The sequence below is a fragment of the Columba livia genome, chromosome 6 (assembly GCF_036013475.1).
Source record: "Columba livia isolate bColLiv1 breed racing homer chromosome 6, bColLiv1.pat.W.v2, whole genome shotgun sequence".
In the NCBI taxonomy this organism is placed as follows: domain Eukaryota; kingdom Metazoa; phylum Chordata; class Aves; order Columbiformes; family Columbidae; genus Columba; species Columba livia.
Genome location: NC_088607.1, coordinates 2,320,636 through 2,447,500, shown reverse-complemented (window position 1 = coordinate 2,447,500; position 126,865 = coordinate 2,320,636). Strand labels below are relative to the sequence as shown.

At 41.6% G+C, this 126,865-nt stretch overlaps 2 long non-coding RNA genes across 2 annotated transcripts; one reads left to right on the top strand and one right to left on the bottom strand.

Annotated features, from left to right (window-relative positions):
* The first annotated feature begins 5,749 nt into the window (after positions 1–5,749).
* On the top strand, positions 5,750–102,251 carry LOC110363074 (uncharacterized). The gene is made up of 33 exons (XR_010473360.1): positions 5,750–7,796; positions 8,621–8,765; positions 15,049–15,163; positions 18,195–21,457; positions 23,149–23,347; positions 23,434–23,497; positions 23,965–24,373; positions 24,821–24,983; positions 25,275–25,515; positions 37,505–37,661; positions 39,612–40,382; positions 41,778–41,894; positions 42,740–43,819; positions 44,318–44,381; positions 45,057–47,193; positions 50,301–50,382; positions 53,845–61,563; positions 61,764–61,854; positions 63,387–63,508; positions 63,728–63,847; positions 65,434–65,550; positions 71,220–71,350; positions 72,034–73,067; positions 75,164–78,966; positions 79,400–79,517; positions 79,946–80,760; positions 81,057–81,314; positions 86,410–86,515; positions 87,714–87,833; positions 89,454–89,556; positions 91,788–91,924; positions 97,353–97,485; positions 102,124–102,251. It is a non-coding gene; the product is annotated as an uncharacterized LOC110363074 (long non-coding RNA).
* On the bottom strand, positions 97,474–103,589 carry LOC110363078 (uncharacterized). The gene is made up of 3 exons (XR_002420937.2): positions 103,456–103,589; positions 101,962–102,282; positions 97,474–99,032 (listed from the first exon to the last, which is right to left on the bottom strand). It is a non-coding gene; the product is annotated as an uncharacterized LOC110363078 (long non-coding RNA).
* Positions 103,590–126,865: the final 23,276 nt, after the last annotated feature.

Below are 126,865 nucleotides of genomic sequence, written 5' to 3'. Positions count from 1 at the left end.
CCCGTTAGCCTGCTCCCTTAATGGATTAGCCGGACTTCAAGGAAAATCCTCCTTTAACAATAGCGAGGAAGCGTGTGGCTCTTAGTCCACCTAAGGAGAGGTGCCAACAGTATTTGCTGCTACAAGCGAATCTGCTCAGTCTTTTTGATCCGATTTCTCTCTTCTTGATTCTGACATCTCCACAAAAGCCACTGCAGATGGGAAAGGGAAAAAAAAACAAAAACAAAAACAAAACAAAAAACCCCCCCAAACCCCAAGCAACCAGGCCACCCTCAGTTTTTGTTCATTCATTTTTCTTTCTAGCTTTCTCCTCTTTTCTTTTCCCTTCTCCCTTGTGCCGCTGAGGCGGCCTCATGGAAGAGAAACTAAATCGCTCTCCTCTTGCTTTGGGCTGTTTTTCATCACTTCTGTGTGCTTCCTGACCCCAGAAAGCAGGCTTAAGTCGCTACATTCCTCCTCCTTCACCATAGCCAGAGACACAATTCCTCTAGTTTCAGCAGATGTGCCAAAGGTACTCCGCTCTCCCTTGAGCATAACTTCAAATTTGGCAAATGTAATGCTTGGACATTTTCCAGGAAACTGTTTTTGTCTTGAAAAAGTGATTTATTTTTTATTCCCCCCCCAAATGCAATTTATTTGAGCTTGAAATGTTGTTTGAGACATCTCAGGTTTGATGAAACTCTTAGAAATCCAGACTTTTGCTAATTTTTGGAGGGAGCTCTCACTGAGCTCCAGATGTTTTGCCATTGACCAGCAGCTCTGAAAATGGGTTGCCAGGCAAGGAAATTATTATTCCTCTCAGCCTTGTCTGTACCAGAAGGCATAAGCAGTGACACTGAAAAAATGTCAATTAACCTGCTCTGTTGGTAAATCCGGAGGCTTCTTTTTGCCTTCGAACTTTTTTGGGGGAAGGGGAAAAATGTCCATATGTGTGTGTTCATGTCTGTGGGTGCGCACATGTATATGAAACTGGAAATCCTGCTGCCTTTGGTCAGCCTTAGAGGTAAGTAAAGCCCAGCTGTGCTGTGCAGAGAGGGGAATACAGCAGGGTTAACACACATAAAAGCAGACACGAGATCCTTCATGTCTCAGACCAAGCAGCAGGCGTGCTTTAGGTCTTGCAAAAAAAAATCCTGAATTGATGTGAAACTCTGTGATGGTGAAAATATGGGGAATTTCTGCCACCTGTCCTTTGCATCCATCTTGTATCCTTCTCAAGTCAGCTCATAACCAATTCTTCCCAGGCTTCCAGCTGCTTGGTGTTTCTTGTGTAAAATAATTAATGATTATAGGGAGTGGAGATATCAGCTTAGGGATAGTCGTGCCTGGTCTTGGGCATTTGTACACATGCACTCATGTGCATTCGGTGTTCAGTAGCAGTGTCAAAATGAGAGAAAAAAAAGGCAAATGATATGAAGAAATACTAGGAATGATAAAAAAAGCACTGTGATGTTGGTATAGAAACCTATCATGCACTTTTATATAAAAAGTATATAGAATATATACACCTGCAGTCCTTCCACCTGTGTATAGAAAGAGGCCACTAAGAGGGTCAAGGGTGTGGGGTGGCTTTTGTGTGGGGAACAGGGATAGGGGACAATGCAGGGGACTAAAAGCTGGGAGCGTGGGCCAAAAGTTATCAGGGCAGGACTGTTTGTTGCTCAAATCTCTGGGATCTGAGAGCATGGCCATAGCAAAAATCACTCTGTGTTCTGGCTCCTGCCTTCTCTGGGACAGGAGCCCATGGATGGACCTTTGATCTGACCGGTCTCATGCTGTCCCTTACGCGATCATGTTTTATTCTGTGTGCTTTATTTCTGAATAAATGACCAAGTAGCAGTAAATAAAAACACAAGAGGAAAAAAGAGTGTGTATCAGGTCAGGATTTTAAGTATTGATCTTTTTAGACTTTAGAAACGAATGTGGTGTGGCCGTCTGTCCTGGAAATGGCCATTCCCTGGGCTCGCTGCCCCAATAAGATCCCGCGAGTTGCTTCCTTCACCATCAGGGTAAGCTGGCGAAAAGCTGCTGGTGTATTCCTGGTTTTGGAGCTTGTAGTACATACCAGAAAAGCTGCTGAAGGGCTGACTAGAAAAATCTGCTTCTACTGTCTGGGCCCAAGCACGTAGTCCCCTTGTTCTGGTTTGCAAGCGCTGTGCCTGAGCTGCTTCTCAGCCCTGGGGTGGTTTCTCTGCCCTGACAGCCTGAACTTGCTGGGTTTGGGTCATTTTGTGTGACCGTAGCACAGGAAAACGGGGCAGGGGCTGGTTCAATGCGTTGTTGAGCTTTCGATACTCTGTGAAATGCTTTGAGTTCAATGAGCAGCTGTTCCCCTGGAACAAAAAGTTCTCAGCATCCCCTAATTGTGCACCAATGTCAAGATTCAGGGTAAGTTCTTATTTAAGTTATGTGAATGTAATTGTACTCTAATGAGCTGAAATACTGATGATGGTTAATCCATTGCATGTTGTGCCTCAACCCCAAGTCCCTAACTTGTGTCTGAATGTGTAAGGTTATTTCGAAGTGCAGAAGCCCCGACACAGCGACGTCTGCAGGGTGCACTGGACAGGGTGCATCAAGACAACAGTGTCGAATTGGAAAGATGAGACTCAGGCCGTAGGACTGTTGGAAGGTAGCACACATATATATCACAATTACACTTTTCTGAGACTGGAAATGCTGGGTAATTGTCTTTCCCTGCCAGTGTGCTCAGGGCGCTTTACAACAATAAATTTCACCAGGAGTGCTAAACCACAGAAAGCACAATAACGTGAAACCTGCTGCTCCAGAAAAGGAAGCGAACAAAGCCTTTGGAGTAAAACTGGGGTTGGGGTGTGCAGGATGGTGGAGCCCAGGTCGCTGCTCCATGGCTGGAGCCCTTGGCAGTGGGTACCCTTGGGGTGAGGAGGCTCTGGATCCGGATCACTGCCTGCAATGCTGCTGCAAAGCAAGAAAGCTCAGGGCCGAGCATCGATTGAGAGGAGGGACGAGGTTCTCTTTGTGGCAGAGACAAAATTGTGTGCCAATCAAAAAAGGTGATAGGCAGGCTGTTGTTGACCTGTAGGGAATACCAGAGGACAAATATCCTTGAAAGGAAATTCAAAAAATAATCTCCAGGGAAGCCAAGCCAGTGCTGCTGGAAGCGCTGCAGCCCTGGCTGCTGTACCAGCACCGCTGAGCACCCGCACAGACCTCCCGTGAAAGACACGTGTCATTTTCCATCCCGCGTTTAGGCAACATCTTGCTTGCTAAGAAGCGAGATGGGATGAGAGGTGAGGGATTTGTCACCTGGCTCGCTGCAGACCGTCCTCTGGGGTCCAGGGCAAAGCCACCCCCAGCCCTGCTTGCCAGGGGGACACCAGCGCTCCCTTCTCCTCTGTTCTCTCTGGGTGGTGGGTGGCGAATGCAAATCCTTCCCGGAGACGCCTGTAGCTGTTGTTTATGATTCTATGTCCTATAGCAGAGCCTCGATCTCACTGGGACCTTAATAATAGCAACACACACACAAAAATATCTTCAGAACTGGACAAGAGAGGGTAGTTGGATAGTTTGCGATGGCCATAAGATAGCTGATGCTGGCTGTGTTTGCTCTATACAGTTCGGAACCATCCATAATTAGAACATATTTTTTGTAACCCTATCTTACAGTAGATTTGATTTTTAGGAAGGAAAAATGTCACTAAATCATTATTATTCATGTGACAAATCCTGAAGGGTAAATTTTTTTTAAACACCACCTCTATCAGTCTCTCCCATGTCACCTAACTTTTATGCAATAACACTGTTCCCTTAGAGATACCATATAAAATATCTCTCACTTCCCAATATTATTCATAGAATTCCCATTATAGAACATTGAAAACCCAGATTAGAAGAGTACAAGAATATTTTATGACCAGTTTGAAAATGCTGTTACTGCTGCAATAAATTAAGAAGTTAAATTACTCCCACATTGAGTATTGATATACTGTGCATGGCAGAAAAATTCCTTTGAAATATACTGTACAATACATATAGAGAAATTCCAGCCCCTTTGATGGCTGCAATGTGACTGCCAGCAAAGTGGTTTGTGTGTATATGGGGGTGGGCAATTGGGTTGCCAAGTCTGATCTTTAAAGCAATGAGTTGAGCAAGGGTAAAATCAGAACAGTAAAATATTATATGGTTAATTGCTAATATTGGGATGTTGTGTTTAATGGCCAAGTCTCCGTTCTTCATCATTCTCACATTCGGCCTTTGTGAACCATACCTCTGTTGGTAGAATATATCGTGAATTAGCAGACACCATTTCCAATAATATGATTGCTCTTGTATATATCTGTACAGACATTTAGTTTTGGCCTTTACCTGACCACAGGAAGACTGTGGACATATGATGTGTATAAATCTCCTCTGTTTTTACATATATATATATATGTATATATTTCTGAACAATTATTCAAACTCAAAACTTTGGCTGCCAGGATAAAAGCAGAGAAAAACAGAAATGTTGGATCTAGTCTGTACTTTTAGATAAAATAATGCTTGACTAATTAACTAAATCAACTTTAAAGCCATATTTACAGTTATTTGCTCTATTGGAGGGGTGTAAAGCCACCAAAATGTGCCAGACAATTTTGATGAAGTTATCTATGAATTTATGTGCATAAATTGTCTTCTTTTTTTTTCTGCTTACAAAGCTTCAAATATGGAACGTTGCAATGGGAACTTTACGTATACAAAGTGGTTGTTACAACTTCAGGTAATAGACAATCTTATTTATTTTCATGTGTTGCCTGTTGTGCACAAAAAGCAGCACTTTATTAAGCAAAATAATTGGCGACATTTGCCTGTTGGAGTAAATTGGCAACTAAATCGCCTGTTTTGCAAACTGTAACAAAAGAGCCCTCTCACACATTTTGCAAAGGAATCAAAACAGAGGTGCTGCGAAGCAGACAGTGTAAGCAGCTTACTGGGTTTTGCCAAGAACCTGGCAAATCCAGCAGTTAAGTTTACAATAATAATTACAGTGTACTTTGCTGATTGCAACATTCTGGCCCAAAAGTGACTATTTAACTAAGCTGGCCATGGAATCAAGTGCAAACAAGTAACATGATCCATTTATTAATGATTGCTTTTTATGAGTGCGTCCTTTCTGAATTGACTTGTTATTCCACAAGCTGGGGGAACAGGCTTTCAGCGAGAGTCATTTATATAAAAGGGAGCAGCAAGAAGTTATTTAAGAACAACACAGTGATGCAGCCCAGGTATCTGTTTTTAAAGGTTATTTTATTTTATTTTAAAGGCAATGAACGTAGATGCCAAGTAGCACATTTTTCCCTAGGTGCACTGAGAAATTCACTTGGAGATAAGCAGAAGCTTTCTGTAAACCATGAAGCTTACGTGTGCTTGTTGGACCCTTGACTTTTGCCCTGAAGCTGGTGGTTGTTACATTAGGCCCAGCCTGGGACCTCCTGCCCTGGCTAAAAAAGATGCGGAGGGGCCAGAGGAGCCACAAAGATGAACTGAGGCTGGAACAGCTCTGCTGTGGGACAGGCTGGGAGAGTTGGGGTGTTCGGCTGGAGAAGAGAAGCACCAGGGACACCTTATTGTGGCCTTTCTGTACTGAAAAGGGGCTGACAAGAAAGATGAGGACAGACTTTTGAGCAGTACCTGTTGTGATGGGACAAGGTGTGATGGTTTTAAATGAGAAGAGGGGAAATTCAGGTAGGACATGAAAACAATTTTTTGATGAGGGTGGTGAGAGCCTGGCCCAGGTTGGCCAGAGAGGTGAACCATCCCTGGAGACATCCCAGGCCAGGCTGGACGGGGCTCTGAGCAACCTGAGCTGGTGAAGATGTCCCTGCTCATGGCAGGGGTGGCACCAAATGAGTTCGGAAGGTCCCTTCAACCCAAACTATTCTCTGATTCTATAACAAGGCTGATGTTGCGCTGCCCAAAAGCACCTTATCTTCATGTACAATCATGTAGCAAATCATGTATTCATTTGTATTATTAAATAAAGACTAACAGAGTCGTACACCCGGCAGAGCAGAAGGGATGCACAAAGGATCACGGGTTCCCGGCATTCCCCGCTCCCTCTTGGAAAGCCGCTGACTCACTCCCCGAGCAATCAGCCTCGTGTGCCATTACAAATGGGGTGGTTAATAGGCCTGCATCCATTATCATTAGTGCATCTCAGCACGCAGGTACATGATGGGTCCTGCCAGCGCATTTGCTCCAGCTCACTGAGCCAGGGGCCATGCTCCATTGCAAATGAGGATGAGGAACACCTGCTCCAGGGTTTTTCGGCAGACCGGAGTCATCCTTCACATCTCATGCAACACTTGTTCTGTCAGAATGCAATGCTGGCACCGGCCGGAGCGGTGCTGTGCCAGGCGTCCAACTAAAGATTATAGACTTCCCTGTGGTCTTCTGCTGAAGTTCAGCTTTGAATTTTTTTCAAAGAATCCTTTTAAAAATTTATCAATTTCGTATTAGGCATTCAGTCATTATGTTAAGGGTTCAAAAATAAAGATGAAAAAAACTTTGCTGCAGAAATTAACTCTTTTTTTGGCAATTAGAATGGAAGCATAAAATATTTATTGAGTCTGATAATTTTATTCACAGTGCTGAGTGCTGGCTGTTTTGGTATGTTTTCTGAAAGATTTTATTTTTGGAAAATAGGCCTTGCGATTTTTTTTTTTTTCTTCTTCTTTTCTGGCCTTCTGCAACTATTCACAGTGTTTGTGGGATTTTTGTTTTAATTGTCTGCACTGGCTGACCCGAAATGTGGTATTAGACACTAAGCAAAAGGGGGAAAATAAGACAAAATAATGCCTTTCCAAGGTGTGTGTCTTTCCATCCAGGAGCCTGTGCTCTGGCTGCCCTCCAGGGCCAGGACAAAGGCGTTCCTCATCCCACTCCAAAAGGCACCACGCTTGCTGCCAGCCCCAGGCTCGCTTGTTTTAGGTACTGGAAACCAAAATTAAGGGAGGAAAAATGGTTGCAATTTGAACAAGCAGCTCCTGAGGTTTGGGAGTTGCAGTGAAGGACACAGTGAAGGTGATAGCATTGTAGCATGTCCTTGTTTCCCCATCCTGTGTGACGGGGATCTTGTGGGCATTGCTGGTTGCCAAAGCTTTTTGGTCTCCAAAGACACAGGCTCGAGGCCAAGGCTGGCACTCTGAGCACCCCTGTCACCCATCCTGCAAGCGGGACTGGCTGGGGGCACATGCTGTTGGGCTCATGCGTGTCCCAAATCCTGCTGGGTCTCTGCCTCTTGGGAAGACCTCCCCAAACCACTCCCTTGGAAGGCACCTCATATCCTCCAGCTCTCCCTGATAGACAATCAATCATAGAATCATTGCATCATCTCTTCTTGAAACAAGGCTCGGGATGAACATTGGCTGCCGTAATGCACGCTGCTGGCAATGATGCCACACTGACGTGCACTTTTTGACTGGTGTCATCTTTGTCTCCCAAGCAAGCAGAAGGAATGGGAGTTGTTTGCTTCTCCATTCCCAACATGCAGGTGAGTGGACTTGACTCTGAACTTGGAATAAGGAGCTAACTAAGAAATTCCTGTTTGCTTTTAAAGTCATTCCTGTCCTCCTTCCCCAACCCTCTCTTCCATGCTGAAGAGGCTTTTGGTTCTGCTTTCAGAGCCTCTGAGAAAATGACAGCTACTTTATTTCAACAGGACGCCCTGTCTGGTGGAAGATGGGATTCCACGATGATAAAATTATACTGGAGGTTATAGGTCTGCTGCTCTGCCAGGAAAGTGGAGTCTTCAGTTTGATCAGTGAACATTTAAGGTTTGTACCTTGGGATCCAAAGCCTTATTTGTGCTTTATGATCAGCCACTACCAAAAAATTACTGCCAGGATCCATCCTTGTAGCCATTATGAACTTTGATGCTCAAATGAAATCTTAGACTCTTGTTGCTCAAGGTGCTTCTGGGTCTGTCTCAGGTTTGGGTTCCCTGGTCAGAGTGAATCTGTCATTGCGCCTTTTTTCTTTTTCCTTCACCTTCTCTTTCTTGTCCTTCTCTGTACTTGTCGCTCCTTATTGGACTGGTATGAGCTATGGGGGTAGTTGAACTACCTCTGTCTTTCTATCTGCTCTTCCCTGGTGGGACTTCAACTTACATGTCTCCCAACTGTGGAAGACGTGAGTCATTTCCAGAATGACCTGTTAGACTAATGTTTTAGTCAATTTAAGAAACTTAATATTGGGATCAAAATGACAAATGCTGTGTTGCTCCTGCATCCATGCTCCCTTCCAGCTTCAAGAGGTATGTGGAAAAATATCCTTCTCTGCTACCACTGTCTGAGCACGTATCTCTGCATAGTCAAAATGCAACAAGAATCACCTCAACCAGTAATGAGAAATAATGTCCTGTGCTGTGATTGCACCAGATCTGCATGCCCCAGGTGGCAGGTGGGCTGGGGCAGCCTCGAGACAAGAAAACTTCTTGTTTCCTTTAGGCACGCTGAGCTTCATGCCACACTGATCAGCCCAAATGCAGATGCCACACCTAAGTCGTTACCACCTTCCTGATCAAATCTGGTGCTTGGAGTTGGTCACCTCTGTGGCGATAATTCAGGTCTTCACTTGATGTAGATCATCTTATTTGCAGGTTCATAAGTCTCAGTTGGAATGTCCCCAAGGATAGGAATGTCAGCAAGATATATTTCAAGTGAGTGCCAAATATAAGAGACCTGGACAAAATGAAGCAACTAATAGGTCTGAGACTCTGCTGGGGACTTTGGCACCACACTCAGGTACTGAAGAATTTTTATTATGGTTTGGTGAAACCAAAATGCTGCAGGAAGAACTTTTGTGAGTGCTGTGGGTTAGAGACCTGTGCTAAACCACATCTGTGGTTTTTGTATTCTCCATGTTATTAAACAGAAATATTCTTGCTTTCTTCTTTGATCCTCTCAGCATGCAAGAGTTATTTCAGAAGGTTTTAAGGGTTGTGCTGCACTGAATGCCCTTGGATTGCGAATGGGGATGTCCCTGTCTTCCCCAGGGGACCATGGGCTGGTCACTGATGGTTCGGTACCGCACATATTAAAAAGTTTCATGTGGCTTTGTGTAAATTTCAGGGAAAGAGATAAAAATCTTCCTATTTTGAAATGTAATTATATGACACTTTGTTGTTGTGGTGGTGGTTTGGTAATATAGTTCAGCAAAACCAAAGAGGAAAGGTGAGAAGGGGAGTCCATCCAGCCCAGCACTCTCTCAGTGGCAGCGTCTGCAATGGGTATTTTGGGAAGGGTATGAAAAGGGAGTAAACAGGGAGAGATCTCATTGCAATGAGTTATTTGGGAAGCAAAATACTTTAACTTTAACAGACATATATTTGTGTGTACCAGTTTTCTTGGTTAAGGCTTATTTCTAGATCTGTGCCATTTGAAGCATTAGGTTTTCATGGGGCTTTTGCTTGTGTGCTATAAATGCCTTTATTCTAATTTCCATCCCCCTCACTGAGAGCTGCTCAGAGTTGGTGTTGCTACAACACTGGAAAAAGAGGTGCTAGAAATACCAAATCTCCACTCATTTGGGACTGAAGAGCCTGAGGAAAAGCTGTTCAGAGGAGTGACTATAATGCAGAAGGCAGCTGTGTGTGGTTGACACAGCCTAGATATGAAGATATTTTAATTAGAAGTACGAGTAGGAAAATTAGGATCTGGTTTGGACTTTTCAAGGAGTAACCCTCGAACAATGCCTGGAAGAGTCCAGTGGAAGAAATCCCTTGGGATCAAATGGGATCTGAGGCGCAGGCAGGCAGTGAAAGTTAACCACGATGATAGTCTTGGGGATGCTTAGAAATTCTTGGCTTTCATCTGGCACAACAGGAATAAACAATATCTTCCTTTTTTTCCACTCCACGGGGAGTGCTGGATATCTACCGGGACATGTCTGTCACGTACTGGAGGGAAGAGCTCCAGAAGGAGATGTGGAATATTGTTGTTATTGGCTTGGAGTGCATGAAGGGTGAGTCCCTTACACAGCCCACAAGTCCAGGTGTAGGTACCACTTTGGCACCCACCAGCTTAAAAGGCATCACTTTACTTTTCTATGTGCTCAGATGATGCTTTCTAAATGGCTTCAGGTGTAAGGTGCTGAGACAAATGAAGAGGGGACAAACTTAGAAAACATGTTGCCAGAGGTTCAGTATTTCCATATGTTTATCTTGATGGATTTTACATAAAAGAAGAGGAAGAAGAGATTAAGATATGGAGTATTACTGGCTTGCTTACTGCAAACACTGTAGGAAATACTGCTTTTGAATTTACTGGAGGGCTGAATTACTTTCTTCTGTCCATATGAAATGTGAGCCATTAATTCAACTATCAGCTTTTGCAGGTGATAAGGAGTGCAAAGTTAATTTTGTAACATGAACAATGAAAAGTTCATAGATTTTCAAATGATAATGGTTTTGTTCAGCTATGTGCTTAAGCATTGCCTTGAAGCTTGGGGTATGTTTACCTGCTTTGCTGATTATTAATAGACTTCAATATGTGTTTGCAAAATCACAGCTCCATCAGTATGTCAAACAAACAAAACTGCTGCTTATTTTCCATGTACTTTTAATATATAGATTCTGTTGTATGTGTCTGCTAACTAGAGAAATGGCTGAGTCTGACATTGACATACAGAGTTTATGTAATTTCTAAGCTTGATTCTTACATTATGCTGCAGTCTCGACCTGCGATGACCTGTTATTTTATCCCAGCAATGGGCTGCCCACAAACAGAGATCACTGTTCGTGCCAGGGAGCAGCGAGTCTGAGATGTGACAAGCAGCCACCAACTCAACGTTGAAACCGAGCCTTGGGAGGTGAAATGCCTGTGCATTAACCCACTTTGCTACCCTGCCTTATCCTGATACATTTTTAAAGCACTTTTTTTTTAATTGAAAAGAAGATAATCATCCTATATTCAGAAAAAAAAATTAAAACATAGTCCAATGAACTAGCTGGTACAGACAGAACCTAAAACACAGAGAGAAGTTGGCACATGCATGTTGCAGAGTCTTACTGATCATTGCCAAGCACAGGAAAATTGATTTGCTTTTTCTGCTGCTGTCTTAAGCGTGACATGTGGGATCTACATAGTGTGCCCTCCTGCTCCACCTTCCAGATGCAATGGGAAGAGCAGTCTCGGGTTAAATTCTGGCTTATTTTGGGGTAGGGTTGTTCAGTCTTGTAGAGTTAGGCAGGAACAGGAGCGTCGGGCTGGATTAAGGTGCTGGGAGCTGGTTCCAGCCAGGACATTAATGCCGCACTCATGGTGTGAGAGAGCAATACATTCTCATCTCAGAAAAGCTGAAATAAGGTTTCGGCTGAAGGAACATATTGCATGTGATACTTGGCTGTTTAAATGCTGGTTCCTCAGCTATTTTCCTGCACTTTCCTCCCTCCTCCACAATTAGATGCTTAAACGACAGCGTGTGGTATTTAGTACTGGATTTCAGTGCTCTCCTCAGATTTTCTTTCACCTTTGACTGGATGCTGTGATGCTAAAACACGTAGCGGGGACAAGGGGCTCTTTTGCCAAGCGTGAAGGGGGCTGAGATGGACAACCCGTGGCTGTGTCAGTTTGCACGGTGCTGCCCATCTCGTCCCAGGGCTCACAGGGAAGAACTTTCCCCTGTGCTAGTGCAGAGCCTTGGTTTTGAGAGACTAGTCTGAGACAAGTAAGCTCTTATTTGTACTCGTGGCCTCGTCAGGATTTGAATCGAATTCTCCAGAGATGCCCTCCAGCTTCCTTAAATTTCATTTTTTTATAATGAAGATAATTTCGAGTTTTACAAGCACAGAAATGTCTAAAACTAATAAACATTTTATACACGTGTCAAAAGATGCTTAAAAAGCAGCCAAACCATGTTTTTTTTTAACAACTGGGCAGGGTGGCTGAAAGAAAAAAAAACAACAACCCACAACCCTACAACGCACTCCTTGTTTGCCAAGTTCCTGCAGCCTGAGCGAAGTTTTACAGATGGGTTATAAACCCCAGACTAACAGAGCTTTAGTGCAAGCGCTGACATTACATAAAGCCTAGCGGTGCAGCCGTATCGCTATGACACCCCTGCAAAATCACCCCCGCATCCCGTCACCGACCCCATCCCTCTTTTGGGAATGATTCTGGGATTTCTATGGCCGCACCAGGGGGATTCAGACACGGGGGCTGGCGGGTGCGCTCGCCCTTCTTGCTTTGACATGTTTGCAGGGAAGGGATTTGGCAGGCGGCCCTGGCAGCCCGGCAGCTCATGGGGAAACAAAAAGAGCGGCTATCAGTGCCGAACGGGGCGGCCACGGTGGCTGGTGGCCACGCAGCCTCACCGGTCCCCGCTTCAAACAAATAACGTGCGGGGTTTATCGCGGGGCTTAGGAGAAAAGACTCTTACGGGCATCATCCGAGCGGTGTATTTATCTGCGTTGTGAAATCTTCTGCTGCTTATTGATTCTTTGATGGGCTTTTTTTTTTTTTTGGAAAATGAAGATGTTTGCACTGAATAGATGGAGCGTTTTGGTTTCTGGATGCTATTTCATCCCAAAAAGATGAATTTGTGGGAGTATATATGTGTACAGGCATGTATCTCCTCTGATAGATATAAGTGTGTATGTATGTTAGTACATAAAGCAAAGCTTTGCTGAGTATACAGCAGCTGGCTTACTTTTATCACCAGCTTTGCCATAAAACGTCCCATTTTAATAATCAATTTAGAGCCAACAAAAACCTGTACAGGTGAGAGGAAATCTGTGAGTGTGATCAAAACCACGTTTCTGATTCAGGACGAAATCGCAGGCTACAGGGAGGTACATCTGTAAATTATACAGGAAGCTTTCTTCAACAACTGATTCACCCTGACAGTTTTACTGGAGTATATGAAAATTAGTATTAAAGATGTGATATGTAGGCTTCTTTCCAGGAATTCCAATCTGGTTTCAATAAAATGAAAACACTGATTGGAAGTGAAGTTGCCTTCCGGTTTTGCCTTTGGCTATTATGTGTTCATTCGTGAAATGACTGAATTCCACAACTACTTTTAATATTCACCTTTTGAGTTCATCTCCTGTACTGGACACATTGGAATGATTAAAATAGCACTGCCTCCTGAAGCCGGATTCTCTTTAATTTGAAACAGCCTAGGTGCTGAGCAAAAAGAAAAAAACAATAATAACAAAAAAAAAAATGAATGCTCTGTTAAGTCCATCCTTTCTTAGCATCAAGTTGCTTCAATGCCTGTTTAGGGTAGAATACTAATAAAGAAGTGGTTTCTAGGTGAAATATCCAGTGTTTCCTCAATAGCTGCACAGGGAAGACCTGAAAAGTAGTGGTTTATGCTCCCCATCTCTGCTGCTCCTGGTTGCTTCTCATGATGTTTGTTGCTGAAATGTTTGTGTGCTTTGATGTTACGTGTTGCTTCTTGCGTTGCTGCGGACGTTGGTGCTCAGCTCCTGGAAGGCATCACTGTCGCAAAAAAAATGCCTGTAAAATCGGGTATGGAGCAGAGAACGGGGCCAGCAGATGCGAATCTAAAATATCTGAGGTCTAGCAACGCAAACTGTTGCTTGTTGTTCAAAATGGCATTTGGATCCTGAACTTGCTGGAGTTTTTGTGTGCCAGATGAGCAAACAAGCTTCTCGCGGGGTGTGAGTGATTTTATGTGTTGAGTAGCTCATAAAGAAACCCAAATTCCCATGCATTCGCTAACACCTTCCAGACTACCCTTTGTGTTTTGAGGCAATATTGTCCTAGAGATGGAAAAACTGACTTGGCTGGATTTGGGGATGCACTGGCTGCAGCTCCGGGAGGACCTGTGAAGCAGAGGTCAGTCTGGCATCCAAGGCATTAATAGCTAAAAGGCTTGTCATGAGTTAATGGTAGTTGGTAAAATGAGTTAGCTACCTTAATTTTTTATATGGGAAACCTGGCAGTCATGCCAGTGAGAGTAACCCACTCGTAGAGCTCCCTTGGGGTCTGTGTTTGCTGTGTTTGTTTTCACAGAATCATAGAATCGTTTCGGTTGGAAGAGAAATTCAAGATCATTGAGTCCAACCATTAACTTAACCTTTCCCTGAGAAGCCCCCCACACCTCAGTCCCTATTACCTTCCTGGGTACTACTTCTCTGTGGGGCTCCAGGGACTTGGGCATCACTGGCATCCTCTTTTTGGCACATTTAGGGGGTTGTTTTCTCCTCAGCGACAGTGCAGGTCCCAACCCTGGGCACCACCATGCATGACCCGAGCTGCTGTGGACTAAGAGGACATCTGTAGTAAACAGTAATATTGAAAACTTTAGCACCTTTGTGGAACAAAGGAAAGCCCAGAGAAGTAATTTCAGCCTCTGCACTCAGTCACCTACCTGGCAACCTCTGCAATGAGTATTCTGGCAAGTTATATCACTGAGGGAGAGTCTGACTTTCTGCAGTTGTCCAACGCAATCTTTGATTAAATTTTGGATGCTGTTACTTAGACATCCGCTCCTGATGCGCTTACCATATTTTGCAAAGAGAAGATCTCTGTGAATTGAAAATTTCTGGTTATGTGCATTCAAGGTCATGCATAAAACAGTGTCTAGGATTGTGGAAAGTTGAAGAATTTAATCAAAATACTGCTCTATAGTTTAGTATGTTTCGTAAGATTAGGAGGGGCACCAATAATGCTGTCAGTGCGGAGTTCATTGGAACTCTTTTGAATTATTGAGCTACAGAGCAAACCTCAGCATAGCCTAAATCGACAGTTTTCAACAGTGCTGTGGGCAATAGAAGTTCTGACGGTTCCTCTGAGGCACTTGAGAGGAGCAAAATTACATTAAGCCTGTAGACCAACAGTAGGGTGTTGTTTGGGAGGAAAAAAAAGCAATTACAGGTTTTGCAAAGCCCCTCTTTCCTTTTGGTGCCTTCTTATAGGGCAGGAGGTTGAATGGGTGATAACTGTTTTCTTAGGTACCAGTAGAAAACAAGTAAAATGACACTGTTGTATTTTATAGAAATACCTCATGGGATTGAATGCAACCTGTAACACTTTTTCACCTTTGTTTTGTCCACAGATGGTGAAGACAACCTCCAAGCAGAGTGTGGCAGAGATTCGCCATGTGCGCTTAATGAGCTGATGTTGTGGATCTGGAATTGCTGGATCATCCTGAAAAAATTAAGAGTACGGAGGTACCTAAGGCTTTTTTCTCCTTTGGAAAGATCCCATTCTGTACTTAAAGTTAATTTAGAGAATGAATTAAATTTGATGTATATGTTAGTATATATAGAAATATTTAATGTGCATTTTAAATCTATAGATAGCCTTAGACATGAATATGTTCATGACCTAAGCCCCAAACATCCTGCCTTTCCACCAAATGAAACCGAATACCTTTTTCTTTTTAGTGATTTAACCTTATAATGATTTCCTAAATTCTGAAGTTATTTTTGCCAACTTCAGTATTGTGCAAATGTTCTCTGCTCCCCCCCACTTCTCTTTTGCATTTCAGAAATTAGTTCAATGTTAATTTTCAGAGCAGGGCATCGTGGTTGCGTGGTTTAGCCCTATATTTTCATTTTCCTTTGCAAATTTTCAAAGTTGCTTCTTGTAAACTGAAACTTGTTTATGGGTTAATAGGCCAGATGCTTTCCAATAAAACTCATCTTGTCTTCCTGAACAATGATGTAAAGCAGAGTGAAGCCAAACGTGAGCTCCTCCTTAAGACAAATGGATTTGAAGCGTGGATTCGTATGATGAGGGTTTTGACTGCTTTCGTAGTCTCTTTCCTCAAATTGTCAGTCACCTGTCAGGTGAAATAAGGAATGCAACGTAAAGAGTGCGGGGTTGGGGACCGCAGCGCGTGATACTGAAATGGCAGCGTGTGATGCTGAAGCAGCAGCTGGGAGCCCCGGTACCTGCCCGGCTCTGCATCCTCATCATCCACACATAAACCCTTCTCCTTAACATGCCTTCAAGCCTTCTGCTCCCAGTCTTCTGCATTCCAACCCCCCCTCCCCCAAATCTTTGGTTCATCCCCTGCAAACCCCGCTAAATATTAACTCATAAAACATATCAGCTGGGTTTATTACTTTTAACCATCTTTCCAATTGTGCTATAAAATAAAGGCAGATGCCATTTTAAGATCTTATTATTATCAAGGGCCAACTCCTCCAGCAGCACCTGCTTAGCAGCAATCTGCTTGTTTATAGTCCTTTTTTTATAGGTGACAGTTTAAGGTGGCTGTTCTCCTGTTACAAAGAGTTCTTTTTAATGTGGCAGAAGTGGCGCGCACAGTAGGTGAGCTCCTTTCTTCCATCCAGCGATGCCGAGAAGAGGGGTCGCCGGTTCACCTGTGATTTTTGCTTGACAGCTTCGCCACACACATCAGGCTCTGCCAAATGCTCCGCCATTAATTTATGATTTAAAGTAATTAACTTTTGCTGATTAAAGTAATTATTTCAAGTGCATTGCACTCAGGCCCAAATGATGCTCGCAGCCCCCTCTCCAGTTTGAGCTAGCAGCATGCCAAGTGCTTAAAAGCTGCACCAGGGAGCTCGCGGTGGCTTCTGCCAGTCTCACAGATCTGCCATGTTTATGGCTGACTTGTACTAACTGCTCATTTTAATGCCGAATCCTGGCAGAACATTGACACAGTGTGAAACCTTCATCCGGTAAACAAGACGAGCTTCAAATTGGTGACATGGATGACAGTGAAAACTGTTTAAATGAATCTTGCCTCCAGCCTTCCAGAGGTATTATGTTTTTTCGAGTGCTGCTCCTTCTCCAGATTGGCTGTTAAACAATTTACAGCTTTATCCAGCCTCTCCCTTTAGCATTATGCAGGTGCAAAATTCGGGCTTCTTTAGGAGATCGAAGGCCAAAAAAAACCTCATCTCCCCCCCCCCCCCCCCAAAATATAAAAAACCCGACAAACCAGACCTCACCAAAGCCTTTTAAAGCGACTTCAGACACGAAAAAGGAGTTTCCTTTGAAAATAAATCCCCGTTTTCGAAAGCGTGAATTTGTTGTGGAACCGCCTGTCATCTCCTAAAGTTAACGTGTTTTGTGTAGGAGCCAATGTTGGCTTTTTTTTGCTTTATTGTGCCTTCTCGGCGCAGCACAAGCGAGCGCAGCAGCCACAGCCGCAGCGGCTGCATCGTGGAAAGCTGCCAGCGCCGGGTGCCGCTGCAGCAACGCGCTTTGTCTCCTTGGCACAAAATGCTTCCAAAACTTACCCTTTTTTGATTTGATTTTATTTTTTTCTTTCTTTCTTTCTTTCTCCCCCTTGGGAAGATATTCCTCGGGAATATCCTCTTGCAAAGAGCTGTGGGATTTTGACTAGTGCCCTCAAAGTGAAACCGAGCAAACCGATATTTAAATCTGTAGGAGTAAAAATATCCATGCTGGGAAAGACTATATTCCTGGGACTATAAATATATTTAGCTAAAAAGGATTTTTTTTTTCTTTAAAATCTAGTTTTAATTTGGGAGTGAGCAGGAAAGCAGTTTCGTTTGGGAAGGGGATTCTTTTTTCCCGCTTTGCTGAGATGTCTGTTTTAAAAAGCTATTCACATTATCTTTCTCTCCTCTTCCAGTGCAACTGTAAAGAAATCTAATTCCATCTGTAATAAAGCACCTGATGGGCAGTGATCCCTGGCAAACAATATTTCAGCTTAATGCTAAGCGTTGAAAATACCTCATCGAAAAATAAAGATGCCAAGAAAAATCATCTGTGTGTTAGCTTGGCAGCAGGCCTCAGAAATTGAGGGGCAGCTCAACAATGAGCCTGCTTTTTGTTGTTGGCTTTTTTCCTCTTTTTTTGGGGGGTAATGAATGAAGTGCGGAGGGCAGGCCAAGGAAATCCGCGTGTTCTTGCTCTCTGCTTGCTCTCGCAAGCAAACATTGAGCTCTCACACCAGAAGTTAAGATGGAAACGCATGAGGTTCATTGATCCTGATTTTTATTTCCAGATCTCCACAACTTCATATCCAATAACATTTGGTGCCTCTGAAGATATAATACATCTGCAAAATTATCTAGGAATTTTTTTTCTAAGCAAAATTCTCTTGAGATTTACTTAAGGCTCGATCCAAAGTCCCCTGAGATGGTCAAGAGCCGGTTAGTGGACTCAGCCTCCTTTGGCTATTCTGCGCTCTCTGCAGTTGTTCCTGGCTTTTGCGCCTGCTCAAAGAAATAAATAATCCTCAGGGTGTTGTTTCAGGGCAGATAAGCTCAGGATGTAAAACCGCAGAGGCTACAAACAGCTTGGATTGGCATGGGGAAGCTTGGCAAAGCTTGGCTTGCAAACCAACGGGCGCGACGATGCCACCTTGGGTATTAATATCAAATATCAAGGTAAGCTGAGTGGTTCGAGGTGCTTGGCTCTCGTTGGCATTGCCATGAATGGGATGTCTTTAAATATCTTGGAGTCTTTAAGTCTTGGGTGGGTGTTGGACCAGTTTTGGGTGGGGTAAGGCAGGGATGCCTTATGGGCATCCCGCTGCGCAGCCCCGGCCTTGGTCCTCGGCAGCATCGAGCCGCAACAACAGTGAAAATACATGGGATCTGGTACAACATGACGGACAACAGGTACAAAGTATGAGAAATACAGAAATCCAACAAGCAGATGCAATAGGCCCGTTTTAATTTAATACCTCTGACACACAGAATTGTAAAAAGCATAAAAGTCCCATTACTGAATGGCACAATATATTAGCAGTTATAGGTGTTAAATCAAACCAAGGTACATGATATTAATGGGCAAAACGGCTGTGTTTGAACAGTTGTCTACTTATTAAATCTCTAATTAAGGACATGCAAACCAAGTGGCTAAGATTTTCCACTAAAGATGATAAATTGTGATTACTGAAATGTTTTTTAATGTGTTACAGCTCAAGCCAATTTGATTAAAAAAGTAAAGAAGCGATCCAAATTTTTCCCAACAGCTTTACCTGTAATGATAGTGACACCTCTGCAGGTCACTATAAATTGATTTTCTCTGTGCTGTATTAACCCCTCACTGCAGTCTGATACCTGGTTTCTGAATTTTACAGCCCTTCTCCACATGATCTTTCGGGATTCAAATGCACAGGTCTCAAACAGGTCAGATAAGCTGAAATTGATGCCTCATGACTTTTTGGCTGGGTTGTGTATAATGTTAGCGTAACTATTTTCCTGCTATAGCATACCCCTCAATAGGAGTAAGTGCACTTACTTGCCTCAATCAGCCATCTGTGACTCCATCAGCCACAGTGGAAACTAATGGTAATTGCCAATTGTTAACCAGACAATAGCAGATGCTAACTTTAATATCCAACAGTGCTCTTCCGAGCATCTTTTATGTAGACATGGCCTCACTTTAATACGTGTTTTCTTTCCCCAAAATACAGCGACTTGGTAAGGGCTGATTAGCCTAGGGAGCTATGTGACTTGAAGCGACGAACTTCGAGGAATGGCGGATGATGTTCTGTTTCTGGGCCATAATGTCTACAATCAAAAAATTTAGAAGATTGGGTTTTAAGTTGTTTTTCAAAATATTATTTTTCCAGTTAGATTTCACAAAGAGCCATGTTCTGGATGCTAACACGAGAGTAATGTCTTTCCTGGCAATGTCTTTGCCTCCTATTAGATAATCAATTAGTCTCAGAACATTAAAAAGCAAAATGCTGCGACAGGATTTTCCACCAAATTCAAAAATATTTACTAAAGGATTTCATTGCTCCTGTTCATTTACCTCTAAGCATGAAGGCCGCGGCTGCACAACATAATGCCATTGTTTTGGCACCAAGACAGCTTTGCAACCTCGGCCCCGGAGGACATCTGGAGTCTTCTGGGTCGCGGCGGTTCCTTTTCGCAGAAATTTGCTTGCCTGAAGTAATGAATGAGCCCATTTTCACTTTGACTGTGGCCTGCAGTCTACGGGAGACATTAGGAGCAATTTGTAGTCAACGTGCAGGTCTGTTCCATCTAAAATATTATCAATGAGCTTGTCAACCCGAGCCTTAACCTTCTTTGTTATTTTCATCTGCTCCTCTCTCAGATGTCTCTCCTCGTACCCGTAACCTCTGAAGACTAGCAACAGGATGTCATACACCTGTTTTGCTCAAGGCTGGGACTTGGAGCCCTGCGCGATATTGTGTCGGCATTGGCTCGCTCGCTGCTTTGCTCAACGTATATGTCAGAATGTCAGATGATCGTTGTTGTATCTGCAGCTGTTGCATGAGCGGAGTGCCAGGGGCACAACTTTCCTGCAGTGAGCTTTAATTTGCTCTCCTTTCCCTGAAGAGCTCCTGCGTTTCACCTTGCTGCTGCGGCTGCAGCTGGAGGAGAGCTCAGCCCACGCGCAGCTGCGGCCGCGGGACGGACGGACAGGCGGACAGATGGACGGCAGGCAGGGATGCAGGCAGCGAGGCTCCGCAACGGCCAGGGTAAAAACTTCACGCGGGCCAAAGGTGCTGCAGACTATTTGCATCTTTGCTCAATGAGGCATTTTACTAATTGTTTTGCAGGAAGGTATTGTAAACACTGAGGGGATTTATATTTGCACTAGTCAATCTGTAGTATATTTTGGATGCTATTCCAGGAGAGCTACTTGTAGCCTAAATAAGCCATAACCTGCCAAGATATTCATGAGAGATCTGACTAGGTTTTTGACTGCTCTCAGAATTAGGTTGACAATCAAAACAGATGTAGAATGAGACTGCAACTGGATTGCCAAAGGCAAAAAAACTCCTGTCAAATTCTTTAAAGGAGCAAGCTGATAAACCACTGTAATACATGGGAATAGTGGACATTAGTACCTAGACAAGGACACATATGTCCACCTTCAGATTTGTTCGGGACTGTGGATTTGTTTTACAAATTAGGTAGCAAGGGCATTGGAAAAAAAAAATGCTTAAAAATACACAATCAGTGAAACTTTAAAAAGACACAGCATTACTGCATGAATGTTACAGGATGTTTCTTAGTTTTTGGGTTTGTTTTTGTTTTGTTTTAATACGCGCTCTTGCAGAATTGCCGCATTTCCAAGTGACATATTGGGATAGCACAGTTCATCTGTAATTTAAAAGAAGAAAGCAATAGGGAGTTTGATTAAAAAGTAACATAATTCTGTATTACTGGCTATTGCTTTTGTTGCATCTATTATTCAAGTAGACATGAGGCATTTTGTCTTTCCCTTGCAATGTTAACTAAATCCAGGCTAAGTATATAAAACGAGGCTTCATCTTTAATAAGGAGGACAAATGCAGTGGCCTAACATGTACATCTGTATCTTGTCTAAGACTTGCAGCTCATAATTCTTGCATCCAGGTCTTCATAACCGACAGAAACAGAGAAGCTTTTGTGGGATGAAGCACAAGCGTGAAAGATGGTGGTGGGAGAAAAAACCCCAACAACTGTTTTCCAGCTGCATTCTGGGCAAATCACTGGCTGAAAGGACATGTCTAGTTGTACAGATGGATCAGCATCTAAGGTTGCTGTATGGTAGGTCTTTATCGTGTTTCAGGATAAGGAAGACTGAGGAATATTAAATGGAACCTTTACTTGGGGAAAATGCTGATTCATTCAAAAGGGAACTGTTCACAGGCAAGGGTTTGTTTCAATTATTATCCCAATTTGAACAAAAAAGGTAGAAGAAAAAATTATAATAATTTTAAAGAAATTTTACTAATTAATGTTAATGTCTGCTTTCAGAATGTACTTTGTAGGTTCTTTTTCAAAAAGATAGACATTTCAGAATTATAGAGCTTGAATAATATTTTAACATCAGATTTTTGGTTTTTAAGGATTTTTGCTTTAGGGAAGGCTGCTTGCCTTATTTCATATCTGCACAGGCATTAGGATGGTAAAAAATATATCCTCCTTTCCTCCCAAACCTACCTCCTAAATACTAAATGCTCCCACCCTCCCAAAGCTTTCTGTATAGAAGGTAAAAATACTCAAAACACACCTGGAATCGTCTGGCTCGGTTTGGGAGGTGCACGGCAGGTTGCAGGTTCCAGGGAGGGGGTTCCCGCAAGGGCTCTATGTGGTGAAGAACCCAACGCTGCCTTGTCTTCATCAGATTCCTGCCTAATCCACACGAGCCAGAGTGTCTGGGAACGTGCCTGCCGCAAAGCTGGGCTGCTAGTCTGTGCCTAGCAAGTTGGCTTGATGGTCACTTGGCACACGTGGCCCATGGCACCGGATTCAACGGCGTCGCACAGCTGAGCGATAGACGACCTGGTCCCTGCTGGCAAAATCACTCTCTCTGCTCCAGTGATGAAGATGGATTGGTCCAAGTGGAGCATCAGGTCTACAAGCCCCAAAACAAGCTGGAAATGTGTGCTCAGGCCTCTTGGACACATTGGCCAAGTCCTTGCTGCTAGCGGCACAACGTGCTTTGTCCCGTGGGGACCTCAGAACACCTCTGGGCTTCAAGAGAGTAAAAGTCCCCGGAACAAAACGTCCTTGACATTTCTTTTGGCTCTGTTCCCCTTTCTCTTCTTTCCAGGAGGATGCCAACCCTCTATTAATACTTCTATAATCTTTTTAATTAAAATTAAATCTATTTTTGATACCTCACCTCCAGATCCAACACTGTAATCCCAAGTGAAGGACAGATTCCCTTCACCGCAGTGTGAGGAAATGTCATTTCTTGCGCTGTATTTCCAATCAAGTTAGGTAACGTTTACTCCTTTTTTTTTTTTTTTCCTTGCTCAGTATTCGATGTTTTCATATCCTGGTTGGATCTTGATAGGAAAATGTAAAAACATGTCAAGAGAGTGGTTCAGTTACAAATGGAGTGCAAAAATGATTTTGGAGAAAGCCCATTTGTGTGTGATTTCTAGCCTAATTCTGCAAACCCTGGTGGTTTGGAGAGTTTAGCATCCAGAGGTTTGGGCACTTGCCCAAACTAACCCTAAAATGCAAACCTTTGGAAGCTTGCCTTTCAGTTCAGTGTGAGATATAAATAGCTCTGCTAGGAGCAAACAAAGGAGGTATTTCATCGAGCAGCCAAGAGAGACTCCACGAAACACTTGATCAGGCCGTGTTTTGGTATCCCAGGCTGAGCTCTGTCTTCTGCCTTAGCAATGCTGCCTTTTGGAGACATGCTGCTGCTTTTTCATGATACTAATGCAGTTGTGTCTAAGTGGCAAAAGGCAACGAGTCCTCAGCACCTTTACCCTTTGCAGGTTCTGTGAAGTGAGGGCTCACTGCTCATCCCCACCAAGAAAGTAATTTAAAAAGTACTCAGTGAAGTTCTTCCCATGGTGGCGTTGGTGGTTTGGATGTAGAGCTCCCTTCTCAGATGATGGAGTACCATGATGTCCAGTCTTGCAACGACTAGAAAGGAAGGGGACAGGCCTCCCTTGTCCCTGCACTTCTGTTCAGGTAAAATCAGATTTGCTGAGAGAGAAAACATTGAAGCGTTTTCTTCAAGATTTCACAGCTTTTTTTTTTTTCTTTTATGTCCCCAGGCTGGTTCTCTCCTGTATCATTAAATACATCTATATCTGCATACAGATATTCAACCTTGAACAGGTAACAGCCCGGAACAAATCAACTGTTGGAGAAATTAAAAGCCATGGATTATGTGGTCTTGCTATGGTACCCTTAATACACATTTTGGTACATATTTGGGTATAATTTTGGGTATTTCATTCTTCTAAAAGCCAGATCTTTACGTGAGAAAGCAACGTTAAGTATGTAAGTTGTAGAAAAAGGAGCAAGCACCAATTTGTGATGAAAGACAGAACTTCCAGGGAAGTCAAGCACAATCTCATAGCCCCAGTGAAACCACAGAGCATCCTTGCAGCTGAGCGGGCATCCAGATATTTACGGGACGTGTAAGAAGAACCAGGCTGATTTACCTGCATCGCCTTTCTCGTGCCCCCCCTTTCTTTGTGGCTGCTCCTCTTTGAAGACAATCACTGTAAAACTGCCACTTGGCCAGACCTTTTTTTCCCTCTCGTGTGCCTTCCCTGACCCTGAGTCTTTCCATTTGGCAGAGCTGAGCAGCCAGAGCCCTAAATCAGCCTGCCTGCAGCAGGCTGGGGCACGTCGCCTCTCCCCGGCTTCCAGCTGGCTGCTGGTCCCAACTCCTGTTTTTCTTATTCCTGCGGAGACAACACATTCTCACGCTGTCCAAAAGCCCAGGGCTGGGCTACTAATAGAGACTGCTGATGAATGGCGTAAGGGCTTTTCCATAACTCTCTGTTACTAATCAATGAGCGTGTTTGACATCTCGGCAACACAACGTTGGAGAATTGCTGTCAATAGTGCTTTCTCGTGCCGAAAGAAAATGGGAAAGCCTAATACTGGCATTACATCATTGGCGGTAGCTGGTTATTGATGTCATCGTTCCTGTCACTCACCTGATATATACAGCCTGCAGTGACTTACCTCGAATCTATAGAGGTATGGATTTAAAAATAAACATCAATAACTTTAAAATCACTGTACAATTGAGATGATGCTAACTCACAGTGGTGATGAATCTTGGATATTCTCTTACCTATTTCTATATTTCACTCTCATAAAGGGTATGCCTGGTCAGTTACCTCTGCCATTTGAGACATATTAGATTTTCAGATTACAATGAGGGTCTGAATAACTAGTGCCTTATTCTCAAATTGTCTTACGGGTGAATTGGTATATCACGTGTGCATAATAATATCTGTAATCATATGTTGTCTATTTACTGCAACGAAATTCTGATGCCTCTCTGCATCAATCTTAAGCACCACACAGAACAGCTTTTAGGAGATACTCTCACCTTGTAATCCTTTATTCTACACACGCACGCTGCTTGATCTTAAAACTGAGAAGCGGGCGGTGGATGATGCCCCTGTTCTTTTCTCCGAGGCTGGCTCCTGGAGGTCTGGCTTGCAGCGAGCAGCGAGTGCGAGCATCAGCACCTGTGTCCCCGTGCCAGACAGCTGGCACGCTCTCTGCGTGCCACGGCGTGCCATCTGTGCCAGCCGCCACGTGCCAGTTACGTGACTTGGGGGAAGTCAGGAGGAAGACGGTGAGTTCATACCACGACAGAGGTGCATTTTGATTTATTTCTTTTTTACGACATGCACTGGAATCTGCTGTGGATTTGGTCTTTTCCTCTCCTTCCCCTCTCTTTGTTGAAGCAGCGCTGGTTGTACGAGCCTAATGAATTCATTGCAGACATTCTGGGCAAATTTAAGCTTAGGACGTGCAGGGGGCATTAAGCACAGAGGGGATTTTGTTTCTGTAGAGTCTACATGGAGTTGTTCAGGGGATTGAAAGCATCAGGTGTTTTTCTAATACATAGATTATTTTTCTACAGAAACTGTATTCCACAAAAGAAAGAGCCCATTCACAAATAAAATGTTCCCATACATTGCGTGGAAGAAAGTGCTCAGCAACCCACTGTAAAAGGAAGAAGAACCCTCATCTCCACCAACTCCCACGGGCTGCTGATCAGCCAGGTCAAAGCCAACAGTTTTCTTGTCCAAGTTGGAGTCCTGGGAGCTCCTCGTTGCCACCTGGCCCAAACTGGTGGCAAAGGATGATGTCTGCATTTAGAGGTGAGTTGGCGTGAGATGGGCCTGTCCATGGTCACCTCTTACGGGATATTGTTACTTCTGCAAGAGTAGATCTTAATGCTGGTGAGAAGACACCATGGAGTCTTCAGTCCCCTCCGTGCACATTTGCCGTGCCCTAAGGTGACCCTCTTTCTCACGGGCAGAAGCTCCCTGGCACAGTCCAAAGACAGCAAAAAACATAACATTTCTCTTCACTCCTTCCTGTGTGTTTCATTGAGATATAGTGGGTCACGACTGTGTGGCACCAGGAGAATGTTGTGGAGCCGTTCCCAGGCCCGGGTGGCAAACACTGTGACTGTCAGTCCCCTCAAGGACGGAGGGAAACGAGCTTTGAACAAATGCTTCTTTGTAGGTGCAATGCACATAAGTGCATTTTTGGATCATAGTCCAAGCCTGCCTCCTTTGTGAGCTGGTGAATGTGCCAGGATGACTCGCTTTTTCTCAGTCCAGCACTTCTCCATTGAGCAGAGTTGGGGGCATTGCACATCAAAGAGAGGGAAATTAATGAATGAGAAAACCTTGACATTTACACAATTTAGGCATGTTACTTTTATTTAAGGTTTTTTCGTGGAAAGGGTGCAGAACCCTTAGTGAATAGACCTGTTAATGCCTCTTGCTTTTTGTGTTTATATGTGCCAGTTCTAATAATTGTCACGTCGGCTTAAGTGAGAAACATCCAGACACGTTTATGGAAGAAGCCGCAGGGCTTTAGTTCAAGTGACTTCTGGTACTCCTGGGTGGGGAACAGGGAAGGGCAATAAACAACAGAAATTTGTTGGTTTCTCAGCACCAAGATTTATCACGTGTAAAAATGTGGGACTTTGGAAGCCATTAATTATACATAAAGTCAATAACCAATCTTAATAGAACTTAAAGTGACAAAAGCGATGACATTTAAGAAATAAGCTTTCCCATACTGCGAGTCTGAGACCATCAGAGAAAGAAAAAAAGGTTCAAAACATGCTCTGGACACACAGTAATTGGAATTGCCGTTTTCTGATTTCGTTAGAGAAAACTGCTCTCCATGTAGGTATATTAGGAAAGGGAGAAATTCTGGATCACACAGGTCAGGTCTGTGTCTGGGATCACCTGCCCTGACAGCAGCAAACAGAGGAATTTGGGGTACAGAGTAGGAGAATGTGCTCTTTTATAATATCGGATAAGTTTTTAAAACATCTAAAAGTGCATGTTGTATCTTCAGTTGTATTTCCTCCAAAATGAATCAAGCAGAATCATTTGGGATAGCTAGAAAAATAATATTCCTAATAGTAATACTAGCAATAATTCCACTGTGTAGTAGCTGATTTCCAGAGACAGGAATCTGATCAAATCTGACAATAATTAATGCATCTGAGTTTAGACTTGAATTTTCTGTTAGTAAAATTTATAAGAAATACATGTATCCATGAAAACCCAAGCCTTAAAAGAAGCTCCACTGCCCAATTTAGACATGTATTCTAATGTGACAATTAATCTTATGCAAGTTGGGAAGGTCTGCTATGAAATCATCGTTCATTTATACTCCTACAGAACAGTTTATCTCATTTACTTCGTACCTTACTTTTTCATGGAAGATCAAGTGTCAATTCTTGGCCATTATTCTTGACGGAAATCATTTGAAATGGGCCAGACTAGTGAGAAAATCAAGACTCACACATGAATAAGGGATGCCAAGTTCTGGCCATTTTTTCAGCTGTCTAATTGAGAAAATGGTTTTTGCTCTTTGTTTCGAGGAGTGGGTTGGTTTGTTTGCTTGTTTTCTCAGGAACAGGGAATTTTTGTTGCTTCTTGCCCTTGTTCCAGTTTGCAGGAGCAGGCATTGGGGCTGTTAGCAAGTGACATGTTCAGGAATATAAAAGAGCCTTACATCTTTGGAGCTGTTTCGTGGTATTCCCCAGCATACTTGTTTGTTATAATTTGAAAGAAGCTATTGAACTGAAAGGAGGGACAAACAATCTACAGGCGGACAAAGCCGGTGAGAGCTAGGAGCGTCCAAATTTCCATGAAACGCTCTCATTTCAATTCATATTTAAATGGGCTCCTAAGCAGCTGGACAACCTTTCTGAGGCCGGCCACAGCTGATAGTTATAGCCAAGGAGAAATCACATGCAATTTGCCGAGAGCAGTTGAAAGGTGTGTATTTTAGTCTTTTTAATGTCAGAGAATAAACACTAAACTAACACTGTATGTCAAGATGTTGGGCAGAGTTTAAGCGCAATAGAACAGATTCTCCATACTGCGAATTGGCATAATTTTCTTTGAATTAATTCAGATTATGCTGATTTACAGCAGCCAAAGATCAAGCCAAATATGGTTGTTTCTCTAACTAATTTTGATGCCCTTCTGGTTAACTATTCTTTGAGGGAAATCATTATTTCTTGCAAATGTGTCTAGGCAACAACGACCCTACAATCTGATCATTTAATTTTTGAAGGGCTGGATCCTACAGCCCTTATTAATTTAAAACTCATGTGCTAGACATCTGGAAAAAGAGAAATCCTGGGTCAAACCCCACTTTTTACATTTCCCATCCTGATCTCAGGCTACCTTGGGTTTGGCAGATCTTCATGGTAAAGGAAAGTAGCCCAAATTCTCCGTAACCTTAATCTTGCATCTCTTTAACCGAGCCACTTTAGACCACCAAGGTACGTTTGAAGTCCCGTCTCCCCACTACCTGCTCTACTAGAGGTACCAGAAGTAACGCAGGGGCTCTGCACCTCCTAAATAACCCTTTATCCTGGGATTTGCTCTTGCAGGGGCTGTGCAGACACCTTTGAGGACATTTTGTCTAGAACCACCTGGTGCGGAGCATCTCTTATGCAGAGAGAAACAGATTTCTCAGGCTCCAAAATGAGGTTTTTGCATAGTACAAATAGTAGTTTGCTATAATTTATCAAGTGATGTTTCTGGAGGTTTATTGTTAGTTACTGTTATTGTTTGCTTTGAATATGGCTTAATGTGTTGGGTGCTTTACAGGCATAACTTAATTTTTCTCCTTGAGTTTCTGCTTAGTAGCCACGTTTGTAAATAAAAACATCAGGAATTGCTAAGAACTTTAAAAATAACTTCTCAAAGGGACTGCGTCAGATTAAAGATGTGGTTTTGTTGCATGACATTCTTTACTCTCTTTCCTTGCCGTTTTGTTTTAACCACGTGTGCACTATTGTCTATCGAAAGCAAGCAGGGCTTGGTAGATTTTCCTTCTCCTTAACTAGATCTTTCTTAAACTTTCCCTTCCCCATCTGATTTTGGTTTTGTGCCGCATTAGCAACAGTGTGTGGATTTATTGGGCAGGAGATTGGTCCTTCCCTCTGCTTTTTGCTCAGGATAAAGACAAGCAAAGTCTTTGCAGTTGGGCCTTACAAACGACTGAGAAACATGTTTTCTCCCTGTCCAGGATAAATCAAATGGATAAATCAGCCCATTTGATTGTCCAGGCTGTTTAAATGCTTATACACAATTTCTGCATTCAGTGTTTTCCCAAAAAAGCTGTGTTGCAAATATTTTATCTTGATTTACTCTGGAGAGTGAAGTAGGAATTAAGTGGCAAGTAGCCTCTCCGCTAGCTTTTGATGAGGTTACAATTCAGTATCTGAAGTTCATTTTTATTAAGAACTAGTTTTCTGGCCAGGCAAATATCTGTAGAGAGAAATAAAATAATAAAACAACCCAGACTTGAAGACAGGGGAAAAAAGGTTTTAAAAAAGACACAGAAGCTCTTGCAAGCTGACTAACAACCTTGCAACATTAATGACATGAAACTTATCCTTGCTCAGTATTTTTTTGTCTCGGGGTATGTGATCTCCCAAGGACAAAATCAGGAAAAACCACCTTTGGCTTCCATAGCTTTCCAAAGACTTCCATGGAGCAAAGTGGTTGCAGGGAATGCATATTGAATTTATCCTTTAATTTGCTTTTACACAAGTAAAACCTTGAGTGAGTGTCCTTAGCTTATGAAAATTGGAACAAGTTGCCGAATGGAAAATAAAACTCTTCATGCACTTTTGTCTTTAATAAATATAAATCTTTACCTCAGGGAGGAAACTATCTGGATTTGGTGCAAATAATTAAATAAAATAGAGAAATTACTAAGTAAAGCACATTTTGATTTTTCAAAAGGCAAATGGAAAACAAATGTCTGAGAAATGCAGTGAGATTGCTTAGTATTTTATATTCAAATGCTTCTTAGGTTTGTATTGAAGACACATAGCGTATTTACTTTCCATCATAAGTGGTTTCAGGATGGAAATAATGTCATGGAAATCTGCACAATTCATTGTGCAGAGCTACAATAAATATTGCATTGACTTCCAGGAGTTGTCCTTAAAAGACATGTTTGTTTAATTTTGAACAGCAGCAAAAAGTGGCTGCTGGACTGGGGTTTGTCCAAATCAGTGCTGGGAACAACCACCATCACTACAGGAACTTGTCAGTGATTCACATGAAACCACCCAACTACATTACTCAGCATCCCTGATGCTGAGACAATTTCTACCAGGTGAAGATCTGACCTGTGGAAAAAACCTCAAGTAATCCTCTGACTCCAATGTGCTTGTTAAAGAGAGACTTGGTGTCAGCATCTGAATTTTTACATCAGAAGGAATATGGAGAAGATGTGATATGGCATTAAGCACATTTTTGGTGCTTTTGTTTTGTTCTGTTCTGTCTCTAACAATATTTTAGATTCCCTTGCAACGGTGTCTCAGCTGCATCGGACTGGACAGTAACTCGTGCCAGGTGGCACTGTCTAAACAGGTGGCCAAAATTTCAAGGAAGTGTGCATTTAAAAATAATGGATATTTGACTTAAATATTGCAAATAAACCATTTGAAGATGTACTAGCAAAATGTTCACTTTAAAGTGGGAACCCTTCATACCAAATCCAGCAGGGGCAGGCAATTTGATAGACGAGTTCCCCTAAATTATACTAGCATGTTGTTTATCTTCCTAGCCATCAGGTTAAGAGCTATTGTGCATAACTTTCTTAACCTTAACCTCATCTGTTCATCTCTTGGGACTTCAGACTAGCACAAGTAATAAAGGAAAGTCAATGCCAAGTTTGGTTCTGGTAAATGTTTATGTCTGTATGCAAAGGAAGAAGGGGGGGAGAGCTTGAAATTATCCCTTCCCAATGAAAGCTTTTAATTAAATTAGGTCTTAGAAATGTGGAGTGTGATCTTTGCGGTGTTTTGATTTCGCTGAAGATTATGACTAGACTTGCCAAAACCAACTGCGAAGTCTTGCATCTGTAAACTTCGCACACGACGCCCACGAATTCGATACATCCCAAAGAAAGAGCCCGAGTGCTGCTGTTTACATTCCTCAAGTCTTTACAAACAAGGGGAACAATATCTGCTCTTTACAGATGGCTGTGGTCAGGTTCCTGTGTACAGCACGAGTGACCTTTCCAAGTTGAGCAATCTATATATACTCAACCCTGAGTGTTGTAAAAGGCTCAGGTGTATCAGCTTACCCGAGTTAATATGAGATACAGGATGAATGATTTTTACAGTATCCAGCTGCCGAATATCAAATGATTGAATTTTCCACTATAAAAGAGGACCTTTCTCTTATGTAAATATATAGATCCTTCATACTGCTGGGAAACTGCATATTGTACACAATCCAGCTTAAGCTTATGCCATCTCCTCTTTATCCATGGTTAGTCTGCTTTCTGTATCACTTTCCTTACCAAAAGCATCTTTATATCAGTGTTGGGAGAGCTGGCAGGTGTAGCACCTCCTGCTGCATGCACCCCCCTGCCCAGGTGATAATTTGAGACAAAACAGAGCACAATCAGCCTACCCTTTTGCTCTCCATAGTACTCGGAGTTGTGGCACCTGTAGCCCACGTCCACAGAGCCAGTAAGTGCTTTTATTCAGCTCCAAACAGTTGCAAAGGTGTGCAAAGATCCACAGGTACAGCCCAGCCTGTCTGGTGGCCCAAGGCCTTGCAGCCTCTCTCAGGGAGGGTTTTGCACCTCCCTGAAGAAAAAGCCTTGAGCTCATTTTACATTAGATGCTTTAAACACGTAAAGGCAGCATATGTCAGATGCAACGATGATCTGAGGTATGTGTTTTGCTTGAGCTTGTGGGAGACACAGGCAAAGTGGTGGATGAAACAGCTGCCTGAGAAAGATCTTGCACCTCAGTGCTACAGCCTTGGACAGAGAAGGATGGGACCAATAAATCAAATATTCTATGGGCATTTTCCAGCTAGCTCTGGTAGTGAGATGCAACTACGAGAAGGTTGGGCAGATGGCCTTATGAACCAGTGACCAAATAGTCAAACAGAGTGAGCTAAACTCATCAGTGCAATTAGTGAGGTGCTCCAAAAGGAAATCTGCTTCTTTCCCCTCCCCTGCAACTGTTGTGCTAACGGGAAAAGTCTTTGCCCTGATGAGACGTCAGGTCTGACCTGCTCCAGAACAAGCTCCTGGGACTAAAGAGGAGATGTGAAAGAAGGAGATGTGTATGAGCTGTTCACAATGAGGTTTCTTTCCTCTATGTGAGATGCTCAGCTGCACCAAGTGTCATGTTGTCATTAAAACCAGTTCTGTAAGTCCAACCAGCCCCAAAGAGGATGGAGAGGAAGGCTGGGCAGATGCACGAGGTCCAGGGGGGCTGCTCAAGACCAAGGAGAAGCACAGAACCAACATAGCTGCTTGTTGCTGGGGGTCAATGGAGTCCTGCGGTCACGCGCCAGAAATTCTCTGCTGTTTACATTTGGAAACACCTAATTAGCTTGTTTTTGGGATAACACAGGTCTTCTCAACACAGTTTGCTTCCACTATAACAGCTTCTGTACTCAAAATGCTCTATGGGATGTTCTTCAAGAAACTAAGAATTTGATCTTCATTTTCTCGGGCCACAGTGTAATGGGCTTTTTTCTTTGTTCTTGCAAAATACTGGGAAAAGAGGGGTTTTGCTGTGTAACCTTAATTTTAGTGTATTGATGGATCATCTGGAAATAATAGTCTGAACAATGGCAAGGTTGGGAAAGTTCATCGATGTATCCTAACTTCGCAGCTAGACTTTTTTTTCTGATAAAAGAAATATGGAAACAAAAATAGAAAATGTATAATCCAGATTCTACTATAGTATTCATATATGCAGCTACAATAGACAAAAAAGAATAATTAGTGTCTCAGGCTGTCAGCGAGTGCTGTTCTGCTTCTTAAAACCTGAGCATTGCTGGTTAGGGGGAGCAAGATAATGATAGAAACATCCTGTGAGATTGTAACCCAAGTGTTTTGGTGGTTGAACTTGAGGAAAGGGCACGTATTATCAGCTATATTCTGTTCTCGATTCACTACAGGAGACTGTGGGAGAAACAGTCTAAAAACAGACAATCAATAATTTGTATAGTGAGCACAGTGTGCCGTTAAGCGGTCTAATCTTTAGATCTCTTCAAACATAAGGTGATACAGAAGAGGAATGACGACCAAGGGGAGAGCAACCTGAGGTGTAATTCATAAGAACAAAGGACTGAAAGTGAAGTTGTACTGCATTATTTTTGCATTACAAAACCTGATGGGTCACAGGGCCTGGCTGGTCATCCTCGAAGAGTTTGCTACCATAAAAGCTTGTGTAGGCACATAATTGATTTAGCCACAAACCCCCTCATATCTTCCGTAGAATATTTGTTCCTGTGCACCCTCCTACAGAGCAAAGTTTTGTTTTACATACCAGAAATAGTGGTTTCCAGTTACTGAAGATGCTGCTGATGGCCTTTCCTAGCTTGTTTAAGTCCCCAAATTGCTGGAAAGAACTACTTGGGGGATCTTCTGCTAACAACTGACCTCTATCGCCCCAGAAGAGACAGAAAACTTGTTACAATATTAAAGAGCTAACCAACCCTCTCTAGAAGCTCTCTTTAGAGGTCTTGATATTTGAAAGAGAAGCACAATCCAGTAGTTCCTGGGTCAGCCTTTTTAGAAGAGTACAAAGAAATAAAATTCCTTTGGTGTTAACAGAGAAAACAAGGTAAGAAACACCAGTTCAGTTTTGAAGGTTGAATTAGGCTTTACCATTCTGACTTAATTAATCTATTAAGTAATTTCACAGAATCATAGGCTCCTCAAGATCCAGCAGGCCAGAACAGGCTGTTGTAATCATTGAACATTATCCATGTAACACGAACCATAAGACTTCCCAGAATTGTTGAATTTGTCTGAATTGAATTTGAATTTAATTTAATTAAGTTAATCTTTTAGGGGGAAAACTTGATCTCAGTTTCACACCAGTGGGTTCACTCATGTGAGGGAATAGTCCAGGGAAGAATTTTTCTTGAGTAAAGGACTAAGTAACTTGAATAACAACGATATTGCCTTTGTCTCCTTGTACTATCTAAATGGTGATGAGGTCTGAACTTGACTTTTAAGGCAATAATACATTTCCAGGGGTGACTCACTGAGTGAGAAGAGAGTTTTCAGTACTGTGGGTCTGAGTAGATTAGCAGACTGTCTATAAACTGAGGGATGAAAATAAGAAGGGGAAAAGGAAAAAGCCAAAGCGAGAGTAAAACTTGGAATTGGAAAAACAATTCCAGTTCCATATGAAACATTTCATTACATATGATAGGTTTAAAAGCAGTTTGCCCAATAACTCTTTGTTTAACAAGGCATTGTGTGAAACATGGCATTGTTCCTTACAGGAAATAAAGAACAAGAAATCTACTTATTTCTTGCATACTTATATTGAAAGTGGTATGAAGTTGTAATGTGGAAGTAATAGCTCTGAAGCACAGCAACCTTGTGGTATTTCCTTTTGGAGCTGCACAGCATTATCTAAAAATGAGAATGCTTGGACTGGAAGGATGTTGCTGACTCCCAAAAGTTGAGCCTGCTTTTTTTTTCTCTTAATGCAAGTTTTTATTAAATATCTTTAGTGTACTGACATAATTCATGCCTTTGCTCATAGGGAGATGTTAAGATCCTTCTGGGGACAGCTTGGGCCAAAACCTGAAGTGCTGAGTATCTGCTACCACATCCGAATTCACACTTCTCAGTTTCTATCCTTTTCTCTAGAAGTTTTATGCTTGAGCTTTTTCATTGTCATACCCTATTACTAACTCAGCTGGACCGGATGCAGAAAATGAAATCCTGGAAGACCCGTAGACTAGTGAAGGCTGCATTGGAAACGGCTGAGCAGAGATGTTAAGTCTGTCCTAAGCTTTGAACTCTTGGGTTGGAGGTGGCCAATGCGATGAGCTGATTGGTACCTGGAGATGTCTTGTATCCTGAATTGTGACTTCTGCTGCTGGGTGTTTGTATGCTCTCATATATGGGGAAGCACTTTATTTGCCAGGTTTAAGGAATATATCCCCTAACGTGATGTTTTTGTTGAAATTTCTTGTTTGAGTTCTGTTTAATTAAAACTTGGGTAGTCTTTGAGTAATTCTCCCTTTCACGAGTGGGTTTGGTCTCTGCTTGCTCCTGAGATGCTCTTTCACACTGTAGGTCAGGGAGGGAGTGTTGCACAAGTCAAAGCAAATAAATGATGGGCATTATTGCTTATTTTTCAGTTCATTTTACAGTACCCTTTTTGTTTGCCTTTCTCAGTCACTGGCCAGATTTTTCTACAGTTTCTATTTCTAATCAGCCCAAAACCAGATCTTCTGTACGGCAGCGTTGTGCTGTACTGTTGCCTTTGGAAAAGCAAAGTGTGCTGAGGAGTGAGCCCGCCCGCAGCTGCCAGGGGCTGACAACTGAAAGGCACAAGTGGGGACAAAGCGGAGCAGACGGAGTGATGTGGGAACATTAACACTTGTGAGGGACCCTCTTCCTCCCTCCCCTCTTTTTGAAAAAGAGAGAGAAGCTGGGCCTTTGTCCAAAAAAGCACTTAAGCATGTGCTTGACCTTAAAACATGTGAAAAGTCTCTTTACTGTCTTCATCAATTCCTATGGTTTTCTGTTACCTGGATGTGCATTTAATGGAATAAATGTTCACCTCTTTGATCCCATGCTTAAGGAAGATAATCCATATTTTTTACTCCCTGGAAAGATGAAAATCTGTTAGTTATATCACAGCTGTGCAAACAGGTTTCCAGGAAACTTAACACGGTGCGTTTACGATTCGGCAGGTTGCACCACCCCTTGATTAACAGGGGAAAGTTATCACATGGAAAAAGTGTAGAGATTGTTTTGATCTGATCTTGCGCGGGACTGAGAAAGGAAAAGGATTAAAGTGTCTCAAACATGAAGCTTGGCAGCAATTGTCGAGAACAAAAACGAAAATAGTTTCAGAGAACAGTGCAGGCAATAACTCACTTGGGGGGTCGGCTGAGGACCAGAAGAAGCGGCCAGACTGACATTGCTTGGTTTTATTAACTCATCCATAATTAGCCCATAGCTTAGATACAATTTAGCTTGTGCCATATGGGCTAATATAGTGCTGAAAGTTACCCCCCATGCAGGTGACAGTCTGTCACACTGAAGGAAGATTAGCATAAAACAAACAACAATGCACTCTTAATGACAGTGGCACCATTTGCAACGCCATAGTTAGGATGTACAAGCGCTTCCATTATAACCCAATCTACAAGATTTTTTAAGTATACATAAAAGGCTTGTGCATGTAAACACCCAGCAAATCTTTTCTTTCAGCTCTTAGGCAAACTCGTTGTGGATTTTTGTTTATTTATTTGTGTATTTTAAATTTTTAATTTTATTATGTTAGTGGTAACAATGCCTGATGTAGGTATTTACTTTGAGCTCTGCTGATCTTCGTTGAAGCAGCATGTGGATTACATTGGTCCGGGTAAAACACGTTGGGCAAACAGATCCCAGTGATTTCTGCTTTGATAAATGCACAACATAGTGGCTGTTAAGCTCAGATAAAAATGAGAAAGTTACACTGTATGCGCCCATCAACTTGATTAGAACTTTTTATAGGATGTATGAATCTAAGCAAACAGCAATGATATAACTATGCAGGCGTTAGATGTTCGGTGAGTATAATTTATACTGGGAAGAAAGTAAGTCACCGTCTTTATTGATTCCTCTCTATTGAATAGGAATTACACCATTAAAATGATACCCATGTGTTGTTGCTAGGTCCTCCATTTATGTTAATTTGGCTACATATTGCCAATATTTTCATTTTAAAATCAAGAAGGAAATGTTGTGCCAGAGCCTTTTCCAAATTGTGCTGAGCTTTTGACACAAAGCAGCAGAAGCCATTAGCATTCTCAGTTCAGGCTGATCAGTCATGCTGGTGAACCATTTCTTCTCTTCCTCCCCACATATTTGCTTTCCTGTGTTTTCCAGATAAAAGAGAAGCTCCCCCTCCAATAAGTTTTCTGGACTTTTCTTTTGAAAGGCAGCCTAAGCATTTTGAATATTTTAAATGAAGTGAGTTTTGTTATGCAGACAGGAGCTAATTTTTTTTCTAGCTCTCATCGGCTATTTATGTGACTCTATGGTTTTCAAATGGTATAATGCTAGAGGATGCCAAATGTCCTGCCATTTAATAACCAGTAGCATACAGAGCTCTTTTCAAAATGCCACCACTCTGAGCATCTGTTGTTATTAAGTAAGATGATCAAATTTTGTACAGGACTTCCATTTTGCTTTTCACATCACTTATAGAGCAAGAATAATATGCAGTCTGTGTATAAAACTAATGTGTTGGGATCATTGAGCCAATTGCTGGTTTTTGTGTTCTGCTTTATTGCAGATTGTAAAATAAACTTTGGCCTTTTTTTAATAAATGTTATAAAAATGCTCTGTGAATCAGGAGAGTGTCAGCAATTAAAGCCATTTAACATCATAATAATTAAAAATGCAATACTCCAGTGTAGTCAGCACTGGTTCACATAAAAAGCCACATTGTTGGTCCTTAATAATGACATTATTTGACAGACATGATAAAGAAGAGGAAAAGGTGCATGTTGTTAGTATCAGATGAGCAACTAATTCTTATTGTTTCTGGAAATTGCTCTAAAATCCTTTACTATTTCTGTCTTTCAGCTAACAGATGTGCAGGAATGTCCTCGGCTCACCATTGCTTTTCTCTCCAGCAGAATATGACTGACAACACAACAACACAAGGGAACAGCTGGGTCGAAACGCATAATATTTTCCTGGTAGAGAAAGAAGCTGATGAGGCCATGGAGTACCTAATTGGGTAAGATGCCCCTCATTTTCAAACTATAAAATTCAGATAGTGTATAGCAGAAAGGAGAGGATGAGCTGGTAAGAGCCGTATATTTGTCCCGCAGCACAACTGGACCTTTAAAATGAGCGATGCTTTTACAGCTGTGGTTTGGGACTGTGCCCGAGCTCCATGTTGTGAAGGGCCAAATTCTTGAGAGGGGACTGAACTCAGACATAATAGCATTTAAATTACACCTCTGCATCTCAGTCCATTCTACTTGCACCTAAGTTCGCATAGGCAGAAGGGCAGATTTCCCGATGGTGTTCAATTTTTTTTCGGGAAAAAAGAAAGCAAAATAAAAGCAAAGCACAGGTTTTATAGATTTAGGTATTTGTTTTCCTTGTGTGGCGTTCTTCCCTGGTTTCATTGCCTGCGGTACGTTGCTGCAGAAAGGCAGTGCTGTAAAAATAATGTCATCTTCTGGCTAGAGAAGAGATGGAGTTTTGGTCGCAGGACCGTGGCAAGGGTAGAGCTGCCATCCTCATGTACCCTAAATGGGACACGGTCTAAAGGGGTTTTGGAGGAGCGTCCTCAATCCTGCCCCCGGAAATCCTAGAAAACAGGGAGTCCAAACTGACTTAAAGCATCCTAATGAACAAATATACTTTTTCTGTCTTCCTGAAGAGTCCAAGAGCTTTCCCCGTTCTTGTGTCTGTCTGTGCAAATATTCCCTCACTGCAGCACACTGATTGTTTTATTTTAGTTTACTCCAGATTCTTTACCAGCATCCAGGCCTGTTTGGGCTGGGATTTTTTGATTTATTTTTTTAAAGTCTAGCTTTGAATGTGTGAGTCTCACACCTCACAACCAGCAAGCTCCAGGCACGAGTGGTGTGAGCAGATGAAAATATGGTCATGAGAAAAATCACTGCACATTACACCTTCACTCATAGGGCCACTGGTGTGCCTGGGTGGGGCGCAAGCTAAAAGATGAACTTCAAACCACATCTTGCAAGGCCCCATATCAAGTATCAGCAAGACTGGAAATCATTCTAGGGTAGGATAAAGTCAGTTGGCATGAAAATCTCATTGCTCTGATTTCTCTTTCCTTTGCCTTGTGTATTCTGAATTGATTTTAGTAGTCTGTTGCTAGTGGTATTTGCTATTCTCTGAGGAAAATAATGATTCAGGAGCGTAAGTTTGATGTTGGAATACAGGAAGAATAAATATTTGTGAAGCTGATGATAGGTAACTTAAATAATGTCAATACTTAAGGTAAACAAATCAAAATGTTCCTCAGAACATGTTGAGAAGGTGTGTTTCTGCAGGGGTGTCTACACACTTTATAGATGTTGTCTACAACTTCTCAGGCAGATGCTTGTCCTTCCCAAGGTCTTGGTCTTGAGTGATGGGGAAGGAACAAGAAACACATCCATGACCAGCAGTGGTGTTAGCAGGAGAGGGTCGGGTACCTGGGGGAAGGGAGAAGTGGCACATCCCAAAGTCCTGTTACATGCATTTGAAAAGCAATGAAGCCACCTAAGAGAGCGGAGCCCCTCCAAAAGCATTTCTACATTAGACTTAATTCATATGTGTGCAATTATTTTAGTTCAAATATTAGCCTTAGCTTTTAAACGAATTATAATTTTGTAGGGAAACAGCCATAATTGCATGACAGAAAAGGATTTGATCTGCAGATCTGGAAAACAGTCTGCTTCTTGAGCACCAGAAGAGTCTTTAGGTTAAAGTGTAAGCAGCACATTATCCCCTGATTAACCTGAATCAAATAATGGAAATAGAATTCCATCTGCCACAGAAATCATAAATAATAAATACATTATTAAATCAATAAACTGAGTACAACAGTGAATTTTAAATCTGATGTTGTGATTAGAGCCAGCTCTTTCTTTGGGACGTATTAAACTATATTCACAGCACATTCCACTTGGCTTTTTTAATAGGTGATCTGTTTCTTTTTCAGGAAGTTCATATGAAGTTTCTGAACCTCCACTTTGCCCCTTGGGGAGAAGCAGCCCGGAAATAAGGTGAAAGTGTTCTGAAAGAAATGAGGAAATCTCAAAAGAAAAAAAAAAATAGCACATTATAGAAATACTGGTAAATAAAATATAACCAACGAGCAGCATGGGAAGTGTGTTTAACCCACTGCACACTAGCACTGCCAGCCAACTGAACACTGAATCAGGAATATCAAGTGGTATGGCTCTACGTAATAGCGACATTAACTGTGATAGAAATTTTAATGGATTAAAATAGAAGAAAATATAGTGTACCAACCACAAATGTATAGAATCAGTGCTCATTGAGTCATTCATTATAGCTGATCCTGTACAAAGAATAAGAGTAGGGTTTCAATATGAAAAAATAACACAAATACTTATAAAGTTAAGTTTTGCAAAGCTGTTGCAGCTTGAGAGGCTTTTGTTGTACAATACTGCGTTTGTATGACAGTTGCAATTGCTGGAACTTCCCTTGATCTACAAGAAACCTGACAGAGATCAATATTTTATTGTTACAGATACGTTAAGTTACCTACTGCTTTATAACAGCTGTAGGGCCAGATCCAGAGGTACTTAGGAAATATAGTCTTATGTGATTAAACTGGACTTCATGCCATTTGAGTTTCTTTGAAGGATGTTTTCCAGAACCAGATTTCTTTGTCTCAGATCTGGAAGACGGCATCTCCACCCCAGCCCATGACCTCTGTCTTGAGGTGTGTTGGGTCACTGATGAGGTGAGGAGGTGCTGTAAAGCTGAAGGACCAGACAAGCAATGTAGCAAGAAAATTTAAGAAGAAAGTAATAAAAAAAAAAATAATCAACTCCTTATTGTATATATTTCCCTGTCCCGACTTGTCTCCATCAGTCTGGTGTCCTCTTGCTGTACCAGGGAGACCTCAACATCCCTCACACCTTTATGCCTTTTTGCAATGTGCACAAAACTCACAAGCGTTCCTTTTCTCCATGAAGCTCTGCGCCTCCTTGATTTGTTTTTTGTTTGTCCTTTGTCAAGATTTGTCAATGATTTATTTGTTTACTTTCTGCAAACCAGTATGGTTTCTCTAGGTGTTACTTCAAAATCTCATAGAGTCTTGGTCAGCTCAAAACCTAAAACTCTTGGCATTTCTGCCATGGCCAGGTATCTGTTAACTGGTAACGTAGGATTGATTTTTTGTTTTAGTGCCATTTTGTTTTGACAGAGGGAGCTACAGAAATATGTTAAAATTGTAGGTAGACTTGTGCATCAGGGTTTTTGCCATGCTTTTCTTGCAAAGAAACTGTGGAAGGGATATGATGTGCCTTCACCACTTTGGTTAATCATGGAGATGGATCTCCTACCTTTGTGAAAGGATATTTGCTGCTTTTTGAACAACCCTTGCCTGCAAGCACCTCCCTCAAAATCCCATCTGTAACCAGGGCAGCCCTCCCTCAGCACTGGGTTCTGCCATTTCTTCAGCACCAGGCACTGATTCTCCAGCTCCCTGGTCCTGATCTCCACAGCCGGGACAGCAGCATCTCCCAACCCATCGTCTTGCAAAGTACCAGCAGTCTGAATTTAGAGGACACAAGAAATCTTGATGTTCAACTTGACAATATTTCTGTTGCTGAGCCTGTGCTCCTATAACTTACTTTCTAATGCAAATCAGAAGATGATTAGATGTTTTCCCTCTTAGTTTCATTAATCCATTTATTTATTTATTTATTTATCTATCTATCCATCTATCTATCTATTTATTTGTTTGTTTGTTTGTTTTGGTGTTGGGGTTGCGGGGGGGGTGTTGTTTTTCATGCCTTGTCTTGGCTGAATTCTCTCCCATCTTTCTCCCTTCCTGTGTATTTCTGATCTTGCTCTATTCTCTGCCCTTTGTTCTCAATTGCTGTTTTTCCCCCCTTTTCCTTTTGCGCTTCTCTTGCATATTTTCTGGTTCTCTATCATCTCTGTTCTTTGTCTTTTCATTTCTTTGTCTTTTCATTTTGCCTATCTTTGTTCTGCGTCCTCTTTGGTGTCTCCCTGTTCTTTGTCTTCTCTTTTTCCTTGTTCTTTCTTTTCCTCTGTCTGTGTCTTTTTACGATTCCCTTTTATGTGCATTGTGTTCTGAGCAGGTTTGTCTTGATCTTTGTCTTTGCAGAGTATGTGCTCAAATGACGACAAAACACCCCATTCAAATAGAAATTGCTTATTAATTATAACACGGACACACCGCCAAAGCCCAAGCCTCCCGCAAAGACGGCAAACCAAATCACAGGTATTTACAGGCCAGTATTTTGTTTTCTTCAGGTCATCTAGGCTACATGTATGGCCCCATGGTTGAGCATCCAACACTGAAACCATGTCCTACCCGCTCTTCTCTGGCTGACTGGCAGTCAATTAACCCATCGTAGACATCAGTGATCCGTTGATACTTGGCTGCAAAATAACCAAAGTGCGCTATCTGGTTATGCAGCAGCTTTGAGTAAAAATGTGTATTTTGGTCTCCAGTATGGAATCCACATGATCTTCATGTCCCAAGTGTGCCCCTTCCTCCTGTGGTGGGGGTTATAATTTACTGCAGATGTCTTTGACCTACATCATCAGCTCGAAAGTTATCAGTTGCTGCTAGAAGGAATGTTTTAATTTACTTACCATCTCTTCTGGGAATGGGTATCAGCTACAGCCATGTGAAAGGATTTCTAGGTGCACTTGGTGCACAGTCTTGAGTTATTGTTGTTAATTCTTTCACATTTACAAAACAAAACATCTTAAAAATGTAAAAACAGGAAAATCATAAGGAGAGTTATTGTGGAGAAGGAAGTTCTATTTGGTCCTGGAATAGATCTTTGAATTTCAAATTTTTTATTTGAAAAGATTAGTATAATTTCACAGTTTAAGCTTCAGATGAAACATCTCACATGAAGCAAGTTCAGCTTTTTGTTCATTTTCCCACCCACTTCTCCCCTCTAATAATTCACTGAAATCTCTCTGCGTGTATGGTATTTGACTAATTGTCATTAAAGTCTTGGCTGAAAAATGAACCCTAGATCTTGGAGTTTACCCTATTGATGCTGTCTAACTTTATTTTTTCTTTCTTTATTTATTTTTTTTCCCCCATAGGAGGACCACGAGTGCCACGTTAAGTTGTCAAACCACAAAATGGATGAGTTGGGAGCAGCTTCTCGGGGCGCAGGGACTGGGTGCTCCTGAGGACCCTGCTGCAGCCCCTGCCAGGTCTCCCCATCCTGGGGACCTTGTCTGCACCGTCTGTCCCCACCAGCCTTTCCAGGAGGCTTCTCTCTTCCCTTAACTTTGCCCTTCAATTGTCACTTTCCTGGCCAGGCTGTAGTAATATATATAAATAAAAATCTCATATCTTCTACCCGCTGTGCTCTGGGGAAGCCCCGGAACACCCAGCACCTCTCCTAGCTCTGCAAACTGGCTGCAGGACCCGGACACAATATTGTAGTAAATAACCTGGATCTTGTGTGAGTTGCCCTGAATCTGGGAGATGCTGCAGCTTCCCCGGAGGCTGCAGATCGAGTTGAGTTCAGGTTTGGGCTTTTCCTGCTCTTTGTGCCGTGTTGCTACCAGCATCCCTCACCTGAACTGATGTTCCCCTGGCTAGTCCTGACTTGTGCATTTTTGAGAGAGTGCAGGTGATCTCCCAATCTGCATAAATATGCATGAATTACAGGTTTCCTGAGCTAGATTTTTTTTATCTTAATAACATTGACTTAAATTGTACTTAAATATTAATTAAGTGATTTAAGACCAGGCCATTTAGGCCAAATGTACATTAAAATTCCACTTCTGTTTTCCCTCTTTTTAAATCCTCCTCCTGCAGTTTATTCCCTGCGAGAGGGTTTGGGTCCTGAACTCATTGTGTGATCTTCAAACACATAATAAGAATTAATCACCATTAGTCCTCTATTTTAACAGCTGCTTCCTACCCCCTGAACCAGTGCAGCTGCAAACTTCCCTCCTTCTGCCGACACCGAAATCCCATTACAGCTGCAAACTTCCGCATGTAAAAACGCAGTTTTAAGCTTATTTTGAAACTCCTCGCATTTCTTAATTGCTCAGGCCTTGATTGGAAGCGGGCAATGCGGCTCCTGGCTGGTGGGAGCTGAAGGAGCATCGTCCATCCTGCACCTGAATGTGAAGGCACCGCGGGAGGTTGCAAACCACATCTCGAGCGTAAGCGCTGTCATTTGCATCAACCACTATTTACTTCTTAATATTCACAAGAAATCAAGTGTGGTTCATTTGTCAACAGGGAGAAGAGATTTGCCTGCTTGTGGAAATTTTTTCTTCTCAGTGTGGGCTTTCTTGTACTTTCTTCATTCTAATATCTGTCCTTAGATTGTAATTATTTTATTTTTTTACTTTTTAGCATTGCGTTTTGAGATGGATAATTATTTTGCTTAATAGTAAATTTCACTGCAAAGTGCCCAGGGGGATATGAAATAAAAGGTATTTAAAAATCTACCATGTTAGAAAAGTAAAATAATTTCAGCTAATGAGATTATCAAGGATAATCGGTTTACAAAAGCCCATTATGCAAGAGATTCATTGATGTCTTAAAACAGAAAAGGAGAATCCTATTTATTTTTTGAAATGGTGTAGAATAAATTGCTTTTCGCAATGTAAAAGGCTCTTTTTCCTATTTTTTTTTAAATGTGATGATTTGTGTAGCCCCATCTGCTGTTCACTTTCAGAAGTATCCAGAGGAAGATTTGGTGATGCATGTTTTCCGCAGGTGAGACCTGAACCGTGGGTTTGATTTGGGATGGCAAGGAAGGGCTTCATCTCTTTCAGAATATATAGGAAAAAGATCCAGGAGTGTAATGTAAGATCCCGCCTTCATTCAAGCGTGACTGAGGACGTATTTTGGGAAGACAGCTCACTTCAGCAGAGCAGAGGAGGAGGGGGGGGAGAAAAAGGAAGAAGAGGAGGAGGAGAGGTCAGCTCTGGGGGCTGCTCCTGCTGGAGTGACCACGGAGACCCTGCTAACACAGCTGCTTCCTTATCTCAGCAAACCCCAACGGCTCCAACAAAAGAAATCGTGTGGGATGGTCCAGGAGAAGACAGGTGATTGCAATGGTTACAGCTCTACATGATACAGAATAGGGTCATTTTGGAGTTATGAAATTTTCTTGGGACATTTTCCTTCCATTTTCCCCCTGAAACTCCTAGGACACATGTCTTAGACTTGGGCTTGGTCTGCTCATGAAGTAGGAAGGTCAACTTGGCTCAAGGAGAGCTGAAAGATGCTCCAATGCTACCACATTCTTATAACACTAGAGACAGGTCATAGGTTTACCTCTTATTTATAAGGATCAACAATACTATTAATTTGTGCATTACATAAGTTAAAATACACGTGCATAAAGCAGCAATCTTGAAAAGGTACTCTAATGGTGTCTCTGTTTAGTTTATTGTTTTGACCATGGATTCGCAGCTACCCAGAGTGTGCCTGCTGGGACTAGTACATGAAGTCGCTTCCAGGACCTCCCTTTTGCTTTGCAATGATGTGGAAGGTGACTCTTCAGTAAGTAACACAAAATGATTTCATACTTGTGTAAATAATATACACGTTCTGTCTCCCTTTGAGTGATGAATAGCATTTGGAGCCATTGATTTGTTGACATGCACACGTGGTGGCAGCTGGAACAGTTCCTATTGTCCTTGAATCCCCCAAACTGGTCCTGTGTCCCCCAGGGCTTCCACACCCCGTGGCAGCACCGTCTTCCAGAAGTCCCTCCAGCACCACACAAATGCCAGGTCTTGTCTTGGCCATTGAGGGGGACAGTGGGGACAGGCAGACCGAGCCCTTCCAGCAACACATCTGCACCACCATGTCCTCTCTCTGTGCCTTCCCCATACACAGGGACATTTGACCCTTTCAAAAATGTGGCTCTTGTACATTCTCTTCTGCTGCAGCTCATGCTTCTGCTTAACTAGTTAGCTCTTTTTTTTTTTCCCCCTTTAATATTTAGCAGAAAATAATTCTGCAATGAGCTTTACTAAAGCAGCAGGATAGATTAAAAAATGAAATATGTTTAGCAAGATTTGGGGGGGAAAGGCTGGAGTAATTAATTTTCAATAATACCTGGCATTTCCAGAACTCCTTTCATCCCAAGATCACCAAACAGTTTACAGACATTAATTAATTAAAGCATTATGATGCCCCAGTGTGGGGCCATCGCCTGCATGTCTGACTCAGACAAACTCCCTCCAATTCCCCGGACAGCCGAGCAGGATCCACTCCTCTGCCTGCACCAGGGCTACTCCTCTGAGTAAACACTGTGCAGCTTCCCTCAGGTTTGCACTGTGTGGCCCTATGTAAATATTTTCCAATAAGTTCGATTATTTGTCTTTTATTCTCTATCAGGAAAACCCCAAATATCTCAGTAATAAAATTTCCAGCGTCTGTTTACATGAGGGCAGTTCGGATGATTAGTTTCTGATTCAGCTGCCCATTAAAACATCCCTGCTCCTGGAAACTCTCTTTGCAGGCTGGGAGCTGGACGTGCAGTTGAAGCTTTGATTTTGGGGTGAGTTGAGCATTTTTGACAGGACAGTAAATTGCGTGGGAAAAGAGGAGGTGTTCAGCATGCGCCCGAGAGGGGTACAAATAACGTCACACTCCTGGAAATCCCCCGTGAAGTGTAAGTTCGGTGAAATCTTATGAAAGCTATAGATTATACAAACTTTCTCCACTCCGATGATTTGATTCATGAACACGTAAATAGATAGATAGATAGATCCATCACGGGAATCCCCGGGGAACAATGCAATGGTGTTTGTGATTGGAAAAATATTATAAAAGAGCTCACGTATAGCCAATAGTTAGGCAGTTTTGTACCGCCAAGATAAATAGGAAAGAAATGGCATTTCATTATCGCATTTTTAAAGGATGTTGGAAGTTACCAAAGCAGGAGAAACAGATGTCCTGGAGTGATGCATCTGCAGTCCCATGTGGTGCTGCTGCCAGCTGGGCACCCGTTGGGGCCTGGTCCCCTCCACCCCAACTGTCCCTGGGCTTTAGGATGAAAATGTGGCACCATGTCCATGGGGAATGCCTTTACTTGGGGGTTTTGAATGCATCCCTTCGCCACCTTGGTCATGGGCCGAGGGGTTTTGCTTGCCCTCGGGCCTTCTGTTTCGGTTGGAATATTCAGAAGCAGGATCAGCCCCGAAGGATGTGTTTGAAATGGAAGAGTGAAAAAAAAATACAAGCAAAAAAAAGAAGGAACTATTTGTTTGCTGGATCAGTTATTTTTAGATAAACCAAATGAAAACCAGTATCAAAATGGAAAGTCTTCTTCATTACCTATGGTCTGGCCAATATTTAGCCATCCGTTTTCCCGATTGTGTTGGCCAACTCCGAGTTTTCCTTTTATTCCAACCTCAAACCACGGTGGAGAAGAGAGGATGCACTTTGTGCAGGAGGCACGACCTGCACGGTGTGGGGAGCCACGTCACAAGTGCCACCACGCGTCAGTGTCACAAGCCATTGACACCACCCATCCCCGTGTCCACCAGCCTGGAAACATCTAGAAATGACGGTGGGTGCTGGGGAGGGTGACACACGTGGAGGGGCCTCTGGTTTTGGGAGGAGGGAGCAGGACCAATGTTTACCCAATGGCAAGCGCATCTTCCGGGAGCGCTGTGACTCGGAGATATGAGAAGAAATTCTTCAGTAAACACAAGTGACATTTGGCATATAAATAAGTTAGGGAATACTCTTGCGCAAGCACTGCAGGTCAACAGTGATCTTTTATCTCCTGTTTTAAAATCGGCTGCTTTAGACGCGTAGAAGCGCCAAGTGTTTGTGGAAGGGGCGGTGGAGGAGTGGGGCTGGGGCGGCCGAGGCTGTGATGCGGTGCTGGGTACCACACTGGTCCTTACTGGTCCAGAAAGACCAGTTTCTTCAGGCTCCAGCTCTTCTGGTTCTGGCAAAATCCGTGGTGGGTCCAATGGGTTTCCTCACAACTTTCTTTTATTTTTCTTTTTTCTCTCTCTCTTTTTTTTTTTTTTAAATTTATTTTATTTTTAATTGTTTTCTTTCCTCTCTTTTTTCTCTTATTCCTCATTTTTTTCTCATTTTTCCTCCTTTTTTTCTCTCTTTTATTATTATTTTTTTATTTGCGTATGATTCATGTATAACAAGTCCCTTTAGAGAGTAAACACTGATCTGCAACAGCACAGTAAACAAATAGCAGGGGAAAAGGCACACCACGTGTGTGTACATACATCTATAAAATGCATTGCATGCAGGCATGTGCGCCCGCGTCGTCATTGTGTAGGTTAGCTAAGGGGATTTACCTCCTTTTTAATATTTTTGAAGACTGCTTTATGATCCTGTTGACCTGCTATTAGCAAAAGCTTAGCTTTCAACAAAGGTAATTAAATTATAAAATCACTGCTGCAATCATCAAACTACTCATAAAACAAGAAATGAAAAAAAAAAATACCCTGAAATAAAAATCTTGCAGGCTTCTCCACATGTAATATTGCTCCCTGATGTTAATTACATTTAAATGGGAGAGTACTATTTTGGTATCATTCATACGCCTCTGAAAGTACTTTCCAGTTTATCATACCTGTCAACCCCAGTGCATCACAGGCTAATACTTTATTAAGAAAAAAATCATTAGGGAGCTGCTGATCCCATTTAAGTACATTGGGCAGAATGTAAGACTAATTAAAAAGCATATTTTTACATTATTAATTTCGGAGTTTCACACTTAATGAATGTGAAATGACAGGGCTACTATTTTTATATTCAGGCTCTCTGGGCTCTTCAGCCAGGGGAATTAAATTCTGGGGTTTTTTGCAAAGATGCTTCTTGGGAGATTTGTTTTCAAGAACAGCTTAAGCTTTTTTAGCTGTGCCTTTTTCTGGGAAATTATACCAAAGCATATTACAGCCACTTAAAAAGAGTAGTTAAATAGATGTTGTGTTGGTTTTTTTTTTCATCGCACTGCTATAAAAGTATTTTAGATGAGGTATAAAATATGGTTTTTAAATGATATTATGATTTGCAAACACTAAAAAATAATTGCGGTGGAGTTGAGAGAGAACGAAAACATCTAATCTTTATTGTGTAAGACAATGCGATAAAATATTTTACAGCCAAAAGCTCATTTTGCATCTGGAAAATTGTGTAAACTGATGGGGGGGAAAAAAAATCTCATTAAAACTAAAGGTTATTTTTAATATTCTTCAAACAAAGCAACACATTATAACTGCATTTTTCCTGCCCGTATTTATTAAATTAGACAATTGTACGAATGCCTGACGTTCTATTTAAATAAAGACATAAAACGACAGAGAGCGTGTGATGAGGGTGGCTGATCGGAATGTCTCGCAGGTTGTGGAGCGCGGGGGCGCTGGCAGGTTGGTGTGCGGGGAGGCTCCGCCGCAGCTCCAGCCCTTGCCGAGCCTTAGGTGTTGCGCTCCCGAAAGCTTTGCCGGGTGCCGGCTGGCACAGGGTCCCCGAGAGCACCGCTCACTTTTATGGGGCTCTGCAAGGAGTGCAGAAAAGCAGTTGGATGGTTTTGTTTAATGTCGTTTTTTTTCTATCTTTTTTTTTTCCCCTTTCCTTTTTTTTTTTAAATTTATTTTTTTTCTTCCAAATGTGCTTACAATTACCCCTCTGTATTTTTATTGTCTTTTTACTAACCACAAAACTCACACTGGAGGCAAAGCTTAACGGCTGAGGCTTTCCTCGTGTAAATATTAGGAAATTACATTTGTACAAACTGCGCGGCTTTGTAAAGGGGGCTGGAGCGACTCCAACACAAATTAATCAGGATAAAGTTGCTCTATGTTCAACATGACCATAGTTTATTTTCTTAAAGTATTAATTTGTCAACAGCTTTCCTGCCTCGCTGTGACTCATGTGGATGGCATTGAGGGAAGACACAGATGCAATCTTGCTGCTCTACCTTGTGGTTTTAGGAACCAGCTCCAGTTAATCAAAACATAATTGTGTTTAATTCCTCAATATTTGTTTTCATACAAAAGTCAAATGACTGAAGTATGAATATGAAGCTGTGTTTAAATATTGTCTTCCTTGTTTTCAAAAAAAAAAAAAAGCATGAAATCATTTTAACTGTTTGCGAAACATATTTTACTTTCAAGTCCTTCCCTCCTCTGCTGTCTCCCCCTCTCAGCCCCCAAATAGATAAATAAGCTCTGGCAATAGCTTTTCAGCTCGTGTCCTTTGCTTTTTCCCTCTCAGTCATCCCCTGTGCTGAAAGCAATGCTTTCCAGGATGTCTCTTCTCATTCTTCTGCTTTTGCTTGCTGCTTATTATATCGCACTATTTTTAATTATATCTTGATTTTCATAAAATTATCGTTTGTTGTTATGTTTCTGGAATGCAAACGTGAGCGTAATGGGATCTATTTTTCAGAGTTGCCAAAACAAATTAAGGAAAACATTCGGCTCTTCCTTTGCCAAATGTTTTAGTGCTTTTCCATGAAAGCAAATCTTATTTCTAACTGTATATTAAACCTTAAGTAAATAATACAGTCTGTCAGAAGCAGATACTATTGTAAAATCAGTAACCGTTCCCAGGCTTTGCTGGTGATGCCCGCACCGGGCTCTGCTGAGGAAGAATCGGGGTGACGATGAAATATTGCTAATTTTAATTTGCCTTTTGCAGAAACGCCTAACTTTATCCCCTGGTCTGGATGCAACCCCCATGAATGTGGAGCATTTGTTGTGGCCGCCCCACGGATGCCCAGGTAGGCGAGGAAGGTCTGGAGTAACAACATCACGCAGCGCTGGGAAATAGACCAGCTTTAGGCACCGCACTTTGTTAATTGTGGGGAAGGGGGCTCGCCTGTCCTTTCGCATCTTTTATTAACATACATCCCCAAATAATATTGACACTCTTCTTGTTTTATTAGTACACGTTTACCTTGTTCATGGTTTTATTATTCAAGAATGCAGTTGTTGCCAAGTATTAATCAATATATTATGCTGCTCAGTTGGGCAAGCTGTACAAAAACATAGTGCCCCTAGGGTTAATACAGTCAAGAACTAGAAAAGTGTTTCAGACATGTACACAACATGTGGTTTACTATTATCATTAAATGAGGTGAACTGGGACTCTATACATATGGATTTTGAATTGCATAAATTTTGATTGATATCATTTGAAGACTGAGACCCTGAAAGGCTAGATTTTGTGAAAGACGATACACAGGCCAGCTATTACCACATACAATAATACCAGGAAAAATATCTGAAATGAGCAAGGCAGCTGGCTTTTAAATAGCTAAAACATAACATCAATACTTATTTTGAATAATGGAAAAAAGAGGTAAAAGATGTTGACCTCTGCCTGACAATAACATGTTCCAAAAGTAGAACTGGTCCCGGGAGAAAACCCCCTGCTCAACAGTAGCGACTAAGAATTTTCTTTCTCTCTCTTTCTTTCCTTCTTGTTTTCTTTTGCTTTTCGTTTTCCTTTTTGTTTTTCTTCTTCTTTTCATTTTTCTCCCCCACCCCCCAAAAAAAAACAGGTAAATGGGCTTTTGAACATTAAGCTGCTTGCAGACCACTGCCAGAAAAAAAACACATGACCAAAACCAACAACAACAAAAAAACCCCAAAAACAAAAACCCCGAGAATTTTTGCAAATTCAGGAAACACTTGAGAGGTAAAACCAACATCCTGAGACAGGAGACAAGGCCAGCTTTTGACACCGGGCTGGACCTGTGAGGCCGAAGGAAACCTGGAGCCAGGAAGCGGCCGCCGCCAGGGTCAGGCCGCGGGGGACCCCGCGCACCGCAGGGCCCGCCGGCCTTTTCATGGGAAATTTGCTGAAAATTTGCTGATCTGCATGAAACATTTATCGGAGGGGGAGAGGCAAAGCCTTCCCCTCGCTTCATGTGGGTTACTGGTTCACGCGGCGTTAAGTGGGGAATGATAATGTATGCGAAGATGCAGCGGGTCTCGGTGGCCCCGCATCCATTTTTTCCCCACTGTGTGATGCACACGGAAAATTATCAATACCTCGCTCTACCAGATTCATTCAATTTACTCGTATTTGTTAAAACTTTTGAGAGAGCACTGGATGCTTCATGCTTCATTTATGATTTATGCTCCATAAATGTATTAAAACATTAACCATATTTCTGCTATGGCATAGTTGAATCCTCCTGGGGAAAAGCCCGAGTGTTTCTCAGGCTGCTGCTCCGGCTTCCCCGAGGAGCGACATTATTTGTGTTGTGTTACACCTCCAAGTGTTGATTAGGCCTCGGTGTTACCCTGACAGAAGTGTCGTGTGGTGCTGCTCTTTAATGGAGTAATAAGCTATATCAACCGCATGAAGGAAATGTTCCTTTTCAAGTCAGAAATGGCAAAAAAGTTGGTGCGTAAACACGGCAAAGGCTCCGTCCCCTCCACCCAAGTGGCGGGGCTGAGCTCTGGCAAAAGCCTCCGCTAATCGAAAACTGTTGGCCATAGCACTTGGGTGGCTCAGGCAAATTTATAATCCGGGTCTGAACTCTCTAATATATTAAACGGTTACACACCACCCATTGCCGAGCCCGGCTTTTAACCGCCTCAAAGCCTGGCAGCTTTGCGGGCTCTGAGACACGGCTGTTAATTGGAAAGCAGGAAGGTTAAAAAATAGACAAACTAGTTTTCTGCCTTGTGCTTGAGAGTGAGCTTTGTTTATGCAGGTTTTTTTCCTTTTTCTTTTTTTTGTAAGGTTTTTTTCTATTTTCTCCCTCTCTTTTTGTGGTGGGGTGGAGGGGTGGGGGCGGTCTGGAGGATTTCTTAGTGGTTGGGAAGCTTCACATTTTTCAGTAAGCATTATTGGGTAACAATTGGTGCAAACATTATGGAGGGGGAAAGGCACATAAATCAAGAAATAAAAAAATAGTTTCTGCACATTTTCAAAAAACACGTTGTGCTCTCTGAGGTCCTTTTCATTTTAACCAAATCAGGGGGAACTTGTCCTCACAGCGGCAAGGCAGATGGAACAATAAATCACAGGAACCATTGACTGCCTGCAGTGTACTCTCCGCAGCTGTCACTTTTTTGTCTCTTTGGTTTTAGCTGACATGGTTTGAGGTCCACTGTGAACCAATCTGGACTTTTTTTTTACCGTCATATCCATCAAAACGACCAGTAGCCATCAACCTACTGCAGCGATCGATTCGTTTGCTTATTCTCACGCATAAGCCAATACTCAGCTCACTAGGTGAGGCTTGGGAGACGCACCTCATTTTAGCTTTTTTTTTCCTCTCCCCCTTTCTTTCTTTCTTTCCTATTTTTTTTTTTCCTTTTGCCTCCAGCTACAGCTGTGATTTTCTGAGCAGTCTTGGCTAACGTTATTAAAGTTGCATCATGATAGATATAGAGCGGAGCAGATAACAGCCTCCACGCACTACAGCAAAACCAAGAACAACCGTGGGTTTTTTTTTTTGCTGTTGTTGTCAGTGTTGCTTTTCAGGTGTAGTGAGACGCGTGCTAAGCTCGGAGTTTCCAACTCGTTGCTTATTTTGCAAAGTAAACAAGCAAATGTTATGTGCATAACCTTAGCTGTCTCTGCAAAGGTCAGTGCCTGGCTGCTGATTGCTTCTCCTGCCTTTTGGTGGCACTCTGATGCCAGCGATTACTCCTGGCGTGTTTTGGAAACAAGACGTCCTTTCTTAACAAAAGACTCAATCTACAAAGGGCTGCAAAACAAAACAAAACAAAACAAAAATTGATTAAATTCGAACCGGAGTATAAAAGTTTACTTGCGCGTATAAAATAGCCCGATAAGCGATCAAAAGGGGCTCGTCCATAAGGTGGGATGAAGGGTTGTGCTTAGCGTGGGCAGGACCGTGGGGAGATTGTGAAAATGGGGGGGTTCCCTCTGCAATCAAACAATACCTATGGATGTGTAGGTGCTATTGTATATCGGACCGTGTGGTTTTTTGGTTTACGACCCAAAACGTTGCGAAGTGTCTTTTGTATTTTATAAAAGTATATTCTCTGAAGCACCCTCTGTCGCAGATATTAGCAGGGACTGAAGTTCAGACCGCATTTTGGAGAACGGGGTGTTTTGTGGTGTAAATAGAAATGAGGAGATGTGTGGATAATACAGTTGTAATAATATATATTTTTTTAATGTAAAAAATACCCACTCACTTTAGAAACCTTCAGTTAGGTCAAGTTAAATTTATAATATATAATTTTTTTTATAGCTGAACTCCATGGTTTTGACTTGAGGTGACAGCTGAAAAGCACCAGAAACCCTTGGAATTTCAGATCTATATATTACTATAAATGAAGAAAATAAAGTTCCACTAGTAGAAGGTAGGTAATTGCATTTACTAAATACACGTAGTTTAAAAAACACAACCCCTGAAACATTTGCCTCAAAAAAAGTCAAGACAGTAGAAGTTTTCCTTTGTATCTATAGAACAAACATCCCTGGGATTTGTAATAAAAACCCAGTTATGAGATCCGAGGTCCCTCCTGTTAACAAGGATCTTTTAGCGGAATATTGAAATATTGCCACGTTGGAGAGGAGTTATTTAAGGACCCTACAGGAGCTGATGCGAAGGCAGATGCTGCTGAGACTGTTTTCCTCCTTGCAAACCTTTGAAGGGTGCGTGTCCTGAACATATTCCACTTTAGAGAAATACAACAAATAACCAGCTACAGTCAAAGCCAGCACCGCTCTGTGATGAATTTCAAGGAGCATGACCAATAATCCTTCCACTTATCTTAAAAATCCTATGGAAATACTCGAGCAGTTCCAATATAATTGAAAGCAAACTGAGGGGGGGGGGGAGGAATCACAAAAAAATACAAAAACCAAAAAACATCTGTCTTAGAGTGACCCAAGAATCCTGAGTCCACCCAAGTAGATACTGCGTGTTTTTCTGTACTGCTAATGGATTGCACATTGTTGAAAATATGAATTACAGAATAGATCAGGAAAGAGTGGCAATTACGGGTCCAATTCTGCTCTTGGCTGCAGTGGAATTATCAGCTTCATGTTCTTTGCAGCTCTTGGGGTGCACATCAGGATAATTATTCAATGTAATGCTTATTCCAGACTGGCAATCTGAGCTCTCCAAATTGAATGATTTCCGGAGGAGCGAGGCTGACGGTCGGTGAGGATCAGAGCGGTTGAGGCTGTGCATTTGCACGGCCCTTTACGCGCTGCTCTTAACTCTGCCACATACACTCCGCAGTACGATGCACACGTCTTAAATATACCTTTAAAAATGTCTTGCGCTGGGGATATGCCAAACATCGCTTGCTTCGTTTAGGGGAGACATGAAGAGTTACAAACCGTGAGCCCTGTGCCAGAGCTGTTGCCTAGAAAATGTTCCTGTTAGAAGTGAGTCAGAGTTTTGGCTGAAGAGGGAGAGCAGGATAAGAGGGCCCTGCGTTGGAACAACTATGCAGCAATGAGGAATTTCGCTACGATTACTGTGCCAGCAAAATCTGTATATATATAATATCAGATAACATCGCCCTGCATGTGAAAGGAAGGCCACTAATTCGGCAGTGTTCTTGTTTTCAAATGAATTCCGACGCCAAGAGAAGCGAGCAGCTTTGTTAAAAGGGACGGTCATTAATATGCCTAATGGTGACTTTCCCCTGTTCCTACCAAACAGTGTCTAATACAATTTCGCATTAAAAGCAGGAAGCATTTCTGCGTATTTTCTAATTAGCCTTTCGTGGAAATCTTGCTGTGGCAGATACTTAATGAAAGAAACAAAAAGAAAGATCCTGCGTGCACGGGAAACTTTGCTCATCACCTGCATACTAAACGGCGCAGGTTTAGTGTCCTGTGCGTCGCAAAGAGCCGGGTAAGGCTGGTTTTTTCCCACAGAAGGGTGGTGTGTAGGGTGTGATGTGAGCCCTGGGCTGACCTCATGTGCTCAGCACACGCGGCTGGTCGGGCAGGATCGACCCTCGGGCGCTGCCGAACGGGCTGTTGCTGCTGCCGGTGCTGCTGCTGCTGCTCTTGTTATTTTCCAGGAGGAAACATTCCGGGTCTGCCCTAACATTAGCGCAACACATCGCTCCAGCTGCATTCCCCGCTGACTGGAGTCTGTTTGATGAGTAATTAGGAGACCTTCTCTTTAGTTTGTTTGACATATTTTGCAAAACATGTAAATCTGTTAAAAAATTGCTTGTTCATTTAAAAGACAGAGTTCCTAAATGAAGCGGAGTGTCTGCTAAATGGATATAATTTTAGGATTTTTTTTTTTCCCTATTACAACTTCAAACACAATAGGCTCCCTTTACCTTAAAAAGGATTTTTTTGTTGTTTCTGTTGAGAAGTAATTATTCTGTTTCTGCATCTGCATAGCTTCACCCAGAGCTCACACAGGGAAAATCTCTGTGATACTTAGAGATAAACATATCTAGACATATAGATATCCATGTGTCTACTTAGGTTTGTTTATATTTTACACCCACACATCAAAACTAGCATCATTAACTACTTACTGGAAAGCAATAAACACAGACCTGTTTCCTCTGCCCACATCAAGGGTGGACACTTTTTTCCATTAAGACATCTTTAGCAAAGAAAATGTTAAATAAGCCTCAAATATTCCAGCACCCATTCAGCTCCTTTTGTGAAATCCCCCTTGAAGATCATCAGCTGCTTCAAGTTGCATAATACAAGCTGTCGATTTAACTTTCCCAGCTATCACAGCATTGTGGAATGGAAGAGTTAATTTTTTCTTGCTTTGAAAGCATTTGGAGTTTTTAAAATGTAAATATGATTTTCTTCCCTTCAGCTCTTCAGCTGCACAAAAAAGGGACACCTCTCGCACCCTTAATTTCAGTCCAAATTGCTACTTGCAATATTCAGAATTATGAATCCTGTAATTAATTTTTTAAATGTCATAAAAAAAGAGAACTCTGGTATTTAAAGCAAAGCAATCCTACTGACCCGAAGGTTAAAGTTCTCCCCCCTAAAAGCAATGCTACAGGAAGGCTATGCCAGCTAAGATTAAAATCCTTTTGTACTTCAAGATGTAAGTGCAAGGATGATTTAAAAGCCCTGTAGTTTTCTAGTCAGTTCTACTTATTGCTTCAGGCTGAGCATTTTGTTTTGCCTTTTTTTCTTCTTTTTCTTTCTCTTTTTTTTTTCCAACAAACACTCAGCTGCTTATTTTGGGGAAGCATCTCATTTATCTGAGCCCGCTTCTTCCCGAGACTTTTTCCTGCTGGAGAATTATTGCCTGGCACATCAATAGCTTGCAAATGATAGCAGGGCTGTGTTTAACTTGCAGCCGGATTGCCGTTGTCGGGAGGGTCCGCGTCTTTTAGCTAAACTGCCTTTTTCTTGAGGAATTTCAGATGTCTGTAATTGCCGCTCCTTTCAGCACAGCTTAAGGTATCAATATCAACTCGATTTGAATATCATAAGTGGGAAGTTGCTCTAAGCAAAACAAAAACATGTCAGTTGCCCAGGTGACATTTTGTAGCAAACAAGGAAATCACAACTCCAGGAAGTGTTGTATTTTATGCCAACAACAATATGACAGTTTTCTCTGTAAAGAAAACATGACACTTTTCCAAATATCAGAGGATGCCTCCGCTGCTCAAGGGATTCCTGTACTGTCACTGAAATGGAAGGTCACAGGCTGGTTTCATGATTTCTATAGTTTCAAAATGTTGTGGTGGAGCGTTCGCACGCTAAATGCTGTAGGCTAAGGGAAATCTTTCCCTTCATCTCTGCAAGAAGTGACAGGAAGAAAAAGGTCCTACTTTGACAGCAGTAACCTCTAGGTCTCGAGGTTCTGCCCCGAGCAACTCTGAAGTAAAATTACCTATGTTAATGTGTTGTCCTCGCTGTCATCCAGGCGCACGTGCACGAGCGAGCGTGCAAAACGGAGCTCGCGAGCACCGACGTGCACACCAGGCACCCAAAATCACCTCAAAATAGCCCTATAGTAGCATGCTTGTAGGTTTGGTGGGGTTTTTTTTTGGAATAGCCTGAGCCACGCGGGAGCCGCAGCAAACGCGTCCCGTTTTTACCTGGCCTTGACTCTAATAAAACCCGAAAAGTTTCTGCAAACAATTTCTTTTAAGAGGTGGGGTTTCCAGTTCGGCTTCAGGAAGGTAGGGACCTACTTGTTATGCTAGTACCTAATTCCTGAAGTTTAAATAAACAGACTTTTGCTTTAAGCCAGAAAAAGTATTAACTTCAAGGCTATGGACAGGATCAAAACACATTTGTTTCCAGCCTTCCTCCTTTTTTATTCTTCCATCTCCCCCTTAAAAAAAACACACCTTAGTCTATAGATTATATACTTCCTGCTGCCCTTTTTATAAGCAATAAGAATTTAATAACTGAGGGCAACTCTATAGTAATATTTATATGGGTCAAGTGGCTTAAAAGTATGCAATAAATGTAAAGTTATGAACCACATTGCCCCTTTTTAAATAATGCAGCTAGCACCAAGATATTATGTTTCATATTCTGGAAAAAGGTGTTTTAGCCTCGGCTTTAGGAGTACACCAGACATGAAAAGTTATACTGATCCCATAATAAAGTCACTGCCTGCTTAATATGGTGTGTTATGTAGGGCTCCAGATCTTAATAGCAGACCACAGCAAGAACGTCCCAGATGATATCAACAAAACCTTGGCTTTCTCATTAGCAATCAGCAAATTCTCCTGGTGTCTGCTAGCTTCAAATAAGGGCAAGTGCCTCTATTCCTGGTGTGAAGCCCAATAGGATAATAGAAATAATGTAGTTCCCCCGTCAGAGTGGGCGGTGGCGGGTTCGGTGACTCCCCGTCAGCAGCTTGGAACTGGCTTCTTACAGTCATTGCTTTGAATATATGAGTAAATGTTACATGTGGTTTCTGCGAGTATAAACACACATTCATTGTGCGTGTCGAGGGGGAATCACAAAATGGTTTAATTTGGTCTCGTCAAACCATCTCCTTTGATAAATCAGATCAAACATTTGTCATCGTGGCCCAAACGGCCATTCCTTTGTTGGCTGGCACGCTGCTGATAGCTGCGCGCTGGCTGCACCCGAGCAGCTACCTGCGTTATGATTTGTTTCTTCTTACTGCTGTTAGATTTAAGCATATTTCATGTTTGGACAATGCAGCACGCAGTTGCAGAACAGTGTTATTAAGTTCGCAGACAATCGTTGCTGTTAGCCATTGTGATTCAAGTCTGAAGGACGCAGGATCTTACTGCTCTTGCAGCCTAAATAATCTATGGCTGTGCTTGAGGAAATGGAGAACAGTTTCAGTTTTGGCGCTGATTTTATACTTTTAAGGGTTTCTTTGGTCCCACATTTTCACTTGTGATTTTTGTGTGTTCTTATAATCTCACTGATTTCTATTTAAGAACAATTTCTGCAGCCTTATTAACTTCTGGTTAAAAATGAAGTCTGCAAGCATGGCTGACACCATGCAAGGAAATGCAAGTCTAGGCTGCAGCAGTGTAAACAAAAAAGTGTTTTAAGAGGTGCCCAACTATGCTTTGAACCCTGATTAAGCCTAAGGTTACTCTGTGTTTATATGCGTATTCACAGTGCACTGGGAAAATCCAGCATTTAATGGTTCCTGTGCTGATCTTTTGTTAGTGCACTGGGCTGCGTTGCTTAAGAGCTGGATTAAAAACCACAGCAACTTTCTTATTGTGAGTTTTGTCCAACATGATTCATGTTGGTGGGATGCAGGGGTCTGTATATCTCTTATAGTTAACAATTTAAAAACTGACACCACATCAGTCCCCCGAGCTCTTATTTAGCTACTGGAGTAAGCAGTGGGATAAGGTAGCGCTGTTTTGTACACATCCAGTAAATTGAGAATAATTTCCATCTATGGATCTCATTACGGTTTAGGAGCCAAGCCCAAGATCCTTATGTCTTATTTTTTGTTTTAGTAAATGTGAGGTGAACGAGGACGGTATCCACAAAGGGCAAACAGCTCAAGAAAATAGGTGATAACGAAGGGCAATGAGGCAACAGCACGAAGCCTCGTGCTTCCAACTTTGCTGGACTATTTTGAATTCTGTGGATGATCTTGCAGGGTACTTTATTCTCCTAAAATAACAAGCAGGTCAATACGAGTCCTGCTCCTGTGATAAAATGCAGCAGTTGCTGACCAGGACATGTCCACAAAGGAGCTGGGAGAGCTGGTCTGTGGGAGCGAGGACGTTTTCACCAGCAGGGTCAGGAGATCCTGACAGTTCAGGACAGTCCATGGCCAAGAAAGTCAAAGCACAATGAAAAGAATGGAAAAACTAACTGATGGGCAAGGGTGACCTTACCAAAGGGAAAACTCTGTTGGCAAATAAATGCATGTTTACTAAAACAAAACCTCTTGTTTATGAGAAATGAGAGGCGAAAGTGTAGACTACTGATGCTAAATTATTTTATTATGGTGCTCAAGTGAGAGGGAAAATAGGGTTCTTGGATAAAGTTGGCTCCACAACATATAGGCACCAGCTACCTGTGACTACACGGAGGTTGGAAATTTTGGAGAAGGTTTCTGATATCAAAGCCATGAGGCTGTGGAGCAGCCTCCATATGTGGGTAACAACGTGAAAAACCACTAACAGCTCTTAAAGCGCAGCCTGATGACAGGGGATTAGAGGACGCGTTGTCTGCAATCGAAAGGGCCCCGATGAGAAGACCCAAAGAGCCTCATCCTTTCCAGTTTAGTGGAAGCATCCTGGAAATGGGCAACAGTGAGGAACACCAAGCTCAGACTGTCTAAACTTCTATTTTTTGTCATTTTTATTATTATGGCTTTAATCCGTGCGGCTTCCAGGGATGGGGAGCTCAGTTACTGCAGCTCTTCAGCATGAGGGCACCTAGCGGGATGCACTGTGATGACACGGGCAGGGTATTTTGCTCGTATTTTCCTCAAGAAAGAAGTTTTGGAGTTATTTCAATACAGAAGAATTCAGAGAACGAGGGGTATAAGGTGGTATAAGAAAAGGACTTACATTATTCAGGGAAAGTCGATACACAGGGCCACTTCCCTGGTGTGGTACCACCTCTCTGTATCTTACTCTATATGCAGTAGAAACAGATTAATACCAGAAAAGAAATAAAAAAAGAAAGTGGAGGAAGGTGAAAAGGGGATGTCTCCACTCATGCTAAGCAGGTATGCCTTTAATATGTGGGTACTGGGTAGAAGTTTCAGCTAATAACACCACTTTTCTAATTTTGAGAAATATAAAATCAACATCTTGTGGTCATTTGCATATCCGTATTTCTAACTCAGCTGTTTAAGGATAAAACTAACAAACCAATACCTATTACCCGTGCTTTCAAGACATGAAAGATGCTTCTTCCAGCTTGGGATAGCGTTAAAATGACACTTGTAAGGGCTGCACCTCGGAAGCATCGTCTGTGTTGTGGCTTTCATTGCATCTCACACGTGGGAACCCAAACCTTGGAGGCTTTAAAACCTTGTGTGTCTGCGGCTTCTCCGCGAGCCTGACAAGGGATCATTAGTAACTCGCTGATGTCTCTCTCTGTTTGTTCTACTTCACAAGGCACTTCCCCAACTAATTTAGAACAAAGCTTGGTGTTTACTTGGCTTCACAAAATGACATTTTTCTTTGTTTTTTCCCCCAAGATTGCTGCAAAGGCACAAAAAAAGAATATTTACATAAACAGGTTTCAACTTCATCAAGAACAGGTCAGGTAAGGAGGGCAAACCCAGGTAGAAGGGAAATAAAGCAGAGCATAGGATGGAATAGTTGATATTTCATTTAGGGCTGCGAAAGAAGCGCTTTGAACGTTTGAGGGTTGGAGCAACGCTGCCAGGGAGTTACCAAACCCCCGTTAAACTCCGGGTAAAACCGTGGCAGAGCTGCGGAGAGCACAGCGCCGACGGCAGCCGCGACGCCGAGCAGCAAACCAGCCGCGTGCCATGGCAGCTTTGCACGAGAAGCCTTTGAAGCCGGTAAAGTATGAAATTTTAATCGTTAGCAACCTCCTGGGGACATGGGGATGATACCTGTAGGACAACGCACAGCATCCTCGCTGGAAGGATGAGGGTGGCAGGGGGCACCGAGCGATGCTGATGTTGTGACCATCACCCCTGTGTGACACTGGGCATCTGCCATTCCAGAACTTTCCTCCCTGACTTTTTCCTCCTTGCAGGAAAGGTGAGTCCTCAGTGCCCATTGCAGGAGCCCAGGGGCATCTGGCGTGGACAGAGAGGAAAAAGAACAAGTTTATGGAAAGCGGACGGGTACAGTATGTAAATAAAAGCGAATCGCGTCCTCATTATGTGGGCTCTTTTGAATAAATGTTAGCCTTTAAGTGCCAGCTGTCACTCTATGCATGGCCTCCCTTCTTACAACTAACCTCTCCGTCACCTCGCCTTGTCTCCCGAACTTGTCCTATTATGCAGTACCAAGCTGAGTCATTGTTTCAAGCAGGAGGTGACATGTTAATAGCTTAATAATAGTATAATCTCGCAAATAATAATATGCTGTCACACTGTCTGAAGCACAATGTTTACAGGAGAAGTGGTAATGTATGATGACAGTAATTTGAATAAAAATGAATTTACTGCTCTTGTCTCATTTGCAGTAAATTTTCGCATCTTTCATGCACAACTGGTGCTCCATGACCTCTTTCATTATTGTGTTCTCAGTGGCTGCTGCTTGCTTTAAAGTGAAAGGCAGGCAAATGAAACAGAAACCTGCAGCTTAATAACCGATTTCCAGAAAAGAGTTCACGCCGCGGCTTCTGAAAATCTCACTTTGTTTACGGAGACGATGCGGTGTCAGGCAGGCTGTTTAATTAATGCAAGCTGGAGGTGCCGATTGAAAAGCAGGCACGAGCTGATATGATTATGTATTGACAATTTACAAAATTATTGTCATTAAAATGTGTCAGAGGGAAAAAAAGTGCTTGGAATACAGAGAGGATTGTTTGGTTTGAAACGGAAGTTTGCGCAGCTTAAGAAAAAAAAGGGGGTTAAATGCTCTTGGTATTGTCTGATGTGGAGAAAAGCAATCCTTTGCTTTCCATTTGATATAGGGAAAGACTCAAAAGCTATTCACTTTATTGCCTTTAGGCAATTATGAATACCTGCTAGTACAATAATGGACTAGTAAGACTTAAAAATGATCCCTGAATATATAAAATGTTTGGTTGCGGTTCATGTCGTGGGTGGTTTCCTAACTTGTCCTGACCCATGTGCTGTATCGTAAAACTCTGCCATTTCTGTGTATGGTATGGACTAGGACTCCCGGTATTATTTTGACAAATAAATAGGGAATCTACTCTAGATCAAAACTGCCTTTGGAAAGTTTAAATTCCTAGGACAGTTCTGTTGCTCTGAAAAAAAAGAAAGAAGTTTTTACGTGATGTGGTTCATTTGATGAAAAAGAAGAAAGTTTACAACTCACAACTGATATGCCTGGACTAAATTAAGTTTGATGGAATGAGGACAACTAATTGAAACTTGCTGGGACTTAAAACACCTCACAGGACAAATTCTCCAAAAAAATGCTGTCTTTTATCTAAGTGAACACGTCGAATAAAAAAAATGGGTTCTGCATGACCTAGTTCAGTGGTTGAAGTATTATAATTAAGACCACAGGTTACCTCTCTATCTATATATATATACAAACACACACATCTACTTTTTCATTGCTTGTATTTTGCATCTAGCAAATATGGTCTTGATCTGAATTAAAAGTTAAGCAGTGCTAATTTTGGGGGGAAGAGCTTATCTGCCCCACTGTGACTGTCCTCCTCCTCCTCCCGCAGAAACTGGGAGCTGAGCTGGGGACCAGCGTCACGGACCCGCTGCTGCGGGATGTGCTGAGTGTGTGCACTTGCTGGAAAAGGGTCCGTTACAACCAGGCTGTGTTTCTTGCTCACGAATCACAGTAAAGCACTTTATTGTATTTTTAAAGCTGAGTTTTCAAGAGGGGCAAAAATTTGTCTTCAGTCTCTCAGCTTAGCGTGTTTGTACTTACGCTGAATGCTGAGCTCTTTTTAGCTGCTTTTAAAGATTAGATGTGAATGTTTCTTTTCCAAAATCAAAATCAATTTAAAGAATTCGAGACAGCTCTCAAATCTACCTCCCGTTTTCTCTTTCCATGCAGACTCTACCCCGTGAACGTCTGTGTCAGCAGACACCCTTGTTTGCAGGAGCGAGCAGGAGCCATCGGGTACAGACCAGGAGAACTCACTGGTGCCTGCTGGTTTTGAAGCTTCCCTTGCATGTGAGCATACTCTTTTTTTATGCTACATACAGTGAAATACAGTAAATTGTGTGTGGCTGCAGGGTGTCAGGGATCTGCTTGTTGTGGGTGCCAGGACGCAGCACCCAGGTCCCCACAGGCTTAGAATGGGCTGTAGGAGCCACCAAGACATTTTGTATAGGAGGGAAATTCCAAACCCTCTGCTAATATTTACCTTTCAAGGCTGACATTCATAGAAAAATAAATCAGTAAAAGCAGATTGCACAGGAATTATATAGGTGCCTATAGAGACGGCAGGAGACACAACTTTGAGGACGGTGCTCTGATACTCTTTGAAACTGGAGGAAAACAGGCAGGCTCCATTAGGAAAGAGCAGGGGCTGGCGATGCGGTGTATTCAAGTATGTGCTTAATTTCAAACCCCTCAGTAATTTCACTGAAGTAAGCAGAGAGCTGCTTGTGTGCCTCGAGTTAAGCACGGGGCTGATGGGTTTCGGAAGCACCTTGCAAAGCTGGGCTTGTTTTCCAACAGAACTTGCAAATTTTGTTTACATGAGGAGCACAAGGGGCTTCAGTGGGATTGCTCAGACTAGCGAGGGCCGAGAGCCACCCTCCAGTTAACTGCAATAAAACAGACTGTTCTGCCGAAAAGGTTTTTCCATTTTCCACTGGAAAACGTTCTCTGTTTGAAATTAATTTTATGTTTTCCCTGTGTACGTTTAACAATTTTGTGGGAAAGTATTTCAGATCACTTTGGAAATCGCGGTAGCATGAATTAAAGTAGTTGTGACATCATCGAACTAACTAATGATTAATGGAGATTATGTGCGAAAGGGTAGAAAAGAAAAGAGCAACAAAATCTCATGTTGGCTGATGGAGTTTATTTGATGTATTTAAAAGGTCTATTTTCCATGAACCACTGATGTTCAAGGGGATATCTTGTCTTCTGTGTTGTGCTTGAAACTGAAAGGTCCTTTTTGTTCCTTAGTCCTACTTTTTAATCATTTCAATGCAGGAGGGTCTAATTAAAGGTCTTAATTTGATGTATTTAAAATTGGTAAAAATGTCACTATTCTGAACAACTGGTATACGTGTTATTTATTTGTCAAAATACAAGAAAGTTTCGCAGAGAAAAACAAAACAAAACAAAACTACCGTGACATTGCATTTGTGGAAATAAATAGTGGGTGGACCTGATTTTCCTGGCGTGGAATTCCAGTGGAGTTTTTAATTGACTCCAAGAGGTGCTGGATCAGGCCTGTGGGGTGTTTGGTGCTCAGTTACAAGTTAGTGCTCTCTCTAATCACCTTGTTCTCTAAAGGAAATAGATACTAAACAGGAACCATCTGGTAATACATTCTGTACCTCTTAATTACAATGTTTTGAGTGGCACCTAAATAAATTTCATTTACAAGCACATGACTGCTTGTCAAAAGCTCTGTTGATAATTTTATTATTGTAGTATACCTTCTCGCTTAATGACCCTGGCCCAGTAAAGTCAGGAATATTTAGCTCTATGGCAAAAAAAAAGTGATTGTCTTTAAAAAAATGACACAAATTCAGTCTTTCATGGTGCATTTTTCAAATGTATTTATTTCTGTGTTATAGTTTGGCACGCATTTACGCATGACATGGCGATGTATCTGCAGTAAAGATCACCAAAATTCTAATTTCTTGGTAGAGAGGAGACATTGATGCAGCTCTGCGGACACCCCTGGTATTGTTGTAAGTGCCTGTGTTATGATCTGCGTGTTTCTGTGTAGATGTACTGTAGCATTTAGACAATTTTCTCTTTGTTAGCTGCAGGAAAAGATCAATATTATAAAGAAGTCGAGTGACTCTGTGAATTAGTCTCCTGCGTTTTCACCCTGGGAAGCAGGGATTTAAATCCCATCCCTGGTTTTGAGGCTGAGCCACAAACCCCATTCAAGGTCTGCATTGGAGTTTCCCCTAAATTTGGTGGGTTTTGGTTTGGGGTTGCAGCTGAAAATGTCTTTCCTAGTCGATTAGTAATCTCTGGTGGAAATTAGTCTATATTACAAAATCAACATATAATTTGGCAGGATTCAGCTTGATTGGCAGGGTTAGAAAAAAGCCCAGGGCTGCACTAGGATGTATCGGTGCCCATGGGAATGTGCCACCAACAGGTCACCTTGCACTGGCATCCCAGTCCTCCTGGGACGTTATTTTGGGTGAAAAGAGGAAGGATTTTCTCAAACCATGACAACAAATAGTGGCACATGCCAAGAGTGTGCAGCATCCTGCACGGCAAGACCTCAGTCTACCTAAGTGCAATAAGTGAGAAATAAGAATATAAAATCAGCAGTGATGTGCAGGTTTTGCTAAGTTTTGCCAGCAAAGTGCTAATTCATTTTTGTGTTCCAATGTCCTTTTAAAATAACAAGTTGGAAGAGACAAAAATACCAGGAGGAAGGGCAGAGGGGAGGTTCCTGGGAAAGGAGGAGGAATGTGGCACCTGGAGGGGTTTTGTCCGTGTCTTTGGGATGAGCCACCCGTGGGAAAACATAGCCGCATAAAAAGTAAAATAGCCTTATTTCTAAATTCATGGCAAATTAAAAAAGGAATCCTGCTGCTCTCAGCAGGATCATTTATTCCTTTTTAGTTGCAGATGATGGTTTTTCTCTTCTCAAAATAATTTTGTCTCTAGGTCTCAGTCTTGACGTGGGAACTTTGGGAAACAGATAAGCTTTCTATTCTTTTTATAAATGCTTTAGCAACCTGGAGTTGAAATAACATTGAAATTCAGAGAGGTGCTGGTAAAACGGTGAGTGCGACCATGGCCAGGTAGGTTTGCATGGTTGGGTTTGAGGAGACCGAGCTGTTTGAGCAGGAGATGGGGAATTCAGCCTACGCAGCAAACTGTTGGGTCCTACAATACAATATCTGGATTTGCAGCGGATATTTAAAGAGTGCACTTGCTTTACTTACAAGATTAAAGGCGAACGCTCTCTTTTAAAAATGAAGTCACGCTGTGTTTTGCACCTTTTGACACATTAACTCAGGTCATTAAAAAGAGGCTAATTAAAAAAGAATGTAAAACAAAAGAGTCATTTGTCTATCGCCAAGCGGAGTTCTTCATGTGCGCTGGCTGGAGGCAGTCTCCGTTTAAACCTTGGGTACAGAAAGCTCTGATGGCCACTGGGGCATGCTTGGAGCTTGTCATGGCTTTTGGCGAGACTGTGGTCCGGCTCATTATGCACCTCATAAAGAAGAGAAGTCATTGTCATCAAAATTAGCTGAAGCCGGAATTTACATTCATGGAAATTTTGGTTTCACCACTGTCCTCTGGGGCTGGACAATAAAGAAAACCTTTTACCAGCTGCAGTTAAAGTAAGTGAAGTTCAATAAATGCTTAGTGCTTCATTAAGGCGTTTCCGAACGTACTGTGCTACATGCACGTGATATTAATATTTTACGGCCGATGAGAATTTGGTACAAACGGCGTGTGAAGTTCACTGGTTCCTGGTGCACAAGATGTGCACAGCACATCCAAACCCAGCTTGTAAAACAACCAGCCCCCTGCAACCACTATTTATCCCCAAAGATGTTCCAGTTCTTCCAAAGGGAGTCTTTGCTAGCAGGCACCTTCTTTCTCGTAAGGTGAAAAAAGTGGCTTTTCACAGCAATAAACTCTTCTGATACTGGTGAGGGAGTCCTTCCAAGTACTTTCAAGAGGATATTGTTAGATTTTTTTGGTTGCTGTTTTGGTTTTGTTTTTTGTTGTTTCGTTTGTTTTGTTGTTGTTGTTGTGGTTTGGTTTTGGTTTTGGGGTTTGTTTGTTGTTTGTTTTTAATTAAAAGCACATCAGTTTGGTGGGAGGAATGGTATTGTACTGATCGGTCTTTCCTGGAGCTTCCCATGTTGAGGTGAAGCGGAGCCATTTGGAGGGCAGGAGTTTTGCTGGGAGGGATTTCCATCCCGTTGAACTCTGCAAACGAAGCCGTAAAGGCTGGTTGGCCTGGAGGACGCCCACGTCTCCCCAGGCAGATCCAGGTGACGGCGCTTGGCGTTGGTTTTGCAATGATGCTGCAGGTCCAAGGCTGTAAAGATATTTATGGAAATATCTCCAGCAAGGTTTCAATCACTTCAATCACTACGTGCCTTGCTGACCTCAGGGAATTGGGTCAATCTCGGAATGTTTCTGGAGAGGGTTCTCCAAACAGAAATGTGCTCCTCTGAAAATCCAAGATTTGTGGGTTGGAATCGATTTCGACCGCTGTTTTTCAGAGCCACCCCAATCTCTCCCCACGCAGATGACCGTAAATTCAGTCCAGAGCCTTGATTCATAAGGTATTTAAACAGATGCTCTTATTTAAACATAAATCCTATCATAAACTTCAAATTTATGCTTACACGATGTCCTGACTTAGGGTCTTAGAGCTGGAAAACACAAAGGGATTAATGAACTTAAGGAAAAGGTTAGGAATGTCATTCAAATGCTGATTGAGGCAATGGCCTTTCCAAGACAAGGTCTCTCCAGCGCTGGAGTCCAGCCCAAGCCTGGGAGAGGGCAGGAGGCAGAGAAGGTGAGATTCTGGTTTCAAGTGGGTCCCCAGGGTGGTGACAGTTGGGGACCATCTCCACATCCCTCCTCCCTGTGCTGGAGCATCCGCACCGCCAAGCCCTGGCAGCTTCTCCTCCCAGCCAAGAAGAGCTCTGGGGGGCAGCCAGCAAAAGCAGACAAGGGAGTTTAAAGCAAAAAATTATACATATACGCATATACACACATACATACATAAATATATATATATATATATATATATATATCAGAAACCTGAGTGCCAAGTTCAGAGCTTCCAAACTAACCGTGCACAGGACAAAAGGGTTAATAAACGTCTGCAGCAAAGCGCCTGGCGCTGGTGGGGGCTTCGTTCGTGGAGGGAGGGAGCGGGACCTGCTTTGTGCAGGAATCTGGCTGTAACCAGAATATCCTGCAGGAAGCAGCCGTTTCAAACAAGCCATTTTTTGTTCTGGAATATAATTAATACATCAGGTCATGTTTTGTACTGCCAGTGGCGTGTTTATTACATTATTACTTCACAGACATTTTTAGCTGTAGTCCAGGAGTTAGGAGTCACTGGCTTTCTTGCAGAGCTATCCCATTTAAGCAGGGTAGGTTTATACCTAGTCTGTGAATATTCATGTCTCCTGAAAATAATAACAGTATTATTGTTGCTGAAATCTTCAGGGAAGCTAGCTGCCAGTGAGAGATTATTTAAAGCAGGTTCTCCCATCACCCCTCCCCAATGAAAATGCTCAGAAAAATCCTTATAGACAGATAGGCACAGCTTTTTTATTATTATTATTATTATTTTATTTCTTTTATTTTTATTTTTTTTTTTCTAAAGCCATGTTTCCAAGGATAAAATCTTACTTGCAAAGATCCTTATTACATGTGTGTACCCTTAAGCTGCTGAGATGACACCAGCGCTTACAGGTGGTGGAGTGAAAGCAAGCAAAAGCACCAAACCCCTGAAGTCTCAAGTCACTGCAATCATCTTCAACTCCCAAATTGTCCTGGAAGGAGAATAGCATCGGATTTGTCTTAGGCTGTTTGGCCAAACTGGGGCACAGATGGGATAATGACTTTTACAAACAGCATTTTGATGAGAGGAGGGGAGAAGGAATCATATGTAAAATGCACAAAGGCTGCATAAACACACTGATGCCTGCAGCTGGAACAAACTAAAAAGATGTTTAATAATTTAGAACCAAGCAGGCAGGGCCTGTGCAGCTGTTGTGTGCAGGGGACCATGAAAGTCTTCCATTTGACAGCTGGCTCCATCTTTCCCCAGTTGCTACGTGAAGAAGCGAATGCAGATTTGGGATTAGCCAATCCCCGATACCTCTGCCCATCTGCCACCAAGACCCCCAGCTCCGGCTCCTCTCGCCGGAGAAGCGCAGACATAAAAAAAAGTCCACACTCTCCCAAACATATGTATGCATCAGTATCAGCCGTCAGCCGTTCGGAGGATCTGTTGACATGCCGCCAGTACATGGCTGCTGTCGTTTTTGCTGCAGGGCACATTTTGCATTTCACACATTTGCAGAAATACAAAATGCTGTTGGATGCAAACAATTCAGGGCCTAATTGGCTGAATTACTTCAATGTTACCTTGTGTCCCCCACCTGATTAACATAGCTCAGCTGGGAGGGTTGGGGAGGAAGGAGCAGAGAGGGATTTGGAGGGCAGGTGAAGCTGTGTTTGCCCATGAAAGCGAGATCCTTAGCGAAGTCCCAGCTGAGCCGGAGCGGGGCTGTGCCAGGCAGATAGCTGCGAGCGGGAGGGGAGACGCCGAGGTGGCCGCGAGGCAACGCTCGGCGAGGATTTCCCCATGTTTTGCACAAAAAACCCCTAACATAGAGCCCGGCGAGGGCTGGCCGGGGGACGGGTGGCGTCGGGCCGTCCTCGGCCCCGGCTCCGCACGGGAGCGTGTCTTGGAAATTGTAAACATATTTTAAAAATTTATAGGCTTGCTAATCCTGACCCCCGTGTTAATACCAGAATAACAAAAACCACAGAGGAACTAATAATCATTATTAGAGCCTATTCCAAAATTGCATTCTATTATTATTAATGAGGCAGATTAGCATTTTTTCTTATTCAAGAGAACGTAGAGAGCTTGGGAAAGATGCAACAATTACAAAGTGAAGAATTTTTTTTATTTATTTAATGACAAAACACTCCAAAATGGATAAGGGTCTAATGTTTATTTTCTATTTTTTCTATTTTGCTGAGAAATCATTTTATTTCTGTCGAATTTTGCACATAAATATTTACAGGAGATTTGCATTTTCTCACAGCCTATTCATAATCATGTTCTGTGCTGGGAATCTTTTTGGTTTTGTTGTTTGTTTGTTGTTTTTTTCCCCCCCTGTTTTGTTTTAAATAATACAGCTTATGGGGAAAAGATGAACGAGTTTGTTAAACGATGCAATTGTCTTTCGTGCTGATACAACCAGAGAAACAGGGAAAATCTACACCACGGTTTTTAAAAATGGAATTGCTAACCAAAGTGTCTGCCTGTAAATATTTTTCTAATAAGGCGTCTCCAGGTTTGTGTGTTCTCAGGACGGTTTTCCATCCTGTTCCTTGCAGAAGAAAGGGGGAAATAATGTTCCCCATTGTCAGCGCTGCCACGCAGCGCTTCCCTCGCCGATGCCAGGCTGCCCAAGCCGTCTCCACCATCCCTTCCCTCCAGCAGCTGCCTCTGTAATGCCGAAAGGATTGGTTTTTATTTCTTTTTTCCCCCCTCTGCCTCCGATTACTGTGACCATAGTAAAAAGTCTAGACAAAGCGGATGAAATCATCACCTTTCGAAAGATCTCATTACATCATGCGCTTTAAATTCCAAAATTCATCTCTCTGGCAGGATCGGCTTTTATATCTCCCTGTCCTGGAGTGAAACAGCAGCCGGCACATGCCCGGGGATCTTGCTTTTTGGGAGGAGGGATCCTCGGTAGGGAAAGACATTGAGAAGAGGGATGGTGCAGGACAACATAGGTAAATGGTTTGGAATTTATGAGTGATGGATTCTGACCGGTATCACCCCATCCCGCCCATTTCAGCCCTTGCGCTCCCACCGGCACCACCCAGCCCGGTGGGGATGGACGGGTGAGGACAAGGGGGAGATGAGGAGCTCATTGATTAGGGTGACCTCTCCTCACCTCCCCTTCCCTTGTCAAACACTTAAAAGAGCCCTGCGGGGAGCTAATAAGGCTGGGCTTGGCCCTCCTCCACTTGGCGTTCGCTTGCAGGGGCGTTTGAACCGCTCTGATGTGGACGGCTGCTTTACAGCTCTGAATATTCAGCTGCCATAGAAATGCTCTTTAGCTGACCCTAAATTTGTACCGTAATCGCCCTTGGTGGCTAGACAGTTAAAGCCAGAGGTGTGGTCCCTGGGGCTCACTTTTATTTATGTTTCAGGACGGCTTCTTTTCTTAAAAGTGTGCACTTGTAAAATCCATTTTCCTTTCCCACCCCTCCTGATTGTGCTATAATTTTTATTCTTGCTTCATCAGCAGCCCTGAGATTTACAATTAAGTGCAAAAAACGGTGTTAAGGTTGTGACACGCACAAAAGCAAAGAGATTCAAAGTTAAGGGTGAAACTCTATCCTTAATTCACTCAGTGTTGGGTTTTTTCTTTCTTTTTTTTTTCTTTATTCTTTTTTCTTTTCTTTTTGAGGGGAAATGTGAAAGCCTCAGCACCGGCTGGCGGTCGCCAGAGCCAGATCCAGGGCATCGAGCCACTGCGTGCTGCCACTTCAAACTGGGCTGCCAAATTCCAGCGCACTCGGAGGATGACCCGCAGCAACCCCATTTCAGGCTTGGGTGTCTCTTCGGCAGAGGCTGCCAATTAGAGCAAACGGTGCCAAATTATTTGGCAGATCCGTGCCACGGACAGACAGCCAGTCATAGAACCGCGCTGGTTTCCTTGAAGTAATTACCATGACAATAATGTGAACTTGAATAAAGAAAACATTTTTACGGCAGAGGAGAGGGGCGTGAGAAGAAGCGGACGGGGAGCTGGAGACAACTGATCCCGTCTCGCTGGTGAAATGTTTGATTTGGCCCATGACGCCAACCCGGTTGCTGCAATGGCATCTGCCGCTGCCTTTGCATCTGCCGAGCCCAAGGATGCTGCCCAGTGCTCATGGGTCGGGTGGTTTGCTGTGGTGTCTGGTGTTCGAGGAGACAAGTGCACAGTCAATGCCACTTTGCCTTGGCCTTTTTTTCCCCTATAAAGAGCAAAACCAGAAAAGCAACAACAGAAAATATGTTAATGGAGAGCTAATGATGTAGAGATGTGCTGGGAAGAGCTGGGCGACCCCAGGGTGAGCCTTTAGGGTAAAATGACCCAGAAATGGTCAAGCAGGGGATGGAAGTGATGCAGGAAGGGTGGCCTTTTGGTGTGCTGAGCACACATCTTTTCTGCCTGTCTCTGCTTACATGTCCACTACAGCCATTCCCATGAAAACCAAGTGGTGATGTTGGCTACGCAGGTCTTGCAATGGAGGGAAAGCAATGCCACGTTTGCCATGGCTCCAACACCACTGTTGGTCATGGCTTCAGCACCACGTTGGCCATGACTCCAGCAAGACATTGATCATGGCTTCAGCATCATGTTGGCCATAGCTCCAGCACCCACGACCCCAGGGGCTCTGCAGGATCTATAACATCCATGGAGAGAATTTGGACACAAATCCCGTCTCTGTCCAGGTAAAGAGATGTGTTGGGGCACAGCAGAAATCTCCTCCTGCGTGTATTTCTGTCCAGCTCTTATACAAGGGTATATAATTCTAGCCCAAAACAAAGGCAGTTGTTGCACGCTGACTCTTGAACACGGCTGGGAAAATAGTCTGTCAAGGAGAGTTTACTTCCTTTATTAATAAAAAAAGAAGAAAAAGGGTTTATGGATCTTTTCCTGAATATGAATATTAAATAGACTAGTTGTGGGAACTCTGATTTTAATTTCCTATGTCTTTATTTGGAATTTTACTCCCTCTTGGAAAGGTGTCTACTTAAATAAAGGGGGAAAGGGAATTTAATGAATTACAAAAAGGGTTATTTTACATGGAAAATGTGTATTCCTGGCTATTTCCATTTAAAGAACATGACATTAGTGTGGAAATTGCCCCTTATGAACAGGTCATTAATGTCAACTCTACTAAAACTGACATCACCTGCTACTATTTTAATTGTGTGTTTTACTAATGCTAACCATTTTCCTGACAATAGAACCCCCATAAGCTTAATGAATCTTTGCAGAATACATAAACCAAGGTCAATATGTAAGAAATGTTTCAAATGTTAAGAAACTCTCTCTGCAAAGCTGAAAGAAAAGTTTATTATTCTTTTACATTCAAAAGAATAGGAGCAAAAATAGAAATTGTACGCAATATGTTTTCCAGATCATAGTATATAAAAAAAAAACCTTTGATGCTTTTGGGAAATCTTTTCGATTAGCTACTATTTTATGTAAAGAAAAGGACTTATTTAACCGGGTTACGTTTCCAAGATTTATTCTTTATTTTTCCAATACAAGTGGCATATTAAAAAAAGAAAAATCCCAAATACTTCTTTAGTGTCATAAGTAACAGTCGCATTTTTTTCCCATGGTTTGGTGGAGGGGGAAAGAGAGAAAATGAAATCCAGATTTGTAATTCCTAACAGGAGAAATTCGATCCTTTCCAATGTTTAAGTAATATTTCCTGTAAAACATACGAGGCCATCTGCAGAGCTGTTTCCAGACACATTTTGAAGTGGCAAGGGCAACTGAAAGAGACCCGAATGGAGGCTGGCATTTCACCTCTGGGAGATGGAGCATTAAAGGTTTCTAAAAGCTGGTTCTACAATTTTACAAAGTATTCAACCACTGCATAGTTCATAATTTGTTTAATTTACCTACCTTTTATAGGTGTGGGGAGGGGGAAATCCGCTCTGCAAGAGACAGTATAAAAACCAAGACAGCTGTAAAAAGCTAATGTACAGCTATCAAGAATGCTTCATGATTTTAGTTGATTGAAATTGTATTTTATTCTTTACAGGCCCTGTACAAAGATTATAGGGAAATATTCACCTAGAGAAACTGTACAGAGTGAAACATATTTGGGTAGACAACAGAAACACCGAACCCTTTTTGCTATTTAAGTCTATTATGGAATTTTGTTTTATTGTTGATCTCCAGGGTCACCTTATGAATTTGTGTTAGTAAAATGTTATGGCCTCACTATAATATTCACTTTGTGGAAGGGCCTGCATTTACCAAATCTCATCTGAGATTGAATATAAATGAGAAACTTGCATCTCTCTTCAAGGAATATATTTTAAACTGTTTTCTCCCCCTTTTGAATTACAGACAGATTCTAAAATTGAATTCTTTTTTTTATGCCAGGATTCAGTAAAATGACTGAACAGTTAGGCTTACCTTTGATATATGTCTTAAATTTTAAATTTGCATCGTTCAAATAGTTAACTTCCGGGCCAGATTCTGCCCTCAGATGTGCATATTTGGGAACCCTATTAACTTCCTTGGAAAATAATGTTATACTGTTTGGATGGACTCAAATGAGATACATTACACTGCTACCTTCCGTCATTCCCCTGTAAAACTCAGTATTTGCTGCAATTTTTATCTTGCAGAGTGGTGTAGCTCTTTGTGTTCTGTCAGTAGCAACCAGTCGGCTGGATATTTGTCCCCGTCCTCTCATGTCTCTGGCTGTGCTGTTGAGATTAAATAAGACAAGTAGGGTATAGCTGGTAATGCCTATGAAATTTGAAAGTCGCTTTCTGCCTTTGTGACTGTGTTTGTGCAGCAATTTCTGCAGCTCGAGGGACGGTTGTTGGAAGTGGCTTTTGTGTGTTCCTGCCCCACTCATTCCCTCCTTGGAGCCCCATGTCTCCAGCAACTTTCGCCAAAAAGATGCTGAGCAAAAAGTTTTCTAAGAATGGAAAATTCATTGCATCAGTTGCTCCAGTGTTCATTTGCTGATACGATGAGGCTCGTTTCAGTTTCCACGCAGTGCTTCTGGCTCTGATTTTCACCTGTGGCATGGAAGAACTCTCTAATATCGATTTTCTTGGCTGCACACAAGTACTTCTGGACCTTCTCTGTATAGAACCCAGAGGCAGGAGGATCCCACCATGCTCCCGCTCATCCAGTGGCCTAAATCTGTGGGTTAATTTGGGGACTGAAGAGATCTTCAGCTTCACGTGAAGCCCTGTGGTGAGTTATTACAGCCTCTCCCCTAGCGCTGGGTCACAAAACCTCACCATCCTGCCAAAGGGCTTCGTTCCACCCCTCCTCTCAACTCGCTTTATTGCCTCTTGATCGAGCAGGAGTTATGACATTGAATTTCAAAGTTAACATAAAGTAAGTGGGACGATTAATATGAAACTGTTTTCCAGATAGTTGTGGGTTTTTTTTCGCGGTATCTTGCCCATCACAGCAGCTGTTCGGCGCGCGGTGCCACGGCACTGCCACTCCGCGCTCTGATCCCGTATGAAGTCAGCAAGAGCCTTCAAAACTGTCACTTCCATTTCCTACCAAAAGCAAAACACTTCCTACAAGGAAAGCACACATTACAGCTGAATTATAAATGAGGACTGGTATTTTTGCAAGGTACAAATCGGAGGCATTCTCCATATTGTTAGAATACCAATTTTATTTTCCTGGTGTGTAGTACCCAGTGCAGCGCGCTGTCCCCAGAGATGTGTGCATTCTCCGGAGATTACTTCAGCATTGCATTACTGCTATCACATATCCATTATATATACTCTTTCAGACAAGTGGAAATGTTTTCACAAAAACAATCTGGAATCTTGGCTTAAAACCCAAGCTTGCTGTCAAGACAAACAGAGTAGCCTCAAAGAGGACTTATTTTTATTTTGTTCAGCCAAGTATGTTGTTTCTGGATTATAATAAGGGAAAATATAGCAGCTATCAGTCTTCAGTTTATTTGACAAGCTTCCTCTGACAAATCTAGAGGAATAAGCCCTGGCCCTGCAAACTCGTTCTCATTCAGGTATTCCCTTTGGCTCCGGCACTTTTATTAGTGTGATTAAGAGCCACACACATATTTACAGGACAGGAGTCACAGGATGAGATGATATATGTGCTTGGCCATTACTTATTTTGAAAAGTTTTAAAAGCCTTTGCTGTTTTCAGCGCTTGTCTCTATCAACCAGCGCTCTAAGAGCTTGTCCCATCACCTATCAAACAAGGTCAATGAGCTGGTTATAATCAGATGCCAAATAAACAAATGCAAACTTGAAATCGAGTGATTTACTGTCCATTTTCATTAAGTTCTTCCCAAGGAAGCGAACACTTTATGCAGCACAAGGGACCTTGGGAAAGGGTCAGCTGCCGTGCTGAAGCGAGACGCGGTGTGATGGTTTTCACCCAAATGGAGTTTAACGATAGCGAGTGTGAAGGGAAGGCTGCCTTGTTTGGGGAAAAGAGCGCTGTAAACAGAGCGGCGTCTCTTCACCTTGCAGTGAATTCTCTTTTGTGAGGTGCGTGGAGTTTTAATATTAATGTGTTTACATTACTCTGAGTTTTCTGCTCTTTAGACTAGAATTTCCCCTGTTCGATCAGCTGAAAACAACATTCTTGGGACACGGGAGATTCTAGCTTCGTTATAAAACTCAGTGCATTTTAAAATCGAAATCTCAGCTTAAGGATTCCAGCATGAAGCTGGGTTGCTCTCGAGAATCAAGACACCTTTATGTGGTGAGGTCTGACCTCAATGGAAAATGAAGAGCAGCACAAAGGGCAGGTAATCTTTCAATACGGCCGTGCCTGGTGGCTGGAGCCGCATATTCAAATGCGATGGGAAAACACGTGTACACCTCAGTGTGATGTACCACTGCCCTGTCACACACAGGGAAGACACTCTCAGTTTGGGCAGTATAAATCAGATTGACACTGTACTGGAGCACTACTTGGAAAAGGCATGTCACTTGGACAACACAAAATATTGAGCAACTTGAATTGTTTTTCCATGAAGCTTATCCCTTGATAGCACTTTCCTTTCTTATATCTCCTTAATACAGCATAATTTAGATGTTTTCTAGGCAGAGTTATGCTTATAATGCTGCTTTTCCAACATGATATTGGCTGTAATGTGGAGGCACTGGCGAGAAGTCACAGTTTGCTTCTTTGCCATTTTGTGAGCCTCCTAGTTTAAAATAGGAACGTCTAACTCAACCTATTTTGAAATTTTGTGAATAATCTTTACAAACAAATGGTTTGCCTGTGATTTTTCTCTATTTGTTTTATAAATTGTTCCATTCCCATATTTCAGAAAATTTCCCAAATGAGACTGAGCAAAAAAAAAGAATGTTTTCTCTCTCTTTTTTTCCTAAAGGTTGCATAAATATTTCACATGTATCTCCCTTTAATTAGATTATAACACTGTAAAGTGGCAAAGAGTTTTCTCTTTCCCCAAATTAGACATGAGAACCACAAACAAATTAATTTGTGTCTCAGGGTTTTGCCTGGGCCTCTTGGCCTGCTCCAGCACTCACACAGACACTCCTGACCCTCTGGATTTCAAACGCCTGAGGGTAAAAAGCAATTATAAAAACATGACTTTCCCAGATCAGCTTTCGAATCTGCCTTGTCTCTGTTTTATTGATGGGAGATTGAAGGAAGATTCAAATCAGCTATCCTTCAATTCTTTACCAGCAGCAAAATACAGAAATCATTAGCTTTTTCTGTGTAAATGACTTTGTCCTGCTTTATTATTCAAAACTGGTTGGGCACTTGACTTAAAAAGGCCATGTTGAATATTTATTTCTAGTTTTGGCACTTGTAAATAGTCTGTCGCTTTGCTCCTTATTTTCTTTTTCAGAATAATTCTTCATGGAATTAGAGCAGGAACTAATTAATATGGGTATTTTTTTTAATAGGTAAAAACGCACACTGAGTTAAATTTGGATGATCTTGCTCTCATAGGTCTATTGTTGTTAGGAAACACTCCTGCAGAACCATTAAAAAAAACCAGGGAAAATTATTAAATATCTGTTTGATTTTACTTCTCTGTGTGACTACCAGTGTTCATTTACTAATAAGCATGGAATGAGAACAAAATATCATCTTTAAATCCCAGTGCAATTACATGCACTCATGGTGCCAAGTCTAGTCAACTCCCAGGAATGGGTACAGGGAAGAGGAGCATTTTAGGGTTTTTTGTGGGAGCAGAGAGATCCTTAAACCCGGGTACCCAGCAAGGATGGTCCTTTGCTCTTTGAATCATAATGGCACTTGAAAGCATCAGATGAGGTTTGTGCACCTCCAGAAGGGAAAGTGTCGTGTAAGCCTATGCTTAGCTTGGCAGACGCTACTTGCAAAGTCCTGGCCTAAAGAAAATGCATGTTTTTCAGCCAACCTGATGTGAGATGTGACATCTGAAGGTGGGAGGAAGGGTGTGTGCCCGTGCCAGACCGAGCAGGCTCTTCATATTTCCTTTTCTGTTTGGAATAACACGTGGGTTTGAATTTGATCTCAGCCCAAGTGAGGACACAGACCAGGCTGTGAGCGGGGATGGTTTCAGAGGCGCCAGATAAATGTCAGGAACTCCAGGCATAAAGGTGGATCTTAACAATTTGTGTACAAGTAAGCACACCTTCCAGCCTATCTGTCACCTTTCTAAATCCTCCTGGGTTGGTCCTGCAGATAAAAATGCCTTGTAGCCTGGATGAAGGCTTGCTTAAGTGATACAAGGCACACATTCAATTTTAAGAAGCTGGTGCTTTATTTTTGGAATCCTAGAATGTGTATAGAATTTTAAAAGCCTAAAGCTATAATGTTTCACCGCTTCTTTGATAAAATTTATATTTAATCATATCTTAAAAACTGTTCTCATTCTGCCACTTGATGTTACCAACCAAGCGGAACCCATCAATGCAACACTATCTATCAGCCCTTCTTTTATTTCATTCTCCTATAACTCCTTTTTAATGGTACATATGTTAATGAATTACGGTGGAGTTTCGGTGAAGTACAAACGAAAATCATGCTTTTACAAAGATGGGACTATCACCCACAGGTTTTTCACTGCTTTACTGGAACCAGGATGCTGAATCTGACCCATTTACATTGCAAAACCTCCAACTTGCTGACCAATGCCTGTGTCCTTTCTTTTGAAGCTGTTTCCAAACGTTATGGTGAGTGACTTTCTCCATTGTCTTCAGATCTTCGTCTAAAGCTTTTTACTAACAGGTGGGTGTCAGGGAGCTTTTCTAGAAGGGGTGGGAGCGTTGTGTGTGATAAATGACAGCCCAGACTGATGAGGATGAGCGACTCGTCGGTACCTTGGCTGAATTTTCAGCGATGCCCATTTGCTGCTGGCAGTTATAACATTACACGGGGATTTGTGCAGTGAGATTCTTGTCTCTTTGTCAAATTTGTCTCTTTAAAACAGTAGTCAGACTAATCAAAGCCGCTGCTAAACTCTCCCTGCAGCTACACCTCTTAACTCTGCTGTGTAATGTTGTTGGATGCGTGTGTCTCCGGGTAGACATTGGCCTTTGTCAATAATGTGTCCAAGTTATTTGTGGCAAGAATGAGTTAAATGCATTTCTCTTTTTTTCAGAACTGAAACATGTCCAGCAAAGTTGGTGGTCTCCATAAGAAATTCAAACTCTCTGCTGACCAAGTGAAAACACACATGTGCGTGTATCAGGCATATACATAATCTTGGCTGAAAATCAGCGTCAGTGACAATTTCATTCAGTGAAATATTAATTTTGATCCCTGCTCTTAAAAATCATGTTTGTCTCAGGAATTTTACTTAGAAGACCTTTTACCCTTTTAGTACCAGGCTGACTTCTCAAGTTGTTAATAATTCTCTCTTACAATATGAAGAAACTCCATTTTTATTCCCATATAAATTCAAATTAAAATTCACATTTATTCATGTTCCTATGCCAGAAGGTTTGAGGTTTTTGTTTTGTTTCCTTCCCTGTTTCTCAGAAGTATCCATCATCGATCACCAATGCTAAAAAGACATGGGACTAAATGGACCATTGGCAACCACACGTGCCAATATCATTCCTTTAAATAGAAATGATTTGTTCTTACTCTTGATAAACACATAAGTAAAAGCCTGGTCTTTTCATTTCCGTCTCTTTTCCTGGAGGACTGTGGGATCTCCCAGTGCTGTCTGTTCTTTTCCTCTGTGTTTTGCAGACAGGGGAATCACATGCAAGACTCAGCTCCACGTCCTCTGAAGAAGCAACATTAAAGTCAGCACTTGACTGCACTGAATTTTACAGGATTTTTCTCCCAAGTATGATATTGATATCTTTTAAGTGAATGGAGTAATTGAAGAATCTTCCTCTAAACTATCGACAGGGTGTCTAGAGAAGAGATGAATGAAAAATATCTTTATCCCTGATAAAGGTTTAGGTAAATTGAGTTAATCTTGTGGTTTCTAATGCGACCCTTTTCAGTATTATTTAGGACGAGCCTTTCTGTGCTAAGCCCATGGGGAGGCTGTGTGTGGGGAGGAGAGGAAGGATAGCCTAAATTTTGGTGCTGGGTACCTGAGATGAGATTTTCCTTGTTTCTAAATAGTTTTTCTATGAAATCAGGACAGAGAAGCGGGAGGAAGGAGTTGAAGAAGAAACATTATTACTTGGCATCGCCCTGCCTCCCTGCTCATGGTTTCTTAGCATTTTGTAATAATAATTCTGTCATTTTAGGTAGAAAGTTTTGGGGGTGAGCGGCTGGAGGAGGATTCCATGAGCATCAGCAGGAGCAGAGAGGGCTGGGGAGGCCCTGGACAGGACAGCGGTGCTGATGTGTTGGCTCGGGGACATTTCTGGTCTGCACGAACCCAGCGGGATGTGTGTGCAGCTCCGAGCTGCTGGGAGAGGCTGAAAGCATCTCCGCTCACTTCCAGGCTCAGGTTTTGGACAGCCTGAATTTGTTCTGGAGGAAAAAGTATTTAAAAAAAAAAGGTAAGAGAAAACATATAAATAGTTCTGTATTTACAGGAATAGCTTAGAAAGAAGGCACCCTGAAATGTTTTCTTTTTCCAGGAATGTCTCCTTGCATCATTTGAGTAAAAGGAGGAGATTTAAAGTATCAGCTTTTCTGTAAATGTAAAAATTACTGGGATACAAATTCGATCACATTTGCAAGGATTAAAGGATTTGATCTGCAGAACGCATTCTCTTCCTAAGCATGACAAATGGAAGCAAATTACAGATGGCTTCTCAATACTTTTCCAAAATTATTTTCCTGGCTTTTTTTGTTTGTTTGGGGTTGTTTGGTTTTTTGTGTGTGTGTGTGTGTTTTTTTTCCCCATTCTGTTTTGGTTTGGTTTACTTGTTTGTTGTGCTTTTTGTTGTGTTTCTGTTTTTCACCCACTTGTGTGCCACTAGAGATTTTTAGATATTTAAGCAATCATAATGCCAACAGAGAGGCTTAAAAAAGGATACTGCATAACTATTACATTGCCAAATTACTCATGACTGGTGAAACGAAACAAAGTCAGGCCCGAAGGCACTCAGAAAGCAACATTTTGCATCCAGTCTCCTTATTTTTTTCTGAGGTTTTGGGGCATCCCTTTATTTCCATGACGTTAGTTTTGTTTCACCCAAAGCCCTCCTTTGTTTGGCACAAAAATTAGTGTGTGCTATAGGAGTAGACACTCCTATTATTGGTTTAATGCATTAATGAATTTGTATACACATGCTTGTGGCCCCCCAGAAAGTGACAGGATCTTCTCAAACTTCCAAGTTGCTCTATTATATTAAAATAAGTATAGATTTTTTACATTTTATCAATTTCTGGTTCTGTGAAGCCTGTCCACTTTTTCACTTTTCCGAATTGACTAAGCTTTCTATTTCATATCTGAGAGGACTCAGGAGATTTGAAGATAAGATGCCTACCTTCGAAGAAATTCTGTCTCCTTCAATACATACTCGTTTGCTGACTCCACTGGTCAGTCTTCAAGGTCATTAATGTTTGGAAATTGCCAGTCAAAGAGCAGCTAATAATTTTCCTCCTCTGTCTCCTTATGCTCTGATTTTGGTCCCATCTGGGCTCAGGCAGCGGTTCCCACACATCTGGGTTTTACAAATTTCAGCCACACTGTGTCCTTGTCCAAGGCTTTTACATCGGTATGAATGAAACGTGATAAATGGGGGTTTGCAAGCTGTAATAATTGTGTTTTTCTTCTGAGGATGTTATAGAAAAGCTGGTTTTGTCAGCACGTCCTAAAGTGGGTTTCCTGATTAAAAACAACAGACCAGCGGCAGAGCTTGAAAAGAGGGATTTCTGCTGTTCTGAAATATAGAGATGTAATGAATATAGCAGAAATTTCAAAGTTAGTTTTAACTTTTTGAATGTTGTTGGGGCTTTTTTGTGGTTTTGTGTGTTTTGTTTTGTTTTATTTTGTTTTCTTGAAAACATCAGGCTCTCAAGACCAAAGCACAGATATCTCTTCAGTCATGGTCAGACTTTTCTCTTTTGTCCATAGCACTAATTCACTGGGAACTTTCAGTAGCAAGAGCTCCATTCATTTCATTTAGGGTTTTATCAAGGAGATTATGATTCAAATTATGAAGCCACAGATGCCCTGCAAATAAGTCTTTGGAGTTTCAGTGATCATTGATAAAACAAAAGTAAGTGAGGGCCAGATAAAAATGTTAATATTTAGGTATGTAGAAGATTTTTTATGCCGTCTGCTTTTTTATCCAATTGAAGAAAATAATTTCAAATTAAGGAGGTACAATGCCTATTTGGATAAAACAGTTTCCTGTAATAACAGGGGAATTAATATAAAGGTAATGGTTGTAAGTTGTTCTGGCTGTTTTTAAAAAGCAATGGAAGTAAAATATTGATTGTTTAATGCCAACAAAAAAAGAAGGAAACAGGAGGGAGAGAGAATCCAAGAGCAAGTGCTTCTGCAAAGTTCCTTTTTCTCAGTTTTTGGTGTAATTAGAGAAATAGCTTGCAGCGCAAGGAAAACTGCGTGGAGAAGTGAACAGAGCTTGGTGCTACCAACGTCCAAGTCCCATCTGGAGAGCAGGGATGTGACAGGACTGTGTGACCATGAGAGGGGAACGGGGTGACGGAAATCTTTGGCAAACATCTTTTCAACAGCTTGTAACTCTGTCTTGTCTTTAGCTGAAATTGTTGTAACAGAAGGGAAAAATCCCAACACCCTTCATTATCCTTGTAAATCCTGGCCTGGAAAACCCCAGGGAGCTTGCTCCCAAGAAAAGGAATCCTTTGCACAATAACTGCCCATTTTCAATCAGTCCTCTTGATCCCTGCTCTTGCTTATTCCCCAGAATCTGCCGAGTCTGTTGAACTTCCTCATAGTGACCCTCCCATTTAATTCATGGGCCATTTTGTATTTACAGAGAGGTCAATAAAAGCTTTCCAGAGCCGCAAACCTCTCTGTAATGGTTGTCCTGAGCAATCCAGCCTGAAGAGCCCCAACAGGAAATTGGTAAAGCAGCAGCCAATTTCCTTTTGCCTTTTTACTGCCTTTTGGTCTTCCTGCTCTGTTCGTATCCCCACTGCTGAATTATTCTAGAAAGGGTGGGGTGTTTCCAGCGCCACATATGGAGGAGAGCTCATATTCACGGAATTTTACACAAGGCTAACCAAACATCAGATATATTTAATTAATAACGGTTGTTAGGTTAAAGCACAAGACCAATCACGAAATTTGGTTTCTGTTCTGACTTTGTTGCCGTCACACTGAGTGACTTCGAATCAACTATTTTATTGATCTTCTGTTACCCTTGCTTAAAATGTGGGTGATACCTACATATCTTCCAGGCTGAGGTTTGTAGGCACTTTGAAATCTTTGGGCACAGATAGCGATGCGATGCAGTAATAGCACTGAACCTCTGCCCTCTATTCCTGCATCGGAACATGGGAAATAATATATTTTTTGAAGAGTGAGGGGATAAAATTGTGAAATATTTTAGCTTAATAAAACTGCTTCACATAAGCTGCAGCTACATTGGCAGTAACTTATTGGAACAGATCTGCAAAGTGAAATTGTTGATACTGAGTACCAGACGTCCACAATAAACACATTTCCAGGTCGTTCGCTTCAGATGATGGTGAGTCTGTTCCTGTTGGCTGCAGACCCATTACTGGATAGAACATGTCTTCTGCTTTAGTTTCACCCAAAAGAGATCCAGCCCATATGCTTCATGACAGCTGTGTGATGCTCACCACATCGGGGACATGGGGACATCTGGAAGGTGGCTTTCAAAAGCGTGCTCCCAACTCGGACCCAATCAATGGCATGGATGCCCAAAGGGTCTTTCCAAAGTCTGTGCTCGGTGTCACAGCAGCCACTGCACTGTCTGTCCTGGGAGAAGAATGCAGAGATCTAATTTAAATGCCTGGGCTGCCTGTGCAGTGCCTGGGGAGTGTTTTGCATCTTGGAAAGCCCTAGTTACCCATGACAGCAAACGTCCTGAGTGCCCAAATTAATCAATGGGAAATGCTGATGTTAAAGGAGTCTAAATCCCACATCTCCCTGGGCCTTAGGCGTGACTCACAGCCTTGGTCTTTTCTTTAAACTAGCGAGATATGCAATCTCCCCCAAAATAAGCAGAATAGAGGAAGTAAAGACTAAGCAGGTGGTGGTGGTTACGTGTTCTTTTCTACAATAATATAACGATCAAAGCATAAAGTTTTGGTCTCTGCTCTTTTAACTTTTCTGTACTTTCTTCAATGACTACTTAATGCAAAATAAATAAGAAAGTCCTTAAACTTGGTCAGGGTCTCTTTTCTCTCAAGGAACTGCCCTAATTGCTTGTAGGTTACTGTATCCATCCATGAGGACGCCATTACTTTCTGAAAATTAGAATATTGCCTTCACAAGGCACATACTTTTAACTCAAATAGCTGAAAAAAAAAAATCACTCAGGAAGTTAGAGAGAAATTAGACTCTGCTTCTTCCCTGGCTGGTGTGAACCCTTTTGACACTGAGCCTTTGTGTACCAGGAGAGGGTCCCCTGGCTGTGTTGGGAAAGGATGAACCTGCTATTTTCTATTTTCCATCTGACTGTGCCCTAACTGCCTCCCAGGTATAGATACATGGATGGGGCCTTCTAGTTTGGGATATCTTGACAATATTTTAAAAGTTTAAGAGTCCAGGATCAGTTCAGAATTGGGCAGGTGAACAGGAACTTTGAATTCAAGATTTAGACTTGGTCACTGCAAACATCCTAAATGCTGCACCTGTGTCCATGTTATGTCCTACTAGTCAAGATAATGTCCTTGCTGTTGCTCAAGACATGGATATCGTTGTAGATCCCATTGTCAGAAAGGTGTCACTGATAAGAACATTTCCTTAGACATTATACACTGTTTTCTCAGTATTGTCAATTTGTTTTCACAGTACCACATTTTCCATATGTTATGTGGGAATAAGAAATATTCTAAATTGAGATTACTGATGAAAAAAATACTGGGGGAGCACTAGCATTTATCTTAATTTTGCTCCATGTACGGATATCATTCAGGCTCATGTATGAAGTTTTCCTGCAGCACTCAAGGCCACTAGTCCTTTGGTTCTGACATTTGAAACCTGAGAAGAAAACACAAATCTGAATAATCGTGCTTGTGATTCCCTGAATTTATTCACTTATGGAAAGAAATGAAGCACAGTAAAGTCTCTCATGTGGAGAAGATTGAAGTCATAAACTCTAAAATGATTGGATTACCTGTCTTGTCTTGTGTTATCTTTTGTGCTAGTTACGTATTGTTTCAAAGCTACAAAAATAACAGCTCTTCCGTCTGAAATATTTTTCTTAGTTTTGCCTCTTGGTCATAAAAAGTAATCTGATACTTTTTTCTTGTAAGGTTTCTTGTATGTTTTAGCTCTTCTTTAAGCCTTCAGTCTTAAGTTTGATTTTTGTCAGTTAACCTCACACCTCAAATACAGATTTTCTCTTCAGGCTACAACTTTGATTCTTCTAGTCAATCCCAAACTTCGCAAAACTATGGATGTGCATATTCTTTTTTTTTCATAATTATCAAGTTTATTCATTTTTTTTTTTTTTTCGCCTTCAGGATCTTTCTGGCAAGGATTGTGCTCTCCTGGGTTTCAAGGCTGCAAGAATTACAATTCACTCAGAGTTCAAGCCTTTGTTTAAGACAACGTCCTCAGGGTTATGAGGTATGTTAAATGGCAGAAGAAAAACTTCTGTTCTGGGCCTCCTGTTTGGCTGCATTTTATCAGGTGCAATATCTGCAATGCAGACCTTGACTCCACAAATGCCAGTTCAGGAACCGGCTGGAGTTTTGTGGTAATTCCCATTGACGTTGGCTGTGTTGAAGCATCAGGACCTCACATGCAACCAGGAATATCACGTAGGAGTGTCACAACTCAGGGTCAGTGTCATTATTTATCCATTTTCTCTTTACAGAAATGACTGGAGTATGACTCAGCCCACTGCTAATCCTGGCTCTAAGTGAGATTAAGCTCTGTCTAAAGACATGTACAAGAGCTCCCCACAGCTCTGGCTCTTGACATTACGCATGTAGATTTTAGTGGTCTCCAATGAAGCTATAAGGAGAACTTATTTTTTTTCTTTCCATATAGACTCCTTGTAGCAGAAAGACATTTCAGAAGTAGCTGTTGATACCTGGAAAGAACAATAGTCTCTACCAGGTCAGCAGTTTACTTGCCTCATGGATTGCTGGGGGACCACACCAAGCCACTGTCAGTTTTTAGGCTGCCCCACCACACCGATCTCACACCACACGTATCTCCTTCCATCCACATAGGACAGTTTGTGCAGAAGGGGTCCGGCTGAGCCTGGCAGTGATGTCCCCCAGATGTGAAGCCCCAGGCCCCAAGAACACCCACAGCCCCTGGTCAGGAGCCCCTGGCCGTGCCCAGCCCCTTGCAGAGGAGTTAGGATGCAGCAAGCATCGCATCTCAGCTTCCCAGGCTGGAGGGTCCTTTCCTATTTCTTTTTAGGGCAACATTCTTATATGATATTTTCTCCCTTCATGGGAAATGTCAACATTTATGAAATGGGAGCAAACTGTTTAAATTTTTTATAGACTGAGAAGATTAAGCTTTGGCCGGCTCTAGTCAAAATTTCCCTGGTTCCCCATAAGCAAATGAATTTGAGTGAAAAAGTGGACTTGTCTGTAGTGCTGCACGAAGAAAGCCATCAAGTTGTTCCCTGCAGTCCTGCCTTGTTACTTGAGTATGCATAGGAATCCGAGGTGTATCTTTATAGGTCCGTATTTCCACGACCTCCAGTATTCTTTCTTTCATTTGCTATTTTATTTTGTTACCTGGATACAACTATGAGGCGAGTGGCACTTTAAAAAACTATTGCTTGTATATGCTTCAATTGCAGTTTTGATGAAGGAGATGAGATAAACTGGCGTTCTCATCTATGTGACTCAGACACAATAAGGACAGATAAAGAAATGCAAAGAGCATTGCAAAACACTATTTATTGCTATTTTCAATGGTGGTGAGTACTCCAAATAAATCCCCGTACAGCTGAACTTTCACACAGTCAGTACTTTTGGGACATCAGCAGATCGTAGTCACTCAGTTCACTTCTGTAGCTGAATCCTTAATAAAAAAGAACACCCAGACTTTGGACAGAATTTGTTTTAATCAAATATTTGTGTTTTATATTGAGGCTTTAAAATAATCACTGTGATACAACATGGTGCACTGAGAAGCATTTCCAAATTCATTGGAATGTGATCACTGAGGAGTTCATTTTCTGCAAGGTCTTAAAATACAGTCATGTAGTAAAAAGCCTTTATTTCATTGTCTGGCTATCCTGCCAAGTCCCTTCCTTCCTGGAATGTTTATTAAATTTAGTTTCTTGTGGTCTGTAAATATATATAAATATATTCTTCTATTACCTCAGAAGGCTTGGTGGGTTGCTAATTGCATCCTAGTTTTTGGGGAACTGGTACTTGTGCTAGAATTTTAGCTACATGCTAAGATGTGACAAACTAAGATTGCTCTCCCTGTGAGAGGTTTACCCTCCCTGCTGACGACTGATTCTAGATTATAATTTATTTATTTTTTTTTTAACTGAGAGCACACAATATTGATGTGACGATTCCAACACAGCTGTCTGGCAGTGTTAATCAATGATCTCTGCTTGCTCGCAACACCCAACCAGCTTTAGATCATGGTGACAACAGCAGAACAAGCCCAGTGCAGCCTTTGCGTTAGTGATTACTCTCCTAGTTGCTGTACATTTGGAGCAAATATTGTTTTCCTCATGTTAGAAACAAAACAATAACTGCTTCTTCTCTCTTCTTTCTCTTCTTCTTCTCTTCTTTCTCTTTGTCCTCTCCTCTCCTCTCCTCTCCCCTCGCCTCCCCTCGCCTTCTCTTTTGTCCTCTCCTCTTCTCACTCCTCTCCCTATCTCTTCTTTCCCAAACTTTTTAGACCTCTAGAGACTGCAACCATCAAGATATTGTTTTGTCTTCCATAGTTAACTAATCAAATCTCTACTTTGTTCAGTATTTTTAATGATGGTTCTGTAAGATCCTTGCTTGTTACATCTGAAAATTGAATAAAAAATTCCTTTGTGCTGACAGCTTCATTGTAGTCAGTGTTCAAAATATCAAAGGATGAATGCTAAATGTTCATAATGTAAAGTGTCAAGAGTGCAATCTGGGATAATAGAATACATGTCTTGCAAACTTGCACTTTAATATGGCAAACTACTTGGTCAGCAAGCAAATTAATTCATTTATGATTTGATATTATTGCAAGCAGTGGGTCAGCTTTGGCAGACAGTTCTGAGTGCTGTTGAATTTTGCTGCCACGCAGTATCTTCTGTATTTGTAGATGTCTACCAGAAAATGAATGCGTGGTCTCAGTTTAAGGGTATGACTTCAGTGGCTTCCCTAATGTGTATCTGTTCACTGTGTTCTTTTCCTAAGCTTTTTGTCCCAATGCATGTTCACTGTTCAAAGGGACTAAAAACATTAGCTATAATTATCTGGTTATGTTTTTAAAAATACCAGTTGTTACACCATATGAATTGATTGTGCAGATGTTTAAAACACGACCAGATGAATACAGAGAAATGTTGTCAATGGCATGTTGTCTCCCACAGTTCCACAAAGAAACTTGAACATATTTTCTGGCAGAGCTCTTCGTTTTCCCAGGACAGATATTTGCAAGCCTACCTCTGTAGTTCGTGAATATCAAAATGAATGGTAAATATTAACCTCTGAGAGCTAGAATAATGTGAAAAATTACAAAAGTAAATGTTAGCAAAAATATCTGCTACACAGGCAAAGAGAGAGACAGCATTGAAAGGATTTATGTTATTTTTTGAGTCTTGGCTCGCACACGAAAGTTGTGAATCTTTTGATTGAAAGGAAAGTAAGGTCCAATTTTTCAAAAGCAGCCTTGAAGGTTTGTTTTTCAGAGTTCAGTGACCTGATTGAAAGAACAGCTCTCTGTAAAAACAATTATGGAAGAGGAAAAAAAAAAACATTTCACATACTGTAAAAGTTACGACTGCAAACAGATTTTCATCCTCTTGTACAAAAAAAGCCAACAACAACAAAAACCACACACACACACAACCAGAAACAAAACCCCAAACAAATGGATTAGCTCTCTCTTGTTTAAGCTCTCTTACTTAAAAAAAAGGAAATTGGGTAACCCTTTTGAGTTGGTTGACTGTGTCATCCTTGATTGATACTACTTATGAATAGTACACATCTGTAACTTATTACTTATCTGTTGATAACACCTTATAGATGGGTATATTGAAGCCCTTAATAATACCAGAATGGGGCTAAATAAACAGTTGCTAAAAGCAAGGCCTGTAAGTGAAAAAGTTTGGAAGTATCTGTATAAAAGTTGTTTAAAAGGAGAACACAGATGCAACACTGATCCATATTTTTTGGTGATAAAGCGTAAGTGGCTTTTAAGTGTGCTGTCCAGCTGATAGAATCATTTTGGTTGGAAGAGACCTGTAAGATCATTGAGTCCCACCATTAACCAAACGCTGCCAAGTCCACTACTAACCCTTGTCCTGAAGAACCTCATGTCTGTCTGTCCAACCCTCCAGGGATGGTGACTCCACCACTGCCCTGGGCAGCCTGTTCCAATGCCCCACAGCCCTTTCCAGGAAATTTCTCCTAATATCCAATGTAAATGTCCTCTAGAACAGCTTGAGGCCATTTCCTCTTTGGACACCTCTCAGAGAAATGCCTGTTACATCACTGCCCTGGTTTTAAGTGAATTTCTACAAAATTTCATGTCTGTATTGCAGTGACAAAAAAATCCTGGGACACTTTCAGTAGGCGGGATGTTTTCTGTTTCTACAAAAGTATTATCAGAGTGAACCCTGATGCTTGCATGCATCCTAAAGGCCCAAAGTACAGGTTCTCTCTGATGAAGCCCTTCTCAGCCTATTTCAAATGTAGAACTGGCTTAGCTGAGCTGCTGTAATTCCCTGGAGGCAGGAAAAAAAGTTGGAGGGATGAACTTGTAGCCCCATGACAGCAATGTCATCTACACCCACTGCCTATTCCTTTTTTTATGGGCAACCTGGTGGTCTTCCTGTCACAGATGTCTCAGTGTCATATGTTTTCTTTGTCCCATCCCAGAAGCAACATCAGCAAAAATATACTGGAAGATCGTACTGGGCTGGTAGCCAATGCAGATTTATGTCTTTGGGGCTGGGTTTTTTTTTTTTGTGTGAGTTGCCTTTGATTTAAAGACCAGCTTTTTATCATGGATGAGGTGTTGATCTAGGGACCAGGGCTTGGCAGCTGTCTCCTGCTGACTGGCCCCTGGCAGGACATTTGGCCAAAATTCTGTTCATGTATTGGGTTTTTGCCTGTTTAAAATCCATTTGGTGCTCTCTTCTCCTTGGAAATTGCCGCTGAGGGAGATTTTTGGTTTGTTTATTTTCTCATAGATGATAAAGGAGGTGATACAGACTGGCAGCTCAGTGTCCCAGTATCATCGGGGTACAGATACCCCCTGTATTCAGTGATGATGAGGACATGTCCTAGAACAAACAGTAGTCAGATTATGGTTTAAATTGTTTTATACTGGTGCAGTGAGTGCTAATTACCTCACAAGATAACTTGCATTTAGAGAGTAATTTCACATTTACTCCACTGGTTTGCGGCTGAAGTTGTGGCATCTGAGCAAAGGTTAAATCTGGCTTTTGCCTTACACATTTTACCAAAGTAAATGTGTTAAGGTAACACCAAAGTGAAAGCAATGACTGACTTAAAGCAGCTCTTAGCATTTGTTACTAACACCTCCACATCTACACAATGCGTTCAGCTTTCTTATGTCCCTGGCATCTGTTTGTTGGTTGTTGTTCTGTCATTAACATTATTACGGTCTTCAGAACCACAGTCAGTGTTTAATATTAATCACTACAGTTTGTATATTGACTTTTTGCTCGTTGCTGCAGGGTGCACAGAGGCCCCGAGCGCATCCTTCCCCGGCAGCCAGTGAGGCAGAAGGAGCAAACTGCATTAGGACCCTCCTGAGAATGTGGCACAGCACTTAAAGGACAGAGATGCTCTTCGGAAGCGGTGATGGGGACATGTGAGTGTTTGGTGGGATTTTGGCTGGGTTACGTGCAGTGGTTGTGCTTTCCATGCAGCTCAATGGGGCTGGGAGGGCAGTTTCGAAGTGCTGCATTAATTAAAAAGCAAAACTCGGCAGTCAAGAGAAGTCGAGGGTGAGGCCATGTTAGAAGGTCCTGCTGATGAACCTGGACATGGAACCATTTCCTGACCTGCTATGTTGGATCTCCAGGCTTGGTCTAGGGAGGTGCAGGCTCTGGGTGCATCCAGGTGATGGTAAATTCCTGCATTAATTTTGGTAATTGAGCAATATGTCCTGTTAGGAAAAATGTTTTCATATGCTTCTCATCTACCCTACCTCCACGGAGAGGTGAAAATCATGGAGTCACTTCAGCTCATTTTGTTGTCAGCTGACTGAATGACAACTCATTTAGCTGTCAGCACAGACTAACATGAGTTTTCAGAGTTGCTCTGCAGTCAACAGAGACCTTGGGTTGCTGTCTGTTAGATGCTTACACCTCGATTAAGTCTGTAATAAACCATTATCCGTGATTATGGTTTGGGCTATTATTACATTTGGGACTCTTTCTCCAATATGTGCCAGGTTGTCCTTCTCCTGGGATGCAGAGGACACATGCAAGGTCCCTGCTCCCCTGCCAAGACTGAAGCTGTGGCCCTTGCTCCCATCCTGCACCCACCAAAGATGGGGCTGGAAGAGTCACTATTGACAGTGACTTCTCCAAACCACAGGGAGAAGTCCAGCTGAGATGTCTATTAAACACAGTTCAAACAACATCATACCAGATATGTTATAAATATTTTAAAATGGCTCCTTAAAATTAGGGATTGCCTACTGAAGGCAGTCATTAGTGGAGGTTTCATTAGAGTAGCAGACTGTAACGAGTTATCAAGTTATGGACTAATTTAAATTATATCCATTAAAATATCCTTTTTACATAAAACAGGGGGCATCGGGGTTGTAAAATAGACTGGGGCTTAAAATGTAAGCTAATAAATATCTAATAAGCTACAGTGCATGTTTAAATTGATGTAACGCACAATATACTGAGTAAATATTGTACCGTGTAATTGAGGCAGTCCTTGGACAACCCTGGAAGAGGGTATAGGGTAATGTATGGAACATTTTATCAGGCATTTTCCAGGTCTTCACATGATGTGACCCCTCCTCAGTGTTGTTAATACTCTAAAAGCACTTTACTCAAATCCAGCCTCTACCTGAGCAGAGCATCTGACTTTGTTTCACCAACTAATTCATTAATGAGTCCTCCACGTGCCTTAGGTGGCTCATATCCATTATCCTCATTTAATAGTTTAGCCTAAGGATATATACAATATAAACAATCTTCCACAATGCTTAGATAGCATAGTTGTGTTTCTTTTTGTAGTACATGGAAATTATCTAAAAGCATTTGACCAAATTTTGAATCATATGGCATACATAGACCAGGTATAGAATCTGCCCACTTTTTTAAACAGAGGATATATTATCCCACCAGTGTGATATCTCCCACACAGACAGAAATTCATCCAACACGTGTTCAAGTAATTTTCTCTCTCTGACTTTTAGCTGGCCACGTAGACTTTTAAACTACCCTTGCTGCTTTAAATGTAGTTTTAAATTACACCTAATATTTGGTAGGTAATTCTTTAAAGCTGTTAGCACCTATTCACAGTGTAAGTAGGGGATTTTTCTTTTTCATGTGTGCCTTCTGGGATGTTAAAGGATCCAAGACTGGGGATGCAATCTCAATCCAGCACTGATCTTTGCAGTTTCCTGCAAGGGCGAAATGGGAAAAGTAAAATATTACTTTATTAAAAATTGCTCAAAACACATCTTCCTTGTTAAATATGCAGAGCTATTCAAAAATATTACCTTTCTGGGAACAGTAACAATACTCCAATTGCCTGAGTTACTATTTCCAGTACTTGGTTTACTGCTGAGGAAAAATTAAGACTTCAGGAGAACAAATTAATTCCTACATTTTCTGAGGATCAAAAAAAATGAACATCCCCTAACTGTGGAGGGGCAAGAGGCTTGTAGCATTTAATGTGATGATAGTAGTCGCTTGTGTTTGACCATGTAATTAAAAGAAACAGAGGATAAGGTTAGTAAACATACCACTTCAACAGTTAGAAAAGACTAATAGAAAACTAGTGTAATATGCAACTGGAGGGATCGTATTCTACTTAACCATGAAGATATTCCTGTAAGTCACCTGCATCAAGGCAGAGACTGAAAGCAATGTTCTTTACGTCATATATAGCATAACTTTGACAGTCACGCTTACAATATTTACAATATTATGGTGTTTTCTCTCACAAATTAAGCTAATTTAGAGCCACTCCTAGACAAAGTCCGTATATATTTGAATCTCTTCCCGGATGCTTTTGCAAACGACACTTTTTTAGATACAAATTATTCTCCAGTTCTCTCTACACACTGTATCTGCTAATGACAGTCCACCAAATACTTTGCTATTGGACACCCTCGTTATCTTGCTTTAATTTACAGGAAACAATCAGCGTCTGCCAAACAGATAGCATACAAAAGATGTCTTTAGCATTTATTGAATCTACATTCTTCCTCAGCTCCGAAGGACAGTCCCGTGCAGCAGGTATATCAGCACTAAGGCTCCTGGGGAAAAGTTGCTGCTGCGAGAGTACTCTACCCCTAAACCAACACCTCTGTGTTTCTGCTAAATGATTGAAGAATATCTTGTAAATCATTTACCTCTTCCCGCTTCTAGTTTTCAGCTGATAGTGTTTACTCCATTTCCAACATGATGGCAAAGTTAAATTTTCATTTTCCTGAAAAAAAAAGAGCGAAATACGGTGAGCCTTTTTGCTTGTTATCGCCTGATCTTTCCGGAATGAGCTGTTTCTCCATCCCATGCATCACAGATGTCCTGTCAGGGCTCATATACACTGAGTGAAGTATTTGCATCCCCGTGCCTGCTGATAGAGTGAGCATGTTTGTCTACAAAGTGCTTTTAAATGAACTAATACATGATTCATGTGGACTCCTTTGAGCAGAACACCAATCTGTCTGCAGTTTGCTGTAGGCTTGACAATAGAAACATTTCTCTAGGTGAGACAGGTACAACCATCATCTGGAAATTCAGGGGGTGAGTGGTACCTGTGTTTCAGCCCATCCGACCGTACGTTGGGTTCCTTTGCAGACCTAGAACACACCCTGTGTTGAAGGTTGTGTTTGAGATATTCTTCATACAGTCTCTCTTTGGATGCTTGTGACACAAGCTATGCACAGTCTGTATCTGCTCAGTCATGCTTGAGCAAGAGAGGATAGTGCGCTACCTTTATTATTTATACAGGGATACAATAAGATTCTTTGCAGTCAAAGAGAAAAAAAAAAAATATCCCAAGTATACTGTTTCCTATTGAACTAAATAGATTTTTAATCGAGTCTCTGCTCCTTTGGGTAATTGACTTAACAGTGTGGGCAAATTAATTTCAGATAAACTATAGCTGGGATTTTCCAAGGAGCATAAGGGTGCAAGGGAGTCAGCTCCAGTGCAGTGAGAGCAGGGCAAATATCTTAATTCCTTTGGTTTTCCAGGCAAATCACAACCCAAATGTTTAAACCGGGCACTGAATTTGGAAGCTTTTATGCAAGCAAAACTGCTGTTGAAGTCAGTCAAAACACTGATTCAGGAAAGACAGCAGAAACTGGTTCAAATAATTCCCAAGTGCTCGCAAACATGTTATACTTACATAACCTCCTCCCCACATTTAATAGCCTAATCTGAATGTCTCTCTTTGCAATGCACTATTGTTCAAGTCTTTTTGTGATATTTGGCATGAGTACCTCGTTTTGGATCTTATCTGGTTATAAAAGCCATTGAAACAAGTTTATTTTCCGGTGACCCAACCAGAACCCTAGTCTAGCAGTGAAAGACTGGTGAGTAAAATTAGCATTGCTCTGCAGTTTCAAAATATTGACTTCACTCTGGTCTAAAACAGATAGCGCTGTTTATATTACATTAAAGCTCTTTCCACAAAGTCCCTAGGAAAAGCAGGGAGCGTGGAGCACTGTGTAATTCTATTTAAGTCATAAAACAGGCAGAAAAAAAAATGTGCATCATGACTTGTAGCTAAACGGTTCTTGGGTGGTTGTTCCTTATGGGTTTTCCCAAATTCTGAGCCCTGGAGAGGTGAGGGAAGTGGTGTTGTCTTCTCCGGGCTGGCAGAAAGCAAAGGCCAGAGGAGGAGCCCGAGGGCTGTATTTCTAGACCCGTTGGCTTTTGTTTTGTTGAGACAGGCTACTTTATACATTTTCCTCCCCTCCAATGTCAAAAACCTATTAAATCCTAAATCTTTTACATAGGATACCGTACCTATACTAACATACAGAAGAAAATCTCCTTCCAATATGTTTTAAGGAAATGAAAAATACACAGTGTAAGAAGCTGTAACTGCTTTTCATTGCTGAAAAATTATGTTCTGCAGACTGAATACAATAAAAATACCATGACTATTAAAGAAAGTCTACTGTACAGAAAGCGCTTGCATTACATATTTGGTGCCTTAGTCATATAACTTCAGTAATTAAAGAGAAAATCAACTAAACAATAATTAAAAGGAAATTATTCCTCAGTTACCAGTTGCAACCATCGTGAAATCAAGAAGCATGACAAATAGAACTCTTTGTATTATTTACATGTTGTGAATGAAAGGATACGTATGCATCTATGTAATTTTTCTCCCCCAAATAAATCTTAATAAAAATATTTGTAGTGCTGTCCAATAGAAAGTATAATATTTTTCCTCTGTGCAGCTGTTTTCTGAGATGGAAAATTGAAAATATACTGGTCATATTTTCTCTGTTATTCTGTAACAAGATATATCCTGTTAACCTAGATGGTCTAATTGGCATATCCTCAGTTGTCATCCCAAAGTTTGAGTCCTGATTGGACACAGGTGGTGGAACGAGCATGGCTGAAACAGTGCTGAGCACTGGACGACACCATGGTCAGGAAGGTTTAGCTTGGATTTATGAAAATAAAAGTTAGAAACTTGAGATAAAGAGAATAAATGTAAAGAAAAAGATACACCTTTACACTTGAAAAGCAGCCAACATTGTTCTTTTTTTGCAGTCCACATAGAAACCTTTGACTAGAAAATTATTTGCAATAGCAAACAATAGACCTCACTAAGATGAATTTTCCAAGGCCAAGTCAAAGTCTGTGTGCTTTTTCCAGGCTTCTCCAGAAATAAGGATGAAAGTCGGAGTAGACGAGGGAAACCACTTTTCTCTTTGCTGGTCTCCTCTTCCTTGGTTGGTTATTTGTCTGGTTTTATCCCCTCAGATGTGGGACCAACCTTTTAGCAGAGCTTTATGCCAACTCTAATATTTTTTTTAGTTTTTCCCAAAGAGTTATATTAATATGATATTTAATATTTTCTAGAAATTGTCGTGTAGAAGAAGGGGGTGGTGACCCAGAAAAACTCTTGACTACTAAACGGAATTTAGGACACGATAATAAAATTTTAGAACAAATATTAAACACATGGTTTAGCTGGTTTTCCTTCCTTTTCTTGGTAAGTAATATAAAATTAATCACTATTTTTAAAGAGCTGCCCTCAAAACTTTGAACTCTACTTGGCTGTCAACTATTCTGCAGTGACAGACTCTTATTAGCTCTTCTTACTGTTTTAGTCTATTAATTTTTTTCTCACTCCTCCTCAAATGCTGCACTGGACCTTTGCTGTTGTTCTGGAGGTCAGTCCCATCTCCTTGTCTTGGTGAAAGGGGTTGCTGAATAAATGTAGAGGATACCTGAAGCTGGTGAGAAACGAGACACGTCACTGAGGGTAAATTGAGGCCCTTCAAAAAATGCCTGGAGGGGAAACGAGTTCCTTTCTGCTCCCACTTAACACTGCCTTTATTTCAGAACAAGCTTGTTGAAATTAAGGGAGTTATCCTGGCTTAACACCAATGTAATTGGGAGCAGAATCTGGCCCTGTATTCTTGGCATGACTACTTTTTTGGCAGATTTGGCCACTAATGCTCTCAATGGGTTTTGAGCTTACATTTAATGACATTACATTTATTTTAATATTTTTTAAATAGCTAGTGTAAATTGATTCCACCAAAAAAAAAATCCCTTTACCTACCAGTGTTCATTTGTATTTCAAATGGCCCATTACATTTTCACTAACAATCATTAGAGCTGTGTGAGCTTATTGAGGCTCGGTCTTGGACTGAAACTGTAAAAACTGCCAGCTCTGGATTATTTCGCAAAGCTGAAAATAACACTCAAAAAGAGATTTTTTTCATTATAGTACATGACTACATAACCTGAAATACAGATAAGCCATGGTGAAGACTTATGATGTATTTTTTTTTAGGTCGTTCAGTGGAAAGTTTGGGCATAGCTTGGATCAACTCTGATAATCTGATCAATACATTAATACTAATTCTTCCCGATTTAGCCAGAGCCACTCACTGCAATTTCAATTTCTAGTCAAAGAAGCCTGACAAGAAGTTGGTTCAAAACTTTGAGAAGCAAAAAAGCTGGTAACCTAGATGTATCTGGAAGGCTGGTTTGAGATGGCTAAACATGAAGTCATATACTAAGGTACAGCTATATAAGGCTGATTAATTTAGTTCAGGTGGAACCTGGTGGTCTCCGAACTAGCAGAAGTGTAGTGAATAAACACTTAAAGATACAAAGAAAGTTTTTTGCCTCATGCTGTCAGTTGATTTAATTCTGCCAAGCCCCACCAATGCCTCTTGTCTTCCTTACTTATGTGCACATTTACAGGTTCTCTAACCAACTTTCTGCTCTGCTTGCCTGCCTTCCCTTCATACTCTGTAACGTAGGACAAAGAGAGCACAACAGTGTGACTTATTTTGTTTTTTTCCCAAAGAATACTCTCAGTTCTCTTTGCATTAAACTGCTCCATATACCTCTACTTCTTGGCCAATTCAGGTTGTTTGGAGTTGTATCATTCTTATGTATATTTTCTTCTCGCGAGCCTCTTCCCACGCAGGTCCCATCCTTTTACATGACTCCTTCCAGGTCATCGATATTTGGAGTGAATAGTGCTGTCCTGACATTGATCTTGTTGTGCTCCAGTAGTCACTAAGAACAAACAATATTAGGTTATAGCATTGATTTCATGGATTTCAATTTTTTCCCAATCATGTTCTTGTTAATAAGCACCTTGTGAAATACATCATGTCAAACACTCATCTCTTCAGTTTCATGACGAAACAATTCTGACACAAACAACTGCCTTCATACTGGGAAAATTCATCCTCCCCAGCGCCAAGGAGCTTGCAGCACTTAATTCAGAGCCATACACTCTGGGGAAACTTAAGTCCAGCCTATAGCATCCAGTACAGTATTTCAAATTATCATAATTTGCGAGCAACTGGACAAGCCGGCTACTGAAAATGAGTATCACGATCTAATAAAAACCTAATAAAACTTTTAAAGTCGCTCTCATGGTCTCGGGGGAGTGTTATGCAAGTCCTGCCATGGCGGCAGGAGCCCATCTCCTTCCAGTTAATCTGCCGTGAAAGCAAAGTGCAGGCAGAGCTGGGCTTGCCTAAATGGCTTTTCATGTCCTCATTGGAGAGCGCTTATTTTTTGGATGAACTCCGGCCTCTTTTGGTTGGCGCGGAAGTCACTAATAATACTTTTCAAGGTCCTCGTACTGTGGTTTGATGAGAGACGAGATAATGTGGCCATGAGGCTTAGGATGTATAAACACACATGTAATTTCATTAAGTGCTCTTCCTAATTATTTTATATATTAATGCACTGCTGTCACCGCTTGCCAGATAATCTTTTGTACGGAGCACAGAGTGAAAAAGACATCAGAGCAAATTTTGCTGCTTCCTCCAATGCACAGTTCAGAGGATCCATTTTCACAAGGCAGCAGGACCCCTACATAAAAGTATAATAGAATAGAAAGTACAATAAAGCAGAATGGCAAGCAAATATCCGCACTGTTGATACAGGTGATTTTTGTAAAATCACTGCTTAGAAAAAATGGTACATTTTTGTAAAAATCACTGCTTAGAAAAATGGCACATTTCAAAATATAGTGGTTACACTACGTACGAGGTTCACGCAAGTTTACTTGAAAAGCTGCTCAGCCCAGTCTTGGTGCCGCTTAACACAGAAGCAAGACCAACTGCTTACAAAAGTGGCCACAACTTTATATTTCCTAAAAATCAAAGTTAGCATTCCTACTCATAGTAGTGTTTTCTTGCAAGATTTCACTACTTTTGGGTACAAGATATATTTTAACATTTCTTACTCCTCTTAATTTGGTCATCACTGAAACGTGCCACCTGGACCCAACCCACACAGTCCAAACTATGGAGGTGAGCAGTGGTTGTGCGGACACACAGATTTCTCTGCATAAGCAACACAACAGAGCTGGGTGTAACGACGCTTGTCTTAATCTTACGTAAATTTGGAGTTCCTGCATTTAAGTCAACAGAACTATAGTGTGTACAGACAAAATATGGACATCTGACTCTTCCTTCCTCTAAGTTTATGAGATCCTATGAAAAGCTAGGGTCCTAAACTGTGAAATCAGGACTGATTACAGGGGAAAAAATGCAGAGAGAAATACCTTCATTATTCCTTCTCAACCTTCATAATACTGAGCAAAATATTTTAAGAAATATTTTAGCAACATGATGGATGTAAACCATTTAAAAGTTTTATTGAGCTTTACTCTAGTGCAATTCTTAAAAATACTATAGAAATTATATCAAGAGTTTCAGTAAGGTTCCATGCAGTATTATGAGTAAATGTAAAATTGATTTCATATTGGCAATAGATGCTAGGTAGATTTTGCATTTTGGGTACAGCAATCAAATTACATTTATTGCTATTTTGTCTCTTTTTAAAAAAAAATAAAAAAAAAAAAAATCAGTGCTTCAGCTCAGGTAATAATTGTACAGTCTGTTATAATGATCCCAGGAGGTGCTTAGCAGTACTGCAATTCTAAGTTTTTACACTTTTATTTTTCATTTGAAGAAAAACGTGTCACAATAAAAGTGATGCATTAACAGAACATCACTTTTTTTTTTTATTATGCATATTTAGATTATTTCCATGAAATTGCTTATCAAATCCCACAGGCTTTTAAAGATAACTGAACAGTTACCCATTTGTGTTAACTCTGGGATATTGTGCAAGAATTTGTGATGGGACAATGAGAAGATAAAGCTCTCTGAGAATAATCAGTGTCTCGTGGGTTATTCAAGACAACTGGATTGTCACAACAGGAGTCAGATTCTCTGAGGGTCAAAATTCCTCATTAGTTTGTCTAACCATATTTCTAGGTGTTTAAGTATCTGAAGAAGTCTGATTCTGAGGTTTTTTAGTACTGCTGTATTTCAGCAAACTCACTGTAGCTGTACCCATTATTTTAGATGTACGAAGGCTTGATTTCACACACTACTTACATTTTTATTCCTAGACACATTACACAGTAAATCACACAAGATAATTCAGGACACTCTAACTACCTTTTCTCTAACCAAACAGCTAGGCTTTTCCAGTTTTTGCCAAGCAGCCACATGGGTGGGTTCATGTTTCTACCATCACTGGCTCATCACTCCATTCATAGTGTCATGCCCATGGTGGCTCTCCAGAGAAAAACAGCAGTAGGAAACATCATGTGTGGGCCCTTCAAACGCATTTATAGAATAACAATAGTTTGCTTTGAAGGGACCTTCCCAGCTCCTCAGTGCCCCGCTTGCCACGAGCAGGGACATCTTCACCAGCTCAGGTTGCTCAGAGCCCCATCCAGCCTGGCGTGGGATGTCTCCAGGGATGGTTCATCCACCACCTCTCTGGCCAACCTGGGCCAGGCTCTCACCACCCTCAGGGCCAACAATCCCTTCATCATGTCCATCCTGGATCTCCCTCCTTTAGTTTAAAACCATCACCCCTTGTCCTTTCACAACAGGCCCTGCTAAAAAGTCTGTCCCCATCTTTCTTATGGGCCCCTTCTAAGTATGAAAAAGCCAAGATAAAGTCTCACCTTGAGTGACCCATTACTGTGCCGTTGATCGAGGCCACAGAAAACCATCTGCCTGGTGGATAAATGAACCCAGGCTGGTATGGTACACTGAGAATTAGGCCGTAGGGTGGTGTTGCCATCCCTAAAATTCAGCTTGCCATTGACTCCTATTCCTTCTGTCAGGTTGTTCCCAAGGACAGTGCACGTTGAGGTGGCCATGAAGACTGGGATGAAGATGAGCAGCGAAGCGGTGGCTCATGCCGGTCACAGCACATTGGGCAATGTTCAAGGCTGTCAGATTGGCTGTGCCCAGCGCTTCCAGGATGAGCAAGCAGGATGCATCTACAAGCCCACATTAAAGATTTAGAGGAAGGCATGCTGCCGTTCATCTGCTGTCATGGTCATAGCACCAACTTTGAACACGCTTTGCCCCAAGACTCTCTCGCGGCACTGGACTGTGTCAGCGAGTGGTGCCAGCTGAACTCATGCAGTAAAGAAGAGTGATTATACATCCTGTATGTAATCACAGAACATATGTTAGAGTGGCACATGAAATCTGGGCACACTTTACCCATGTAGTAAAGACCAGGAAAATTATGAACAAGCTACAGAAGGAAAACAACTTGCCAAAATTTCCCAAACCAAGCAGGAGGTTCCAGCGAGCTGGAACTCCACACAGTATATTCTTGAGGGGGTTTTGGAACAGAAACCTGGATATGTCTATAGCATGTTGGCACTGCTCATGATATAAAGAGCAGATGTCCTCACCTCCACCCACATGATTATGGCTGCCAGTTTTTCTAATATCTTCTGCCTGATGAACTGTCCAGTTGCAAGAATTTAGGCAGAAAAACATAAATGGCATTTCTGAACTAGGGATGTTTTAGTAGATGCTAACCTCACAGAACTGTGCAATAAGGCAACACTGGTCAAGGGAAAAAGACAAAGCAGACCAAGGTAAGCCAAGCCATGATTTTTCTTGAGGAGGAAATTTAGAGAAATGCATTTTTAAAAAGGAAATTTCTGAAAGCTCATAATTGTTCAAATTTATTAAGGAGGTCAAAGAATAAGAGGAGAGATACCTGCTCTGAGATAAGATAAAAAAAACATCTTGAAAAGTATTAGGAGTAAAGAGAATTACAGTACAAGTTGTTTCTTAGATAGCAATAGTAGAACAACAGTCAACAAGGCAGGAAAGATTCTATTGTTGAATAAATTTTCTTGGTTTATAGTGCAGAAAGAATTCAATCCTAGTACTCCTGTCATAGGATGGTGGTCAAAATTTCCACATCAATAACATATCAGGGCAACAAGAAACAATAGCTACTAACTTTAGCTCCAGGAAAAACCCTGATATGGAAACCAAACTAGTCAATTAACAAAGCACTGATGGGGGAAGACCCATAGCTGCCGGTTGGTGTGGTTAGTCCCTGCTCTGTGACCTGGTAATCAGCACATGGTTATGAAACCAGTCACTTAACAAGCCCCAAATTATCCACCGGAATCAGGACTTACCATCATTTCAGGTTTTTTGGCACAGCTCAGTTTATTGTGTGCATTCACAACCTGGAAAAAAGGCACAAAATTATCAATTATGTGTGAGAATGGCAGACAGAGGAGGACAGAGCATTGGAAGCAATAACTGAAGGACAATGCAAATATCAGGGTGGAAAAGAATCTTCCCCTGGGCTCACAACACAGCACCTGAAAGGAGAAGCAGTGGGACACCAGATGGGGTGGTTATATGGACCTCGTTATCTTACTTCGTTAGTGGGTACACCTGGCTGTTTAGGGATGGCAGAGGCTGCTGACCACAAAAGCTGCAATTCAGTAGAAGAGGTTTCTGAGGGAAAACGAGGCTAATGATTAATGAACATATAGCCTATAGGAGAAGATTTCATGGTTCAGTTTATTTAGCTTATCAAAGGGAAGGTTAAGAATGACTTGACCATGGCCTATACACACCCACATGATGAAGTGAACTTTAATAATGGGTACTTTCATCTATCAGACAAAGATATAACAAGGTCAGTGGCTGGAAATAAATTCAGAAGAGTAATTAAGGTATTCGTTTTTTAATGTTGAGAGTGATGAACTGACACAAGAGCGTACTAGGAAGCAGAGTGAGTTCTGTAATTTTAAATTATATTTAAGAGGTGTTGTTTTTCTCAAAAAACCATTTTTATAATTCAGGCTGCTTGGGGAAATTCAATGCTGAGGCCAAACTGTCCTATCACAGTCAGTCCTTCTGGCTTTGCAATTCATAAATCTGTTAGTGTGAGAAAGGACACTCTGCCAGTACACTAATGTTCACAGCTCATGCTGAAAAACCAGTAACAGATATTATTTGTTACCAAAGCGTATTTATAAACACAAAATAAGTCTGCACCCTGGCAGACGTGCTGGCAGGAAGCTCGGTGTTAGCGCTGCTTCGTCTTCCCTGTAGACACTGAGGCTGGAAGTTTGGGCAGCCAAAAAAGAATCTTCCCTGTGTTCCCTCTGCGTGCAAAACTCTCAAACTCCCAACATCTTGGTGGGGGGAAATACAAATTGTTTGCTACAGACCACAAAAAATGCCCTTCAGTGCATCAAGCAGCTGTCAAACAGGACAGGTAGGTGGGTTTTGTGCCTCTGATGGCACAGGGATTTTTTAGGAAAGAAGGGCGAGCTCATGTCCGTGTTGCATGTGGTCCAGCTGCTGGGATGTTGCGTTGGCTGGGGAGACAAGTGTCCCCTGGGGAGGGTGGGTGAAGTGGCCGAGATGGTGGGAAGAAGAAGGTGGCTGAAATATCGTCACCTTGTCCCAGATGAGAACAGGAGACGTAGACAAGCACATCTCTCGCCTTCCAAGTGAACCTCTGCACAGGCTACTTTGGGGCAGACAAAATAGCAGCCCTGCATGGCCCCTTCTCAACGTGTGACATTAGTCTGGTAATGTCCCTTCACTTTATTGGCTTAGCTTAAGTAAACTTTAGTTATCACTTTCTTTCCAATTGAAGATTTATTTTTACTACAGGAATAAATAAAATGATGGGGACACTGGGAGCAAATGGAAATGGCAATGGGAAAGTTCCTCCTCAGTTAAATTTCTTTGGTTAAATTTTGTGTTCTGAAAAAAAGAAATCAAGCTGGGGGTTGGTTCTAGTTTGCAGCCACTGGATTTCCAATAAACTAGATCTCATTATATTACACAAAAGAGAGATGTGGACAGAAAGTTGCCATGAAAATAAAGGCTCCTATTAAATCAAATAATTAAGATCATGTGAGAATGTGATTTCTAAAAGCACAGTTATACAGGAAAGCAGTCTGCAACTTCTCTGTCGGGTTTATCAAGGCACTCTAGTTCTCTCACAGCCTATAACCTATGTAAATGGCACCAATAAAAATATTCCAATTTCCATCTATATTTTGATTACCTTACAGTGAGTACAGAATATAATAAACTCCCAGTTCTATAATGAATTCAAATAAACAAACAACTACCCTAATCCCCAAGCAGGCCTTCCTTAAACGAAATTGAGAATAATTTGGGGATATAAACTCTCTTTGTGTTATCTGGAAATGCATGTTACATTAGCGTCGTTTGGTTTTGCTGGTATTATGTGTATGATATTGGTTCCCGGTGAACAGCTTAAAACAACAGTCAGTTGGTAAGTAAGGGAGCTCGAGGTTTTGTTTTTTTTTTTTTCTGTACAAAGGAAGGAAGTCATTTGCATTTTTATCCCATTAATTTATTCCCTTAAAATAGGTAAAAAGGAAATAGTTTCCTAGTCAAAATGTTTTTGCCCGGTGGAGTTCTGGTAATAAAGAGTAAAAAATGCAGGAGATAATTGTGAACACTTTGCAGAAGTGCCCCTGTCGGGGATATCGCCCGGGGGACCGGGCTGGGGGCTCCGGGCTGCTCTTCATCTCACAAACAACAGGAGCTGGAGGTACCTTCTGCACATGTGTCCTCAGCAGCCTTTATACAGTACCCCGTGTTTAAGAGGACTAATCACAGCCTAGGAGGGTCTATTTACCTTGCATTAGCCTCCAAAAGCCTGTAGAGGGAGATTTCTTATTACTCTTTAAAGTAAGTGAAGCGGGAGAAGGATTGTAATGATCATGGGTATTATTTCTTGCTGGAGGTTTCCCTTCTTTAAAGACTCCAGCTTTTAAATTAGATTAAGCTACCAGATGCTACTTCAATATTAAATCTAAATAGATGTTTTTTATACATCTAATACTTAATATAAAGGTATAATATTAAGTTCTCATCTAAATTAGTAGATGTAATTGTTTAGGCGTGAGGTCCTTGTGATGATTTCCAAGTCTTTGTATCTTGCAGGGCAGGAGACCTGGTCTGTCCCCAGGCTGGCCCGAAGCAGCAGCTGGTCCTTGGGCACCAGCATCGTGGTCCTTGAGTCGCAGATGCTGCTGAATTTCAGCCCTTTGGAGGGAGCAGGAGGGAGGCGAAGGGCAGGATTTCCCTGGGGGTGCAGCCTCTTGTGCCACCCAGGTGGTTTTGGTGACGTCCCCAGGTGGGTGCTGGCACCGCACACCTCCCATGGGGCTCAATCTGCCGGACGCCAACCGAGCGTTTCAGAGAATTTCAAAAGGAAAATAGTAAAATTCAACATTTGGCATATGTCTGCAGGAGTACCAGCCCAGGGAGAAGCCAGGGCTTTTCCTCCTGTTCAAAACTCTGCTTTTATCTCTGTCACTTACAGAAATACCCTGTGTTCTCCGAGGCACTTGTTAGTGTAGCTTAACTTAACAAAGGAGGTGATGTTATAGCATATTACAGTCAGTTTTGGTTTAAAGTGATACCTAGTAGTAGAGATTGAGTATTTTTCCTTGGAAACCTGAGAAGAAAAGCACCACAGATCAGCACACTTTTTATATATGAACTGTATGGATCTAACCTATCGTACCAATATTTTTTTTTTCTACATGTGCCCAAAAGCCCTGAGTTAGTAGACACTCATGTACAAGTTAAACTTCACGTGTATGACTAGTCCCTGCATAGCAATTGCATTAGAAACCCTATTGTTAGGGGAAATCGGGAGCTAGAAACCCCAAACAGCCTTTTCGCGTGTTTATCCTTTACACAGTCACTGTCTCAGGTATTTGAGTACTGAGGGGGAGAGACTGGAAATACAACAGAATCTCTAAGAAATTTGCAATTTATGTTTTTTTTTAAGCAGTGAGGAGCAGCTTAGTTACACTGTGTCTGCTTGATGGAACAAGAAACCAAACAGTCTAAGTGGAAAGGCAAACAATTGCCATGCTCATGAGAACTTCCAAAATAAGCCCTTTCTAAGCAAGAAATTCTGCCTTTTAACCCACTGGTGGCTGCAGCCTAAACTTCTGAATTCAGGAAATCCCAAGTTTTTCCACTTGACGGGAAAAAATATCCAGAGCCTTTAAAAATGTGACTCTGCACAGTACAATGGGCTGCTGAATTGTTTAGATTTAAATACTGTTTACGAGGGCTTTTTTGTGTTAGAGAGATGCTCAATACCTGGTGCTCGGTGCCACCTCGGTGACACAGGCTGCTGGAAAGCACAGAGAACCCCGAGGCAAATGCTGGGACCTGAGCATTGTGGTGACACTGGATGAGTTTTTGTAGCTCTCAATATATGACAAATGGGTGTTTAAAGGTATTTGTGGGTGTTGGGGCACACTGGTAAACTGTCTTGGGGAAAGGAATCCTCCGGCATGCTGAAGGTGAGTTAGAGCAGGCTCTGGGTTAAGGAGCTGGTAAATAATGAGCTGTGTGGGTACAGCAACCGGTGCAATCCTCCACTGCAGCATCTCATCGTAGAGCTAGAAGACATTGAGGTAGGACCAATCCATCACACAGCTAGAAGACTTTGTGGTAGGACCGAGCCATCATACAGATACAAGATTTTGTGGTAGGACTGACCATGCCAGAGCTGAGTGCTCGCACTGGGAGTGAGGACACATGGAGAGGAGTGGGGCAGCTTGTACCTCGCTCCATGGTGAATCCCAAATGGATTCAGTGATTCTTCAGGGAACTGCTGGAACACCCAGGAGATTTCATTTTGCATGGCATTCGTGCGCGGTTAGTTCTTATGATCGTAACAAACCCTGGAGCTGTTTTGCCCTGTTCCGAGCACACACCATGCTCCTCAGGACTCATCTCACAGACGAAGCAGCAGAATCCCATGGAGCCATTAGCGTGCTGCATCGACAGCCAGTGCATTGACCAAGTGGCTTCATCATCCCCATCACAAGCTATTACTAAAAATTCTTTAAGCAGGCCTCTGTACAATAGAGTACACTGTCAATTACAGGGCTGTTCCTCTGCATGCCAGCACGTCAAATAGCCATTGCCTGAGTTCAATAACCCTCTCTAATTAAGTATTTACTAGATTCCACTATTAAGCCACTATTAAGCATTTCAAAAACCTTTATTTATTATGTATTAATCAATAGTCCTTTCAGACTATTGGGTAAGCAAATGAAGTTATTACGGGTACTTTCGTTTTAATACTTTTAATACTGCTGAAACATAGGAAATTTACTCAAAGAAATACAGGTGATATTTACAGTCCTGCATATCCAAGTAAGAAACGCAGGCTGGGAACTAAAGGTATGCATCCCCACCCAACGTTAATGCACACATACCAGCTTATTCCTCTTTCCTCATCCTCCCTTTCTCATGGCGACAGAAACAAGGGGCAGCTCCCACTTCTGACACTCAGAATGAAGTTGGGATTCCACTCCTTCTATGAGCTCGAATCCTCTTTCCCAATTTATCTTCCAGCCCAGTGCAGATCTGGGTGAATAATAATTTCATCTACATGAACATCACTTTGTTTGCCATTAATTTGATAAAGATTTCGCCACCATGGCAATATGTGAATATGTTTACATAAGGAAACAGCAGTGAATCCAGCAGCCTAATCGGAATCCACAAAGGAACTCTGAAGTGCTTACAATCCTCTGCTCCCTTTTGGATTTCTCCCAATACCTTCACTTAATGATCACAACTCGAAAATGCTCGCATTGAACCAAATGTCTTAGACTAATTATGTGTTAGTATCTGATAACATTTTGCCACAAAAATGTTTGTTTGAATGTATCTTATCAAAGTAATGTTTGTGCCCAGGATTAGCCACTGCTTGGCTAAAGATTTATGTAATCAGCTTATTTTAAGATTAATTCATGAAAAAAAATACAAATACCTATTACCACTTAATTTGTATAATAGATATTTACTATATTTTAACAGTGCAATTAAAAATTAATATGGACTGTAAAACCATAAGGTCATGTAAACACTCCACTATTTATTTGGTACTTCACTTATCTTTTATCCCAAGATGTGATTATGCAGCCCAGACCTTTCGGGTTTGCAGAATAGAGAAAGGTCACAAGTGGAATGAGATGAATACTCTCAACTCACTCCTGAGCAGACATGTACACAGCAACGCACTGTCCCCGCTCATTCATCACTCTCCGGCTTGAGAGGTGGCAGAGGTTTCGGAGCCTGGAGGTGGATTGATGGAGCCCAAGAGGTGACTTGTCCCTCGGGTGGGAAGCTAAAGCTACTGAAAGAGCAGTCGGATAAAACTCTCTGTTGCCCCAGTCCTTTCTTTAGTTCAGGCTCTGCTTTGTGAGCACACGGTGCTTTTTATGTGTTTGATCGTCGGGGTTTGGCCTTGACTATGGGGTTGAAATGTCGGCAGCTTCAAAGCCTGCTGAATTAGTTTTCTCTATGCACATTTGAGCTTTCCAAAAATTTCTATTCAGATTATATTCTTAATTAGCTCTTCTTTTTCTTGCACATTTGTTTCTCTGTCCGCCTGTGTTTGGGCTTGCAGGATGTTTCAGCAACCTGATGTTTTCTTGTGGATTTTGGAAAACAGACCTTGCTGCAAGATGCCTTCCCAATGTCCCTCTTCAAAGAAATTACCACTGCAATGTGAATGTCCCAGGGGGTCACCCTTTGAGGGAAGGGTTGGAAAGTCTTCTCTCTTCTGTTTGCTCCAGTTTCAATTCCCACTAAAGTCGATGGTAAAATTATTACTGGGACCCTATCAGCATCCAGAATCTGATACCCATCCAAAGAGCTGTACCCTTCAGGACTGCAAAACTAGCCTCAAAATCTCCTAGGAATAAACATATTAGACTGATTTTTGGTAGCTTTGGCATGCTTATGCACTAAAAATAGCAAAAGACTAATTTTTCTTTTGATATTTTGGCACTCGCAGCCTGAGGTTAAATCTAGAAGGGCACAGGCCTTCGAAGGTAAACACAATTTGTAAATGAGCTTTTGGGTTTTGCTGATCTTCAAACAAATTTGTGTTTCAAGATTAATTTTCATCTATACAAAAATATTTCCTCCATGGAAGGCTCCCAAAGATGAAATTCAAGCTGATTTAAAACTGCAGTTACTCACCTCAATTTCTGAACTCAAGAATTCAAATCCAGGAGAAAAACCTAAGGAATTCTCTCCTGCTGGTTTTATTAGCATTTCACAAGGAGGTCCTATGTCCTCTGTAGGCATGGTCCGTATCATCATTTAATAATTCAGGCTTGGCTAGCAAAGCATGAATGTGTCATAGCTAAAAGTCCAGTAAAAGACACTTCCATATGTTCAAGGTACATCTTGAAGAAAGGATTCCCAGAGTGGTTTTTCCAGCTACATGCAGGTCAGCACTGAAGAGCTGCTCGCTACCATTACAACCCTCACAGCTGAATGTGCCACTAATAACATAGCCGATGGTTAATACCTGAAAGGTAAAATGCAGGCCCTTGCTTATCAATTGGCTTATCAATTATCTAGCAATTATCAGTTGCTTATCACTTGTAGGCATATAAAAACAATCAAACACACCTACTGTGCCAACACCACTTTCCCAGCAGGTGGGTAACAAGCAAACTGTTACTCCATAGAAGTTTCCATTTTTTTTTTTTAAGTTTTTAGTTCCAAATAACAATGTCTAGATTAAGTTGGTTTGAAAAACCTTAGTATTTGTTTGTCAGCTGAGAAAAAAACTTATTGCTCTTAATCCTTATTAGTCTGAATGTAGCATCACCTGAAAGGTCTGCGTTGGTTGGTGTTTGGTGCATCGTTATTCAGCGATAAAATGTTCCTGTTCTACCAGACTTGACACAAATAGAACCCCATAAATACTTCTAAAGAACAAACAAAAACACTTCCTTGACACTGAGTGTGATAAAATATAATCACGGTTATTCTGGAAAGCTCTGACAGACTATCTGGCAACTTTGAACTGTCTATATAAATCATTAGATTGCAAAACATTTCTGAGGGGAAAAACAAATTAAAAGGTCAAGTCTTTAACACACAAACATGCAAAACCCTCCACAATATTAATTATTTTCTGTGTAATGTAATACTAACCATTGCATATAGTTCTGTCACAGAAGAGGAAGAATTTAATTGTGTCAGTATGATTGTCCTGGGAATTGGGGAGCCTGCCGTAGGTAGGGAGTGTGATTTCAGCCCGCGAACGCATTAGCAGCCTGTATTGAAAAGGCTTTTCCATTCCGCATGCCCGTGCCACTGAAAAGCAGAGGTGTCTACCTGCTGCAAGTGTCTGAACAAAGAGGTTTTATCTTCTCTTGAGCAGATAGCAAGAACAGGAAGAAAAATAAAATTAAAAAAAATTAGCTGCCTACCATAAGCTAAGTAAGAAATGTAGGGATAGTGATTGATGGCAAAACTTCAATGTTTCCCTTCTAATGATAGCTTGGATGATTGCAGAATAATTCAGTATCATAGTTGCTGCCACTGCTCTGCTCCTCACACACGGGATTGAGGACCTCTCTGGACCTATGGACACAGGAGGCGAAATTTTATGACCCGTTCCATGGCTGGCATACACTTGTGAGATGATCTCATATTCAGTTGGGCTTTGTTTTTGTTCTCCTTGTCTTGCAGTGAAGAAAAGTGGTCCCAAAGCATGGCAGCTTCTTGTTCACTTTGGGATTTGGTTTGGTTTAGTTTTTCGTTTAGTTGAACTCTAGATAGCAAGCAAGAAATATTGGTTTGTCATTGATATTTTCCTTTAGATTTGTGTTGTTATAACACAAAATTATGAAAACAATGTAGCAGTTTCAGGTTAATTTGTAGTTATATTTGCTGGCTTATTTCATTGCATTATTAAAACATTTAGTACCGTATGTGTCATTAATATTCCAAAAAGTAATTAGCATATTTAATCAAAAACAATTAGGAGCAAACATTGCTTCCCTTTTTAAGTGATAAAATATTTATGCCTGGAATAAACAAATGGAAAACCAAAAATTGATTTCAAGCACAGAAAACAAAACAAAACAGAACAAACCACCCAAAAGCAAAAAAGGAGAAGACGCCTTCCAGCCTCCAGCCATCCCCTGGTGGGTTTCTTGCTTTTCTTCCTCTTGAGAGTGTCAATCATCATTTTACCCTTTGAAAGCAATCAAGTTTTGTTCCAGTTTCCCCATATTGTAGTAAAAGAAGAGAGGAGAATTAGGCAGAATTTTGTAAATCCATCCCTGGAGGCAGTTTGCTTGCGTAGACCTGCTTGGTGAGACCTGACTGTGGTGGTTGCTGGTTTGAGGGTCTTGATTCCAGGGACAGGCCCGAGAGATGGAAAAGCTAAAAATGTGATTGATCCCATTGGAGCCATACTTCAACAAATTTGTTGTTTTATGTGAAATGGAGGGTGAGGACGATACAGAGGAGCTCCCTCCCTTTCCGTTGTGTTTTTGGAGGTCTCACTGAAAAAAAGCCACGTAACATTACATTGCAATAACTTTTCTACAGTTGTAAATATTATAGAATGGCAGATTCACAGAATGGTTTGGGTTGGAAGGGACCATCAAAAGTAATTGAGTCCAATGCCTGCCATGAGCAGGGACATCTTCACCAGCTCAGGTTCCTCAGAGCCCCCTCCAGCCAGGCCTGGGATGTCTCCAGGAATGGGGCAACACATCTGGGCAACCTCTCTGGCCAGCATTTTACCACCGCCATTGTAAAAAAGTATTTATTTGACCAGAAATTCCAAATAAAGTTAGCCAGTTGGCTTTAAGACCTTGTGGCCACTTCCTCTAACATTTCCTTTGCCTGATGGCATCCTTCCATCAGGTCTATTGACACACCAGTTAATATTCAGGGGGACATCCCACCTATAAACTTTTCTAACTGGGGCAGCTACCAAATGGATGATGCTATTTTGATTTGTGTTGTGCTAATCATCTGTTGTTGGGTTAGTTTTTTTAATTTGTTAGTACAACAAGCACTTTTCCAAGTGCTTATTAAGTGGTTTTGTGTTAAGGCTCTAATGGCTTCATGTTAAGACACTAAGACATCAACAGGGACTTCATGTGGAGTTTGCTGGTTGCTCTATTTTTCTATATTGAAAACCAAGAAACTCAAGCAATGAAATGCAAATCCTTCATTTTCTGGTTTGCAGAGAAATAGGTTGTTTGCAGTGATTTGAACAGAGACTTGGCCTGGGTGGATCGGGTGCTGCTGGGATGGAGCGAGATGGGAAGCGGCTCCCGCACAGATTTATAAATAGGCGGCGTTTCTCATCCTGAAACATTGCTCCACTTTGCCGGTTGTACTGTAAATTAGCACGCTCCTCTTTAAACACAGTCAAAAGAAACAAAATACATATGTAACACTGCTGCCTTGAACACGTGAGGGGAGGAAAAAAAACCCAACTTCTGAAATGCAGAAAACATTTGTTCAAGTCTCCAAGGAAAATGAAGTCAAACCAAACAAGCATATAATATAGATGTATGCCTCTTGGGCAAAGTTACCTCTAAGCCCATATGTTTTAACAAATTAAGAGGTAAATAATTTGCTGAAGGTACAGTTCAGCCACGTCAGAACACCTCTGGAAATGAGATATCTCTGTGTTTCAAGTGGTGTTTCTTATAAAAAGATTTATTTATCTACTTTTTAGAAAAACAAAACACCTTGTTTTGTCTCCAGGAATACTACTGTAAGTAACTATTAACCCTTCAGGGCCTCTACAAATAATGTGGTCATTTGAAGTTTAGCCTGCTTCGCTGCTCTTGTATCTGTGAGCAGCTGAGAGAGATTGATAAAATTCAGGTTTTCAATAGGGTAAAACCACCGGGGACTTCCTCGGGAATGAAAAGAGACACAGAAAGGTTACTACATGCATCCTAGCGTCTGGTACATAATTCCACCCTTAAAACCTTAATTTATGAAAAAGATGCTAGTGTGGTCCCCAAATGGTTAAATTCCACTCGAACTTTTCATTTTAGTTAGTCATGAATATATCTAACATACAGAGGCCATCAGCATCTCGCCACTAGAGACTATAAAGTCTACTTACATAGGGTTCCTGGGATTTTTCATGTTCTTATGGAAAATATCTCTGAAATCCCCGAGCTGAAAATTTTGATCTCATTTGTGGATGTGAGTGATGCTGAGAAAGGGTTGAAGAGTGAAGAGAACACTTTTCTCGCATAATTTCATTTGTCAGGAGAATCTTGCCGCTGACATTGGAAGAGTGATTTAATTGATTTTAATCATACACCTGAGATTGGGAAATTGAGCCCTCTGTCCTGAAAAATAATTCTAGGCTTCCATGAGAATGTCTAATTTGAAGCTAATAGTTTTTTTTTTTTTTCTTGAAGTTTTGTTATGAAGTTTAGAAAATACAGATCAAAGGCTCACATGTAGAAGTGCTTATTGCAGCCAGAGATGTCAGAAAATTGGGGCCGTTGTGTCTCCGTCTTTCAGAGGTATTAAATTGCCCATCTGCCTTGGCACGTAACGAGATGCCGCCGTGATTTTGGACAGGCAGGAAAACAAAAGCTCTGACTAAAGACCGCGTTATGCCTTCAGAGAAGAGACACTTTTATATGCTGAGTACAGCCTAGAAGACTCAGAGAGCTGTGATTCCTCAGGACTGTTCATGTTCAATGCTTGAATTTAGCCTGTCATTGAGCACAGCATTTATAAATTGCTGATGGATGCCAAGGAGAGCCTGGTTGTGTGCTTCAGTACGCTGCAGTGATTTATTCTAAATGGCTAATTCCTTCTTTTATTATCTCTCCGTTCAAAATAAACAGCATTATTCAATTACAAATATTAATATAGAACACAAAAATGAAGCCAGATAACTTTTTGGATTATGAAGAAACAGTGTGTCTTATGGTTTTATTTCACAGTAAAATCTCCATGATCTTTATTACCTCTATCAGCTGTTATTCAGAGGGGATTAGAGTCAGCAAGAAGTTTCCCTTTCCCCAGTGCTTGAACACTGAGGAAATACATTGCTCCACACAGCTTGTACTGGTTTGGGATGTAAAGCACAATAATCACACTATTTTCTTTTCTGTAACAATCCTGAAAATTTTCATATTGGATTTGTATTCAGAGAATTTTATATTCCAAAACTGTACTGACAATACTGTTAAATAGTCATTAGTTTTCAGTGCTCCCTCTTGTATGGAAACTAGAAAAAAATGGCATCATTGATTAGACGGCCAATTCAAGGAGGTAAGAACCTGCAGGAGCAACTGGCACAAAGAGTTTTGACACAGGGATGGGTTTAATTTAAAGTGGGTGCTGTTTCGGGGCTGAGCCAAGGCAAATGCCACTTCTCAGTTTTGGCAGCGAGGACTCGGAACTCTTCCAACCTATTTTAATCAGATGTTGATTTTATATGAGAGCTGGAACTTGAAATCTCATTTTTTTCCTGCTGAGGAATCAAAATTGTTGGGGCAAGGCTTGGACTGGGCGATCTGAAGGATTCGGACTTTTGTGGTTTGAATTCAGTGATGTCTTGTGAAAACTCTAAAACCCTTGAGATTTTGCCATCTCTTTTGCTTTTTTGGCAGCAAAGACACTAACGACGCAGACACCATAAGGAGCTGATAAGCATGTGATTACTGTTATTTCTGTAGCAGCAAAAATATTTATAGTGAAGGCCCTGCACAAACAGAAATATCAGCTTCTGTTGAGGCAGGAAGAATTGACATTTAAAACTCAGCTGCCAAAACACAAGAATACCTTTTTTGCTCCTGTTAGTGAGGATTTGGGGTACCCCTGTCAGCTGGGATAAATTCGGATATATCCTGCTGATGCACGTTTAGAAATGACTCTAAAGGTTTTGTGCATCCAAGTGACTGGTCCAGTACATTAATTTCATCCCACTCTTCTGTATTCAGTACGATACAGAACATTGTTCTGCTACCCTGGTAAATTCAGGCTGCTGAAGAAGTTCAGGGGAGGACAGAGAGACAAAGATTGGAAGAACATCAGTCTTGTGACTTATTTTAAGCACGTGCGGCATGTGAATGTTTGCAGTCAGGGAATATATTTAGCAAGTGGGCCCCAAATGCTGGTATAATAATTAGTTAATGTTTGTAAAGCAATTTGAAGGTGACCAGCGCTGTGTAAGTGTTAAGTGTTATTATCATAAGCAATGGTATGGCTCATTGTACTCCTCGAGCTGTAGCCACCACAACAATCTTGATGATGCCTGTTAATTTTGCTGACTCTTTTATCATTACCCTCCATTGGTGATTAAGTGTCATTTGTCTTATAATTTTAATGTTATCTTTAACACACATAATAAAGTTTACATAATTATAGCCTATTAATATAATTTGCATGCATGTTACTGGCAAGGCAAAGAAAATATTTCACCACCCAGCATGTAATTTGGCTTATTTAACCATTTCCTTTTAATTTTCATCAGTAGATCAGCGTGCCTTGTAAATGGAGATAACCTCAATAAATTCTCTTTTCAAGATTCTTATCTGTATTAAGTCTCTAAAGGTCTCGGTAGCAGGACTATGAAGTGCTGAAGGGGGAACATTTCTCAATGTCTGCTATGCGAAGTTTAAAAAATTCAGGCTTTCTTCAGACAAGCATGGGTCTTCCTAATGAAACCTGGGAACAAGGTGTTCTCATGGAAGCTTTGAAAGTGTGTGTGCACTGTACTTCATAGCTGAGCTGTAACAAGACTTTAAATGAGTAAACAGTGTTTAGATTGAACATGAAAAGAGTCAGCATGAAAAGATAGGTTCAAAATATTACATGATGCTTTGCAAAAGTGTAAATGTGCCTGCCTTTATTTTTTTTTTTCTCTTGGTAAATGGCAAGCGTTTACAACCCAACTAAAACAGTACCAAGAGAAATCCTGTGTTTGCTCTTTGGAAGATATTCAATAAATTATAGTGAGCTGCAAATGTCACTGGATTGGGAACTGTAAGAGCTTTACCTTTAAGTCTTTAAGTAAAGACTTGCAGCTGGTGCAGTGGCTAGGTAATCCCTAATGATAAGCTGCTTTTAATGTGGGGGTGAGGCATTTTTCACACAGATATTACTGCATTAACCTTACTCTAGGTGCGGTGCAGGTGTGCACAATATTGGGCTTTGCAGCCTTCCCTACTTTATTCTTCCCGTGTATCTGGAGCCTGCTTTAACAGATCCTCTTATACCATGGTGAAAAGATTGCAGTTCAAGCCTATTATCAACAAAAACCTGCCAAAAGGGCTACATTGTCAGACTTTATGATGGTACTAACTATTCTGTTGTTCTCTGGAGACCAAACTTAGACCATTAAATTCAGTTCATTTGTGATTTCAGTGACCTGGACTGCAGACATAGGTCTTTTGATGTAAAACGCTAGTACAGGAATCAATGGTACCATCTAGTTCTCCTTAAAGTATATCATAAAAGCGTAATGGTACTCTTCTAAACAAAAGGTGACACTACTCTTGTATAATACAATTATATGAGGATGATGTTTTCAGCAGAGTTTATTCGATATTATGATGTGCAAAGACTTTACACATTGAAATAAACTGCGTAGCTGAGTTCACTCCATTATTTTCAATAGACTGACTATATTGTCTGCACTGGAATATAGATAATTTTCATACAGTGGGGAGCTATTTTCATATCCTCTCCATGAAATAGATGAGATTATAAACAGGCTGGGATTACTCAAAAACCAACACAAGCCATGTCTACAGACCCATTTAAGACAAAGGCTGCCTCTGAAATGGTCTCTTTTGATAGGGAGGCTCCCAGGACTTGCTCCGTTTATTTGACAGATGACAGCTATTTATAGCAAATGTGTAACATTTTTGAAAATTAAAATTTTACTAGTAGAATTTAGGGGTTATTTTCCACTCAGGGGACTAACATTTCTGTCAAAAGGCCTTTTTTATACGGGCACAATCTTCAGTGTTAAACCTATTTGTAAACAAACCCATTGCGATAGCTCATTGTCAAACACTGAACAGGTTTACAATTAATGAAATTGCTGCAACAAAATAAATGGAGAGTTACTACGGCTGCCGGTATGTTCGCGTTGCATCACAAGTGAGGAGACACGGCTTCTGCCATCGACCCGATGCTGGGAGCTTTCTTGCAGAAATTCAAGGTTGAAAATAACGCCCACCTTCCAAGCCAAAGGCAACGCAAACTGTGGCATTCACCTTTGCCATTAAATTGTGACCAAACCAAAAAGCTCACAAACAACAAATCACGGAAATGTGCAAAAAATCACAGCTCGGGGTGTCCTCCCCCACTTTTCCTTTTTGAGCCACTTTCCCATATCCAATGTTGGAGAGACGTTGCAGGCAGCCAGCTGATGTGGGGTGAGGGTGATGTGGTGGTTGATCATGTATTTTGTGCTCTTTGCAGGAATTGGGTGACTTTGAGGGATTATGCAGAGGGTTACTGCCAGCCCCAGGAGGACATCAAGAGGGGGCTCATCAATGTCATCAAGGGTAAGATACACCACAGACATTCAGCATCATGCTGAGAGGCTGGGGGTGGGAAAGTGGAGTGTGTGCTGAAGGCACCGCAGTGATTGGGGACCCATCCACCACCTTTGGCGTTGCATTGCTCAGCATAGGCCTCTACTACGGACACATGGTTCCTGTGGTGTGGCTCTGGGCTGGGATCTTGCTCAAAGATCCAGCATCCATTTCCATTTTTCCAAAATACTAATAATATAAATCTATGTTTAAACCCCCCCAAATCACAATATGAAAGTATGAAATGTCTTAACCTAAATAAACATTTTTAAAATCCCCTGAGGGAATCCCCATGTGCAGTGAAAAGGGATGAAACGGTCAGGGTCTGCCATCCACACAGCACGTGCATAGGCTGTTCAAACTGGGGAGCACAGTCCTCCAGCAGACACCAAAGGGTAAAAGCCAGAGCCAGCGTCATTCACAGCACCACAAGAACTGGCTATATATTCAAGTACCTTGTCTCCTGTAATATTATTACCTAAGGCATGTGAGGATGAAGAAGGGGATTATTCCAAATTAAATACTTGAAAGGCCACTTGCTGGAGATTTTGTGTGACAGATCATCAGCGGTGTCCTGCTTGCTCTCCCAACCTTGCTGTTATTGCTCTCCATAATGGTCCAAAAGTTGTGCACACTCTGCCATCAGCGATGAGGGATTTGCTCCATCGGCGTGTTTTCCGCAGTCTCAGTTCATTGTTCCTGATTTCTTCCTTAAATAAAAACTACAAAGAGGCATACACTTTGGAGAAGAGCTATCTAAGGGCCAAATGCTACTCTGGTCAACCACTGAAAGGCATCTGTGGTCACTTCATCTGCTCCCTTGTGGCTGATCTTGGCTGCACATCCCTGCTGAAGGCACAGCAGCATCATGAGCCCTACAATGTGAGTGCCATTTCTCATCTCCCTCAGCTTAGCCTTGGTGACACGGCTTCTTTCATGGAGTTACAGCCTGGAGTGGGTCAATGGGCAGCAAAATCCATGAGAAAAGGCACTGATCAAGGGAAAAGGGAGGGATTCTGCCATTTCCCCAATAAGTTGCTTTTTCTCTTTCTGCTCTTGTTCTCGAAGAGAAGTCTTGTTGCTGGAATAAAAAGTTTCTCGTTACACAAGTTTACACTTTTTTAATCTTTCTAATTTTAATTTTCAAGACTTTCCCCTCCTTTTCTCCATTGCAGAGCTTGGTCCATCACCTCAAGAGCAACAAGACATTACCATGAGATGCTGCAGGAGAAGGTAGGAGTGTTTGCTTACCAGTGCCATGGTATTACTGCAGGGAGTTATCTCCTTATATTTTAGTTGCCTTATCTTTTCATTTCTTTCGTAACTATGAGGAAGTAGTAGTTTTGTTGTTGGCTGTCTGGATGCTCACCCTGGAGACAGGAGGAAAGCGTGACCGAGGGGATGCACGTCCATGAGCAGTGACCAACCCTTCAGGTGGGTTTCATAGAAAAGACATTAGAGATGAGACTAAAGCAAGAGTAACTTCATACTAATTGTGCTACTTCATTACACAGGGCCTTGCTTTCTCCTCATATTATCTTGTACTGTGTTCAGAGGGAAAAAGGGACCAGGGAAACAAATAGGTCATTCCGCAGGGTGCTAATGCTGCAGCCAAAGTTGAGCAAGAGTAGCCTGTGTCTGGCCATTAGTGCAGGTTGCCTTATGAATGGTTTTAATTAGTTATATCAGGGAGAGCTGGGAACCCAAAGGGCTTTTTGCTTCTTCCACCATTGGGTGTTTGCTGTTTCTTTTTTTTAATGTCTACTCTCAATGAACTAAAGTCTTGCAAGTAGACGAATGGTCTTAATTAAGCAGAGGCAGAAGCAAATATTCCGTGGATATCAGAAGTTTCCTCAGACATGACATTTGAAGGACATAGAGTTGCAAAAAGCAATTTCTTGTGTCATCCAGTGTTCAATACTGTACACATATGCCATTTTTAAAGAAATTCTGGATTTAAGCTTGAGTGTGTGGTCCTTATGCTTTCTAGGCTCTCTCCAAAACAATCTGAAAGTATTTAAAATTTAAAAAGAAAAAAAATAAAAGTAAGAGTGGTTCCACCACCTCATTTTTTTTTCTGGTGGTCACCCAATGGGAGAGAGAAGACGTAAATTTTCCGTCAGAAAAAATAAGTATTTTAAAATGGAGATTATAAACAAAACCTAAAAATCCCAGCACTTGGACCTGTGTCTTTTTCCATTGTTTTTGATTTGTACTTAATACAAAAGCATTATGGAACACGATATTGCTTGGCCAAACCTTAGCATGCCTCAGAAATAGCAAAATATGGGAACAAATAAATAGGGGGGGTTATATAGATATATCAACTGGACTTTCTTTCTTTCTTTCTTTCTCTTTGTTTCATACACCAATTTGCTTCATGAAAGAGATTTTCTCCAAATGACCTGATGAACAAGGAAAATTGTATTAAGAAATTTCATCTGTTACTTTGGCTGGTCTGTTCAGTAGTTGGGACAAAACCAACTGGGACAGTCTGATCTAGCAACATGCAGAGTCTCAAAACCAAACACCTGAACTACCCACGTCCTTCAATGCAAAGATGTATTTTCCAAGTGCCATTAGCTGCAGCTAGCGGGGGGCTGTATGGGATTCGCTGGAGGCCACTCAGAACCTAAAGCAGCACGTGGCTCGGTGCCTCCCTCCTCCCTTCATCCCTGGACCAAAGGAGCCGCCACCTCCAGGCTCCATCCCTCTCCCCTTCAGCAAAAACAGGAGTTGCAGAAGCCCCTGCACATGGAATACGGGGGTGACCCAGCTCCCCACGCTCAGCTACCTGTTGAGACTGCGAAATCAGGTGACACAAGCTGAGCCACGTAACACAAATCCCTCTGAATTGCTCTCAGTTTGAACACGGGTGTTCGTTCTTTTGGGAAAGTTTCTGCTTTAGGCAGAGCTTTTCGACAAGCTTTTACACCACACGTGTATACATTATACCTCCAAATTGCCTCCAAGCTGACAGTCTTTCGGGTGCATTAACTACTTTACTACCAAAGGGGCAGCCAGATTAATACATATTTTTAAACTGCTGAAGCGAAATGTTTCAGAATGGTCTTTTCTGCAAATCTTTGACTTAGTGCTCAAATCTGAAAACAAGCCCATCAGCAACAGCTCAAGTCCATCAAAATACCTTAGCGCCTTGATTGATAAATACGGTATGTTTACACTGTGACTACCGCGTGCTATTTTCTGTCAGCGCTAATTTATCTGAAAGTCTTAATGTGTATGTTATAAATTCAGTAGCATTTTATAATGAGGGCTGTTGAAATAAATCACTCCCTGAAAATAATATTCAAAGAAGCCAGTAAAGTCTTTGGTCGTACGGATTCCAGGGTACGAATAGCTGTGACACACAGAGAGACAGACACATTAACCTCTCAGAAATCCGGAGAATCTAAGCCTTTTAAGTGTTGCCGCATGCAATTCTTCCATAAAAAGAGGCATATAGCATTAAAGCTCTCTATCACAAGTGGCTTTAATATTGAAAGCCTCCACCGTAGACAGACGGAGAAAGGTGGAGTGGGGGGAAGAAGGAGGAGAACAGACATCCATCCTGTATGTATTTAGATTATTAGGCTCAGATTATTATTATTTTTACTGCAGGCTTCTCTTCTGTTGGCAAGTGAATCAGTTTTTTGTCTCCAGCGTTTCTCGGGGCACACGCGCCCGGACCTCGGCGGTACACGGGGCTCTATTAAGCCGCCGTTCAATAGTTTGGCGATATTCAGACAATATTGAAACATTCCCAAATGAACTTTGCAGGGAGACATTTTCATTCGCTGCCTCCCTCCTCATGCATATTAACAAATGGTATGCAAGGCCTCATTTAATTCACTGATTTTACATTCGGATCACTTTCTCTTTTACAGCTATTTTTACCGGGCTTCATTAATCTTTGTTGAATACAATGGCATACATCTTTAATGCGGCCGCTGTCAAGTCATATTTCAGTAAGAGCTGCAAACTGAATGACAGCAAGCAATATTAATAAATTTAACATAGACTATATCAATTTTTAACAGAATGAATGTGGAAAGCTAAATGTATTATTTTTCGTTTAAATCATAGGGTTTATCACCGGTTAAGTAGCAGCGATTTCGGGAAACTTGTGACGTGCCGTACAAATAGATTTACATCTCATTAATAAGTAAATTAGGCAAATGCCTTTCAAGTTCAGACAAGTACATAAGTGTAATCTCCATATTAAAGGAGTAGTCTTTGATAAACCACTGAGGAATTGCAGCAGCCAACTATGTGACATGTTGCCAGTGCCTGAACTCTTCCACATTCCCACCTTTAATTACACTGGTTCATTACTAAAGAGATAAGTGTCTCTCCAGTTAAGATTCTATAAATGAGCAGCATGCGGGATCCTCCCAAATCATTTTTGCAGAAACCATGAAAAGGTGGTAACAGTTATGAAAAAACGAATTATCACCTGCTCTCTTTCTTCCTTCCCTGTAATAACATTAAAATATTAAGATGAATTCCTTTTAAATCTCAGAAAGAAATTGTCCATTAAGAGATGCTATTTTGTTTAAGAAAGAAGCGTTAAAAAAAGAAAAGAAAAAAGAAGAGAGAAAACTCTTCTGAATTTTTTTTAATTTCCCTTCATAAATCCCAACAGAGATAATTTGCTGTAAAATTTAAACCCAGTGAGAACTTGTCTGTCTGTGTTAAATAAAAAAGTTACGGTTGGTAGGAGACATGTTTTTGCAGTAGCTTTAGCGATTATAGGAAATTACATGCAAAGCCAGAGTTCTGATCCTAAGTTAATTTATAATTGGAAAAAACTTATTAATTAGCTATGTCATTCTAATTAAGAATTAGAGGAGTGTGCATTGGAAAGTCAGTCAATATCCAGCTGACAGAATTAAAAGAAGCCCACAGAAGTCTGCAAGCTCTGTAGCTCTGTCCACCATCTCCCCTGCCATCTTTTTGAGGAATTTCCTGATGCCTAACAGAAATTAGCCCGTTAAATACAGTTATCAAAGGAAATAAATTGGGAATTTTGTCGTGCTGGAAAGGAACCCCCTAAATTGAGCCGGCAGAGGTGTTTCTAGGGCACTTTTTGCACATTTCGGGGTAATTCTGAACTGCAGTTGGTGTGCGGAGGGTCCTGTTGTGCAGCCAGGGACAGCAGGACCTGCACCATGCAGCGGGACCCAGCAGTGCTCGCCTCCCAGCGCCCAGACAACCCATCTTCCTGCAAAAAATACCAAAAATATTTGTGAATAAAAACAAAGGAACTAATTCTGAGGCCCTGTCATGATAGCGTGGAGAAGGACGACAAATTTTGCCTATACTGTTATGTATAAACAGCATGCAGGGACGTGTACATTTGCCTACATATATATTTCCCTTACTACCAGCCTCAGGCCTCTTGGTACTTTGCCCCTTTAGGCCCTTTTTTCTGACGTTATAATAATTCTTTCTTTAAGAAACACCCCACGTGTAAATACTTTTTGTTAATATCTTTGTCACTCCAGTGTGCTAGAATTTTAAAGAGTGCTAAAATGAACTTAGATAGAAAGTTTGGACGTTTTTGTAATTAAAATTAATATGCGTGTTACTGATACGGGCTTCATAGGTTTAAAATATGCTTGTATTTAGACGAGTATTGAAAGAGAGGCAGCTGCAAACAGATGTGAAATGCAGCCGGGATGAAAATGAAACCTGTCTGGAAATACAAAAGGAGAAGTAAAACTATAAAAGCTAATGTCTCAGATAATTGTGTCCTCAAAAATAAAATAAAATAAAATAAAATGATTAAAATAATCTAACCTAAGCCTTTCACATTTGTATGGACCATTTTCCATCTTGTGTTTTTCCTTTCAATTAGAATAGGGGGAAAAAAAAGCTGGTGTGCTTAGTGATGGAATTCAGTTTACTTATTTGAATAGCAAAAGATGACCCACTCCTAATGATATAAAAAATCTTTTGCATTAGCAAATTTCTATTCTGTATTTGTTTTGCTAGCACAACACAATATTCACTTAATATGCCACTAGTATCTTATCAAGTTAATGATCTGTTGTATGTATAGAGTAAGCTTGTTACTCATTTTAAATTAGATACAAAAGCACCACTGTATGGAAATTTGAATAGTTGGGATTTTTATGAAATTATAGGACTTTCATGCTTTAACAGTCTATAGACAGCCTTAGCAAAATAGCAATAGTTAGCTTTGTTAATGCAACATTACAGATACAGATTCTGCTTAGCCTGATTTAATGGATCTCAAAACCAAATTGCAGTACAGACATCCTCTCCATTTTGGGGTCCTCTAGCACGAAATTTAAATATTGCTTTATGAAATCTATCCAAGCAGTTGGATTTTGAAGCAGCTAACATAGGGCACCCCTGCTCTGAACGAGCCAGCTCTTGCAGACTACACGGGGTGTCCAAGTAGACTAATGCCAACTGCTCACGACATTCGCTCCTGAGGCATCTATTTGCATATTTTCAGAAAGAATATTTCCTAGGCAAAGTGTTTAAACTTATGGAAAAAGGTAAATATGACTAGAGTTAAATCCTACAGTCATTTAACATTATTTAGCAGGCCGATACCTGCTACTGGTCCTTGCTACAGTTCTTCCGAGAGCCTCCTACATATGCATGCCACACACCGCCACCTAATTAATGGTAGTCTAGAGCCTAAAGACGTAGTATTTCTTATCAGTTTAGAAAGAGCAGACAGGTGCAGGAGATACGGTGTCACGCTCCTCAGAAGAATTCTCCTTTGTGCAATTTGTTCACTTTATCCTGGTCAAAAAGGACTGCAGTACATTTGACTTAGGGAAGCGCTCGTGCTTTGCATGCTCAGAGTATGGCTGTGCCCACCTTGCCCAATGCTGCTGCCCCACCAGAAACATCGTAGAATCACAGAATCATTTTGGTTGGAAGAGACCCCCAAGATCATCCAGTCCAACTGTTAACCTCACACTGTCACCATCAGCTTCAGGAACCTTCAGGATCTTGGCAGGTGACATGTGAGCTCCATTAGAATAGGAATAAAACATCCCACTGGTGCCCCCAGGACCTCGTGTGGTCCCAGGAACATCAGAACCTTGGCTGGCAATCTTGCCAGAGCAAGATGAAGTGGGCCTGGGTCCGCACCAGCCAAAAGCAGCAGTGCTTCACCAACACGGCTTCTGTGCTCTTCTCCAGACCATTGAACAAGAAAGTCAGTACCTTTACATCCAAAATCCAGTACAAATCAATATTGTCTTAGCATATTCGTGTTTTAGCCACCTACTTACTGTTTGCTTATGATTCCAGCCTAACACAGTCCCATCTGATTTTTTCCTATCAATTCTCCTTCATTGACATGACCCCATGTGTCCAGGAAGGAGTTTCCCTCCTGGCACAGCCACCACCACCTCAGGCAAGACTTTAAGCCCATTTGCTTAGTCCAGCAGAAACATTTGGGGTTAACTTCACAAGGTGCTGGAGATCTCTCCCACATGTAGATGTGCAGCCAGTAGGGATGGTTGAGAAAATGTCAAGACAGCGATGTGTGATGGCCTGGGCTCCAGGAGGGTGGAGTATTCTAGAGGACAATTTCTCAGGCTGCAGTGTCGCAAGTGATACATCTGCAGTTGCAGTAGCGTTTTGGGGGTCTTCTCACTCTGATTTTGTGTGTGGGTAAAGGGAAACCGCTGCCTGACATCACCCGCTGGGGACGTGGAGAGATGATACTGGTCTGGGCAGAAAGAAAGGTCTGTGAATGATAGTGTTTGCAATCATCTCAGGGAAAAAAAGTCCCCGTCATCTCCTTTTTCATCATTTACAGATGCTTTATGCACAGTTTCAAAAGACTGGCTAGGGATTACTCCATCTTCTCTTCAGCCAGGCTGAAGTTTAGATGTGCGGCTATTTGAGGGAGAAAAAAAATGGAAAAAGAAACTGGTGTTTTTTTGTGAGTGACTACCCAAGAACTGCTGTAAGTTTCTGTGTTTCTTGAAGCATTTTTCTTCTTAAAACATCACTGTAAAGGGAGGTACAAATGTGCTGCATGTACCAAGCACCCCGCTTTACCTCCTGGTCCTGCAGCACAGGCGGGTTTGCATTGTCCCTCAACAATCACTGGAAACAGGACTCACCAGCACCAATTAATTACACC